This window comes from Eubalaena glacialis, chromosome 2, assembly GCF_028564815.1.
Source record: "Eubalaena glacialis isolate mEubGla1 chromosome 2, mEubGla1.1.hap2.+ XY, whole genome shotgun sequence".
NCBI lineage: Eukaryota > Metazoa > Chordata > Mammalia > Artiodactyla > Balaenidae > Eubalaena > Eubalaena glacialis.
This window is the reverse complement of record NC_083717.1, coordinates 7,465,912-7,581,215: the sequence shown is the minus strand read 5'-3', so window position 1 is coordinate 7,581,215 and position 115,304 is coordinate 7,465,912. Positions and strand designations below refer to the sequence as shown.

The 115,304-nt window shown below is 41.0% G+C and overlaps 3 protein-coding genes and 1 non-coding gene across 7 annotated transcripts; 3 read left to right on the top strand and 1 right to left on the bottom strand.

The window, feature by feature from the left end:
* Positions 1-7,784: 7,784 nt before the first annotated feature.
* Positions 7,785-28,713, top strand: SUV39H2 (SUV39H2 histone lysine methyltransferase). Its single transcript, XM_061181569.1, has 5 exons — positions 7,785-7,846; positions 23,082-23,753; positions 25,527-25,673; positions 27,392-27,521; positions 28,292-28,713. Exons 2-5 carry the CDS (start codon positions 23,085-23,087, stop codon positions 28,396-28,398), a joined length of 1,053 nt encoding a protein of 350 aa, XP_061037552.1. The 5' UTR covers positions 7,785-7,846; positions 23,082-23,084; the 3' UTR covers positions 28,399-28,713.
* Positions 28,714-32,851: 4,138 nt separating this feature from the next.
* DCLRE1C (DNA cross-link repair 1C) lies at positions 32,852-75,977 on the bottom strand. 3 transcript variants are annotated; one of them, XM_061178212.1, is made up of 14 exons: positions 75,695-75,977; positions 61,881-61,932; positions 59,384-59,468; positions 55,240-55,299; positions 53,158-53,213; positions 52,513-52,614; positions 52,017-52,089; positions 51,731-51,871; positions 47,122-47,223; positions 43,475-43,611; positions 42,890-42,944; positions 38,085-38,173; positions 37,108-37,202; positions 32,852-34,532 (listed from the first exon to the last, which is right to left on the bottom strand). In XM_061178212.1, exons 1-14 carry the CDS (start codon positions 75,801-75,803, stop codon positions 33,553-33,555), a joined length of 2,136 nt encoding a protein of 711 aa, XP_061034195.1. In that variant the 5' UTR covers positions 75,804-75,977; the 3' UTR covers positions 32,852-33,552. The 3 variants fall into 3 exon arrangements, with proteins under 3 accessions (XP_061034195.1, XP_061034189.1, XP_061034185.1); XM_061178206.1 differs by lacking the exon at positions 53,158-53,213 and adding an exon at positions 60,520-60,604 and having other exon boundaries at positions 75,695-75,727; XM_061178202.1 differs by lacking the exon at positions 53,158-53,213 and having other exon boundaries at positions 52,513-52,601; positions 75,695-75,892.
* TRNAE-UUC (transfer RNA glutamic acid (anticodon UUC)) lies at positions 47,582-47,653 on the top strand. Its single transcript has one exon. It is a non-coding gene; the product is annotated as a tRNA-Glu (tRNA).
* Positions 75,978-90,053: 14,076 nt separating the features above from the next.
* MEIG1 (meiosis/spermiogenesis associated 1) lies at positions 90,054-100,285 on the top strand. Of its 2 annotated transcripts, XR_009698898.1 has the most exons (5): positions 90,054-90,288; positions 94,149-94,315; positions 98,395-98,586; positions 98,979-99,204; positions 99,929-100,285. XR_009698898.1 is itself a non-coding variant. In XM_061178221.1 (3 exons), the coding sequence occupies exons 1-3, from the start codon at positions 90,171-90,173 to the stop codon at positions 98,521-98,523; spliced, it is 414 nt and encodes a 137-aa protein (XP_061034204.1). In that variant the 5' UTR covers positions 90,054-90,170; the 3' UTR covers positions 98,524-98,588. The 2 variants fall into 2 exon arrangements, 1 of the variants encoding a protein (XP_061034204.1); XM_061178221.1 differs by lacking the exons at positions 98,979-99,204; positions 99,929-100,285 and having other exon boundaries at positions 98,395-98,588.
* The last annotated feature ends 15,019 nt before the right edge of the window (positions 100,286-115,304 follow it).

Below are 115,304 nucleotides of genomic sequence, written 5' to 3'. Positions count from 1 at the left end.
TTTTAACAGTGGCTTCTTTTGTGGAGGGAAATAGGGGGGAGGCACTTTTTCCTTTTACAATTATGTTAAGTTTGATTTTTCCCTCTAACAGATATGTTTCTCATTTGCAATTGAAAGATTTTTTTATTTTGAAGAGAGGGCTAGCCACATTCTGTTCACCAGAAAACGTTGACTAGTGCATTGAGAATGCTCAGTGGGTTACTAAGGAAAAAGATTATTCTCTTAGTAAAACAAGACAAGTAATCTGCCTGTATTGAGGGGAGAGCTTGAAGGTGAGCCGTGCACATCAGACTCTAGATTTTATTACCAAGAGAGGATTTCCATTCATTTCTCTCCTTGGTTCCCAGCAGACTGAGAAGAAATATCTTTATTCAGTAAAATTTTAAAACTGTGCTGTTTTCCACCTGTTCAAGCTTTGGGATGTGCTTTATTATTATAGTTGCTTTTTATGGAGTTAGATGGCAGTAATCTTCTATTTCTAAAGATACAGAAACCAGACTTAAATTTTTTATTATTATTCTGCATCAAATTATTGACAGAAACACAAGGAAAATTCAGGTGTGAGTCTAAGTCCACAAAGAGGCAGCCTCAAAGGTATATCCTTTTGACTAAGGCTGAGTACTTAGTTATCTTTTATGATCTTTTCCCAAGTTACAAAAACTTTGAAATAAAATAATTATATATAAGCCATTAAGTGTTTTCAGAAAATAGGAAAATACCAGCTGAATTAGTTGAACTGCTACATCTAAATGCTTTCAGTTATGCTTTGGAAAAGTACTGTAGGATTTTATTTTGTAGTTATTGTTAGCTCTTTAGACCAGGGGTTAGCAGACTATTGGCAATGTGTCTGTCCTACCCCACACCTATCTTTGTAAATAAAATTTTACTAGAACATAGCCACACTCAATCGTGTATGTGTTGTTTGTGGTTGTTTGCCACTCTAATGGCAACGTTGAATGGTTGCAACAGACTGCGTAACCCACAGAGCTTTAAATATTTATTGTCTGGCCCTTTACAGAAAAGTTTGTCAACCCCTGAAATAGATTATCAAAACTTATAGAATAAAATATCATAAGGATTTATTCAAGAGTTCTCTTTCCTTCCATATCCATGTAATAATTTACTTATTTGACTGCTTATTTACTTATTTCTCCACTGGATTATTAAGCACTGTGAAAGCAAGAGACTCTTAAGTTTTAGGCATCATCATGTCCTAGCCCCTAGAATAATCCCTGAACGTCAGTGTGCAGTAAATGTCTATTGAATAAGTGAATTACATGGAAGAAAAAATAACAATGTCATCTTTGTATCCTACAGGACAATGGCCAGTAAGTACAACTTTTGCATATTTTATGGTTTGTTTAGAAATACAGTAGAAAAAGAAAGGAATACCACTGCTTCTTTATTGGTCATCTTTGCACATTTTCTTTCCCCCAAACATACCAAATTTGAAATTGTCATCAAAAGTGCTCTGTTGTTCAGTGAACTATAAAGTTGATCCTTGAACAACTTGGGGGTTGGGGTGCCGACCCTCCACGCGGCTGAAAGTCCACACATAGCTTTACAGTCAGCCCTCCATATCTGTGGTTCCACGTCCATAGATTTAACCAACCGCGGAGCTCTTGTAGTACCTATTTATTAAAAAATCCGCCTGTTAGTGGACCTGCACAGTTCCAACCTGTGTTGCTCAAGTCAGCTGTACTCCCAAATTTTCTTGTATCCACAAATAACAAGTTTTCTTTTTTTTCTTCTGAATTTATGGAAGATTTGCCAATTAAATTTTCTAGTTTTTTTTTTTTTAAGGTGAGAATACCTTTTAACATTTTTCTGATTATACACGTTCATTATAAAATTAAAGTTTAAAAAGAAGATAATATAAAACATCCTATATTCTACCACCCAGAGTAACAACTGTTAAGATATTTTTGGTGAGTATCTTGATAATCTTCTCAATCACTTGCTAATTATCTTTGCAGTGTCTCATATATGTTTAAAAACCTGAGTGCTTTTACCAGCAGAATGTTATGTCAAATTATAATTTTGCCTATTTACATATCTGACATTGTCTAAAGGACAGACCAAATATAAATACAGAAAGAAATGCCTGTATACAATATGATATATAATAATACATAATATATTCACAGTATATGTAATGCTATGAAAGTTTTGGGAAGCCACAAAATATTTCATTGCAAAGAGTTTTTAAAGATTGAGGGACTTCCCTGGTGGCGCAGTGGTTAAGAATCCGCCTGCCAATGCAGGGGACACGGGTTCGAGCCGTGGTCCAGGAAGATCCCACATGCTGCGGAGCAACTAAGCCCATGCGCCACAACTACTGAGGCTGCGCTCTAGAGCCCATGAGCCACAACTGCTGAGCCCACATGCCACAACTACTGAAGCCCGTGCGACTAGAGCCCGTGTTCTGCAACAAGAGAAGCCACCGCAATGAGAAGCCCGCGCACTGCAACAAAGAGTAGCACCCGCTCGCCACAACTAGAGAAAGCCCGCATGCAACAACGAAGACCCAATGCAGCCCAAAAAATTAAGTAATTAATTAATTTTTTTAAATTAAAAAAAGAAAGATTGAAAAAAAGTATCAGAGCACAAAACAAGTCCTATAGGAAAATGCCAGGATTTCTAAAATAACTGCGAGTGCCCATGTAACGTTTATAATAATACTGCTGTTAATTTGCTTTAATTCGTTTCTCCTTTTTAAATTGTGGTTTTACCACATGAGTAGTTGCAATAGAGAGAGTAATGTGGCATGTATGATTTCTGTGTTCTACTTTTTTTGTTTGTTTGTTTTTGGCTGCGCTGCGTGGCTTGCGGGATCTTAGTTCCTGAACAGGGACTGAACCCCCAGGCCCTTGGCAGTGAAAGCCCAGAGTACTAACCACTGGACCGCCGGGAGTTCCCTATTTCTGTGTTCTAGATATGGAAATAGATTCAGAGAAGTTAAATAACTTCCCAAGGTCTCACAGCAAATAAATAGTGGATTTTGAAGTAATAGTCAGGTGCTTTTTGGGTAAACTTAGTTTTTTCTGATTGCTTACTATCCTAAGCACATTATGTGCCCCTTTTTTTTTTTTTTCATTTAAATTCACATTTTCTGGTGTCCGTTCTACTATTCTTCTCTGCCTCTCGAAGAAGAAACTCTATTTAAATGGAAAAGGAGACATTCCATAGCCCTCCAGAAATATATTTTCAGTGGTCTTTATGAAAAAAAACTGGGATATGGAGGTATAATCCTGTATTTTTATTTTTTTCTTGAGGACACTGGTGTATGTTTCTTAGTGCCTTTTTATTTCCCTCTTCATTTATAGCCAGGATTTACCAGACTTTTTAGTCTCTTGACTCCTTTACACTCTTAGAAATTAATGAGAACCTAACTTTTGTTTATATTTGTTATATACATTGTTATTTACCATGTAGAAATTAAAACCAAGGTTTTTTTTTTTTTTAATAGAAGTTTTTAATTAATTATTTATTTATTTATGGCTGCGTTGGGTCTTCGTTTCTGTGCAAGGGCTTTCTCTAGTTGTGGCAAGCGGGGGCCACTCTTCATCGCGGTGCGCGGGCCTCTCACTATCGCGGCCTCTCTTGTTGCGGAGCACAGGCTCCAGACGCGCAGGCTCAGTAGTTGTGGCTCATGGGCCTAGTTGCTCCACGGTATGTGGGATATTCCCAGACCAGGGCTCGAACCCGTGTCCCCTGCATTGGCAGGCAGACTCTCAACCACTGCGCCACCAAGGAAGCCCCCCAAGGTATTTTTTAAATAATCATTTTTTAAATAAAAAAAGTTAATGTTAACATAAGTAACATTTTTATGAAAAATAACTTTTCAAAAAAATTTAGTGGCAAGAGTGGTATTGTTTTATATTTTTCAAATCTCTTTAATGCCTGGCTTAAGAAGATTGCTCTATTCTGCTACCTGCTTCTTCATTCAGTCTGTTTCAATATCAAAGTTGTGTAACCTCTGGAAAACTTCATATACTCGTGAGAGGAGAGTGAAGAAGGCAGATAATATCATTTTGGTATTATTGTGAAATAGTTTTGAACTTAAGAGCCCCCGGAAGGGTCTTAGGGTCCCTGTACCACACATTGAGAGTTGCTGCTCTAGACAGTAGACACAGTGATGCGTGTTGAAGACACAAGGCCTAATCTATCCTCTGGAATTAATGGGATCCAAAACCAGAAAAAGGAAACAATTGATTTACAAAAGAATCTAATACATTCATTCTATAAATTTGTAGTGAAACTGCTCAAGACCCAAAAAACAGACAAGATAACTGCAAGTTTTGATAAGTGCACTTAAGAGTGCAAAGGAGAGAGAATAGAAGACCAAAGATATCTCCTTTAGACAGGGTGACCAGGAGAGGCCTCTGAAGAAGTGACATTTAAGCTGAGACCCAGCCACGTGAAGAGAGAGAGTTCTCCGAACTAGGAAGTAATTTACAGCTGCCTTAAGTTGTTTATTTCCTTGTTTATTATCTGCTCCTCCCACAAGGATAAAAGCTCTCTGAGGAGAGGGTCTGTTTCTTCGTTGTCCGTTGTTATATTCCCAGCATCTCGTACAGTACCTGGCACATAGCTGCATGATGCAGATTTCTGAAGGAGTGAAACAAGTCCTGGAGAAGAGTGAGCAGAGGGAGAGGGGCACGAAGTAAGGCTCGGGGGGCGGTCCCACGAGGCTGTGTGGGCCATCAGAAGGCTGGGACTGTATGCTAGGCACATTGGGGATTTAGAACAGAAGGGGGGCGTGTTCCACTTAGGTGTAAGGCTACTTTTTCAGCTGTATGGAAGACGGGCTGGAGGGGAGCAATAGTGGAGTGACACCACGTAGGCTTTTGCAGGACTCCAGTTGAGAAATGACAGCCTGTACTAAGAGCAGTAGTGATAGAGAAAAGGGGCAGGATCAAGGTGTCTTTTGGACCTGGCACTGACACGACTTGCTAATGGAATTTGGAGAATGAGGATAGGAAGTGACGACTAGATTTACTTCTTGAACACCTGAGCAGGTGGTGCCAGTGTATGGACATGAGATGGTTCATGGGCCTAGAGTGGAGAAGACCAGGTCAGGAGGCAAAAATCAAGGGCACTCTTATGAGTACAGTTAGTCCCCTCTTACCCAAGGCTTCACTTTCCGAGGTTTCAGTCACCCACGGTCAACCTTGGTCTGTAAATGTGAAATGGAAAATTCCAGAAATGATCAATAAGTTTTAAATTGCACACTGTTCTGAGTAGCGTGATGACATCTTGGCCGACCTGGGACATGAATCATCCCTTTGTCCAACGTATCTCGCCCCTTAGTCACTTAGTAGCCGTCAGGGTTATCAGATTGACTGTCACAGTATCAGTGCTTGTGTTCAGGTCACCCTTATCTTACTTAACAATGACCCCAAAGCACACGAGGAGTGATGCTGGCAATTCATATATGCCAAAGAGAATCCATAAAGTACTTCCTTTAAGTGAAAGGGTGAAAGTTCTTGACTTAGTAAGGAAAGGGAAAAAGTCATATGCTGAGGTCGACACCATCTTCAGTAAAAACAAATAGGAAAAAGAAATTTGTGCTAGTTTTGCTGTTGCACCTCAAACTGAAAAAGTTACGAACACAGTGAGTTGTCATACAAGATATTTTGAGAGAGACCACATTCACATAACTTTCATTACAGTATAACTGTTCTACTATTAGTTATTGTTGTTAATCCCTTACGGTGCCTAATTGGTAAAATAAACTTTATCATAGGCATGTATGTATAGGAAAAACCATAGTATATATAGGGTTCAGTACTATCTGTGGTTTCAGGCATCCACTGGGGGTCTTGGAACATATCCCAGGTAAATAAGGGGTATGTTCAATTTGAGATGTTTGTTTAACACCTAAGTGGATGTGTCAGCTAGACACCGTGGATATGCAAGTCTGGAATTCGGAGTAGAGGTCAGGGCTGGAGACAAAAAGTTGGGAATCTTAACCATAAAGATATTTAAATTCATGGGAATTGAGGCAGTCACTTAGGGAAAAAGCATAAGAGAAATGTCTCAAGGCCAAGCCTTGAGGAATCCCAGCATTTAGGTTGGATAGAGGAAAGGGAGCCAAAAGGGGGAGTGAAGAGTGGCCGATGGGGGGGGGGGAACCAAGAGGGCAGTTGAGTGAGGATGGATGCTCTCCTCCTTCCTAGGTGTAAGAACACATACGAAGAGCAGAGAGTACACTCGGGGGTGGGGGGAGAAGCCCCAGAAAGAGGCTTGGCTGGAGGTGAGGCTCTGTCCAAGTCTTAAAGGGTCTGTAGGAGTAATCCTAGCACAGATAGGGGGAAAGTAGGCATTTTCTAGGCAGAGAGAACAGGTTTGACCAAAGTCCTGCAGACAAGGAGCAGGGGAATGAATATTAGAGGAAGTTACGAATTAGAACAGGAGGAGAGGATGAGCAATGAGGCTTGAGAAGTGGGCAGGAACCACCATATCACAAAGGGCCTTCCATGTAATAGGGCTGGAGGACCTCTTATTCCTTATTATCAAGGTAATAAGATGCTCATTATAGAAAATATGTAAAATCAAGAAGTCAAAAAGGAATCCACTTCCCAGAGATCTTGTTATCTATCTTCCTATACATTTCCTTACATAGTTGAAACTCTGTATGTTTTACAGCTTTTTGTTTTTATATGTTTTGCTTAAGAAGTTTTGTTAAACACTTGTCCATGACACCAAAGGCTTCATAAACATTTTTAATGACTAGACAGTATTTCATAACGTAATCAAAACAAATTAATTCCTTTAATGTTCTGTGTTTATTTCCAACATGTCAAACTTAACACAGGATGCTTTAAAATATTTTTGCATTTTACACAAATTTCTTTTAAAAATCCTTGGTAGACGTCAAACGGCTTTCTGCCGAACTTTCGCAATTTACTCTTGGCCGATTTCTGCTTCAGATTGTTTAGAACAATCACCATGGATGCGGTGTGACGACTGGATGGGGGCGGGCTGGGGGGTGGAGACCGGTGTGGTCGCGGTGAGAGGACCTGGGCGTCCCGCAGTCCGGCTACCGGAGTGGGACGTAGCCTGGGAGCTCGTCAGAAACGCAGAACCTCAGGTCCCAGTCCAGACCTACCTAATTCGAACCTGCATGTTAACCAGATGCCCAGACGATTCCTCTGCCCATTCAAGTGTGAGAAGCACTGATCTAGAGCAGTGGTTTCAAATTGCACACTTAGAATCCCCTGGGGAGCTTTAAAAAATTCCAACGTCCCGGTTGCACCCCATTCCTATCAAATCTCCGAGAGTGAGACAAAAAAACAAAGCCTGCAAATGATCCCAACGTGCAGCCAATTTTGAGAACCTGTGATCTAGGGGCGTAGGGTGGACGGAAACGTAACAATGGCTTATTGGGCTCAGGTGGCTGAGGAGCAGGTATGAGAGAGAAACGTACTCTGCACCGCATAGCTCCGCTCTGCGTTTGCAGTTTTGCACAACGTACACGTAGCGCCCGTGTAGAAGAACTAACAAGCGTGGGAAGGCCTGATGTCGGTACCCTGAATCAGGCGCTAAGCCAGCCAGGCCAGGGCAGGTGGCCCTTCACCTAGGCGAGGGCTCCCCGACCCCGCGCCCCGCCCCTCCGAGCGCCGGGAGGAGACTTGGGGCGCAGGCGCACTCGCCGCCGCGGCTGTGTCGGCCTCCGCTGACGTCAGGACGCCTCGCGGGTTAGTCCCCCGCCCCGGCCCCCGAGTTCCGCGCGGGCCGGGCTGGGGCGGGGCGTCGGGCCAGCTGAGCTATCCGGTCAGACCGCGCCAGTTTGAATGAAAGCTCCTCAAGATGGCGGCGGCCGGGGCCGAGGCGCGAGGAGGTGAGGGCTGGAGAGCGGCGCTCCGCACTGTCCCCCGTCCGCCGGGCAAACTCCCGAGGCCCGGGAAGCGGGGCCGGGACGCGCGGGCCGGCCGGAGCGCGACGCGGCGAGACGCCGCCTCCCGCGCCACTGACACCGCGGCCCCCAGACGCGCGCCGCGGGCTCCTCCCTGCCCCCGGCCCCTGACCCTCCTCGCGGCTCGGCCCGCCCGCTGCCCGCAGTCCCCTCCCGCGCCCGACCCCCGCGAGGCCCGGCCCGCGCGGCCCGGCCCCCGCCGCCTGCCGCGCCCGAGCCCCCTCCCCGCGGGAAAGCCGTGCGGGGGCGTCCGGGCGGCCCCGGCGGATCCCGGCGCGGCTCGAGGTCCGCGGGCACGCTGGGGGCGCGACTCCTTTGTGGTGGTTTGAGCGGGACGTTTGCGGTCGGGCTGGCTTCGGAACTGGGGAGCGGGAGGACCCCGGTGGGGTGAGTGTGACCTCAGTGTCAGGAGCGGAGAGAGGTCGGGGCAGAGGTGTGAAGGCTAAGCGAGGAAATGAGTGAGGATGCACCCCGATGCGGACGCACCGGGAGGGGCGGTTCCCCGTTGCAGAGAACCCCAGTAAGTGGGTACTGGCGGCGGCAGCCCCTGGCTTACGGGAATCGGTTTCCCCCCCGGGGACTTGCGAGGTATTTATGTGGACGCCGAAGAATTCGGTGCCGAACGTGTGTTTGTGCGCGCGCTGAAGGACGGGAACTTTCACTGCCTTCTAGAATTGAAAGGTATTTCCCAGCGCTGCGCCTCTCTGCGTGGATTATGGATTCATTACCCCCCAACTTTTCCTCCGCTAGGGGTTAGTGTGGAACTAGTGTCAAGTTTTCGTGGTGGTCATGAAATGTTTAATCTTACCAATGAATTCTTTTTCTGCCGCGGGGGCGGGGGGTTTGCAGTTTTTTATGTTCCAAGTTTTCTTATTCCCCAAAACAGCGTTTCCGTGGAGGGTCGCGTCTTGAATCCTCGTGTTACTCGGACTGGGTGAAAATGGTAGGAACGGCAGACAAATCCACGTTGGGTAGATAGTCCAGAGGAGCCTCCTCTGCATGTTATCAGCATAATGACGTTACCTTTTACACAAAACATCCTGAGGTTATTTCAATAGAAGGGACTTAAGGGGTCGTTTCTATTCTGCCACTCCCCTCCCCCCAAACCACCACTCCAAAACCAGCAGACTCTCCCCCCCGCCCCCAGATATTTTGGGGGAAAATCCTTTTCACTTTCTTGGTCTAGAATCATGCGTCCTCTTTTGGAAGGGGTTGGGGGCGCGTGTGGAAATCGTACTTCAGGGTTTCTGACCGTGAAATCCCTGTGTGAGGTGGGGAGGGCGAGGGCAGATTATAGGAAGAACAGCTGTTCTCTCCTCCCTGGAAATTACCTCCAACGCAAAAGGTTATCACCACTACCTTGGAGAGCTACCAAGTAAAGCCTGCGTTTACTGATAAATTTTGTTTGGTAATCCCAGTTTACTCCAACCCTGCCATTTTTTTCAGCGAAGCTGAAACCCAGAAAGGTGGAAAGCTCCCTAAAATCATGCAGCTCGGTGGCCTGGCGGAGGCTGGGGCAGAGGACCTCTTGATCCTCTCTGGTAGCTTCTCCTAGCGCTAGCCATAAAGCCAGGTTCATTACCTGTTTCTAAATATCAGTTTGTGTTAACATACTTTAAATGCAGTATGGTAGCATGCTGTTTCCAGGAATTTGAGGGTAAAATCTTCCGCAGCACAGTTAGTTACTGGCTTCTACAAGGTTGATCATGGGGACGGCTGATTTTCTTCAAGCTTGGTGTGTGGATTACGTGTATTGAATACTCTCTGTATTGTCATTCTTGGCTTTGAAAGCAATACAGGAAATGAGTAGTAACAAAACTCAATATACTCTCCGTTGTTTTATTTTAACTCCTGGGTTTATTGACCTTGGTAATAATACATTGCAGCATGGGCAAAATAGGAGTTAAAATTTTATGCAACCTTCCAAAATGGGAAAAGTAGGCCATGTGATGTATGAGTATGTAACTATAGAATTAGATTTCAATTAGATTTCAGTTCTTATTGTTCAACTAAGAATCTTACATTGTTACTTTTTAACAATGTAAGATTATTTTAAAATATATTTAAGATGTATTTCTAACAATAGTGAGTGTGTCCTTGAGATATACCTTTTATTAAATGAGCAATTCTGTGTAGAATACAATGAAAAAGTCAAAAATATTATCTCGACTTTTGCATCTATATGTAATCTTATGCAAGCTTATAGACATGAAACATTTTGTTCATGGGGCCTAGTAGAAATTGGCATCAGTTAAACATGTAGGGTAGAGACCCATGAGAAAATCCAGGAAGACCAATTTACCAAAAGAGTTCTTTAATGGTTAACTTTTTCTTAAAGACGTGTACATGGTTTCTTGTCATGTGAATTTTTAGTCTTATAAAATTGCCAGTTGAAGGGTGGGGATATAGAGGTCTTGAGTTTTCCCCTTTTTTTTCTTTTGGTTTTTTGTTTTGTTTTATTTTAATTGAATAGCTATTTCACTAGTAAAGAATTCTATTTTCTTATTGTAGCTTGGTGTGTGCCTTGCCTAGTTTCACTTGATACTCTTCAGGAATTATGTAGAAAAGAAAAGCTCACATGTAAATCGATTGGAATCACCAAAAGGAATCTAAACAATTATGAGGTGGAATACTTGTGTGACTACAAGGTAGTAAAGGTAAGGCAAATATCTAGACCCTTAAAAGAGACCTAATCAGACTTCAATTCAGTATTTCATATTTCTGTGACATAAAAAGAACCTTAAAAGTAAGCAGAACTCTTCTTAATGGTTAAAATTCTTGGCCATAATAAAGTTATATGTCCTATCATCTGTTTTGCCAAATAACATTGAGAGGATTTTGAAGCATAAAATGTTCTTACATTAGAATATTTCAAGGTGCTTATATCAATATCATTCTACATCCAACTCTTGATTATCTCCAGGTGGATTACCAGAGCAAATGTTTTATCTGAGATTGGCTTCTCCTGTCATTCATTTTGTTCCTGAATCATATTTCCCCACTATCACCGGAGATGAACCTAGAAATTCAAGCCAATTTTAGTGTTACTGTATCTCCTCAAGAAGCATCACCGTTTGTATTTCCTGCCATCCTGTCAAACTCCTGATAGTAGCGAGGTTCTGTTGTGCGATAGAATGGCCTGGAGTTCACAGTCATTTCTAGGCTTCGTCTAGTACCTCGTGACTTCAGCTAAAAGTCATTTAACTTCTCTGGGCCTCACTTTGTTTCTGTTCCTCTACAGGGTTGTTCTTCAAGAAGCTCTATCAATCTAAACCTTACAGTATATTTTTGAGTAATTCACCTTTCTGTAGCCTACTTCCTCTACAAGAACTCTGTTTTAATTAATTAATCTGTCAATTCTTGCAGATGAATGAATCAGGAATCCTGTTTAATTCTTTGTTTTCCTTCTTTTTATCCTCCATATGGATTCAATCATTAAATCCGATTCTTCCTTTGAAACATCCATCTTCTTTTGGTATCACTGACTTCCGCACTCATTGGGATTTTATGATGAAGCATTTCACCTACACTCTCAGCAGCCTTCAACCCCAAAACAACCCTGTCATCTGCCAGTTCAGTTTATAAACCCTGGCCTGACCAGTCTAGCCACAGGTGTCATATAATCACACTTCTTGGTTCCGTTACATATTATTTCTATTCTTGCACTGCTCAGTTCTACTTGACAAGCTTTTTATCTTTTGCTTGCTTCTTCCATTTTTGTCATCAGTTTCCCCAAATTTTATTACTTTTCTGGACTTCTGACTCTATCCCTCACCCTCTCATATTCAGCTGCAGACTTCTGCCTCATTGGATCCTTCAAGGATGAACTCTCAACTTACCTTCACACCAGTTATCTGTATCTTTGTTCATTCTTTCAGAGGTGTCACCATTTTTCTTTTTTCTTCCTACCCATCCCCTTTAGGACTTTGCTTAATCTCTGATGTCTTTTTTGTATCAAGCACTGTTTTTCCACTGCTTTATCTTAATCAATAAACCTATTCAGATCTTCCTTAACCTTCAGAAATCTTTCTTAGGTCTTGCCTCCCCACTCAAGCATTTCCTGTCTTTTCCTTCTACTTCATTTCCCATTAACTTTTTAAAAACGGCTTTATTGACATACAATTCACATACCCTACAATTCACCAATTTAAACTGTACAATTCAAAGCTTTTTGTACCCTCAGAATTATTCTAAAATTGGTTGTGGAGATGGTTGCACATTTTCATTACCCTAAAAAGAAACCCCATAAAGCTTAGCCATCACCCCCCAAACCTCCCCATCTCTTTTCCCTGCTAACCCTAGGCAACCACTAATCTACTTTCTGTCTCAATAGATTTACCTATTTGGACATTTCATATAAATGGAATCGTACAATATTTATGTGATCCTTTATGATTGGCTTCCTGCATTTAGCATAATGTTTTCAAGGTTCATTCATGCTGTAGCACGTATCAATACTTTATTCTTTTTTATTGCCAAATATTCCATTGTATGGATATATCACATTTAATTTATCCATTCATCGCTTGATGGACATTTGGGTTATCCCTGTTTGGGGACTATTATAAATCATGCTGTTATGAACGTTCATGTACAGGTCTTTGTGTGGGCATGTTTTCGTTTCTCTTGGATATATACCTAGGAGTTGAATTGCTGGGTTATATGGTACCTCTATGTTTAACCATCTGAGCAACTGTCAAACTGTTTTGCAAAGTGACAGCACCATTTTACATTCCCACCAGCAACGTATGAGGGTTTCAATTTCTACATCTTCACCAATACTTGTTATTATCTGACTTTCTGATTATAGTTGTTGTCCTTGTGGGTATGGAGTGTCTCATGGTTTTGATTTGCATTTCTCTGATGGCTAATGATGCTGAGCATCTTCTCAAGTGCTTATAGCTGTCGGTCCGCAGCCTGTTAGGAACCAGGCCGCACAGCAGGAGGTGAGCGGCCGGGGAGTGAGCGAGGCTTCACATGCCGCTCCCCGCCGCTCGGGTCACCGCCTGAACCGTCCTCCCCCTGCCCCCTCCCCACCTCCCCACCCCCCCACCCCAATCCATGGAAACATTGTCTTCCACGAAACCGGTCCCTGATGCCAAAAAGGTTGGGGACCGCTGCTTATAGCCATTTGTACATCTTCTCTGGAGAACTGTCTATTCAGATCCTTTACCTAGTTTTTTAAATTGGGCTGTTTGTCTTTTTATTATTGAGTTGTAATAGTTCTTTGTGTATTCTAGATAGTCCCTTATCAGATACACAGTTTGCAAAAAATTTCTGCTGTAGCTTGCCTTTCCACTTGTTACTGACTTTTTAACCCTCTCTGTTCTGATTGACGGCTGTCAGTGGCCTCCTCAAGGCCAAACTCGAGGACCTCAGATCTTACTGTGCCACTTTGCAACACCTAACACTGTTGGCTACTCTTTTCTTCTCTGAAACTCTTGTCTTGGAGAGACTGCCTAGGTTCTGGTTCACATTCTGGTCCTACCGTGTACCAGTTGCGTGACCTTCAGCACATTACGTAAGTTCTCTTTCCTTCGCTGCTTCCCGTATGGGATGAGGATCATTACGGTACCGTCTTGTAGGGTTACCATGAACAGAGACTGACCTGTGGTGGTCACGCCGTAGAGGTGTGTACTGTCATCATTGTTACTCACCTCTATCTCCACTTCTTTTCGCCACCAGTTTTTCTTACTGTTCTTTCTGAATCTCCTTTACAGTCTCTTACCTGTCCTTCTGAAGTGTTAATACATAATCTCCAAGGCTCTGTCCTTGGCCCCCTTCTCACCTTGAAGCTGCTCTGTAGATGACCTCTTTCCCAGTGGTTTCTACTTATATCTGTCTATTTGGCTCATGACCCTCAGATCTTTGTGAGGCATTGACTTCTTTCTGAGCTTCATTTCAAGCTGGACACCCTACAGGTACCACATTCAACATATTCAAAACTGTACCCGTTTTCCTCCCTCAAATCTGCATCCTGATCTAGTGTTCCCTACCTAGTTTGACAGAATCATAATACTCCCAGTTACCTAACCTTATAATTTCATACTTTTTAAATTCTTCCTTCCTCCCTACCCTCTAAATCTAATAGGTCATCAGATTATGTGGTCTCTACCTCTCTGTCTTTTCCTGTTCATTCCTGTTATACTTTGACAGACAGAGTAAGTTACCAAGGAGTCTGCGCTTACATTGAAGGAGCTGCCAAATTTCTTTCTTATACTACAGAATTCTGAGTATTATAGTTCAGTTTGGGTAACTTTTGCTACTAGTTTCTCCTTCGTCCTTCTCCTTTTGGTTTCTTGCTTTGGAATAAGCACCCTTTGCACACTTATGTCCTCCTACAACCCACTTATATTCCTCACTTCTTATCCTGCCTACCACAGATAACTGAATCTGTAAGCCAGTATTACTTGAACGTACCTCTACCTTTTCTGTCTGTCTGTCTGTCTGTCTCTCTTATGTTCAGGGCAGGTGAAAGATCTTAACACCCTATCCTTTTCTTATATGTTCCCCTCCGTTTAGCTCATGAAAGACACTGTCTCAGTACCATATTCTTCAAAGCCATTACAGTTGTTTCTGAAACACAGCTCTGATTGCATTAGGACCTTCCTTTAGCCCTTTAAATGGCTCCCTGGTGTCTGCCAGTCTAAGCTGAGACCCTTTGGACTAAGGCTGTTATCATCTGGCCACCAGCCCCCTTTCCAGCTTGTAACATACCCTACTTGTAACATATCCTACTTGTATGTTCTCTTGTAACATTTCCTACTTCCTTACCACATTGATATACTTGTAAATTCTTCCATGTAGCTAAGGTTTACTGAGTGTCTACTAAGAGCTGAGCACTCTTGTAAGCATTGAGAGTTTAGCTGAAAAACAAACATAGCTTATATTCCAGTTCCTGAACACATCATGCACCTTTGTGCCCTTTTGCTTTTCTCCTCCAGTTCCCTCTTTGAAATATTGTTTCCCTTCTCTCCTTGCAAAATCCTGCATGGCCTGCAAAGTTCAACTGAAAGGTTACCACCAACCATAGAGCCTTCTTCCCTTCCCCACCTCTAGCAAAATTAATTGCTTTATATTCAGGACTTGTAAAGCACTGTTCTTGTCATTATTCTAGAGCTGTTCACATTTTGTAGCTTTGTTTCATACCTGCTGAACTGTCAACAATTTGAGGGCCAGGACTATGTCTTACTATGGCCCCTGGTACGTAATGGGTATTTAGTTCATGGTTGATGAATTGAATTGGGTTTTGCGTCAGTGATTTCTCCAGTCCTCACCGTCACTATTAGACTAGACCTTCATAGCTTCACGCTTAAATTATAGCAGCAATTTATTGACTAATATCTCCTGTTTCATCTTTCTGTCGTCTCACTCAATAAACATTTGAGTTTCTTCTGTGTGTCAGGTACTACATTAGGCAGTGGGAAAATAAAGGTTCATGAGAAACTGTCCCTACCCTTAAGGAACTCACAGCCCAGTGAAAAAGATTGACAAGTAAATCACCCAATGCAATAGTATAATAAGCGCTAGGGCAGACATCATGATGTGATCTGTGGGAGGTATGCCTGGGCTGGTCAGAGAAGGCTTCCCAGAAAAGATAATATCCAGCTGGGGCCTGATAAGATGAGTAGAGTCTTTCCTTAAGGCCTTAACATAGAGAATGGGGTGGTAGGATCTGGAAGTGGGAGACAGTGAGAGACGAGTAGAGGAACTCCAGCCGTCCTGCAGCAGTGGGGAGTCATCTGAACGGTTCTGAGAAGAGTGACACTATCAGATGTGCAATTCAGAGAGTTTTCTCTGCAGTGAGGAACGTGGATTGGCAGGAAGGGGAATGACGTGTGTACAGCTTACACTTTCTGAAAGGCTGCTGCAGTAATCTGGGCAAGAAGAGATGGTGCTTGAACTAAAGTAGTAACAATAAAGATGAAGATAAGTCGGTGATTTTTTTGAATTACAGCGGATGTGAAATTTAAGTCTGTGGTTTAGTGGTCAGGGGGTTGGCTGGGGATCCAGCAGTGAGGGCTCCACATCTAGGAAAGCTTGCCATGGCGTGGATAGTAATACTGTTCACCAAGACCCAGGAATATAGGAAGATGAGACTCAAGGAGGATTAGCATAGGAGGACTAGATTGAAGTTGGAGAAGAAGGTTGAGAACATTTAAGTGTAAGACGACCAGTAGATAGTTGGAAATGTGGCTCCAAATCAAGAGTGAGAACTAAATGGAAGCATTGTTCTTGAAGCGATTGGCAAGAAGATGGGGATTGAAGCCCCAGGACTGGGTACAGTTACCCCTTCATTAACTCTGCAGATATTTCTCCAGTGTTCTGCCATCTACCTTGTCACACACTGGGCACTAGCAATCTGAGCAGAGAATGACACAGAGGTGTGGCCCCTGATATCATGGGGTTTATCTTTCAGTGAGAGTAGAAAAACCTTAAATATCATTGTACAAAGGACTTAATTATAGTTGAGGTAAGGCTAATGTAACAGAAGGCTCTAGCGCATCCTGGAGAGAGTAGGCAGGTGTCCATGAGGAACTGATGTTTAAACTTAGTACTAAAGGGTGAAAAGATAATGGGGGAGGGTATTGAGTCAGAAGAGAGCCTGACTCCTTTAAGGAATTTGCAGTGTGAGTGGAACATAGAGGGACTGAAACGAGGCTGGAAGGATGGGGCAGGCCCCAGAAAGTGCATCTCCTTGTAGGCCAAGAAGGGAATTTTGGACTTTATCTTAAGGGCAATAGGGAAATATTTTGTAGTTTTGAGCAGGGGAGTGACTTGGGGAGAGAGGTGTGTTGAAAATATTATTCTGGCTCTTGCACCATGAGTGGATTGAAAGGATAAGAGGACATTGCAGTGATCCAAGCAGAGAAAACGGGTGAAGAGCCAGGACTGAGGAACAGTAAGTGGTACTCACAGGAAGAACTGTCAAAGCAACTGAGAAAAACTGGCGAGAAAGGTAGGAAGAAAATCAGAAGAGTAAACGTGGCAGCCCGAGGAGGAGATAATGTCAGCAAAATAGAGTCGTACCCAGTGGGTCAAAGAAGTATAAAGCTCCCTCTGGATTGAGCAATGGACGGGTCATTGACACCCTTAGAGCGTTTCTGTGGTATGGATAGAAGAAGCCGAAATAGAATGAATTAAAGAATTAGTTGGAGGTGAGAAAGTAGGGTCAAGTGGTAGGGGCAACTCTTTCAAGAACTCTAGCTTTGAAGAAAGGCTATGTAGGGTCTAAGGGTGTTTATAATTTTTAATTTTTAAAAATATCTGAGTAGATAATATGATTTTAAAAATTGAATGTTATAAAGCATCTTATACAGAAAAGAAATCTTCCACCCCGTGACCTTAGTCTCCAATCTCTGAACTTTTAGTAATTTATCATATCTTTTCGAGATCCCTTACCTATTCAAGCATTTATATCTCAAAGGAGGTTTAGTTTTATTTTGCCTTTAAAAAATAAGGGAGATTCAGATGCTAGTGAGGATCAGGAGAGAGCAAGAAACTGAAGAGACAGGAGAGGGGAGTAATTGACGGAGGAAGGACATCTCTCCTGTTGTACCTGTGGCCCCCTTCTTGTCTAGTTGCACGTTCAGGGTCACGTGCTACTGAAGATAACGGGGGAGGCGGTGGGATAGGGACCCCCGAGGGAAGTGGAGGAGGTCTGACATAGCCAACTCGGGAAGTGGGAAGAACGCTAACTGGGGGGACACCCAGGTGGTTACCATGACGCGCTCACGTCGGGGTCCAGTGGAGGTCAAAGGATGTAAGTTGTGGCAGTCCCAGTGCTGTGTGATGTGTCTGTGCCATGTTCTTGCCATGTCACCCCTTCACACAGAGAAATTTCTGACAAAACTGTGGGTGCTCTTTACTAACATCCTCAGCTTATCAGTGGGGAGCCCCCATGCACATCGGTGGGCCTTCTCCCTTAGGGATCAAATAGTAAAGAAATACTACCCAATGCTTTGACTTCTTAAAGTATCCAGACCATTCTATGTCTCTAGGACTACCACTATACCGCATGGCACATACTAACAACATATCCACATTTAACAATAGAATCATACTCCTGAAAGACTGATTGCACTTAAGAGTGGTTTGTTAAGAACTGGAATAACAGAAATCATTAGACTAAAACCTGAATTTTAGAGACCAGGAAAGCAGAGCTCCAAGAGGGACTTCTCCAAGGTCATGTTGTTCATTTGTGTCCGTCTTGGGCCTCTAACCCAGGCCCCAAAATTCCTACCCTCTGTCGGTTACTGGTATGGAAATCTAGTGACTTTCCATTGACCGTAATAGTTCTCAAACTGTGTTCTCATGGAACACTGGGATTTTCATAATCAGATTCAGGCTATTCTACCACTAATATTGAATATTGTGATTACTTCAAAACTTGCAGGGGAAAAATAGCTAATGGGAAGGCAGATTTTTGTTGTTCTTTTTTGTGCCCCATATATATGTATTCTAAAGTGTTTGTGCTCGCTACCACGTGCCGGCTACAGACAGCAGATGACAGAACAAATATTGAAAAGCCATGAATTGCTATCTCCAGGTTAAGTTGAACAGCATGTATTTCTTTTAAGGATTCATATCGTTACTGTTGTGATTTTTATATCGCATACGTGTTGGTAGTCGTATTTTTCGTTATACATTCAGAAACATTTAGTCAAAGCCTAGGATATAGTAGGGAATTGTGCTTGGTTCTGGGGCTGCAAAGAATAAGATTCTTTCCTTCCCCACAAATGGCTTATAGTTTAGATTAGAAATGGGAACACGAGTTGGCAGTAATCAGAGGCAGGGAAGACTTCACGAGAGAGATGACATTTGAGCTGAGTTTTAAAGATGAAGTAGGTTTTTCTACACATAAAAGAAGTGTTCAGTAGACAAATGGAAGAAGACATTCTAATTAGAAATAACTGTGTGAACAAAGCAACAGAAAAGTATGAACAGGCCTGGCATGTTCAGTTACTAACAGCAGTTCAGTGTGGCTGGAGGGTGGTGTGTGAATGGGGCCATGTTGGAACATTGAGTCAGGGAGGCATCAGGGACCCAGTCAAGAATGATCTTTGTTACAATAGGAAGTTTGAGCTTAATTCTTTAGGCAGTGGGTGAGCCATTAAAATTTTTAAGCAAGAAAATAACAGAATGGCTGGCACTGTGGATTTTTTGTTTTTATAAGAAAACTACACCTTAGTAGAGAAGGACAGAGTATGGAGTGTTATCAGTCTGGTGGCAGGGAAACCGGTAGGAGATCAATGTCCTAATCCAGGCACGGCTGAAGGCTTGCAGGAACGGGCGTTCTAGCGAAAGAGGTGGGCCAGAAGAAGCATGTGGAGAAACTTGGTGATGGGTTGAGAGGAAGGAAGAGGTGAGACTGACCTGGTTTGCGACTTGTGTGACTAGGTAGATGGGGGTAAGGCTGCCATTGATGGGGAATACAGGGAGAAACCATTCAGGAACAACAGTGGCGAGCTCCATGTAGATAGATTGATTAAGAACCTGTGGGACAGACATCCAGTAGGCTATTGACTATATGGGGTTGCAGCTAAAATTTTGGGAGAATCAGCATACAGTTAAAACCATTGGAGTGAAGAGGTTGCCCAGAGAGAACATTTGGAGCAAGAATTCTTAGTCTGGAATCCACATATCCTGAATTTACCCACTGTATCATACATGTGACTTTTGATAGGGGAAGGTCTGTAGCTTTCTTCAGATTCTCAAAAGAGATGAACACTTGTTTAGTGTGAAAAGGGGCCAAAGACAGAGCCCTGAGTGTCTGCATTGTGTAAGTGCAGTTCCTAGTAGACAAGATGGAATTAAATGTATTTACATTGAATGAAGCTCCCCACAGAAACACCATGGTTTCTAAGAATTGTAAAAACCATTGGCCTACAATGAAGTCAGGTGTTCAAAGCTGTCCGAAATTTGCTCTTGCCTTGCCGTTACAGTTTTCTCTCTCGCTTCAGTGTTCTAAACTTTAAAGCTGGCTAAGTCCATCTCTTCACTGTTTTCTGGATACTTCATGCAAATCTTAGCTCCAAGCTTCTGCTTGTGTTTTTCATCCTGCCTGCCCTGTGCCCTACCCAACAAATGCTATCAATCTTTCACAGTGTAGTTTGTTCTACTTCCTCTGTGGCTTTTTCTCATTGACCTATATTGATTTCCCTCTGTGTATTTTAGTGGTATCTATTGTCTTATTTGTTTTGGCATTTAAAATTGTACCACCTTGCACTGCTACTTATTTTACATACTATTGCCTTCCTTTCCCAGCGAGATTTTGGTCCTGAAGGCTAGTATTACCTTGCATCTCATCACACCCTCTAGTGACCGAACTTTCATATGCTCGTTATAGATACTAAAATATTTGAATGAATTTAACCTAAGCTAAACATAGTGGGGAAAATGTCTTGAAGAAAAAAATTAATAAGATGCATTCCAAATTATACAGGAATGATTAACAGATCATTTTTATGACTCCACTCCATTTCTATAGGTAATCAAGAGTTGATTGCATATCTGAATAAGATACTGATATCCTATGAGACTTAAGAAATTTTTGACTTTTATTTGAAATTTTAGGGTATTGAAGTAATTGAATTTGTTAAGTCAAACTGATTTTTCTGTATAAAATTATCTTATTTTTCAAAATGGAAAGATCTTTTTTGGATTTTAAAAGTAAAACAAGGCTTATAAAATAAAAGGAGTCTACAAAATAGAAATAAAATGTTACTAATATTTCTGTAGCACTCATGTTTTCGAAGCATCTTTACCATCCGTAAATTAGGTAGGTACAATGTGATTAACATACAAAACTTGCAAGCGACTCATCATAAAACAATATATTATTTTGGAAGTTGACTGCAGTGGCATAGTGTTCTTAGTTTTGCTGAATGATAATTTAGCTTAATCATCTGACTTGAAGCCACCATTTCTGTTTCTTTCATTGTTTGCTGGTAACTTTGGTATAACCCAGGGCTATGGTAGGAAAAACTGTAGCAGGGAAAAAAAAAAAAAAAAAAAAAAAAGAGGACCAGGGTTGCATTGCTTTATTTTGGAATCAGAAACGTTTTTAACTTTCATAATTAAGGGGAATCGGTAATGTTAGATACTGCCAAGTGGATCTCATTATTACTGAGCATATATCTGCCAACAGCAATCCCGAATTGTAGTAGTCACCTCAGGAGGGAGAAATCCATGCTACGTTTTAGTGAGCCAGTATGACTAACACTTCAATATATGTCTAGGCTTTTTTTTTTTCCTGGAATCATAGAATATATTTTCATAGAAGTACAGTTTTTGTGCATATGCCCACACCATAATTGAGCCACTTTTTTTAACAAAACATATTTTGACCATTTTCACAAAGAAGCAAAGGTCTTTTAATTAACAAGCATTACTGCTTATTGGGTAGAATATAATAAAACATCGAGATGAAGATAAGCACTCTCACTAGTCAGGTGACCTCCTGCAAAGCTGCCTCAGTGCTCCTCACCGAATGGTGCCTCCGCAGTGCGGCTTATACCACATTTCCTAGACCTGCCAGGCCACTTGGCATTAATAAACTATGACTAGTAAAACATCCTTACTTTATAATAAAACCTTTATTAAAAATTTCAGGGAAAAGCAAATGTATCCCAGTTAAGTTTTTATCAACATCTATGAATTAAAATAACTAAAAACTGTAGAATGCAGTTTAATCACTTTAATATTTCAGAAGGCATTTTACCCTAGCGCTCGTGGATATATGTTCACTATTCCAGAGAACAAAGACAAAATTGAGAGACTTTACTTGAAAAATTTTTTTCTTACATACACTAGACTACCTTTTTAAAGAGAAACTTAACATAGCATTGCCTGGCTTTAAGGGAAGAAAACGTAGCCAGTCACTGGGGTGGGAAGGCAAGATTTCAGGTACCATGGTGGCCAGCAGCAGTCTGAGGGATAAGTCAAAATATTTGATCTTTGGTGCCTTGAGGGCCTGCCACCTAATCCAGCCGTGGGCAAGTCTAAGGTAAGAACTCTCTGGAATTGTGCTGTTCAGTAGAAATATAGTACAAGCTACATATGTATACAGTTGGCCCTATGTATCCCCGGGTTCTGCACCCCAGGATTCAACTAACCCCGGATAGAAAATACTTGAAAAAAATTCCAGAAAGTTCCAAAGCAGAACTTGAATTTGCCATGTGTTGGCAACGATTTATATAGCATTCACATTATATTAGATATTGTAAGTAATCTAGAGATGATTTAAAGTATATGAGTAGGTTATATGCAAATACTGTGCCATTTTACATATGGGACTTGAGCATCCGTGGATTTTGGGTTCCGAGAGGGGTCCTGGAACCAATCCTCTGGTGAATACTGAAGGACGACTATAATTTTAAATTTTCTTGTAACCATGTTAAACAAAATGGAAAGAAACAGGTGAAATTGCTTTCAGTAATACATTTAATTTAACCCCAAATATTATTTCAACGTGTAATCAGTATTTACACACTGATTAAGAAATATTTTTTAAAAGTTAACAAATATTTTGCGTTATTTTTTTGTGCTGAGTTGTTGAAGTGCAGTGTGTATTACACTTAGAGCACATCTCAGTTCAGACTAGCCACATTTCCTGTGCTCCGTAGCCACATGCAGCCAGGAATGACTGTATGGGACAGTTCACTCTAGAAAATCTAGGGGATGTGTGCCCAGGACATTGAGAAAAAGAACTTCCCTCATAGCCAGTGTGAAATATGAAATTACGGACCTTAGAGGATGCCTACATCTGTGCTGGCCAAGCAAGCCACTGACCTGGGTCATAAATTATTTATTTTGGGACAACTTATTTCCATGATCAAGATCAATATTTTTTGTGTCACTTGATCACTGTTTGGTAACATATTCATGACTTTCAGTACTTTTATGTTTCTCCAGGTGCGACTCTTTTGTCTGTGGTCAAACATCATGCCACATGTAAATTCTATGCATAGTTTATGTAATATAAAGAAAAATAGTTTTATTTTTATGATTTGTATTTCATCTGCTAGTAACTTGTGACTGTGTATTCTGAACTTTATTAAGAAAAATGATAATGAATACCTTACTCTTTAAGATATTAAATTATTTTCAGTAATTGGGTCTGTCATAATCTGATTTGCATTTTCTTTTATATTTTAAGGATATGGAATATTATCTTGTAAAATGGAAAGGATGGCCAGATTCTACAAATACTTGGGAACCTTTGCAAAATCTCAAGTGCCCATTACTGCTTCAGCAGTTCTCTAATGACAAGCATAATTATTTATCTCAGGTAAAGAAAGGCAAAGCAATAACTCTAAAAGAAAATCACAGAGCTTTGAAACCTGCCATTGCTGAATACATTGTAAAGAAGGCTAAACAAAGGATAGCTCTGCAGAGATGGCAGGACGAACTCAACAGAAGGAAGAATCACAAAGGAATGATTTTTGTTGAAAATACTGTGGACTTAGAGGGCCCCCCTTCAGACTTCTACTACATTAATGAATACAAACCAGCTCCTGGAATCAGCTTAGTAAATGAAGCCACCTTTGGTTGTTCATGCACAGATTGCTTCTTTGAGAAATGTTGTCCTGCTGAAGCTGGAGTTCTTTTGGCTTATAATAAAAATCAACAAATTAAAATCCCACCTGGCACCCCCATTTACGAATGCAACTCAAGGTGTCAGTGTGGACCCGATTGTCCCAACAGGATTGTCCAAAAAGGCACGCAGTATTCACTTTGCATCTTTCGGACCAGCAATGGCTGCGGCTGGGGCGTAAAGACCCTTGTGAAGATTAGGAGAAGGAGCTTTGTCATGGAGTATGTCGGAGAGGTACGCTCGCTTCTCTCATAGCAGACAGTGTGCGGGAGGCTCATGTTCTTGAGGCGCTGCCTTTTACCTCAGTAACAAACACGCTGGGTACGTTTTGCTGTTAGTTTTGCTGTTACCGTTTGCAGATATGTACAGACTTCAGGTTTGAGGGAAGGGTTCACTGGCATCATGAGAAATACAGATTTGAATGTGAACAAAAAGAATTAGATACAGTGACAAATGAAGTAGAGTCGTCTTTCAACAAACACCCACTCATAGTCACTGAAACTGGCATTTGTAACTTTGAAAATATGACCACTATTTTTACACAAAAGTCCTAAGAAGAATATCAGATCTAAATACATCCTGACTTGGAAACTTTTAAATTGTAATTTACTTCATCCATTTGACCAAATATGATTAAGTGTAGTTGGCAAAACTCAATTTTGCATCAGCATGAATGATACTGTAGAGTACATGAATGCTTTATGAGCAAGTATTGTAAAATACACATAAAAACATTTATTGCATCCACCGATAAGAAAAATCCAAACTCTTTGCATCTGTAACTCAGCTACAAAGACTATTCTCTAAAATACCAACTACTGAGCACATTTATTTTTATACATATAATGTATATATACAAAAAATAGTATTTACCACATACTATTTTATGCATACTATTCTGAGCACCTTACGTTTCAACTCTTACTAAATTCTCTCAGCAACTCTGTGAGGTGGTAGTATTTCCTCCATTATTACACAGCAGGAAACTGAGGCACAGAGAAATCAAGCAGCTCGCCCAAGGTCACTTAGGAGTAAAGAAGAGCCGAGGTTCGAAACCAAGGCCCCAGAATCGCTGCACTTCACCCTCCACCACACTTCCTCAAACCGAGTGGTGGGCTCAGCTGTGGCTAGAAAAACATGAGTGTGACTGCATGTCTGGGGTTGCCAAACCAGATATTTTAAAAGTTGTTTGGAATTGGATCACCTTTAGTTATGTGTATTCATCCAGAATTCTGAGGTTAATCTGCATCCCTATTTTGATCCTGAAATTTTTAGATAATGGCATATTATTATAAATCACTATTCAGAATACTAGACCTTGTATAATCAAATTGTTCTCTTTTTTTGGTTTAATGAATGCGGCAGCTAAATTTGGTTGACACGATGAATCACTTGAGCCATTTTTGGTTTCTTGAGCTGAGTGTGTGTGGTCAGGCTGTGTTCTTCAGAGCAGAACTGTATAGATGATGGTTGTGAGCTACAGAATTTCATGAAAACCACCTGTTCTACAAAACTAAACTTTCCAAACAGTTGACTGCAAATTTAACATAACTTCTCTCCTGTATTTGTAACAAATTTCCATTTGTAACTGTACACAGATTCGTTATAGGAAAAATATGCCTTCAGAGCATATTTAGAGCATACCTACTTCTAAATTTAGTCCTTTACACTCTGTTATGTCTTACAGAGAGCTGTAGTTGTGTAGCTTTTTTGAACATATCAATAAGTTAGAATCGAAGTTGGGTACTGTTTCAGCTTGCTAATTGTTGGGTTGTCCTCACTCTCATTTGAACAGTCATACTTCGTCTGCACCATCCGTTCTCCTCTCTTTGATTTCCCTCCTCTGTTCATCTAGCTCTTCTAGAGTAGTTTATGTGAATGTTTATTTTGATGGCACTTTTATTTCTTTTTATGCACTTGAAGGCATTAATATGTTTATTAATAGATTTATGGTTGGGTGTTTCTTCAGCAATAGCTATATAATATACTATAGTTTTTTCTTTTTAGGTAATCACAAGTGAAGAAGCTGAAAGACGGGGGCAGTTATATGACAACAAAGGAATCACATATCTCTTTGATCTGGATTATGAATCTGATGAATTCACAGTGGATGCAGCTCGATATGGAAATGTGTCTCATTTTGTGAATCACAGTGTAAGAGAGAAAGTATAGACAGGACTAATTAGTACTGTTTTAAAAGATTTTCCATACTTGAGGAATAATTGTCTTTAAATTATATACTCTTTCATTATCTCCAAAGTATTTTAATACAAGGGCCTCTTCTGTTAATTCCTGGTATTATTGCTGTTTTAGGAAAATTCATCGAGGTGCCTACCAAATAACATTCATTTTGCAGGAGTCTTTACGTATGTTACTTCATTTACACTTTCCAACAACTTTATGAGATAGGTATTGTCCTCATATAGAGGAGGAAATTAATGAGCAGAGGTAAAAAGTTTAAGAATTAACACATAACTATATGGGTTACAGAAGTTAACACAGCTAAATTTAGGATATACAACTAAAGAAGGGTAGATTGCTGTGTTCTCTTAAAATGTAAACATGTTAACGTTTTTATAAAATTTAAGAATTTCTAGAGTATTGAAGTATTTAGGGCTACTTTTCTAAATTATGAATTAGTATTCTTAATTCTTGTTTGAAAAGAACTTAGAATACACTTGGAACCTTAACTCCAGAATCTTATACTCTATAAAAACTATTGCCAAAAGTAAGGGAGTTTAGGAGTTACTGGACACCTCCTAAGTGCTAGATGGATAACATAGTATTAGGCTTGTGAGATTGACATTATCTCTATTTTATAGATTAGATGACATTATCTCCACTTTATAGATTACAAGGAAAATGTGTCTCGGAGCATAAGTTCTATAGCTGACCATATTAGGAGGTAGACCGTGTTAATCTTTTGATGGATTTTATACCAAAAAACTAGTTTATGATTAGTAATGAAATGTCAGGGACCTTCTGACTCCTTTGTTTTCTGGTTTACTTAAATGTTTAATTTTTTCTTAATGATAAAATTGAGATACTCTCCAAATAGATGTATTCTATTCAAGGACAATTAAACGGTTATTTTGATTTCTTAGTATGAGTCACTGGATCTTTCTTGCGTATGCTAGAATTTAGTACTGAGTTCTCAAAATGCTGAATAATTCCAAACAGAAGTTTAAGAAATGAAACCCCATGCAATATGAAATTTGAGCTCTACAGTGCTGATCTGATTTTTTAAAAGCAGTTACTCAAGTTCTTTAAATATGCCTTACTAGAGCATGTTTTACTTTTAATTTCAATAATTCTATTTCTATTTCTAGATGTTCTACTTGGGCATTTTTTGAATCTTTCTAGGCTCTTCAATAAACTTTTGATACAGTAGTCCCTCCTTATCTGCAGTTGCACCTTCTGTGGTTTTAGTTACCGGCTGTCAAACATGCTCCAAACATATTAAAAATTTCAGAAACAAGCAAAAAAAAAAAAAAAAGGAAACCTTACTAAAATATTTACAGGTGAAATGATAATGTTACCTAACATTTGCATTAAAATTCTCCAAAAACAATTAAGAAGTTGGGACTAGATGAAACCAGATTGACAAAAATGTTAATAAGCTTTGAAGTTGCATAGTGGATATGTGTGGACTTACTATATTATTTTCTCTAGTTTTATGTATGTCTGAAATTTTCTGTAAGGGAACACAGTATTTTTAAATGTGCATGCCTCAAAGACCTCTAAACAATAAGCAACTTAATTTCTAGTAGAACTTAAAACTAATACTTTGGGAAATTAAAGATTTGATATAGCATGTAGAAGAGCTTGTTCATGTCAATTTTACTTCAGTGGGTTCTCATGTTCCTTTTTAGTGTGACCCGAATCTTCAGGTGTTCAACGTTTTCATTGATAACCTCGACACCCGTCTTCCCCGAATAGCATTATTTTCCACGAGAACTATAAATGCTGGAGAAGAGCTCACTTTTGATTATCAAATGAAAGGTATGATTTTCAAATACAGTTTCTTTGGTGGAGTTTCAGTGTGAAGAATCTAATCAGAATAGGAGAAGACCTTAGAGCATCTGAACCAAACTAATGTTAAGGTTTTAAAAAATGAGGCTATAAGAGTTTGTCTTTTTGCTCAGGGCACAAAGCTAATCTGACAGAGCTGATACTAGACTCCCGGTCTGCCTGATCTTGGGCTGAGTAATGCTCTTTCTTCTACAGCATGTTGCTGCCTGCTTTTTTCAGAACTGCCATACAGAAGCTTATTTATTATAACATCTTTTCTCAATAGTACTTGTATTTAAAAAATCTTAAGCCTACATTTCTGAATATTTACTAAAAGATGTATATTCGTAAGATTGACAGTATGATTTAAATCACATATGAGCTTATTCCATTCCTAACTGAATCTGGCTTTTAAAGAGAACATTTAATTCTGTTTGCTTTACTGTGACAACATGTGTTTTCTTTTCTTTGTTTTTCTAAGTATGATGCCCTTTACATATTGTTACTACTTGACCTTGCTTTATGGCTCTTAAGCAATTTATGAATGCTTGTATATTGGATTTTACTAGTAAGTTTCATCATTTCACAAATCCATTCTCATAAATATGGACTAATAACATACACTTTACCTCTTACTAGCCCACAGCATCCTTTCAAGACAGTTTGTAATGATTCTATCAATTTACAACTGATAGAAAATTTGAAACTCATTATGAATTGTCTTAACTCTTTCTCCTGTATTTCTTTTTCTACGTATTCAGGTTCTGGAGATATATCTTCAGATTCTATTGACCACAGCCCAGCCAAAAAGAGGGCCAGAACTGTGTGCAGATGTGGAGCTGTGACTTGCAGAGGTTACCTCAACTGAATTTTCAGGAAATAGAACTGATGATGATTATAGTTTTTTTCCTAATGTTACCATTTTTTAAAAATAAGTATTTGGGACTCTTTTCGTATTATCAAGATTATACACTATGTTAATTTACAATTCGTGTTTCCAACTATCGGCCAAATGCATTACTGATGCTTCTGAAGAGAGTGACACAGGGTCACATAGACTAATTTGAAATATACATATTCAGACTATTTACAGATCTGTGTAGAAGTCTGTGTGAATAGAGAAATGCCTCCTTCGGTGTTTAAGTGTTAAACTAATGATGTAACAGTCACTAAGATCAAACATTCGACTTGCCATACACCTTGAATTTAGAGAAATAGAGTTAATTCTTATTGGACAAATATACAAGTTCTATTTTTGTTATTGTCATTCCTGTTTACCTACTTACTACTCATTGTACTTGTATTTGAGACAAATAGGTGATACTGAATTATACTCTATTTTCTACTTTCATTAAAACATTGAGATCTTAATGATATAGAAATTTAAGGTCTAAAATTAAATGTAAAAAAATTTAATTACAGCTTGATTTAATATTTTGAAGCAATCTAGACCACTAGGAGCGGTGGATGTCTGAACCAGTAATTCTAAAAGATTTTTTAATCCTGTAGAAGAAAAATATCCAGAATGTTCTCCCTAAAATTCTAGAATGGCTAGCTGTTGTGCTTCTTTGAAAGGATGGGGCGGTTGGGACCAGGAGGGCTTTTTGGAGTGCCAGGCAGCGGAGATGCAGCACTTTAAGGGCCCTCTTGATAACATGAATGAGGCGATCCATGCTGAGCAGCTCTGGTCTCCACAGTAAAACAGGATACCCCCTGAGAGCAGCTGTATGTAACGATAATGTTCCACACAATAACTAACATTACATCTTCTGAATTTCAGGTAATTTTAACATTTCCTTTCCACCAAATTTAATTATTTTTATAATAAATAAAGGGCCTGCAGGCCCTTCTTAAGAAGTGATCTATATTTTGAACTGATACTTATTTTATACATGAACTTTTTTAATGTGATAAAGCTAAACTTGGCTTGGCCAAAGTGTGTGTCTGAATTATGACCATTTATTACTTGAACTATGAAGACTGAAATGGAATATATTCATCGTTTGGGGTTTTTTTGTTGTTGTTGTTTTTTCCTACGTAGTGAAACCTCAGTCCGGAAAAACGATATTTTCATCTCTTTCTGATCCTGGGACTTCTAATCATGGTGTCCAGCATGAAGGCGAATGCAGCAGATAAGTCTAAATCTTGGTATTCTTAATTAAGTTCTGCCAGAGCTCCCTGCCCGAGGCTTTAATGACCTACAGTAAGCTTGGGTAAAACTGAACTGACTTCAAGAAAGCAGCACTTCACATCTTAATCCTTAACCTCTTTTTTGGGAGAAGCTACACTTTGTTATATTGCTATCACAGGATTTTGCTCTTTCATAATATAGGGTAAATTGTTTACATGTTTGGAGCCTCAGAGTATATCTATCTGCTCACCAAAATTTGCCGAAGGTGTCAAGGAAAAATACACATTTTTAGTGCCATTTTTTTTCTTTATGAAAAAATAGTCACATGGTGTCAGTGGTAAAAAAGCATCACAGGTTTACAGGCCAAACTTGCTTTGAATTATAATTCTCACAGGTTCAAAGATGTAATTTTACCATTCTTTTTAAAAAGTCAGTGTTTTACTGTCTAGTGTTTTGATCTTGTTTACTCTCTGTTAAAGAAATGTAAAGCTGGAGGACAAAGGGAGAAGGACTATTTTCGGTAAACCCGTTTTGTCTTGTCCTTATTAATAGAAACGTAATGAGCCTTTGAAATTTTTAAATACCTGCCTTACCCTTAAGTTGTTAAAAAGCTGAACTTAAGCAGTAAAATGATAGAAACTATTTAAACGAAGCTGTTAGGAGCTTTAACTATTTTAAGTCAACATTTAGCTTCTTTAGTTTCCTAAGTTGTCAGAATTTGTTCTCTCAGTATAAAGCAAATATTCAAGGGTAATATTTAGATCAAGTTCAAACTGTAAATTAATCCACTGTTCAAGTTGTATTGGTACCATTGTTTTCGGTATCTCCAGAAGAGGATTGTGACACACAATTGGTAATCTCAGGGTTTTTTCCCCACATATGCAGAAAATCTAGACTGCACTTATTTTTCTTATAGTTCAACAGTTTCTCTTTAGCAAAATAAATTTAGTTTGGCATTTGATTTTCTATTTATCATGGCTTAGCTTTATTTCTGAATATTTTACTGTCATTTCGAGTAAGGCTACAAAAAGGGCAGAAAAATATTGATGTATTCCTGACTACCTGTTATTGAGATTAACCAAAGGTTTATATACCATTCCTTTAAATGTTACTTTTGAGAAAGTCTATTATTGTCATGATTCATGCATTTGAATATCAAAGTAGAATTTTACACTTAGCGTAAGGTAGACAGATACTTTTTTAAATTTTTGAGCATTATTATTAGTCACCAGGCACTTAAACATATTGTGCTAAGTACTGCCTGGAAGTACAGAGGAATTTTAGAATTAGAGCTAATAATCTTTGAGCAAGTCTTAAGCCCTTTACCCGTACTCCTGTGCTTCTCATGAGTCTGTGAGGTTGGTGCCGTCTTCCTTATAGCAGCATCCTGAAGAAATAGGCTTAGACTGGCTAGGGAACCTTAACATCCCCAGGATCATAAACTAAACTTGACTACTTTTAAAATATTTGACCGACTTCAGGCAGACTGTTTTAAAAAATCCATTTCGACTGTTTGTTAGTTTAAACAAACTTCCAAGTCCTGGATTCCTCTCTAAGGCAAATGTAGCTAGCCACTGGGTTTCCTTTGTGACGTATCTTGGTAGTTTGAAACTTTTTTTTCACTTCTTCATACGTCACAGTTCTTGAAGTAAAAATCAAGTAGCCACTGTAATTAACCCTGCCCGCTTCTATGTTCTTTTTGAGAGGCATTAGTGCATAGTGGTTAAGAGCATGGACTTGGGGGCCTGAAGTGCCTTGTCTGAGTCCTGGCTTCACCCCTTACTAACTACATGAGCTCACCTCCCTGTGCCTTCGCCTCATCTGTGAATGGGGATAGTAAGTGTACCTACCTCAGAGGGTGGCTGTGAGGAGGAAGGAGTGTGTAAAAGAATTCAGCATTGTCACAGAGTAAGTACCGTACATAAGTATTAGCTGTAATTATTCTGTACTATAAACCTGTACTTTAAAATATTTGGTGGTCACTACAAGTTTTTTGATCGAAGTCTGTTCTAGTGCTCTTAGCCCTTAAATTCGTTCAGCCAGCGTTTATTATGCCAGACTTGCCTATGAAACAACAATGAAAATGTGGCAGTATGGAATATTAAATTCATGGTGAGATTATAAAATGCTAAGAATATATTCAGAAGAATGTTTACAGGCATGTTTTAAACACCCACCTTGGATCATAAGCTATACTATTTAAAATGAAGTCTTAAATGTCAGTGAATATATACAAATATATGTAGTAGTAACATTTCATTATGTGATGTGTAATTATGAAGTGTAACTAGTTTTTAGAGCCTAAAATTAAAAATGAAGTCTCTGGGTTCCTGTAATAGGCCTGTTGTAGTTATGAGTATTGAACGTTTTGCAGTCCCCACTGGTTCTCTCCAGTGGCTTTATATTCACCTTGAATTTAGGTAATGGTACTCATAGGGGAGCTGGGCAAAATGGAATAATATATAATCCTGCCCCAATCATACTGAGTCTGTAGGGTATATTTCATCAAAAGCTCAGGGTAGCATCTGAGCTAGCAAAAAAGGGGTCAGTGTTCCCTTTAAACTTCACATTCTTGCTTATACACCTCTGCCCTCAGCTACCTTACTATGCTCAGACCAGTCTCTGTTGGTGTACATATTAATAAAACGTACTGTTGAGTAATTTAGGGCAGAGACACTTGCTATAAATTGTGATTCAACATATTCCTCAAAGAACAGTCAGAAAGGCGTTGCACCCTTACTCTCAGCCCTGACCCTTGATAATCATGTCGGTTCCTTCCCCTCATCCCTCTCTGGTGCCAGTTTCTCAGCCGAAATTTGAAGCGTAGTCGTCACTGTCCGGTTTTTCTCCCGTGTAAATGGACAAGGGCTAATTTATCCTTCTGCCAACATTTGGGAATGGAAAATTCCCTTCAGGACAAGTGAGAGGGCTGGCTTCCTGGGTCAGCTTGACATTGGTTCCCCTGAACACCCAGTTTATCTTCCCTTCCCGCTGACTCTAAGTCTTGTAACCTTAATTAGTTTTGTGGCTCCAGTATTGATTTTTGGTTTAATTACAATGCAGCATGGTGATATTGCATTTCATTGTTAGTTTAATTGATCCGCAAATTGTTTTTTAGAGACTCTGCTTTTGCTTTCTTAATCTATGAAATATCAGCAAACCAAAGGGTTTATGAATATTTGCTAATAACTTTATTAAATCCACATACATAACTATGCAAAAACATAACCTATCGATGGACTTTAAGGAAGCTGAATGCCTTTTAAGTAAGTAGTTTCTTTTAGGTTTTGATTTTACCACTGTATTCACACCAACACTCTTAAGTGATGGAACACCTGAGATAGGTAAGGGGCTGACTTTCTTCTATCACCATCAGTTTATAGTAATAGATCCAAGTTGTTTATTCTTTAAATTTGAAGTGTTTTTACAACCCAGGATATGGTCTGTCTTGGTGAACGTTGTCCTGTGTAAACTTGAAAAGCGTGTATTCTGCTGTTGGATGTGTCAGTTAAATCCAGTTGGGTGACGGTGCTGTTCAGTTCTTCTGTATCCTTGCTGATACTCTGTAGACTAATTCTGCTAATTCTACTGGATGTTTTATCATTAGTAACATAGCCACTCCATCTTTCTTTTAAGTAATGTTTACATGGTAAAGGTTTCCATCCTTTCACTGGTAAACCTACCCAAGTCTTTTGAAGTCAGCTTCCTATAGACAGTATATAGTTAGTTGGTTTATGGTTTTTCCTCTGTTTTGATGTAATTATTGGTATGTTTGGATTTAGTTCTCCCATGTCTTGTTTTCTGTGTTTTCCCTCTATTTTTTGGTCCTCCGTTTCCCCTTTACTGCCACCTTTTAGGTTATAGGAACATTTTTAAGTTTTCCATTTTAGTTTATCTATTAGGATTTTGACTATTATCTCTTGGTATAGGTTTTTTAGTGGTTGCTCTAGAATGAAGTGAGCTTTTTCTTTTTTCAACTACTATCCTCTCCCCTGTTGCCAACTTCTCATAGAAATATTGTAAATGCTCTCGTGTCGGTAGCTCGGCTTCTGGAGTGGAGGGAATTTCAAAATCAGAGGAGCTTTGTGAATCTGCGCTGCTGCTAGGATTTAGTGGCCTTTTCTCCTGAGGCGTGTGCTTGCCGCTGCTTAGAGTCGCCGTCTCTCCAGCACTAGAACCTGTGCTTACGTCTTGGTCTCTGGTTTTCACATCAGAGTGTGTGTCCTTTGGGCAAAGTACATTTTGTTCCGTCTGAGGGGCAAGAGTATTGTCTTTGATTCCTGGCCTGTAGGTGCGTCTGCTCGAGGAGGCCATACCCCCATTTCTCTCTTGGGAAGATAGCAGCACAGTGTCGGACTGGCTGTCCCAGCCTTGACTTCCTTGTTCTGATATGTGTGTTGACTGAGAAGATGTCTGGGAAGAGATGTGAGTTGATTCCCCATCAGAGGAGTCACTGAAAAGCTTCGGAGACTGAGAGCCCCCTGCCTCTGTGGAGGACGGGAGGTTCTCCAAACAGTCATCAGTGAGGTCAGCACTTCTTTTAAAGAACACTTCCCACTGTGGTACTTCCCCATCAGCCCTCTTCTGGAGCTGGGGGACAGGACCCGTGTCTCCTTGAGCTGAAGCTGGGATTTCGGATTCTTCACTTTCACTGTTGGATTCCTCACAATCTATAAAGTCTGCCCAAAGGAAAGTTGTTGGCATACTCTCTGCTCTGAAGCACCCTGTGCTTTCTCTCCGTTTTTCAGGCTGGTCTTGTGAAATCGCAGTCGTGGGCAATACCTCAGGGCGAAGAGTTTGCTGGTTTGGAATCTTGTGCCTTAAAGGTACTGGCAGAGGATCATCAAAGAGATCACTGTCATCGTCGTCCTCTGTGGGGTAAACAGAACAGGTGTGTAGGTAACACAGCATGCAAAAGGAACCAATTTGTACTTCTAATTAAAAATCCAATTTGTAGCTCTTAGCTACATTTTTTAATTCATGGAATTGCAATTAATGGGAGTTCACTCTTCTTCCAAGAGAAGTTAAAAGACCCCGTATTCTTGGGCTATTCTGAACAATTTATCTACCAGCCTTCAACTTGCCATAAAGCCAGGCTGTGCATTGAGACAAAAGATCTGTGCTCCCCAAATAAGGCCACAGAGCCTTAATCATCAGTGGTTCTCCTCTGGAGAGCGTTTTAAATAAAACAGCTTTCTACATTTCATTTCAGACCTACTGAGTCCCTGAAAGTAGGACCAAATAATTTATTTTTTAAGTTCTACAGCTGATTCTGTACATCAGCTAGGTTTTCGAACCACCCAGACTGGGAGACATGTTTGCAAACTCTGTGCTCTGCAGATAGATAGATAGTAGATGCTCAAGGAGTTGGCTGATTTAACAGAGACAGTTTTTTCCTAACGTTTTCCTTCTATGAACATCTTCTGATACCTACTTTATGCATGTTATAGGCTGAATGTCTGTGTCCTCCCGAAATTCATAATTTGAATTTCTGACTAACTCCAATGTGATGGTATGTGAAGGTGGGGGTCTTTAGAGGATAATAAGCTCATGAGGGGGGGGAACCCATGTGATGGGATTAGTGTCCCTGTGAGAAGAGGAAGCAGATTTCTCACTTTCTCCATGCCCATGCACAGAGGAAAGGCCATGTGAGTGCACATTGAGAAGGTGGCCGAGAGGCAGGAAGTGGGCCCCTACCAGGAACCACATCTGCCAGCATCTTGGTCTTGGACATCCCAGCAGCCTCCAGAACTGTGAGAAGTAGCCACCCAGTCTCTGGTCATTGTTATGCAGCCCTATGCCAAGAGCACAGGCCATGAGAGACACTGGGGGACACACAGATCGAGTCAGCTTTAACCAAGACACTGAATAAGCCGCATCTAGTGTCATTTTACTGTCTTAAGCATGCTGCACTAGCCTGGAGTGAGCCCCGTCCACTTACATTCTGAAAATGAGGAACTCTTACGTGGAGGATGAAATTTCCATAAATTAAAATGACATGGCACGGAACTGGGGGGAAGACAAATATTTTCCTGCGCTCTAATGGCACCTAACCTCAAAGAAGGAAATAAAATGCTCGTGAGGCTACTTATTGTATAGGGCAGCTTATGTTCTAGTGCTGAACCTCGTGTTAAGAAGCAGGTAATTATAAGTTAACTATTTTCCCACTGATAAAGGATGTAGCTTAAAACTGCATTTTTAAAAGCTGCTTTTAAAGGGAGGAGGCGGGGGAATAGAAACCGTCATCCAGCTCCCGTTTTACCAGTGAGGAGATAGATAGGCCCGGAAAAGATGTGTGACAATGCACAGGTCAAGAAACCAAATTCCAGTGTTCTATATTACAACTATAGTTGTTTAAACAAACAGCTATTTATCTTCTTTTCTAAAGTAAAGTACTTAAGGTGACTAAGATGTCTAGCTACTATACTTGGAGTCACCCTAGTCTCCAAATTATGGCTTCATTTTGAGCCACGGATTAATACATTTGTTATAGCTCCTCCACCAATGTGCCAGTTACCTTTCTGTGGAACTTTTTTGTATCACCTCTAAGTTGGACAGTTTCATGTTCTTCTGGATCAGTGACTATACCAGTATCGTGGTATGTTTCAACTGTAAAAATAATCTGTCAAAACATTTTCACATTAACTCACCTGTATGTATCTGAAAAAAAAGTAAAGTGTCTATACTGTTAGAAGTTTATTCTGACATTATGTATTCTTTCTGTTATGACATAAAAATTTGAAATTTCTCTCTATGAAAATGGGAAGGCATATAACAGAGAAAACATCACAATAAAGTGCTGAAATCCTTAACATTTACACAAACTGATAACACACCTAAACCTAATCAAAAAGGACAAATGTCATAATTCAGAGGTACTTTCCACCATCGTGTACTGTTGATGTCTGTATAAACTGGTATAATCACACTGGAAAACAATTTGGCAATATGTATGTATCAAGCACCATAATTTCTACAATTTAACCCAATAATAATGAGAGCTGTGAAACAGACTTACATATAATGTGGCTCATCACAATGTTTATAAAAGTGAAAAGTTCGAAATAACCTAACATGTACAACGACAGATTAAATATACCATTATATAGTCACGGCATTCAAAAAATTACCAGACAGACGTGTAGAAAGGTGGGGAAATACCCTATATAATAAGGAAAAAAGTCAAAACTACCCAGAAATGATAAAATATGAGAGTAAATCTTCATTACCTTGGATTAAGCAATAGTTTCTTAGATATGACACCAAAAGCAAAAGCACAAGCTATGAAAGAAATTAGATAAATTGGACTTCATCAAAATTAAAAATTTTACACTTCGAAAGACATCATGAAGAAAGTAAAAAAGACAGCTTTCACAGACCAGAGCATCCTGAAAAGCGGTCTTGCAGGGAAACCCACACCTGTGACTGCAAGATCATTCTCCTTACCTGAGTCTAGGTGGATTGTTCTTGCTCTCTTCAATTTTCCAAGTGGTTTATACTTTGGCTCGGTACTTTGGGAAGATCGGCATAAAGGCTTTAAGCTGAAATGAATACAAATATTTTATTTTTCCTGTTGGGAAGTTGCTGGAATGTAAGCATCACTTTTAGAGATTATAAAAACCTAACTATGGGGGAAACCATACCACTACTTTTCAAAACTGAAAAGCAGTGTTTAATAATTAAAAATTACTTCGGGGACTTCCCTGGTGGCGCAGTGGTTGGGAATCCGCCTGCCAATGCAGGGGATACGGTATGCGCCCTGGTCCGGGAAGATCCCACATGCCGCGGAGCAACTAAGCCTGTGCGCCACAACTACTGAGCCTGCGCTCTAGAGCCCGCGAGCCACAACTACTGAGCCTGTGAGCCACAACTGAAGCTCGCGTGCCTAGAGCCTGTGCTCCACAAGAGAAGCCACCACAATGAGAAACCCGCACGCGGCGACAGAGTAGCCCCCACTCGCTGCAACTAGAGAAAGCCTGTGCACGTGCGCAGCAACAAAAACCCAACGCAGCCAAAAATAAATTTATTTTTTAAAAAAATTCAGTATAATAAAGTGGTAAATACAAGCACTTAAAACAACCTGGTAGATATTCATCTAATTGTAGGATTGGGGGGAAAGCAAAACTTTTATCTTTGTTCTTACGCTGCAGAAAAGCAGGTCCTATTCTAACAACCTATTAATAGAGGAACACCTTCTGGCATTCAGGGAATTCAGTATCGCAACGGCTTCCTTATGCCAGATTCCCAGAAGCGTTTAGGATTATATGTAACACACTCACTTGAAGAAAGCCCATATGCTCCCAACCAGTACCATATTTACAGCCACGCCCATTTTACATCCTTGCCCCTGGTTTCCGGCCCAAAACTATTCTCTGGATCCATCCCGTCCAAAAACACAAGTCCCACAAGTAGTAACTACTCACATTTCTTGAACTTTACCCATAGTTGTGCCTATCGGAATGACATTTGGATATACATTCACAGGATAGATGTAGCTCAAGAAATCTTTAATCTGGAAGAAGGAAAATAAAATGCATCAGTTATCTCTACGGTGAAGAGCCCCGGGGTTAGAGCAGCAGATAAAGGGATGCGGGGAAAGAGAAGCAGAAGTCTCTCAAGACTGTGGTCCCAATGCCAGCTGCACGTGGGGAGCGCCTGGAGACCTCCTAGGAGAAGAGAGACCCAACCCCAAAGGTCCCCTAACTGAGCTATGATGGGGCCTGGAGGTCAGTAGGTTTGGACGTTCTTCAGGTGATTCTGTACTCCAGTAAAGAGTGAGGATCACTGATGAATGGGATGCAGAGGCTCCATTTCTTCATATGACATTAGTTTCCTTATCTAGGGTCACTCACCCGTAGTTAACCAATCCCCTGCAAGGAAGTGAGAATTCAGCTGAGTATTTAATACGCACAAGGAAACAAGGTCTTAGAATTGCATTTCTTTCCTCCGACATACAATCGTTAGCAATACCAAGGGGAAATACATCTTTGAGATTGCTTGATTTGTTCTCAGGGTTTATTCTAATCTAAACAGGGACAGCTACATGCCGAAATGTCATGAATACCTTGGTTTTCTGCAAAGCTCAGAATGCTAAACAGGAGGAATTCTGTCACTATTCCTCAAAATATCTCTTAACAACCCAGAAGAGCTTCTGCTTTGCCACTTATTAGATCTTGGTGAGCTTGTGATCTCGGTTAAGTTACCTAACGTCTCTAAGCCTTAGATTCTTCATCTAAAAGTATAAATGAGATAATGTGGGTAAAGTGCTTAGCCCTGGTACCTGGCACATAGTTAAACATTCAATAAAATTATCTATTACAAAGTTGGTAATGACAACGCAAAGATTTTTATTCCCTTCTGCAAATGGGGAGACGGAGACACAAAGTAATTATTAGTACCCAACTTTTTCAAATAAAGCACCAAGTCAAAAGAGGTAGGGAACCCAGGAATTATTAATAACTCCGTATTAAAATGGGAACCTTAAGACAAAGGGGAAAGACAGGAAGATCCATTCTTTGGATACTTTTCATAAACAATTTCCTTTGTACTTTCAGAGCAGGCATGGAAAGAGAAGCCATTATTTACCTTGCCCACAACCTATATGATTTGCAGAATCAATGCAGAGTCAAGGCTGGTAGAAATCTGAGGCTTTTGAAGGGAATAAGAATGAAGAGAGTCAGGTCAGACCCACACCAGAAATGGTTCCTATCTACTCAGAGATGAAGTGGCCACAAGGAGACAAGAGATACCCAGTAGAGGGCACCTTCTCCCACTGGTCCACGCCGATGCCCTCTCTTCAGATGCCTGCCTTAAAACGACCCATTAACACAGTCCGTTCTCCGTCTGTGCGGTAGTTCTGCTCCATAAAGTCACTGCAAACAGCAGACCACTGTTCCTGGGGGAAATACATACAGTGTTTCCGCGAACCTCCAGTCACAGCGCTTTGTCAACCGATCAAGCACACAACCTTGTTTTATGTGTGCTTCTCTTTAAAGATATCGTACGTAGAGTATACTTGAGTACCGAGCTCATAGCCAGTGGCGCTGCAGCTCACGCCTGAACAGAACTTATCCGACACAGGCACCGCCTCGGCAGGGCACCTCTCGGCCTTCCTGAGCTTAGGAACACTTGCGAGCACTTCAGCACTACGCTTGGAGGCTGTTTCAAACAGCAAAATCACCCCAAAAAGCACACAAATATGGAAAACTCATCAGTAAAGAGACGGCAAAGAGGACACTCGTTTACAGCCCAGGAGCTGAAACAAGAAGGCAGGAGGCCACCATGTGCGACCTGAGTCGGGAATGTGCATGTCGGGCGACTCAAATCTTCTGCGGCCCTGCTGTGCATGTCTGCAAACGACCACAGAGCGCCACTCGCGCTGATGTGGGGATTCAAACAAATGTCAGTGAGCAGGCAGATTTGTATATGAGGAATCCGCAAATAATGAGGATCAACCGTACTTGGGGGGAAAAAAAAAGGAAATGATCTTTAAATCTATTCACATTCGTTTTCCTTTTTTTTGGTCTCGCCACACGGCATGCGGGTCTTCCTTCCCTGACCAGGGATGGAACCCGTGCCCCCTGCAGTGGAAGCGCGGAGTTCTAACCACTGGACCGCTGGGGAATCCCCCCTACTATTTACATTTTTAAATATAGTTCAGCATGTTCTATACACAGGATATAGGCGTATTAATTAAAGCAGTTTTCCGGAAAGCCCCTCTCTTCTCACCGGACACAGTGAGAGAAGATGAGTAACCAGAGCTCAGGGTAGCCCCGCCACGGGCAGGATAACTGCCCTCATCCAAGGAGAGAGGGAAGAGAGGAAGCAGGTCAGCCGCTCCACCCCTCTACCCAAGCAGCAGGGAGATGCCTCCCCACCGGGAGCTAACTTTCTAGAATCCCAGGAAGGCTATGCTTCCCAACTGGGCTGCTAACGAAAGAAGAGAAAGAAGAGCAGTTATGATTGAAAAGTTTTCCCCAATTAGAAGCCCTCCCTGTGGCTGAGACAGAAAAGGATGCTGAGGGGTAAGAGGAAGGTTGAGCCACAGTGATGCTGGGCCAGACGCCAAACCCAGGACAAATCACCAGGAAGGGGCTTTGACAACAACCTAAAAGCCAGGATAAACTGATAAAACATTAACTAAATTATACCATCCAGATGAATTACTTCCAGGCTACTCTCAAATAATCCATTTGTACCTGGAAGCTAAGCCCAGTTATTGAACAGAGATGTCATTATGATACTTTGATAATAAATAATCATTTACAGTTTTCTGGCTGACTTGATAAGAATGCTGCTACCTGACCCCAATGTTCACAGCAGCACCATTTACAACAGCCAAGACATGGAAGCAACCTAAGTGTCCATCGACAGAGGAATAGATAAAGAAGATGTGGCACATATAGACAAGGCAATATTACTCAGCCATAAAAAAGAATGAAATCATGCCATTTGCAGCAACATGGGTGGACCTAGAGATTATCATACTAAGTGAAGTAAGTCAGAGAAAGGCAAGTATTATATCACTTATATGTGAAATCTAAAAAGTGATACAAATGAACTTATTTACAGACATAGAAAACAAACTTATGTTTACCAAAGGGGAAAGGGGGCAGGGGAGGGATAAGTTAGGAGTTTGGGATTAACAGATACACACTACTATATATAAAATAGATAAACAACAAGGACCTACTGTATGGCACAGGGAACTATATTCAATATTTTGTAATAACCTATAAGGGAAAAGAATCTGAAAAAGAATGTAGATAAATATATATATTTATATATATAAATAACTGAGTCACTTTACTGTACACTAGAAACTAACACAACATTGTAAACCAACCATACTTCAATAAAAAATTAAAAAAAAAAAAAAAAGAACGCTGCTACCTGGAGCTCTGCAAGAATCCACCTGTTCAAATCATCACCATGCCCATGCTCACGACTGCAGAGCTATATCCATGTACCCCCAATACAAAAATAATCATTATCAGGGAAATGCGTTAAGTGCAGAAAGGGCAAAACTAAAATTATGTATGACTTAAAGTGTCATAAAAAGCCAGCTTTTATATTGCTTTTTCTCCAATACATGAAATTACTGAATCCCTGCACTTGTAAGATGCTAACATTTACTTTGGAAATGCATGAGGATTCTGCAAATAAATTATGTATGTCAGGTTCCCATTCTAGTATGTCAATTTCCTATATAAAAAGTACCATAACGGGGACTTCCCTGGCGGTCCAGTGGTTAGGACTCCGAGCTTCCACTGCAGGGGGCACAGGTTCGATCCCTGGTCGGGGAACTAAGATCCCTCATTTCATGTGGTACAGCCAAAAAAAAAAGTACCATAACAAAACCATTTTAAGCCCACTTCAACTGAGTAATTCTACTATACTAGATCCTAAGGACAGGGTCTACACCTCAGTCACCTTTGTTCTTCCTCACTGCTGAATATTCAGGACTATTTTTTAAACGGCTTTTCAGTACAATCAAATTTTGGAAGAGGCCAAGAATCTGGACAGTACCCTCAGGCTACCAGTAATGAGACTTTATCTGCAGTACTCCTTCAAATAAGATTTACGATTCTTTTTTTTTTTCAATCTTCTTTTTTTCTTACTGAAGTATAGTTGATGTACAATATTATATGTAAGTTACAGGCATACAATGCAGTGATTTACAACTTTGAAAGGTCATACTCCACATATAGTTATTATAGAATACTGGCTATATTCCCTGTGTTGTATAATGTTGGAGTATCTTCTTTTATCTTCTTAACTATTACTTCCTTGGGGAAGCTTTTTATGTTTTGCTTGTTTTGCTTTTTAATTTTATGTATTAAACTATAGTTGATTTACAATATTGTGTTAGTTTCAGGTGTACAGCTTCAGATTCTTTTCCATTATAGGTCATCACAAGACACTGAATACAGTTCCAAGTGCTATACAGTCAGATTTACGATTTTTTAGGACACATGAACAGAACTGAAGTGGGGAATTTAAAATACATTTAGAAAGCAAGTTGGAAAGAAAACCTTAATCATATGTTTTCTTCAATGTTTAGGCTGAAAACAAGTGATGATAGCAATTTCCTTTAGACTTAGTAACACAGCTCGTCCACTGAGATGTCTTCCCTGCATTTCTTTAGGAAAAGCCACAACCAATCTTAAGCGGTAGAAAAAGAGATGCCCGCAGAAGCCACAAAGGGGAGTATATGGGGTCCTCTTACCTCACTGTAGGAGGAGTGAAAAGAAAAGCAGGCTCTGTACGAACTCTCTCCAGTCCTAAAGTGAGATGAAAACACAAAATTAAAGGTCACTTGTCAAAACTAAGCTAAGTTCTAAATTTCAAGTCTTCTTATTCAGGCTCCTGCAGTATGAAATCACCTTACCATCAAGAATTTCTTCCTGGGACAAGGGGAAACTCTTTCCAGAAATGTAAATTTTTGTAGACATTCTGAATGGTCAGCATTAAGGAAATTTGCTAAAACATGATGATGAGCATGGGACTCCTCTACTCCACCAAAAGCTTCTACTTCCTACAACGTCAATTCCTAACTCCCTGCCAAGCAAGACGCCCTGTCTCTAACCCTCTCATCTGTCTAACTCAAGTAGACCCCAGGAAATACTGGCTAATGGTATTAGCCAATAGACAGCTTTGAAAGCCGCATCTCTTTAGTTTAAATAGAGTTTAAATTTCAGAAGTTATTTTCCACAATGATAATATATCCTCTTCTTAGGCTTAGGCTAGATTGCATTTCAACTATCGATTTACCTCAAAGCAAGGTTTCTCTCGAAAGACACTGCTTGCTTACCTCACAATGACGTTGGTTTTTCTGGCTCTTTCTCCAAACCACATAGTGGATGGCTTAATGCTGATTGTGTGGAGTGGAATTCTATTTTTGGAGGTAATGCCACAGGGTAACTTATTCCACTGAAAATATTCCTCTGCCTAAAAAAGATTGTAAAAATACAGTAAAACAGTTTAATATTTTCAACAAATCTGTTTGTAGGCAGGGTCTCAAAAACAAATGTAGATGAGTTTTCAGACATGAAAAAAATATATATATATAGACATGAGGAAACAGGTAAGTCCAAATTGAGGAATGTTCCACAAAACAACTGACCTGAGCTCTTCAAATATGTCAGTGTGATGAAAGAAAAGCAAAAGGTTTGAGACTTGATCTACATCAAAAGAAACTGAAGAGGCCTGAGCAAATGCAAAAGATGATTCTTAATAAAATCCTGGATAATTTTATTAAGAGCAGGAGGCCCTGCTCTTCCCTCCACAAGCCATAAGGACACGATTGGGACAACTAGGGAAATCTGAATATGGACTCCATCACAGCCAGTAGTGTCGTATCAATGCTAAACTTCCTGAGTGTGGGAACTGTACTGTGGTCGTGCAGGAGAACGTCCTTGTTTACGGCGAAGTGTCATGGCATCTGCCACTGACTCTCAAGTGGATTGGGGGGTGGGGTGCTAGTTACACAGAGACAGACAGACAGACACAGAGTGCGTCAGGGAGCAGATGTGACGGTGTTAACACACTGGGGAAGCCAGAGGAAGAAGACGCGGTGTTCGTATGACCCAGCGATTCCACGCCCGGGTATATATCCAGAAAAAAAAACAAAAACACTAATTTGAAAAGATACATGCACCCCAATTTTCATAGCAGCATTATTTACAACTGCCAAGGTATGGAATCAACTTAAGTGTCCATCAACAAATGAATGAATAAAGAAGATGTGGTGTATAAAAATATATACAATGAACTACTACTCAGCCATAAAAAAGAATAAAATTTTGCCACCTGCAACAACATGGATGGACTTGTAGGGTATTATGCTAAGTGAAATAAGTCAGACAGAGAAAGACAAATACTGTATGATATGATATGTAGAATCTAAAAAATACAACAAACTAGTGAATATAACAAAACTCACAGATATAGAGAATAAACTAGTGGTTACCAGTGGGGAGAGGGAAGCGGGAGGGGCAAATAAGGGTAGGGGACTAAGAGGTACAAACTCTTAGGTTTAAAATGAGCTACAAGGATATACTGTACAACACAGGGAATAGAGCCAGGATTTTATAGTAACTATAAATGGAATACAACCTTTAAAAACTGTGAATCGCTACATTGTACACCTGTAACATATAACATTGTACATCAACTACACTTCAATTTAAAATAAAAGAGTACACGGTGTTCCTTGTACTAGTTTAACAAATTTACTGCTTTAAAATCTATCAAAATAAAGTTGGAGAGGAAAGTAACATGTGTTTTTAAAAGGTTGAAAACCAATGGGACTATTTTCCCAAAGACATTACATTTAGATAGGAATCCTTCAAAATCATGAACACTCCATCCAAATCAAATGTCATCGGAGCACTTGCGGTGCTGTTTCTCACGAGGCCGTGGATGAGAGCGCTCCAGGGCTGTGCAGGCTGTTCTGCTGAATCTTTTTAAGGCCATGTGACCTGAGACACAAACCTTAAGCTGCTAGAAGTAGTGTTTCAAGGCGAGTAGCCATGTGGGAAATGACAGGGGTAGAGTTAAGCTACTTTGTGGTTTGTGAGAAAATTCAGACCAAAAAGAAATCTGCCAATTAAAATATTTACGGGGCATGGTAGGGGCAAAGACTACAAGTCCAACAGAAAAAGGACAAAACAGTTTCTACTTTGTATCTACACTGTTTTCATCCATCCATTAATTCATTGCATGTGTGTGTGTGTGTGTGTGTGTGTGTGTGTACATACACAAACAGAATGATGAAATAAATTCATGATGCAAGTTATAGTATGCAGCTGACCAATTATCAAAAGTAACTTCTTACCTAGTAGCTCTCCTGCAGTGGTCTGAAATAGAATCTTCCATGCTATGGATAAGAATCGGTTTTTGTTGTTGTTGTTGTTGTTGTTGTTAAATTTTGCTTTACTTTAGTGCTGAGCAACTTTACTTTAGGATTTTGGCTGATGGAGCTAATATTACTGGGTTTTTTTTAAATTTATTTATTTTATTTATTTTTATTTTTGGCAGTGTTGGGTCTTTGTTGCTGTGCGCAGGCTTCTCATTGCAGTGGCTTCTCTTGTTGCAGAGCACGGGCTCTAGGCGCACAAGCCTCAATAGTTGGGGCGCATGGGCTCAGTAGTTGTGGCTCGCGGGCTCTAGAGTGCAGGCTCAGTAGTTGTGGCACACGGGCCTAGTTGCTCCGTGGCATGTGGGATCTTCCCGGACCAGGGCTTGAACCCGTTTCCCCTGCATTGGCAGGCGGATTCCCAACCACTGCGCCACCAGGGAAGCCCTAATATTACTGTTACAATGATTATCTAAATGTATAAATGCACTGTTTACTAAAATAAAAATTACTCAGCATATGAATGCTAAGATTAAAGACTTAGAGAACAATTAGGATCACAAATACCCCTACATTTGAAGATCACTAATTAGTAGCAGTGACACTGAATGACAATATAAATTAAAATGGAAATGTTAAAGGCCAATTTAAAATTTAACACCTGGCAGTTAATAAGAGAAGGGAGTTCTATGGTGGCATCAGAAAACCAATTACCAGTGAGTTTCAAAGACACTAAAAACATTCATTTGAAATTGGACCAGCAATACATGTAACGATTTCAAAATTCAAAGCAAAGTTATATCTAGATATTTATCTCAAATGAGCAGAAGAAAAATAAAGTTTTATAAATGCGCACGTGTCATGAGTCTCAGAAGTAAATCAAGGGCTTTCCTGGTGGCACAGTGGTTAAGAATCCGCCTGCAAATGCAAGGGACACAGCTTCAAGCCCTGGTCCGGGAAGATCCCACATGCCGCGGAGCAACTAAGCCCGTACGCCACAACTACTGAGCCTGCGCTCTAGAGCCCATGAACCACAACTACTGAGCCCATGCACCACAACTACTGAAGCCCGCGCGCCTAGAGCCTGTGCTCCGCAACAAGAGAAGCCGCTGCAATGAGAAGCCCGCGCCCCGCAAGGAAGAGTAGCCCCCTCTCGCCGCAACTAGAGAAAGCCCACGCAGCAACGAAGACCCAACGCAGCCAAAAATAAATAAATAAATTTATTTTAAAAAAAAGTAAATTACAACGGTTGTGATTGTTTTCTTAAATTATAAGCTCTAACATATTACTAATTTCCTTACAAATAAACTGTTCATTACATAAGTCATTACAAATAAACACGTATCGATTGTATAAATATATTTCATTAAAAATTTAAAGTATTGAATATCTGTGTCTGCTTCCTAATTAGGAAGTTTACGGTAATGGAATACAGTGATGTATAGTTGCATGACCTTGATCTACTAACAAGATCTCAGCCTCGGTTTTTACATTTGCAAATTGAAGAGCCAACAAAATGGAATTTCTGAGGTTCCTTCTGGACCTAAAATTCTGTTTTTCATGGATCACACAAACAATTAGAGAAACACTTCACCACATACCTTTGGATGCCGACACGCATGGATCTGAGTGTCACGGTCTGTTGTGAGATGATGAAGGATGTCAGGCATGTTTCGAAACATGTCTAGTTTATCCACGTGAACCTGAGGAAAACAACACAAATAAAGCACATTATTGGAATTGTATTTCCTGTAAATAAAGTGTTCAAGGGTAATTAGGCAAAGGCAAATCATCCATTTAAAACTAAGTCTTTCTTCTTCCTCGAAGCCTAGTTTTCAGCTCTTTCAACGCAGGACGCTGAGATCCCATTCCCAGCAGTCGGCGTTACCACCCGTTGTGGGTGGTACTGAAAAGTCTGGCGACTCGGCTGTTGGATTTCATTGGATCAATCCATCAAGAGTCATTCAATTCATATTTATTGTGCACCTGCTCTATGTCAAGCTTTATTCTAAATATGGGGTGTACTGCAGTGAACAATCAAGAATCACTTGCTCATGGAACTCCCTGGTGGTCCAGTGGTTAGGACTTGGCACTTTCACTGCCGGGGCCCGGGTTCGATCCCTGGTCAGGGAACTAAGATCCTGCAAGCCATGAGGCACAGCCAAAAAATAAATAAAATAAAATAAAATACTAAAAAAAAGGAATCACTTGCTCATGAAGACACACACAATATGCAGCTGGGGGAGAGGGAGGCCAGTGGGACGAGGAAGTGGAGACCCAGATCCTCCCTTTTTCTTTTTTTTTTTTTAAATCTGAGAATCGGGTCCCAGACTTAATTAGTATGTTGCAGAGCAGTTTAAATTTATTTATTTACTTATTTTTGGCTGTGTTGGGTCTTTGTTTCTGTGCGAGGGCTTTCTCTAGTTGTGGCAAGCGGGGGCCACTCTTCATCGCGGTGCGCGGGCCTCTCACTATCGCGGCCTCGCTTGTTGCGGAGCACAGGCTCCAGACGGGCAGGCTCAGTAATCATGGCTCACAGGCCTAGTTGCTCCGCGGCATGTGGGATCTTCCCAGACCAGGGCTCGAACCCGTGTCCCCTGCATTGGCAGGCAGATTCTCAACCACTGTGCCACCAGGGAAGCCCCAGATCCTCCCTTTCCACACACCTCTTTATTGGATGAAAAGGAGGAGGGCAGATGCAAAAAAGCAAAACAAAACAAACCTCGGCCACCTTTAGAATTTTAAAGCAAATACGTTTTAAACTGTTAAGACAAACATGTCGGTTTTACTTAAATCTTCTTTTCTGGGTAGTTTTGAGTAAACAGCAAGTACCTAAATCAATACAAGGATAATGAAATAGCACTCCCCAAAAAAGTATTCTCATTTTGAAGTCTGAATAACAAAACAGTTTAGAATAAAGTTAAAGCGCTGTGGTAATTAATACCAAGACAGGTATAGAAAGAACCCGAGCATGGGACTTTCCTGGTGGCGCAGTGGTTAAGAATCCGCCTGCCAATGCAGGGGACACAGGGTCGAGCCCTGTGGAAGATCCCACATGCCGCGAAGCAACTAAGCCCGTGCACCACAACTACTGAGCCTGCATGCTGCAACTACTGAAGCCCACGCGCCTAGAGCCTGTGCTCTGCAACAAGAGAAACCGCCACAATGAGAAGCCTGTGCACCGCAACAAAGAGTAGCCCCTGCTCGCCGCAACTAGAGAGAGCCCGCGCGCAGCAACGAAGACCCAACACAGCCAAAAATAAATAAATAAAATAAATAAAAAAATAAAAAAAAAAAGAACCCGAGCATGACTTCTTACTTAACCTGGGATATCCTGTGACTTATCCTTATTCCTCTCACTACCTGTTTACTAATGACTAACAAGAAGTAAAAAGGAATTGACTTTTCTGGCCTAAGAAGGAGATCAAAGAGGTAAATTCTGAGATGTACAGAGAAACAGGGAGAAACTTTCATCCTCACAAAAATGAAGATGTTTGAAAAGGTTGCCATAAATCTCTCAGGTCCCTCTATCAAAAAACCTCACCAGGGGCTTCCCTGGCGGTCCAGTGGTTAAGACTCCACGCTTCCACTGCAAGGGGCGCAGGTTCGATCCCTGATCGGGGAACGAAGATCCCGCAGGCCGCCCGGCATGGCCATAAATAAATAAATAAATAAATAAATAAATTTTTTTGAATTAAAAAACCTCACTGTTCTCCCTTTTAAGATTCCTTCTCTAGAATTGTTTCTGACCCATACAGAGGGATTAAGAGACTTGAAAGAGGGCTCACTCCGGGGTGACTTCTGGGGTCACCTTCCTAAGGCCTGCTTTCTCTTCCCCCCCCCCCATCCCCGGACCCCTCCTCGGCCCAGGGTTTCTCCCTACGAGGCCTCAGAGCTGGAGGAGCTTCCAGTCTTTTCGATTTCACACGCCACTAAAATTCACAAAACAAATTTGGGACTGGTAAGTGGTTGCTACCTTTATATTTTGCCAAGAGAGGACGTGAGAGAAAAAAAAATAGCAAATAGTAAAATGTGTGCAAGTGTGTGTGCACACATACAACCTATTATCACTGTGATTTTAATTTAAAGGACCATTTGAACACCAAAAAACATAAGAACGACAATCTCAAAATGAAAGCAAGTCCTTCCCCAAATGGAGAATTGGCAGCCTTACACCAAAAACATTTGGACACAAAAACTTAAGGAAGGAAGAAATTAAGGAAAGAAGGGCTTAGGAAGTAAGGGCTTAGGGAGGGAGGGAGGGAGGGAGGAATTTTTAAAATTGCAAACGCAGAAGCACTAAATCTTTTCAGTTTTACTAAATTACGTTGTATATAAGTGTTAAGTTCTTAGCACAAGTCTGTTAGCTGGGGGATCGATAGTAAAAGTTGACGAATGAAGTAGAATTTAAATGTCCAACTCGTTCCAGCGTTTCGTTTTGTTCAGAGTCGCCACCAAAACTCCATCTCCTCTCACGGGACGTGGGCGCTGCAGGAAGCACTTGGACTGCTCACCTGGCCGCCTGGGGTCCCGAGAGCCCAGCACCGAGCCACCTGCAAGGGACGGGTGAACACTGGCTCCCAGCCTGACCTGATGTGAATCCTCCACGGGGAGGGGGCTCAGTGCCCCAGGACAGTGTTCTTCACACACTTCTGACCATGACTCCCAGTAAGAAATGTTTCCACGGCAACCGAGGATGCATACGCAGCATGTATGTACAGACGGTCCCAACTTGGGATGCTCGACCCAGGACTATTCAACTTTGCGATGGTGAGAAACCAATATGCATCCAGTAGAAAACGGACTTCGGATTTTGAGGTACGATCTTCTCCTGAGCTGGCGGTACGATCCTCTCTCGTGATGCTGGTCAGCACCGCAGCAAGCTGCCGCCCCAGTGAGCCACGCGATCGCGCGGGTGAGCGGCCACCGTCCACACACTGACCACCGTTCTGGACCCAGATAACCATTCTGGTTTTCACTTTCCCTACAGTACTCAATAAATTACACGCGACACTCCACACTTTATTGTAAGATAGGCTTTGCGTTACATGATTTTGCCCAACTGTAGGCTAATCTAAGTGTTGTGAGCACTTTTTTTTTTTACATCTTTATTGGCGTATAATTGCTTTACAATGTCGTGTTAGTTTCTGCTGTACAACAAAGTGAATCAGCTCTATGTATACATACATCCCCATATGCCCTCCCTCTTGCATCTCCCTCCCACCCTCCCTATCCCACCCCTCTAGGTGGTCACAAAGCACTGAGCTGATCTCCCTGTGCTATGCGGCTGCTTCCCACTAGCTATCTGTTTTACATTTGGTAGTGTATATATGTCCATGACACTCTCTCACTTCGTCCCAGCTTACCCTTCCCCCTCCCTGTGTCCGCAAGTCTGAGCAGGTTTAAGGTAGCTGAGGCTAAGCTATGATGTTCAGTGGGTCAGGGGTATTTAAATACATTTTTTTAAATTAATTAATTTATTTATTTATTTATTTATTTTTGGCTGTGTTGGGTCTTCGTTTCTGTGCGAGGGCTTTCTCTAGTTGCGGCGAGCGGGGGCCACTCTTCATCGTGGTGCGCGGGCCTCTCACTATCGCGGCCTCTCTTGTTGCGGAGCACAGGCTCCAGACGCGCAGGCTCAGTAGCTGTGGCTCACGGGCCCAGTTGCTCCGCGGCATGTGGGATCTTCCCAGACCAGGGCTCGAACCCGCGTCCCCTGCATTGGCAGGCAGACTCTCAACCACTGCACCACCAGGGAAGCCCCTTAAGTACATTTTTGACTCAATGAGATTTTCAACTTACGATGGATTTATTGGGCCGTAGCCCTGTGGTTAAGTCGAGGAAGATCTAGATATGTACGTGTCTGATTCCCCACATAAATTTTCACAAGACAATGTTTATTCTGACTGTAAGCAATACACTCAGATATTTCCTAGTTCAAGTTTATTCTCATTGCTTGTCAGAAACACTGAATTTATTTCATGACCCACAGTTTTGAAAAAATACTTCCTTTAGGGGACTTTTCACCAAAGGGCTCTTCCCACTGTCAATTCCTCCCAAGAGGAAGCGAATAAACAAAGATGACAAAGGCTGCGTCCGTCTGTCACGGTTTCCAGTCTGGGGGGACTTTGGGGGGAAATGGAGAAGGAGGGGAAAGGCAGAGTTGGGAGGATGGAAAGGACCAAGAGGAAAGAGAGAGCCGTCAGGCACCTGGACTCCGAACTCCTCGCTGAGGTTGGTGAAGAGATACTCGTACCCGTAGGCGGCCTTGCAGCTCAGCCACACCACGTGGTACGGACTCCGCGTGATCCAGCTGCGAACCAGCTCCAGGATCCCATGCAGACACTCCTCCTGGGCAGGAAGGTTCAAAGGCAGTTAACGTTGTTCCGTTCTCAGGATTCCCAGATATTCACGCAAATGGGGACAATTACCATGCGATCTGTTATCCCCCAAACTTCCCTCTAAGAAATGCGTGCCACGCTCCAGGGAGACGTACCCGACTAGGAATTTGGTAATATTTCGGATGGCAGAAAGTCGTGTCTAAGTACACACTCTGGATGTCTTTCACTCTGAAAACAAAAATGAAACAAGGGGTGTGACTCACCTCATGGGAAATAAAATATGGATAAAATCTAAACTCTTCGTTAGAGAGAGAAAGTCTAGACATCCAAATGGACGATCCATTTGGAATTTTTTTTTTATTATCAACTTTGTCAGGAAATGATTTCCATATAACAAAATAACACAGATTTTGCATATGTGGTTCAGTGAATTTTGACCAATTCACGTAACTACTACCCCAGTCAACACACGGAATGTTACCATTACCTCATTTCAAGAGGAAAAGTTTGCTTTCCTGTTACAAATATTATTATAATCGAGTTAGACTTCTAATAGAAACAAAGGCTCATATTTGGGGGGGTGGGGGGAGAACAATAAAACCTTTAAAACAGTGCAGCCTTAACATTCAAGAATTACGTAAAGCCCAGTACCTGCCCCCAGAGTGCAGAAGCTCCATTCTGGCAGCTTCTCCTTTTGCCAATCTGAAGTCTCCTGTGTACAAGACAGTCCCATTGTTGCCCTGAAATAAAAACCTGAAAAGGGTACAGACCGCAGTGACTTCTAAGTCTCATGCAAACTCCTAATAAAGCAAATATATACTAAATCCACAGCCCATGTTGCCTGCCAAGCACAGCCACTATGATAAGGTGATAATGGAATTTCCACAGCACTAAACCACACCAGGCACTCAGCTGCACCTCTTCCCAAAGGAGGAAAATAATAACATGATGGAGATATCGCTGAGTTTGCAAGAGATGTCCTCTGAAATACATCAGCACCTTCCACTATATACTGAGATCATCCCTGCTAATGGAGAGAAAAATCCATGTGATGGGAAAATGCAAAGCCAGTGGAAATACTGCTACTGAAGACTTCCACTGTAAGAAAGCCACGTTTCGAACGTGACCTGCACCTCAGTCCCCCAAGTTCAATTTGGAAGCAAAGATTACAGGAATTGCCATCATAAGACTCCAACCTCCCTGTACAGGTTATTTTCTAGACCTTACAAGTTTATTTCTACAAATATAATACATATCTACACAAAATAAATGGGCAAAATAGATGAGCCCCCTTACATAACTGATCCTGGGCAATGACCAGCTGGTAAGAGAGTCACAACAATCTCTTCCTTCTAAAAAGAAAATAAAAGAAGAAAATAATAATCATAGAAGTTATCATTAGGACCCAGCTAAACAAAGCCCTCCTGAATACAACACACGCAACTACTTCCCAAGAACGTGGTGTGCCTTTCTCCTCATTTCCCCACTCTCCAAACCCTGGAAACAAGTGGAATCCTCACCCACAAACAAATGGTTAAACGTAGAGTTACAATGTGACACAGCAATTCCACTCTTGGGTATACACGCGAGAGATGCGAAAACTTAGGTCCACACAAAACATGAATGTTCACCGCAGCATTATTCATACTAGCCAGAGTAGAAGCAGCCAAAATGTCTATTGGCTGATGATTGAACCAGCAAAATGTGGTCTATCCATACAATGGAATATTCTTTGGCCAAAAAAAGAAATGAAGAACTGATACATCCTACACCATGGATAAACATTGAAAGCATTATGCAAAGTGAAAGAAGTCACGAAAGACCGCATACTGTATGAGTCCATTTAAATACAATGTCCAGAATGGGCAAATCCATAGAGACTTACGCTAGACTAGTAGTGGCCAGGAGCTGGGGGGAGGGAGAAACAGGGTCCCGTATTTCTTTCTGGGGGATGAAAATATTCTGAAATTGATTGTGGCGATGGATACACAACTCTGTGAATACACTAAAAGCCATTGAATAGTGTACTTTAACTGGGGTGAATGGTACGGTATGTGAATTATGTCTCAATAAAGCTGTTATTTAAAAAAAAAAAAAAAGGAATTCCCTGGCAGTCAAGTGGTTAGAACTCCACGCTTCCACTGCAGGGAGCACGGGTTCGATCCCTGGTCAGGGAACTAGGTTCCTGCAAGCCGCACGGACAGTTAAAAAAAAAAAGTCTGATGCAGCCTGGTCCCAAGTCACCATGCAGCACGCTGTACTGTCCCGTTAGCGGAGCCTGATGGGCACTACGGCCTCTCGGGGCTCAGTACGTGGTGGGGCAGAGCTCTGGATGCGTCAGCTCTCCACTCGACCATGGTAACTCCCCCTGGATGTCTGCCATCGTTCATTCCAAAGGCCCTTTAGAAGGGGCTTTCTCGCTGGTTGGAGCTGGAGACACACACGTCCCAGTGGGAGAGGAGAAATGGAAAGGACCAGAGCGGGGCGGCTGGGCTCAGCTCACCAAGAGCCACTTGCTGCCCGCTGCCCAATTCTGAGAAAGCCTTTCACCACCACACACTACAGGCCACCGGGCACTGACAGCACATCCCCAGAAGTGTCAGCTAACCGAGCTCAGGATGGCATTGAGGAAGGTTCAGGCCATCCCCTTCCCCTCCCTCAGGACAGTAAGTCTAGAAGTACTCCAATGCCTGATCTCCTCCAGGGAGGACATGTGAAAGGTCGGCCCCTGTCCCATCACAGTCACACCACCAAGGACACCCTTCAGAGTTAAACGTGTCCACAGAGCAGGTTCTAATTGGGCTACGGGACAAATATGAATGAGATTTGCCATAAGATAGGAAAACACCGCCTAGCCCTAGGTATAATTTGAGATAAAAATAAATAAACACAGAAAAGGTGGGTTGGTACTCCTACTGACTATTAAAAAAGATAAATGCAAAACACAAAAGTACCTGCCTCTAAATTTAAGGACAAAAAAATAAATTGGACAATGTCTTGTTCTTGAATATGAAAATGATTCAGAAGAAAAATCACAATATACATAAATTTGCTGCAAAAACATTAAGCACAGTTTTATATCCTGAACATTATAATAAACTTAATAAATGTGACAATCACACTGTATGGTAATATCACTACTATGGAGCTCCTATAGTTAGCATGTGATACTAAATAGAAGCAGTTCCGACATGGTCCAGTCCTTCGGATGTAGAAAATAAATACATCACAAACGTTTTTTTCCCTACAAACTCACTCATTTACTATAAATTTTATTTCTGGTTACATGAGCAATCAAATCAAGGAGAAAGATAAACAATCATTTAATGCTGAGTATAATAATAATTTTTAAAAACACAGTATTTAATATTTAGTTACCTCGCCTGATGCTTCATCGACTAAAGATATCTGGGTAGGAGTTTCAATTTCAATGGATATCTATTAAAATAAAATAAGAGGTCATGTATACATTGTATTATACATTTTCATGTTTTTTCATGGCTTTATATGCCTTTGCCATCTCAAACACAGAAAGGGAAGAGACGTTACAGACTCTCTGTGGAACAATTTCTGATTTCACTATAATAATGGTTTAACAGCCCCAAAACATGATAAAGCTAATACAATACCTTTCCTGAGGTTGATGTGGCAATATGGATTGGATACCTTATAAACTTACACATCCTCAGACACAGCGATTCTACATCTATGAATTCAATTTTCCTCCCTTCACCTCCCCATGTATCCTATGTGTTTAGGTTTTGTGCTGCAGAACACAGTCTGCCATCAGTCCATGGCGTGTTGGCCTAATTCACAGATTTGAGCTGCTATGAAAAGGTCGGAGTGTACGTGCACATTTTACTAGAAGGGCAAGGAGCACAGAGAGGCATTCAGTAAGTAGGTGATGAATAAACATAATTTCCCACCTTTTTAGCCCACTGATGTCATAAAATTTACAGTGACTGAGATTCAGGTGTGAAAATATCCTTGCATTTCTGGAATAAACACACTGTATTCATGATACACTATTTTTTAATACTGTGAGATTCAGTCAGCTATGACCTTAATTAGGATATTCACACGTGAAATGGCCTTTTTTTCCCCATTTACTATCATTATCCATTTTGCCAGTGAGGTTGAGCAGCTTATCTTTTTAGTCTCTCCTACAATAGGGATTATTTGTTCTTTGAACATTTGGCAAAATGCACCTATAAAACCATCTGGGTGTGGGGCTTTTTTGAAGAAGAGATCTTTGAAAACTGTTTTTTTTTTTTTTTTTTTTTTTTTTTTATAAATTTATTTATTTATTTATTTATTTTTGGCTGTGTTGGGTCTTCGTTTCTGTGCGAGGGCTTTCTCCAGTTGCGGCGAGCGGGGGCCACTCTTCATCGCGGTGTGCGGGCCTCTCACTATCGCGGCCTCTCTTGTTGCGGAGCACAGGCTCCAGACGCGCAGGCTCAGTAGTTGTGGCTCACGGGCGTAGCTGCTCCGTGGCATGTGGGATCTTCCCGGACCGGGGCACGAACCCGTGTCCCCTGCATTGGCAGGCGGATTCCTAACCACTGCGCCACCAGGGAAGCCCTGAAAACTGTTTTAATGTCTTTGATGCCTACTTCTTTATTCAAGTGGTCTACTTTTCTTGCCTCAATTTGGTATTTTCCTACTTTTCCAGTATTTATCCACTGTGTCTAAATTATTGAATATACTATCATATTAATTTTCAAAACAAGGCATTGCTATTATTAATAGCTATTTTCCTTTTTATCATTCTGTATTTTTACATGCATCTTTGTTTTTTTAATCAATCTTGGCAAAATTTATCTCTATTTCATTTTGTTTTCTTTTGTTTTGTTTCTTTGCTTTGGCCACACTGTGCAGCACGTGGGATCTTAGTTCCCCAACCAGAAATCAAACCCGCATCCCCTGCATTGGAAGCATGGAGTCTTAACCACTGGACCACCATGAAGTCCCTAAATTTATCTCTATTTCTCTAGAAACCAGCTTTTACTTTTGTTAATCTTCCCTTTGATTTTCTGTGGTAGTTAGTCTCTAGATCACTAACCTGTCCTTTTCTCTCTATTATTTTCTTCTTTCACATATCCTTAGGTTTGCTTTGTTGCTCCTTTCCGTTCTTCTTGAGTCAAAGACTTATTCCATTTAGTTCCAGTCTGTTTTCTAAGAAATGCATTTAATGCTCTCAATTTCCCTTCAGGTACTAACTTAGCTGTGCTCCACACACTTTGACATGTCACACTTTCATTGTCCATCAGTCCTAAGTATTGTATGTTTTTCTTTACAATTTCCTCTTTAACCTAGAGTTGCTTGTGGTATGCATTTAGCTCCCATATGTATGGGATGATTTTAACTCTCCTTGTATTTCTGATTTCCAACATCACTGTATTATGGTAAAAGAACAGATCACTAGGATTTCTTGAAACTTCTTTAGTGACGTAGTACATGCTCAGTTTTGGTACACGTTCCAAGTTTACCCAAAGACCTTTTCTCTGTTTGGTTTAAAGCTCTGTATTTCAATTGGTTCGTGTGTATTAATTATGCCATTTAAATCTTCTGTATATTCACTTACTTCCTGTCTCCTTCATCTTTCAGCTTCTGAGAGTGGTCTGCTAAGCTCTCCAGCTACCACTGTTGAGTTGCCCCTGTCTCCCTTAGATTATGAGGTGGCCTTGAACTACATCTACTCAGCTGAGCTGGAATTATCCTACAAGCCCCTTCCACGTACACTTCCAGGTTAGCAGTGGCCACAAGAAACACCTGTGTGAGATTTGGAAAGCAGAAGTGAACCAGCAGCCATTTGTCAATGCTCTGAAAGGCACCAGAAGTTGTAACAGCTCGGGCACGTTGCTGATCTGTTGGCTTACCTCACTGACACGGGCAGAACGGCGGCAGCTCCCTCTTCTGCTGGGTATCCTCCTGAGCTTCTCGGAGCCCTGGGCCACGTGTGTGGAACTCAGTGACCAAGGGGATGGCAGTTTACCAAGGTTGGGAGGAGTGGGAGGCAGACATGGGTCCCCATTTGTCCCTGTGGACTCCAGCCTGTCTCTGCTCTTCTCTCCTTCTTTTTCAGCTTTCCTTCCTGACTGCTGGCCAGAATGACCCACAGTAACTTCAGGCCTTATACCAAGGCCAAGGTCACAGCCTTGCTGTTGTGTCCCTCTGCAGAGGGGGGACGGATCCCACCCCAACTGACAGATCAGAGGCTAAGACTGAAGATGCCACACGTGAACCAAGAGAGTGTGAAAACACTGCGGTATGTTCACTGTGGGACTTTCTGGGGAGAGGAGGGTAGAAACCAGGCTGGGAGGAAGTGGTCTGTGTGACCTGAGAAAATGGGAGCAGGTGGCCGTGGTTTTTATTGTGGTTACGGGGTAGGCCTGGGCTTGCATGTTTGAATTCCATGTAGGTGCCAAGGAAGGGGCAGGCTTTTTTTTTTTATCAGTTTGCCCAGATGTGGGGCAAATGGAGGTGGGAGCTGAAAGCTGCCAGCAATCAGACATCAAACACTCTTGGTGATGCTTGTTCAGACTTCTCTGCCGGCACCCCCAATTACTGATGGTTTAATGCATATCACAAACCCTAATTCTATCTACTCCTCGTGCTTCTTTTCTGATCAAGCACTGGGTGGTCAGGTGCTACTGTTTCCAGTTTGAGGCTACTTTGTCAATTGCATTTATGTTCATACCTTCTTGATACTATTAAAAGGTTGTTCCTTTTAATAGTAAATAATACCTTCTTTGAAACTTACGATATTTTTTTTGCCTTCAATCTCTGTATGATATAAAAGTTGCCACTCTGGCATGTTTAGCTTCTAATTGTTCATTATATTTTTTCCCCTTCAACCTGCATTTTTCCTTTAGAGTGATTTATGTCTCTTGTAGACCAAGACTGGTGGATCATTTTTTTTTTTTTAGCCTAAACCAAGAATTTGTCTTTTGATCCAGGGTTGAAGTAAATCCATTCGTATTTATAGCAATTACTGTTATAATAGAACTTTTGCCACCATCTTCGCATTTTCAATGTGCCATGCTTTTTTCTCCCCTTTACCTTCTGTTGGATAGAGCCATTTTATTCTGCCAGATTCAAAATTATCCATTCTATTTTTATTCTGATTGTTATCCCTTTCTTACTATAACCCATAAATTTTGTTTATTTTTCCTAATCTATCCCATGATCTAAATAAAAGGATTTATCAATTATGTTAATGAATGTTTTATACTTTAAAGTAATAAAATGTAACTCAGCAAGACAGTCTGTGAGATTAGACAAAACTAAGAATCTAGGTCAACATGTTGAGGGACAAGAAAGAAAAATCAGCAATGATAAAATGTCAACCTCTTCCAAACTAATGAACTACAAAGGCTAAACAGCAACACTGTAATTACTGTGGGTAAATATAGCGTGGGGGAAGCAGGCTTTGAATAATGCTGATGCTTTGTTCAATACACCCAAAAAATATTTCCCACTTGAAAAGAAGAATTAGTGTCATTCAAAAAATAAAACTTACAATTCGTTTCTCCCAAAATCTGTACCTCGGGCTTGTTAACAACAGCTCTTTAGTAACAGGTGAACAGTATAAGTAAACCTTCAAGCTGAAAACAAGAGACAAAAAAAAAAAAAGAAGCTGTTTTAGTACAATCGAGAATGAGACATCTGGGTGACTAGGAAATATGTTTCAGTATATGTCAGTTGCCTCGAATAATTCAGAAACTGAGCTGGCAGGCCAACAGTCCAGTGACCACCTCAGTCCCACCGAGACTATAAAGGGACGGGGAAGAAGCAAAGGAGAGAAAATACTGTGTCCTCTGACCTCCTCAAAGGCTGGTCCTCACCATTCTCATCTTAAAGACACGTGTTTTAGACAATCAGGTATGTCTGGAGAGATACCACCAAATGGTAAACTACCTCTGCAGAAAGGGAAGTGAGACAGGAGACGTCTGCCTTTTACTTCATATAAATCTATTCTGTTTATGTTCTTAGTGGGCAGAAATCAACTTCATGACAAATTTTTAAAATTCAACACTCCAGTTTAGAGGTTAGGAATACAGTCTACAGCGGATCATACTTTCCAGAGATGCCCACACTGACGTATACACCCTAACCACACACCGTCTTCTTACAAAGTAGTCATGGAAATTCTCCCACTGACAGGAGGCATCTGTGTTCACCTCCCCTTGAACCCGGACAGAGCTTTGTAACTGCCTTAGCCAACAGACTGTGATGGACATAATACAGCAGGCCTTTCGAGGCTAGATCTCCAGGCAGTATGGCTGCCGCTGGCCCTCTCTTGGGACATACACTTTTTTTTTTTTAGTTTCCATTTAAGAAGTACTGCTATTCTGAAACCACTATGCTGAAGAGCTATTTTTTAGAGACAGAGATGCCCAAAGTGTCCCAACTGTTTGAGTCTCCCCAGCCCAGATGTCAGACATTGAATGAATGAGCCTTCAGGTAATGTCAGCCCCCATACGACACCCAGTCAGGCAGAAACCAGCCATCCCCACTGTACCCTGTCAGAACTCCTGACCCATAGAAACAGACAGAGAGAATACATGATTAGTGTTGTTTTAAGTCACTGAGTTTGGGGGTAGTTTGTTACGCAGCAACAGATAACTAATACATAGGCTCTAAAATCAGACAGACCTGGTGGGAATCCTGGTCCTGCCACTTACTGGCTGCGTGACCTTGGGCAACTAATTTAACCCCTCTGGTTCCTCAGTTTCCTCATCTGTAAAATAGAAATAATAATAGTATCTATTCAAAAGATTATCAAGAGGCTCTAAGGAGAATGTCAGCTCCAAGAAGAGAGGGATTTTTGCCTATTTTGCTCACTACTGTATCTTCAACATCTAGTATGAATATATATTTTTAATAAATATTAGCTACCATTATCACAAACACAGACTATTGATATCACTTAGCAAAGAAGCCTGCTAAGTCAAAGATCAAATAGTCAAAAAGTCAATAGGGTCCTTCCTATATACAGCTGACCCTTGAACAACATGGATTTCAACTGTGAGGGTCCACTCACGCACGGGTTTTTTTTTTCACTAAATAAGTACCATAGTACTACACAATCTGCAGTTGGTTGAACCCACAGATGCGGAACCAGGATAGGGAGTGCCAACTATAAAGTTATATGTGGATTTTTGAGCTCATAGAAGGTCGGTGCCCCTAACCACTGCGTTGTTCGAGGGTCAACTGCATATATCTTGAGAATTTGGAATTTGACTTAGGCAATGACTGCAGGAAAAGAATGCAATGACTCAGCTTTAAGAAAAGATCCAACAATATTATATGACTCTTTATAATGGAACAATCATTTACGCACACACATAGACACACTCTTACAGAAATAAAAATGAACAGACTATTACTGCACCCAATAGCATGGATGAATCATTCCTTTAAATATAATGTTAAGTAAAAGAAAACAAGTAGAAGAATCTATTCAGTATGATTCTATTTAAATAAAGTTCAAAAACAACCAAAGCTAAACGATGATGACAAAAGTCAGAAGAGAGGTTACCTGTGGGTGGGGAAGACTGACTGGGGGAGGGACAGGGTTCTGTCCCAGGATATTGATGCTGTTCTATTTCTTGGACTGGGCAGATGCTACACATGTGTTCACTTGTAAAAGTTCATCAGAGTATTCCCATATGATGTAAGTACTTTTCTATGTAGATGTTACAGCTCAATTAAAATTTTTACTTAAAAAAATAGAACACACAAATAAATAGCAAAGGAAATTACCTGGGGACTTCCCTGGTGGTCCACTGGCTAAGGCTCCGTGCTCCCAATGCAGGGGACCCGGGTTCAATCCCTGGTCAGGGAACTAGATCCCACATGCCACAACTAAGAGTTTGTATGCTGCAACTAAAGTTCCCACATGCTGCAACTAAAGATCCGCATGCCACAACGAAGATCCTGTGTGCCACAACTAAGCCCCAGCTCAGCCAAATAAATAAATAAATAAATTAAAAAAAGAAAAAAAAAGAAATTACCTGCACTCCAACCTTCTTTTCAAGGTAGGGGCTCTTAATCCTTTCATGTGATCTGAAAACAAAAGAATCAGAAATCATAAATACATTATTTTTTTCAGAGGATTCCTTGGCCCAAGGAAACTGAGTTGTCTGTTCTTTTTAGGCTTCCTTTTAAGAGAAAATAAATGACAGGTTCATTTTATAGGAGCATTGATTTGTATGAGCTACTGGCTCTTGCTTCTGCAGATGAAGAATCCACCGAAAATAGGACAAGAACCACTAAAAGTTGACCACCTCTGAGCCAACAGAAGCCATTTAAAAGGAGAATGATCCTCTGCACCTTAGGGCAAAGTCTAAATCACTCAGAGTAGCCACAGAAGAGTGCATGACCTCATTCAGAACTGCTTCCATCACTTTCCTTTACTCTCTTCTTTCATTTCAATCCAACCACCCTTCAGACCATGCTCTCTGTGACCCCTTCAATTCCAGTCACTAAAGTTAGTCCATCTGGAAATTCAAGTTTGCTTCCATGGAATCCTCGAGGAAACCATTCAGGCTTAGGCCAGAATAACAAGAGTTTCATTATCTTCTCAGCCTACTGTGACTGTTGGGTTGAAAGGTGGGTTATTGCTACCCACAGAGGCTTGCTCCACAGCTTGCCAAATTAACAAACACAGAAAGGTGACTTTTAAAGAAAGGTAACATTTAAACCAAATGGTACTTTAAATATATAGTGCATTATAATATTACATTTTGAATCTTCAGCATGCAAAAGCCCAGATAACAAGAACCAAACATTTTGAAATTGCTTAGTTAAATCAAACCAATTCTAATTATCCTAATTCCAAATAGAAACCAAAAGAAAGCTGGAATAACTATACTCAGACAAAACAGACTTTAAAACAAAGACTCTAATAAGAGACATTATCATATTACATATGATAGTGTAATATTTACAAATGTTATATCCTCTTGTTGGGTCCATCCAACAAGAGGATATAACATTTGTAAACATTTATGCACCCAACAGAGGAACATCTAAATACATAAAGCAAATATTAACAGACTTAAAAGGAGAAATAGACAGCAATACAGTAAGAGCAGGGGACTTTAATACCCCACTTACGTCAATGCATGGATCATTCAGTCAGAAAATCAGTAAGGAAACTTTGGACCTAAACAACACATAAGATCAGGTGAACTTCACAAATATATAAAGAACACTCCAGGCAAAAGCAACAGAACACACATTCTTCTCAAGTGCACATGGAACATTTTCCAGGATAGACCATATATTAGGCCACAAAATGAGTCTCAATAAATTTAAGATGATTAAAATCATATCAAGCATCTTTTCCAACTACAATGGTATGAAACTAGAAATTAATTACAAGAAGAAAACTGGAAAATTCACAAATAAGTGGAGATTAAACAACATGCTACTGAACAACCAATGGGTCAAAGAATAAATCAAAAGAGAAATTTTAAAATACCTTGAGACGATTGAGAATGGAAATAAAACATACCAAAATTTGTGGGTTGCAGCAAAAGCAGTTCTAAGGGGGAAGGTCAAGTGATAAATGCCTACCTCAAGAAACAAGAAAAATCTCAAATAACCAACCTAACTTTACAATTCAAGAAACTAGAAAAAGAAGAACAAAGCCCAAAATTAGTAGAAGGAAGGAAATAACCAAGAGTAGAACAAAAATAAATTAAAAACAGACTAAAAAGACAACAGAGAAGATCAGTGAAACTAAGAGCTGGTTCTTTGAAAAGGTAAACAAAATTGACAAGCCTTTGCTAGACTCACCAACAAAGGAGAAGGGGGGAGAGAGAGAGAGAGAGAGGGAGGGAGAGATAGGACTCAAATAAATAAAATCAGAAATGAAAGAGGAGCTATTACAACTCTTAAAACAGAAAAGAAAGGGTAAGAGACTACTATGAACAATTATACACCAAAAAAGTGGACAACCTAGAAGAAGTGGATAAATTCTTAGAAACATACAACCTACCAAGACTGAATCATGATGAAACAGAAAATCTGAATAGACTGATAACTAGTGAGGATACTAAATATCTCTACTAATATCAGTAACTTTAAAAATCCAACAAACAAAAGTCCTGGACCAGATGGCTTTGCTAGTGAATTCTGCAAACATTCAAAGAACTCATTTTATGAGGCTAGCATTACCCCGATACCAAAACCAGACAAGGACACCACACAAATTACAGGCCAATATCCCTGATGAACATAGATGAAAAAAATCCTCAACAAAATATTAGCAAACAGAATTCAACAATACATTAAAAGGATCATACACCATGATTAAGTGGGATTTATTCCAGGGATGCAAACTTGGTTCAACATCCACAAATCAGTCAATGTTATAATCACATTAACAAAATGAAGGATAAAAAACCATATAATCATCTCAATAGATGCACAAAAAGCACTGGACAAAACTTGACATCTATTTATGATAAAAACTCAATAAATCAGGTATAGAGGGAACAAACCTCAATATAATAAAGACCATATGTGACAAGCTCTCAGCAAACATCATAATCAGTGGTGAAAAGCTGAAAGCTATTTCTCTAAGATCAGAAATAAGACAAGAACGCCCACTCTTGCCCTTTTATTCAACATAATATTATAAATCCTAGCCAGAGGAATTAGGCAAGAAAAAGAAATAAAAGGCATCCAAAGTTGAAAGGAAGTAAAACTGACACTATTTACAGACAACATGATACATATATAGAAAACCCTAAAGACTCCATCAAAAAACTGTTAGAGGAATACTGGTCAAGATGGCAGTGTGGGAAGATGCGGAGTTAGCGTCTCCCCACAGCTAGGGCGCCTGAAGGCCGTGGGTGGGGGACTCTGATGCCCAAGGAGACGGGAGGAACCCCAAAGTGAACCGGTAGGATGTAGGGGGACTGAGAGGGGAGGAGAAGTGGAGGCCAGGCAGGATCGGCGCCCCTAAGGCCAGGGAGACCAGGAGAGGCAGGAGGGAGGGGCCCTCTGGGAAGAGGGGGAGAGGAGCAGAGGGCAATCGCCTGGCCCACTTGGGCCAGGGAGCCTGCTGAGCTCCCAAACCGGTACTGCCCCCCCACCCCGCAAAGCCTGATCCAGGCCATGTGGGTCCTGGAGGCACAGGAGGCAGGCTGGGGAGATCAGGAGAGGCAGGTGGGAGGGGTCATCCAGGAGGAGCAGAAGAGGAGAGGAGGGCATTTGCCCCGCCCACTAGAGCCCAGGAAGCCTGCTGGGCTCCCAGGTGATGTCCCCTGCCCTCTGAGACCAGTGGTGGGGGGCACGACTGAGCCCATTCTGTTCCTTGAGCCTAAGCCCCACCCCCCACGGCCCACAGGGCCTTTTCCAGCCCTGTGGGTCCTGAGCATAGGCCCCGCCCACCACCCAAACCTTGCCCTTGCTTAGGCCCCGCCCTCCACAGCCAAGGCCTTTTCCCTCCCTTTTCTTTTCTTTTCCTTCCTCTTTTTTACTATTGTGGTACTGATGTACCTTCCAGTTGTTGATTCATCTATATTTTTATTTTTATATTCTTTCTAATATATCTGTTAGTTTCCTAGTCTAATTTTATGTTTTACTTTGTTATTGTTCTCTTTTTTTTTTTTGCTGCCCCATGCAGCTTGCGGGAACTTGGATCACAAGCCCGGGGTCGGGCCGAAGCTTCTGCAGTGGGAGCTTCAAGTCTGAACCACTGGACTAACAGAGAACCTCAGACCCCAGGGAATATTCATCGGAGTGAGGGCTCATGGGGTTCCTCATCTCAGCAGCAAGACCCAGCTCTACCCAATAGCCTACAAACTCCAGTGTTGGAAGCCTCAGGCCAAACAACCAGTAAGACAGGAACACAATCCCACTCATAAAAAAAAAAAAAAAAATGAGACAGCACACCAATATGTCACAGATGAAGGAGCAAGGTAAAAACCTACAAGACCAAATAAATGAAGAGGAAATAGGCAACCTACCTGAACAAGAATTCAGAGTAATGACAGTAAACATGATCCAGAATCTCGGAAATAGAATGAAGGCATGGATCAAGAAAATACAAGAAATGTTTAACAAAGATCTAGAAGAACTCAAGAACAAACAAACAGAGATGAACAACACAATAACTGAAATGATAAATACACTAGAAGGAATCAATAACAGAATAACGGAGGCAGAAGAACGAATAGGTGAGCTGGAAGACAAAGTGGTGGAAATAACTGCCAAGGAGCAGAATAAAGAAAAAAGAATGAAAAGAATTGAAGACAATCTCAGAGACCTCTGGGACAACACTAAACGCACCAACATTCAAATTATAGGGGTCCCAGAAGAAGAAGAGAAAAAGAAAGGGTCTGAGAAAATATTTGAAGAGATTATAGTTGAAAACTTCCCTAACATGGAAAGGAAATAGTCACCCAAGTCCAGGAAGCACAGGGAGTCCCATACAGGATAAACCCTAGGAGAAACACACCAAGACACATATTAATCAAACTAACAAAAATTAAATTCAAAGAAAAAATATTAAAAGCAGCAATGGAAAAACAAAAAATAACATACAAAGGAATCCCCATGAGGTCAGCTGATTTTTCAGCAGAAACTCTGCAAGCCAGAAGGCAGTGGCAGGATATACTTAAAGTGATGAAAGAGAAAAACCTACAGCCAAGATTACTCTATCCAGCAAGGATCTCATTCAGATTCGATGGAGAGGTGAAAAGGTTTTCAGACAGGCAAAAGCTAAGAGAATTCAGCACCACCAAACAAGCTTTACAATAAATGCTAAAGAAACTTCTCTAAGCAGGAAACACAAAAGAAGAAAAAGACCCACAAAAACAAATCCAAAACAATTAAGAAAATGGTAATTGGAACATACCTATCAATAATAACCTTGACTGTACATGGATTAAATGCCCCAACCAAAAGACACAGACTGGCTGAATGGATACAAAAACAAGACCCATATATATGCTGTCTACAAGAGACCCACTTCAGACCTAGGGACACATACGGACTGAAAGTGAAGGGATGGAAAAAGATATTCCATGCAAATGGAAATCAAAAGAAAGCTAGAGTAGCAATGCTCGTATCAGATAAAATAGACTTTAAAATAAAGACTGTTACAAGAGATAAGGAGGGACACTACATAATGATCAAAGGATCAATCCAAGAAGAAGACATAACAATTATAATGTATATGCACCCAACACAGGAGCACCTCAATACATAAGGCAAATGCTAACAACCATGAAAGGAGAAATAGACAGTAACACATTAACAGTAGGGGACTTTAACACCCCACTTACACCAATGGACAGATCATCCAAACAGAAAATAAATCAGAAAACACAAGCTTTAAATGACACAATATATCAGATAGATCTAATTGATATTTATAGAACATTCCACCCAAAAGTGGCAGAATACACTTTCTTCTCAAGTGCACACGGAACATTCTCCAGGATGGATCACATCTTGGGTGACAAATCAAGCCTCGGAAAATTTAAGAAAATTGAAATAGTTCAAGCATCTTTTCTGACCACAACACTATGAGATTGGAAATCAATTACAGCAAAAAAACTGTAAAAAACACAAATACATGGAGGCTAAACAGTGCACTACTAAATAACCAAGACATCACTGAAGAAATCAAAGAAGAAATTAAAAAATACATAGAAACAAATGACAACGAAAACACAACGACCCAAAACCTATGGGACGCAGCAAAAGCAGTTCTAAGAGGGAAGTTTATAGCAATTCAATCTCACCTCAAGAAACAAGAAAAATCTCAAATAAATAATCTAACCCTACACTTAAAACAACTAGAGAAAGAAGAACAAGGAAAACCCAAAGTCAGTAGAAGGAAAGAAATCATAAAGATCAGAGCAGAAATAAATGAAATAGAAACGAAGAAAACAATCACAAAGATCAATAAAACTAAAAGCTGGTTCTTTGAGAAGATAAAAAAAATTGATAAACCCTTAGCCAGACTCATCAAGGAAAAAAAGGGAGAGGACGCAAATCAATAAAATTAGAAACGAAAAAGGAGAAATCACAACTGACACTGCCGAAATACAAAGGATTATAAGAGACTACTACAAACAACTATATGCCAATAAAATGGACAACCACAAAGAAATGGACAAATTCTTGGAAAGGTACAATTTTCCAAGGCTGAAAAAGGAAGAATTAGAAAATATATACAGACCTATCACAAGTAATGAAATTGAAACTGTAATTAAAAATCTTCCAACAAACAAAAGTCCAGGACCAGATGGCTTCACAGGCGAATTCTATCAAACATTTAGAGAAGAGCTAACACCCATCCTTCTCAAACTCTTCCAAAAAATTACAGAGGGAGGGACACTCCCACATTCATTCTACAAAGCCACCATCACCTTGATACCAAAACCAGAAGAAGATATCACAAAAAAAGAAAATTATAGACCAATATCCCTGATGAACATAGATGCAAAAATCCTGAACAAAATACTAGCAAACAGAATCCAACAGCACATTAAGAGGATCATACACCATGATCAAGTGGGATTTATCCCAGGGATGCAAGGATTCTTCAATGTACGCAAATCAATCAATGTGATACACCACATTAACAAATTAAGGAATAAAAACCATATGATCATCTCAGTAAATGCAGAAAAAGCTTTTGACAAAATTCAACACCCATTTATGATAAAAACTCTCCAGAAAATGGGCATAGAGGGAACCTACCTCAACATAATAAAGGCCACATATGACAAACCCACAGCAAGCATCATACTCGATGGTGAAAAACTGAAAGCATTTCCACTAAGATCAGGAACAAGACAAGGATGTCCACTCTCACCACTCTTATTCAACATAGTTTTGGAAGTCCTAGCCACAGCAATCAGAGAAGAAAAAGAAATAAAAGGAATACAAATTGGAAAAGAAGTAAAACTGTCACTGTTTGCCGATGACATGATACTATACATAGAAAATCCTCAAGATGCCACAAGAAAACTACTAGAACTAATCAATGAATTTGGTAAGGTTGCAGGATACAAAATTAATGCACAGAAATCTCTTGCATTCCTATATACCAACAATGAAAAATCAGAAAGAGAAATTAAGGAAACACTCCCATTTACCACTGCAACAAAAAAATAAAATACTTAGGAATAAACCTGCCTAAGGAGGCGAAAGACTTGTACTCAGAAAACTATAAAACACTGATGAAAGAAATCAAAGATGACATAAACAGATGGAGAAAGATACCATGTTCTTGGATTGGAAGAATCAATATTGTGAAAATGACTATACTACCCAAAGCAATCTACAGATTCAATGCAATCCCTATCAAACTACCAATGGCATTCTTCACAGAATTATAAAAAAATTTACGGTTCGTATGGAAACACAAAAGACCCCGAATAGCCAAAGCAATCTTGAGAAAGAAAAATGGAGTTGGAGGAATCAGGCTCCCTGACTTCAAACTATACTACAAAGCTACAGTAATCAAGACAGTTTGGTACTGGCACAAAAACAGAAATATAGATCAATGGTACAGGATAGAATGCCCAGAGATAAACCCACACACATATGGTCACCTAATTTACAACAAAGGAGGCAAGAACATACAATGGAGAAAAGACAGCCTCTTCAATAAGTGGTGCTGGGAAAACTGGACAGCTACATGTAAAAGAATGAAATTAGAACACTACCTAACACCATAGACAAAAATAAATTCCAAATGGATTAAAGATGTAAAGGTAAGACCAGACACTATAAAACTCTTAGAGGAGGCTATAGGAAGAACACACTTTGACATAAACCACAGCAAGATCTTTTTTGACCCACCTCCTAGAGTAATGGAAATAAAAACAAAAATAAACAAATAGGACTTAATTAAACTTAAAAGCTTTTGCACAGCAAAGGAAACCATAAACAAGACATAAAGACAACCCTCAGAATGGGAGAAAATATTTGCAAATGAAAACAACAGACAAAGGATTAATCTCCAAAATATACATACAGCTCATGGAGCTCAATATCAAAAAAACAAACAATCCAGTTAAAAAATGGGCAGAAGACCTAAATAGACATTTCAGCAAAGAAGACATACAGATGGCCAAGAGGCACATGAAAAGATGCTCAACATCACTAATTATCAGAGAAACGCAAATCAAAACTACAGTGAGGTATCCCCTCATGCCAGTCAGAATGGCCATTATCAAAAAATCTAGAAACAATAAATGCTGGAAAGGGTGTGGTGAAAAGGGAACCCTCCTGCACTGTTTGTGGGTATGTAAATTGATACAACCACTATGGAGAACAGTATGGAGGTTCCTTAAAAAACTAAAAATAGAACTACCATACGACCCAGCAATCCCACTATTAGGCATATACCCTGAGAAAACCATAATTCAAAAACAGTCATGTACCACAATGTTCACTGCAGCTCTATTTACAATAGCCAGGACATGGAACCAACCTAAATGCCCATTGACAGATGAATGGATAAAGAAGATGTGGCACATATGTACGATGGAATATTGCTCAGCCATAAAAAGGGACAACATTGAGTTATTTGTGGTGAGGTGGATGGACCTAAGTCTGTCATACAGAGTGAAGTAAGTCAGAAAGAGAAAAACAAATAACACATGCTAACACATATATATGTAATCTAAAAAACCGGTACTGATGAACCTAGTGGCAGGGCAGGAATAAAGATGGAGACATAGAGAATGAACTTGAGGACATGGGGTGGGAGGGGGAAGCTGGGGCAAAGTGAGAGTAGCATCAACATATATATACTACCGAATTGGGAGATTGGGATTGACATATATACACTAATATGTATAAAATGGATAACTAATAAGAACCTGCTGTATAAAAAAATAAATAAAATTCGAAAGTTCAAAAAAAAAACCAACAAACAAACATATATACACTACCGAATGTAAAATAGTTAGCTAGTGGAAAGCAGCAGCATAGCACAGGGAGATCAGCTTGGTGCTTTGTGATGACCTAGAGGGGTGGGATAGGGAGGATGGGAAGGAGTCTCAAAAGGGAAGGGATATGGGGACATGTGTATGCATATGGCTGATTCGCTTTGTTGTGCAACAGAAACTAACACAATATTGTGAAGCAATTATACTCCAATAAAGATCTATTAAAAACAAAAAACTGTTAGAATAAAGGGATTCAGTAAAGTTGCAGGATATCAACACACAGAAATCTGTTGCATTTCTACACACAAATAACCATCAGAAAGAGAAATTAAGAAAACAATCCCATTCACAACTACATCAAAAAGAATAAAATATGTAGGAATAAATTTAACCAAGGAAGTAAAGACCTGTATATTGAAAACTACAAGCACTAATAAAAGAAATTGATGACACAAATAAATGGAAGGCTATTCCACGCTCAAAGATTGAAAGAATCAATATTGTTAAATTGTCCATACTACCCAAAGCAATCAACAGGTTCAGTGCAACCCATATCAAAATTCCAATGGCATTTTTCATAGAAATAGAACAAAAAATCATAAAATTTGTATAGAACCACAAAAGAACCCCAAATAGCCCAAGCAATCTTGGAAAAAAACAAAACTGGAGACATGCTCCCTGGTTACAAAATGTATTGTTTCAAATGTATAGTAATTAAAACAGTATGGTACTGGCATAAAAACACATGGATCAACAGAACAGAATAGCAAGCCCAGAAATAAAGCCACACATATAGTGTCAATTATTGAGAATTTATGATAAAGAAACCAAGAATATATGATGCGGAAAGGACAGTCTCTTCAATAAATGGTGTTAGGAAAACTGGACAGCCACATGCAAAAGAATGAAACCTAACCATTATCTTATACCATACACAAAAATTAACTCAAAATATATTAAAGACTTGAATGCAAGATCTGAAACCATAAAATTTCTAGAAGAAAACATAGGCAGTAAGCTCCTTGACATAGGTCTTGGTGGTGATCTTTTGAATATGACACCAAAAGCAAAACTAAGCAAACTACATCAAATTAAAAAGGTTTTGCACAGCAAAGGAAAGCATCAATGAAATGAAAAAACCTACTGAATAGGAGAAAACATTTGCAAATCATGTATCTGATAAGGGACTAATATCCAAAATATATAAAAACTCATACAACTCAACAGCAAAAAAAAATCTGATGTTTTTAATGGGCAGATCTGAATAGACATTTTTCCCAAGACATACAGATGGCCAACGGGCACATGAAAAGATGTTCCACGTCATTAATCATCAGGGAAATGCAAATCAAAACCACAAAGAGATACCACCTCACACCCATTAGACTGGCTATTATCAAAAAGAAAAATAACAAATGTTGAAAAGGATGTGGAGAAATGGGAACCCTTGTGCACTGTTGGTGGGAATGTAAACTGGTGCAGCCACTATGGAAAACAGTATGGAGGTTCCTCAAAAAATTAAAAACAGAACTATCATATGATCCAGCAATTCCACGTCTGGGTATTTAACTGAAGAAAACAAAAACACTAACTCAAAAAGATATCTGCACCCCCAGGTTCATTGCAGCATTATTTACAATAGCCAAGACATGGAAACAACCTAAGTGTCCATCAATGAATGAATGCATAAAGAAGATGTGGTATATATGCACAATGAAATATTATTCAGCCATGAAAACTGCTGTCTAACCACGAATTAACAATCTTCATTATAAGTTTTCTAAAAACTGATAATAAGTTTAAAAGTTTAAAGCTAATTATACAAAATTATTTTCTCTATATAACTTTTCTCCAGCTGTTTTAAGATTAATACATAAATGCTGCTGGAAAGTTAATTTTACTTTAAAAAAAAAAAAGCTATAACCAAATAGATTATTTTGAAAGTCTTTTCCTCCTCAAATCATTTACCAAAAATGACTTTCATTTGCATTTTGATTAATTTATGTAAACACTGCCTGTTACCACCCTTGATGAAGGCAAACGGCAAAGGCAGTCCAGCTGGGTTGATGGGGAGACAATGTTAAACAGCCTAACAATAACCCACAAGAAAAAAATCTAATTATCCTAATTACCACCAACACATGTGCCCTCAAATTTATATGTGACAATCCTTAACTCTTGAAAACAAGGCCATCACCGCACCTCAAGTGGGTGACGTTGGCCGAACACGTGCTGCCACAGGACGGTCCACCTGCCCCCTCACAGTGTGCATCTCCTCAGGTCACTCCTGGTCCAGGCTTTAGGGCCAATGAGTGCATCCCAGGGCAGGACTCTCCCTTATCGGGGTTTCCAGAGAGTCTGAGTCACGGCAAACACAAGGCTGACTCAGGACTCTGCTCCAGGCTTCCAAACTACCTCAGTGCGCAGCACCCTGTCCCATCAAGACACCCCATCCCACCACCCCAGTCAAGGGAATCTGGGGAGTTTACTTTGTGATGCTAGGACTGCACCCAGCATCTCCCTTCCCGGGCCTTTTTCCTTTTCCTTGACCAGAATAAATCATCTTAAGTTGTCTCCAGAAGGGGTCCTCCCCCACGCTGGGCCACTATCTCGGGCCATGGGTCCCCTCGTGTCCTCCAGGCCTCACTGGTGCTTAGTCAAGTCTGCCCTGAGCACAGCGCTGGGTTCCAGATGGGCCATAAAGAGGCATCAAGCGGGTCCACGGCCCACCTCAACTTTTATCAAAATGTGATGTTAACGTGTTCATGTGCATTTTTTTTAACAAGAGTCCATAGACCTTGTCAGATATTCTATATTAGTCAGCTCAGGCTGCAATAACAAAATATCACAGACTGGGTGGCTTAAACAGAATGTATTTCTAACAGTTCTGGAAGCTAAAGTCCAAGATCAAGGTGCCAAGGTTGGTTTCTGGTGAGGCCTCTCCTCCTGCCTTATAAATAGCCACCTTCTTGCTGTGTGCTCACATGGCCTTTCCTCACTGTGTATGTGGAGGGAGAGAGATCTCTCTTCCTTTTCTTCGAAGGCCACCAATCCTATCAAATTAGGACCCCACCCTTATGACCTCATTTAACCTTAATCACCTCCTAAAAGCCCTTTCTCCAAATACAGTCACACTGGGGGTTAGGGATTCAATATATGAATTGGGGGGGACACAATTCAGTCCATGGCACATCCAAAGAAGTCTTGTTTCCCAAAAAGGTTAAAAACCACCAATAGGTAATGTGGCAAACCTCAGAAAGCAGAAGTTGAGTTCTTGCCCTTGATCAGTTTACATCCTCATTGGGAAAACAGACCCACGTGGGATTAGAACACAGGAAAAGTTATTATACACTGCTGGACAGGAGAGAGTCTTGCTTAATGTACAAATTAATGATGCTGACTTCACAACTACACTTCAATTTAAAAAATAAAATCAATAAATAATATAAATACACAAATACAAAAACAAACAAATTCCTCTAGATGAACTCATTCTCCAAACTCACTACTCCAAAACATGAAGGCCAAGCCCCAAATCCATTCTTTAATTGTGGCCACCACATGTGAGTTCAGAAATGCTGGTAGACTCAACACAAAAGGTAAAAATATCCTCATCCAGCAGTGGCTTCTCAATGAAAAACAAGACAAAAACAAAAATATTGTCCTCAAAAAGAAGCAGAAAGACCCTCACAGAGGCTCATGTGCTTTTTTAGCAAATCGATAGAGGAGGTCCAGATTTTCATCATTAAAGAGAGAATTAGGGACTTAGAACCGGAAAGCAGAGGCATTTCCCAAAAGCAGAAATTTCAATGATTTACACCAGGTTAAAGTGAGTGATTCCACACACAAGACAACAGCTGATCTTTACACCAACTGTGTGATGAAGGGCATGTTTTGATATCTGTAATTTACTTTAAAATCACACCGTGTGATATATACGTGAATATGTATCTGAGTCACTCCTCAAAAGAGGGGTTGGGGGCATCCTACTTAAGCTACTCTGGGAGTCCACACTCCAAGAGGCAGCTTCTAGAACGCTTCAGTTAAGCTTCATCTCTGGTAAATGCCCAAGGCTGTGCTAATTAGCACAATGAATATTAAACCTGTTTTCATAGGTGAAGTTAGTGACGTGTCAGTCAGCATACCAGATGTTAAAAATGGACAGTGGTTGTGAAATTAGTGGTACTCCAGCTCTGGAGACTGGCTAAAATGTTTTAGAGACGCTCCAGTCTTGCCTGGAGCATCTAGCCTCGGGACCATATCATTAGGGGGTGATGCTCCAAGCTTAAGTCCTAACCGCCCCCAGCTGTGAAATCTTGGTATTCTGGTTGCCTGACCTGGCCGTCTGTAAAGTAAACTGCATCCTGCCTCTAGACCAAAATGAACCCTTCATAGGGGCAAAGAACATCTATCAGGAGGCGGAGCTTGCACTTCGCCGAGCTTACAGACAGAATGTTTAATTTGAGTGCGTGCATGCTTGCTAATCAATGTCTGTGGGTATGGCACAATTTCATCTAAACTTATCTTTATAACATGATCGCGAGGATATGGGGGAAGAACTAAGTAATCCTTGCCAACCTCTGACTATTGGGCCTTGGGAGAGCTTCCCCAAACTCGAATAGTTGTGCCTGATCAAAGTGGACTGGGTCAGTGACAACTGGGGGTCGCTGTTCTGTCCCGCGGTACCGATGAGGAGTTAAAGCGTCAGACGGGCTGAAGAGCCCGCCGGGACAAGGTGAGTCGCTAGTCTCTCCCCTGGCCCCCCAAAGCCTGAACTCTCTCCTGCAGGACCCCGACCCCCGCCTTCCCTCCCTCCAGCCCCTGGGCGACCTCCCCGCGGGGCCCGAACCCGCGCAGCCCGGCTCCCCGGGACGGGGCGGCGCGCTACGCTCGCTCACCTTTGTGGCAGTGGGACAGGAAGTAGGCGCGGGCCCTCAGGTTCTCCCGGTCGAAGCGGTCTATGGAGATGGTTGGATACTCGGCCATCTGCCCCTCGAAGCAGCTCATTGCGTCCGCCAACCCGGGCGGACTGGCCGCCTGCCTAGAAAGCAACGGAAGCCCCCGCCGCCGCCGCCGGCCGCGCCGCCACTTCCGGGAAGCTGCCGCCGCCTCACCATTGGCCGGCCGGGCGCAGCCACGTCCAATCAGATCAGCCCCGCGGCCCGGGGGGCGGGAGGGGGGCAGGCCAAGGAGCTTGCAGTCAGTTCCCGCAGCCCGCGACCTGCGGGTTGAAACCAACTAACGGGGCTGCCCTGCGCTCAGAGCTGGGAGGCCGGGTGGAGGAATCTAGGGTGCAGCGCGAGGAGTGAGTCTCCTCCCGGATACCTTGACACAACACGGTGTCGCTCTGGTGAAGAGTTGCCCGTGTCTGTGCAGGAACGAGAACGCCAAGGGAGACGACACCCAGAACAGGCGGCTCCACCCAGGGATGCGAAGCGGGATGCGGAGCTTGGCTTTGAAATCGGATGCATTCCACTTCCTGCTTGTCCGCTGCGATTTTGCAAGCCTTCTTTTGCTTCTCTTCTTCTTTCTTGTCCCTTCCCAATGTCTACCATATAGGATAACTGTCAGGATTGTGTGAGAAAACGGTATCAGGCTTGTGGTAGATTCGAAAACTTAGTCCCTGCTTTCATTTATACGTAATCTACAAACGGAGTAAATCCACGATCCCTGATGATCACAGCTCAGATGAATGATCTTAGGGTAGATAAGTAAAGATCCCAAGGAGAGCTGAGCTGCTAGTCTCCCCTACCTCCACCCCTTTTGACTTTTTTCTTTTTTTAACTTTTTTTTTTCTTTTGGAAGTTAGAAAGATGTATAAAAGGAAAAAAAAAAAGGTAGGGTAATGGGAGAAAGGTCTGGAATTTTTTCACCACCAAAGCAACTTTATGAAAAGGTTTGCTAAAGTATTAACATTCACCGAATAGTCACAATGGCATTACCCGCACCCCTTAGCAGCAAGTCTCCTTAGACACCACAGTATTATTAATCACAACTCCAATACTTGAGGTCCTACTTTGTGCACAGCACCGAACAAGCCCTGCCGTGATGACGGAGACGACTACGATGCGCCTACGAGTCATTTTCAATCTATTTGGAAACAAGAACTTTGCAGAACGTGGTAAGTAAATGTTTCCACAGAGACACAAGGTAATGAAGGAATAAATCCAGTAACAATGCATTCTAGCTAGGGAAAACAAGAATCAGAATGCCACCCTCAGAGAATATCGGCGTGTTCCCTGCAGCCATGGCAGCCAGTTCTATTCAAATACAGATTCTGGTGAAATGTTAAGGAGGAGCGGGAGGAAAGGAAGAGGAGGCAGAGGGAGGGGAGAAGAGGGGGGGAGGTGTGGACACCATCGTCACTAATCTGAGTAAAATACCCTGCTAGTATACATTGCCAACGCCTTTGATTTGGTATAAGATGGTTTGTCATAGGATAAAAGAAGGCTGTCGCTGTGACTAGGCTGTCTATACCTAAAACCAAATCTTGCACTGAGCCTGGTATTTGCAGAATCCAGTGTGTCTACCTCTGACAATGAAGCTCCTGGCCACACAGGTCAAGATAAGGCTCATATTCTTATTTATTTGTCCCCGTGTTTATTCCCTCCTCTAAACAATGGATACAGTACAAGAGAATAAAGGCAAACAGAGAGTCAGGATTAAGAGATAGGGTATAAAATAGTAAAGATGGGTAAGCATAGCCCAGACACATGTAATATTGGCTCTTGTAGAGGAAGATTCAGTCACTTACTAGACTTTGGCATCCTCACAATACACATGAAATGGACTTTCGGAAGAAGCCCAATTACCTGGATACTAAGTCTCAGGAGAAATGCCTCTTGTGGTTGCTCGTAAAGAAAAGAGTGAAACATGATTAGTCATTGCTATGTCCTCCTTCCCCAGCTGGGAATTTCTATCCTTCTGCAATCTCAAAGCTCTTTGGACTTCCAAGTCCTCAATTTATTCTGTCCCAGAAGGACAGAAAACTGCTATTAAGTTTAAGTTAAATACCTAAAAACTACTTATTGAGGTAGATACAAGTTTTTGTTAGGAAATCAGTACAGAATATCTTTTTCTTAATTTTATGTACTTATAAATCGTTGTCCATAGTGTGGATAAAGAATGTCACTTGCCATATCAGTCAGCAGACGATGTTTCAGCCATCAAGAAATCAGCCACTGCAGCTACCACCACCCCCCAACAATGCACCCTGAGGGGATTCAGGATGGAGGAAAATAGGATACCAGCCCTAGATAGTTACGGTGCAGATCAAAGGAATAATTTCAGTAAGCCCAGACTCTTGCATCTTCCCGTACATAGAAAAGCACTCAAGTCATTAACTTGAGATGTCTGGTTCTTCTTTAATTAGCAGTAATTTTTTGATGTTTGACTACCTGATTTGTTGTTGTTGTTGTTTTGTTTTTTGCAGAAACTCCTATATATCCTAGCTCCTCCCTTACCTCTTTGAAACAGACCCTGAGAGCCATCTGAGAGGCTGTCTCCCAGGCTTAAGCCCTCAGTCTGCCAAATAAAACAGAAGTCTCAACTTCTAGGTTGTGCTTTTCTTTTTTTCAGTTGACAATATAAATAACTTGCATCATAAATTTGCTGTATCCTATGCTATTCTTTTAGAAAAAATACAGGCCCTGGTTAGCGCTGCACCTGAGCCACTACTATTTATGTGATCTTGGTTAAGGTAACCTCTCCATAACTCAGCTTTCTCATCTTAAAATGGTGGTAACAATGAAGTCCACACAACGTCCTGGAAAATTGTAAGAGCTCAATAAATATTAGCTATTATTATTTATTTGGGGTATTTACTACTATATGATCTCACTGATATGTGGACTCTAAAGAAATTGCACTCATAGAAACAAAGAACAGATTGGTGGTTGCCAGAGGTGGGGGAGGGGTGGGAGAGATGACTGAAGGTGGTCAGGAGGTACAGACTTCCAGTTATAAGATGAAAAAATCACGGGAATGTAATGTACAGCAGAGCGACTATAGTTGACAATACTGTACTGTATACTTGAGAGTTGCTGAGGAAGTGGGTATTAAAAGTTCTCATCACAAGAAAACAAAAACTGTATGTGAAGTGATGGATGTTAGCTACACTTGTGGTGATCATGTTGGTGTCACGTATACATGATTCAAGACATTATGTTATACACCTTAAACTTACACACTGTTATATGTCAATTATATCACAATAAAATTGGGAGGAAAAGAGAATGAGCTGTTAATACAACAAAACAACATGAACGAGTCTCAAAATAATTATGCTGAGCAAAAGAAACCAGACAAAAGAAGAGTACATACTGTATGATGCCATTTAAATAAAATTATAGACAAGATCTAAATTAGACAAGATCTTGTCTAATTATAGACAAGATCTAATTATAAACTGATCTAAAGTGACAGAAAGCAAATCAGCAGTCGCCTGGGTACCCAAGGAAATCATTAACTTGATTGTGGTTTTATAGGTGTATACATATGCCAAAATGTATCAAATTATATGCTGCTAAATATTGCTATTTACTGCATTTCAATTATAGCTCAATAGATTTGAAAAAAAAATTAGAGCGTGTATAGGTGAATGTGAACAAAGTAAACAAGATTGGCAAGGATATTCCTTCTCTATAGGAGCTGACTGATTAAGAAGACACTACCCAACTTCCCTGGTGGTCCAGTGGTTAAGACTCCGTGCTTCCAATGTGGGGGGCACAGGTTCGATCCCTGGTCGGGGAACTGGCGTCCCACATGTCGTGTGGCACGGCCGAAAAAAAAAAAAAAGACACTATCCAGCTAATTCACATAATAGAAGGTGTTTTTTGGGGGGGGGGTTAAGTCACAATATATGTTATTTTGCATTAGTTACATGTTTTTCTCCAGCACTTTTACCTCTCCTTCTCACTTCCTACCCCCAATCCTCTGGTTGATTAAAAAGTGTTATTATTCAACTAGGAAAAAAAAGGTTTGTAAAGGCTACCCAAGGCCCCAGAAAATAGTAAGTGCTCAATAAATGGTAGGTATTACTATTTACTGGGTGTTTACTAAGTGCCAGTCACTGTGCTCGAACCTGGATGTACATAAAGGAATCAGCCATGCTCTACCAAGAGCTTACAGGCTGGCAGAAGTAGAAACTCGTGGAAACAAATAAACACAAGAGGTTTTACACAAGTGTGTTAATGGATGTGTGTCAGGGTGTAGTGTGGAGGCCAAGGAGAGAGCTTGTTTCTGCAAGGAGTAAAAGGCCATCAGAAAAATTTAGCAGAGAAGAAAAATTTGAGCTCAGCTTCTGGGGCCAAGAACAGCTGAAGTCCCTGGAATGAGCTTTCACTCCATCTGGGCTCTGCAAATATCAATAGTTCCTCTTAACCAAAGTAGCAGACTCAAAAGGGATGAAATAATAGGGGCTTAACGGGGGAAGTCAAGGCTAAACCAGCTAAGAAAGGACCAAACTGAGGAGACTGGCCAAGACGGCAGAGTAGAAAGACCCTGAGCTCACCCTCTCTCACAGACACACCAAAATCACAACTATTTGCAGAACAAGTTCAATGAAAAAGACTGAAAGCTACCAGAAAAGAACTTTTACAACTATAGACATAAAGAGGGAACCACAACAAGACAAGTAGGAGGGGCAGGTCGTGATATAGTCAAGTCCCATACCCCTCGGTGGGAGACCCATAAACGAGAAAATAATTACAATTGCAGGGATTCTCCCAAAGGGGAGAGAGACCCCAGCCCCATGTCAGGCTCCCAGAGCATTTGCCTTTGAGGGCCAGCTGGGCTTACTTTCGGGAGTGCCAGAGGACTGGGGGAAATACAGACTTCAATCTTCAAAGGCACACACAAAATCTCATGCACACCGGGACCCAGGGCAGAAGCTGTAATGTTTTTCTTTTATTGGCCGCGTTGCACGGCTTGTGGGATTTTAGTTCCCCAACCAGGGATCGAACCTGGGCCCTTGGCAGTGAGAGCACAGAGTCCTAACCACTAGACCACCAGGGAATTCCCAGAAGCTGTAATTTAATAGGAGTCTGGGTCAAACCTACCTGCTGATCTTGGACAGTCTCCCAGAGAGGCAGGAGGCAACTGCAGCTCATCCTGGGGACACAGACACTTGGAGCCATTTTTAGGAGCTTGCTCTACCTTGTGGACACTGGCGCTGGCAAGCACCGGTACGGAACCCTTTCTCTAGCTTATGAGTCCCAGGACCCAGCCCTGCCCTGGCCCCACAGCCTACAGGGGTAAGTGCGGGGATGTCTTAAGCCAAGCAACTAACTGCATGGGTCCACGGTCCCACCTGCCAGCAGACAGGCTGCCTTACTACCTCCTGAGCCCCCAGCCTCTACTGGACACAGCCCTGCCTACCAGAGGGCCCAGGACACAGCTCCACCCACCAGTGGGCGGGCACTGGCCCCATAATCCCCTGAGCCTGGCTCCACTCTCCAGCGAGCCTGCTCTAGCCTCTAGACCAGCCTCACCCACCGGGGAGCAGACACCAGTCATGAGAAAACCACAGCTCCACAGCCCGTGGACCCAGCCTGCCTACCAAGAGATCGGACCCTGCATTGGGACCAGCTGAGCCCTGGCCCTGCCCACTAGCAGGCCAATAAAAGCTTCAAGATGCCCCAGACCCTGCATCCAGCTGTGTCAGGAACCAGCCCCACCCACCAGCAGTCTGACACCAGCTCTGAGACCCGCCCCCCACCCCCCACCCCCCGGCCCCAGGCCATGCAACCAGACTGCAGGAGCCAACTCTGCCTGCCAGTAGACTGGCACTAGCTCCAGGACCTGGCTTCACCCACCAGTGGGTACCAACAGCCCCAAAGTCTTCCGGACCCAGACTCCTCCTACCAGTGAGTCAGCACTAGCCCCAGGACCACCCCTACACACAGGGTTCTGCAGTCAGCCACCTCATGATCTGGTCCTACCAACCAGTGGCTGGCAGCCTCCATACAAGGCAGGGCCTGGCAACAAACCAGACCAGGGGTCAACCAAGCCTACCAGCCTGCCTACATAGTCAGCCTGCCACAACAGAAGGACCCAACAGCCCTCATAAGAGGGAACCTATAGCTCGTGTGACAAGAGGGGAGTGTGCTGATGGGATGCACAGGATATCTCCTACAAAAGGCCAATTGTCTAAGGTCAGGAAACAACCAATCTACCAGACACATAAAAATAAAAACAGTAACCTAGGCAAAATGAGGTGACAGAGGAACATGTTCCAAATGAAGGAACAAGATAAAATCCCAGAAGAAGAACTAAGTGAAGTGGAGATAGGCAATCTACCCAAGAAAGAGTTCCGGGTAGTGATAGGTAAGATGGTCAAAAAACACGGGAGAAGAATGGATGCACAGAGTGAGAAGTTAGAAGTTTTTAAGAAAGAGTTAGAAACTATAAAGAACAACCAGAAATTAAGAATATAATAACTGAAATGAAAAATGCACTAGAAGGCATCAACAATACAAAGGAACAAATCAGCAACCTGGAAGACAGAGTAGTGAAAATCACTGATGCTGAACAGAAAAAAATAAAGAAAAGAAATGAGGACAGTTTAAGAGACCTCTGGGAAAACATAAAGCACACTAATATTCACATTACAGGGGTCCCAGAAGAAGAAAGAGATAAAGGGGCTGAGAACATACTTGAAGATGTAGCAGCTGAAAACTTCCCTAACCTGGGAAAGGAAACAGACATCCAAGTCCAGGAAGCACAGAGAGACCCATACAGGATTTACCCAAAGAGGAACACACCAAGACACATTGTAATTAAAATGGCAAAAATTAAACATAAAGAGAGAATATTAAAAGCAGCAAGGGAAAATAACAAGTAATGTACAAGAGAACTCTGATAAGGCTACCAGATGACATTTCAGCAGATATTCTGCAGGCCAGAAGGAGTGGCACAATATATTTAAAGTGATGAAAGGGGAAAATCTACAACCAAGAATACTCTACAGCAAGGCTCTCATTCAGATTTGATGGAGAGGTCAAAATCTTTACAGACAAGCAAAAGCTAAGAGTTCACCACCACCAAGCCAGCTTTACAAGAAATGTTAAAGGAACTTCTCTAAGAGAAAAAGAATAGGCCACATCTGGAAATCTGAAAATTATAAAAGCAAAAAGCTCATCAGTAAAGGCAAACATACAGTAAAGGTAGTGAATCATCCACACACAAAGACAGTAGGAAAGTTAAAAGATAACATAAGTAAAATCATCTATATCCACAATATGCAGTTAAGAGATACACAAAACAGTTAGAAATTAAATATGATATCAAAAATAGTAAGTGTGAGGGGAAGAGAGTACAAATGCAGAGTTGTTTAAGATGCATTTGAAATTAAGAGATCAGCAACTTAAAACAATCACACACACACATTTATTTATTTATTTTAAAACCTCATGGTAACCACAAACCAAATATCTATAATAGATACACATAAAAAAGGAAAAAGGAATCCAAATATAACACTAAAGATAATCATCAAATCACAAGAGAACAAAAGAAGAAGGAAAAAAAAGACCTACAAAAACAACTCCCAAACAATTAACAAAATGGCAATAAGAACATATATATCAATAATTACCTTAAATGTAAATGGACTAAATGCTCCAATCAAAAGACATAGAGTAGCTGATTGGATATCAAAACAAGACTCTTATATATGCTGCCTGTAAAGAGTCACTTCAGACCTAAAGACACACACAGATTGAAAGTGAGGGGATAGAAAAAGGTATTCCATCCAAATGGAAATCAAAAGAAAGCCGGAGTAGCAATACTTATATCAGACAAAATAAATTTAAAATAAAGGCTGTTACAAGAGACAAGGAAGGATAATACATAATGATCAAGGGGTCTATCCAAGAAGAAATTATAACAATTGTAAGTACATAGACACACAATGTTGGAGCATCTAAATACATAAAGCAAATATTAACAGATATAAAGGGAGAAAAGACAGTAACACAATGATAATAGGGGACTTTAACACCCCAGTTAAATCAATAGACAGATCATCCAGACAGAAAATCAATAAGGAAACACTGGCCTTAAATGATGCACTAGACCAGATGGACTTAATTAATTGATTTTTATAGAGCATTCCATCCAAACGTAGCAGAATACACATTTTTTTCAAGTGCATATGAACATTTTCCAGGATAGATCACAAGCTAGGCCATAAAACAAGCAACAGTACATTTAAGAAAACTGAAATCATATCAAGCATCTTTTCTTACCACTATGCTATGAGACTAGAAATCAACTACAAGAAAAAAAACCACAAGCACTTGGAAGCTAAACAATATGCTACTAAGCAACCAAAGGATCACTGAAGAAATCAAAGAGGAAATCAAAAAATACCTGGAGACAAATGAAAACGAAAACACAATGATCCAAAATCTATGGAATGAAGCAAAAGCAGCTCTAAGAGGGAAGTTTATAGCAATACAAGCTTATTTCAGGAAATAAGAAAAATCTCAAATAAACAACCTATCCTTATACCTAAAAGAACTAGAAAAAGAAGAACAAACAAAACCCAAAGTTAGTAGAAGGAAAGAAATTATAAAGATCAGAGGAGAAATAAATGAAATAGAGACTAAAAAAAAAAAATTGAAAAGATCAATGATCTGACTCTTTGAAAAGATAAACAAGATTGATAAGTCTTTAGCCAGACTCATCAAGAAAAAAAAGCATGAGGGCCCAAATCAATAAAATCAGAAATGAAAGATGAGAAGTTACAACCGATACCACAAAAATACCAAGGGTTATAAGAGAGTACTACGAACAACTATATGCCAATAGTATGGACAACCTAGAAGAAATGGACAAATTCCTAGAAATGCACAATCTCTCAAGACTGAACCCGGAAGAAATAGAAAATATGAACAGACCAATTGCCAGTAATGAAACTGAATCAGTAATAATAAAAAGGAAACTCCCCAAAAGTCCAGGGCCAGATGGCTTCACAGGTGAATTCTACCAAACATTTACAAAAGAGTTAACACCTAACCTTCTCAACCTATTCCAAAAAATTGCAGAGGGAGGAATGCTTCCAAACTTATTCTACAAGGCCAGCATCGCCCTGATGCCAAAACCAAAGATATCACAAAAAAGAAAATTACAGACCAGTATCACTGAGGAGCATAGATGCAAAAATCCTCAACAAAATATTAACAAACTGAATCCAACGTTACATTAAAAGGATCAGATAGCATGATCAAGTGGGATTTATCCCACGGATGCAAATATTTTTCAATATCCACAAATCAATGTGATATACCACATTAACAAATTGAAGAATAAAAATCATATAATTGTCTCAATGAAAAGCTTTTGATAAAATTCAACATCCATTTATGATAAGAACCCTCCAGAAAGTGGGCATAGAGGGAACATGCCTCAACATAATAAAGGCCATATATAACGAGCCCACAGCTAACATCAAACGCAAAGGTGAAAAGCTGAAAGCATTTCCTCTAAGATCAGGGAGAAGACAAGGTTGCCCGCTCTTGCCACTTTTATTCAACATAGTATTGGGAGTCCTAGCCACAACAATCAGACAAGAAAAAGAAATAAAAGGAATCCAAATTGGAAAGAAGAAGTAAAACTGTTGCTGTTTACAAATGACATGATACTATACATAGAAAATCCTAAAGATGCCACTAGAAAACTACTAGAGCTCATCAATGAATTTGGTAAAGTTCCAGGACATAAAATTAATAAACAGAAATCAGTTGCATTTCTGTACACTAACAATGAGCTATTGGACAGAGAAATTAAGGAAACAATCCCATTTACAATCACATCAAAAAGAATAAAATACCTAGGAATAAACCTACTGAAGGAGGTAAAAAACCTGTTCTTGGAAAACTATAAGACAGTGATGAAAGAAATTGAAGACGACACAAACAGATGGAAAGATATACTGTGTTCATGGACTGGAAGAATTAATATTGTTAAAATGACCATGCTACCCAAGGCAATCTACAGATTCAAAGCAATCCCTATCAAAATATCAAGGGCATTTTTCACAGAACTATAACAAATAGTTTTAAAATTTGTATGGAAACACAAAAGACCCTGATAGCCAAAACAAACTTGAGAAAGAACAGAGCTGGAGGAATCACACTCCCTGACTTCAGACTGGACAACAAAACTACAGTAATCAAAACAGTATGATACTGGCACAAGAACAGACACATAGATCAGTGGAACAGGACAGAGAGCCCAGAAATAAATCACACACTTATGGTTAATTAATCTACAACAAAGGAGGCAAGGATATACAATGGAGAAAAAACAGTCTCTTCAATGGTGGTGTTGGGAAAACTGGACAGCTACATGTAAAAAATGAAATTAGAACACTTCTAACATCATATACAAAAATAACTCAAAGTAGATTAAAGACCTAAATGTAAGACCAGAAACCATAAGACTCCTAGAAGAAAACATAGGCGTAACACTCTGACATAAATTGTCACAATGTGGGACCTCCCTGGTGGCACAGTGGTTAAGAATCCGCCTGCCAATGCAGGGGACACGGGTTTGAGCCCTGGTCCGGGAAGATCCCACATGCCGTGGAGCAGCTAAGCCCGTGCACCACAACTACTGAGCCTGTGCTCTAGAGCCCGCGAGCCACAACTACTCAGCCCACACGCCACAACTACTGAAGCCCGTGCGCCTAGAGCCCGTGCTCCACAACAAGAGAAGCCACTGCAATGAGAAGCCCGTGTACCACAACAAAGAGCAGCCCCCGCTCGCCACAACTAGAGAAAGCCCGCGTGCAGCAACTTAGACCCAATGCAGCCAAATAAATAAATAAATGATAAATTAAAAAAAAAGATTGTCACAATGTTTTTGGAGGTCTGTCTCCTAAAGCAAAGGAAATAAAAGCAAAATAAACAGATGGGACCTAATTAAGCTTAAAAACTTTTGCACAGCTAGGAAACCATCAACAAGCCCAAAAGATAACCTACTAAATGGGAGAAAATATTTGCAAGTAATACGACCTATAAGGGGTTAATATACAAAATATTTAAATGGCTCATACAACTCAACAGCAAAAAAACCAAACAATCCAATTTAAAAACGGGCAGAAGACCTGAACAGACATTTTTCCAAAGAAGACATACAGATGGCCAACAGGGACATGAAAAGATGCTCAACATCATTAATCAACAGAGAAATGCAAATTAGTACCACAATGAGATATCACCTTACACCAGAACGACTATCGTCAAAAAGAACACAAATAAATATTGGTGAAGATGTGGAGAAAAGAGATCCCTTGTACACTGTTGGTGGGAATGTAAATTGGTGCAGCCACTGTGGAAAATAGTATGGAAGTTTCTCAAAAAACTAAAAATAGAACTCTCATATGACCCAGCAATTCCACTCCTGGGTATATATCCAAAAAAAAAAAAAAAAAACCCACTAATTCGAAAAGATAATGCACTCCAAGGTTCATAGCAGCATTATTTACAATTGCCAAGATATGGAAGCAACCTAAGTGTCCATCAACAGATGAATGGGTAAAGAAGATGTGAGATAGATAGATAGATAGATATATAATGAACTCAGCCATAAAAAGAGAATGAAATTTTGTCATTTGCAACAACATGGATGGACTTGGAGGGCATTATGCTAAGTGAAATAAGGTAGATAGAGAAAGACAAATACTGTATGATATCGCTTATTTGTAGAATCTAAAAAATTTTTTTAAACTAGTGAATATAACAAAAAAGCAACAGACTCACAGATATAGAGAACAAACTAGTGGTTACCAGTAGGGAGAGGGAAGTAGGCAGGGGCAAGATAGGGGTAGGGGATTAAGAGGTACAAACTACTATGTATAAAATAAACAAGCTACAAGGATATATTGTATAACACAGAGACTATAGCCAAGATTTTATAATAACCATAAGTGGAGTATAACATTTAAATATTGTGAATCACTATGTTGTACACCTGAAACTTATATAATCTTGTACATCAACTGCACCTCAATAAGAAAATTATTTTAAGGAAAGGACCAGATCAAGAAGGTCTTGTACACCAAGCCAAGGAGTTGAAACTCTAACTTGAGTGACAGTGGCAAGCCAGGGTGGTTTGAAAAAAGGCAGTGACAGGTGAGATTAGAGCAGTATTTCTCAAAATATGACACCTGGAAGAACATCACCAATAGTATTTGGAAATGGGTTAGAAATGAAAATTCTCTACCCCAGCCCAGACCTACTGAATCAGAAACTCTGGGGATGCGCCCAACAGTCTTTTGGGGGTTTTTTTTGTTTGTTTTGTTTGTTTGTTTGTTTGGCCGTGCCACTTGGCATGTGGGGTCTTAGTTCCCCGACCATGGATGGAACCCGCACCCCCTTGCACTGGAAGCGCGGAGTCTTAACCACTGGACCACCAGGGAAGTCCCATGGCAGTCTGTTTTAACACACCTTCCCTCTAGGGGATTCTGATACATGCTAAAGTTTGAGAACCACTGGATTCAAGTTTAGAAAGACCACTCAGTCTGGGGCTGGGCGTCTGGGTAGGAAGGTACTGCAACACTCCAGGAAATGTGATAGTGAGAATTCATTTTTTCATTTAACAAATACTTGTTGACCATCTACTATGTGCTAGACACTGTTCTAGACACTAAAGATTCAGCAGTGAGCCAAACCAAGCCCATGCGGTAATGGAACGCACGTTCTAGTGGAAATAATAATATCTATTGACATCATTTATGCAGTTCCAGATGCTGTCCTAAATACATTTAGGTGTATATTTATTTCTTCATCCTCACAACAACCCCATCAGATAGGTACAGTTTTTGTCTTCATTTTACAGTTAAGGAAACTTAGTTTAAGTAGTTAAACCCAGATTCAAATCCAAGGTCATGCCCTAGATGCCAATGTCCTAGGCACCATGCTGTACTGCTTCCACAGCATCATAGTGGCAGTGGTAGTGAAATATATTTATTCAGAATATATTGTTTTAGTACCTACTGAGTGCTAAGCACTGTTCTAGGAATTTAGTTAACAAGATCTCTCGCTTGATGGAAACTACATTCTAGTGAAAGATAAATAATAAAATTAAGAAACAAGCAATATAAAAAAGCATTATGCTAAGAAAAGGAAAAAGAAGAAACAAGCAATATAAATAGTATATTAGAAGGTGATAAGTCTTGTGGAAAAAAGAAACACTAGAACATAGTAAGACAGATAGAGAACATGATGGGAAGAGAGAGCTACAGGGATTGGGATGGGCAAGTTGAGATATCAACAAAGACTTGAAAACAAGGCAGTTAGCTAAGGGGATAAATGCAGGAAGACCATTCCAGGCAGAGGAAGCAGCTACATCTAAATCCTTAATGTGGGAGCAGGGTGAGGAACAGCCAAGCCAGTGTGGCTGGAGCAAAGTGATCCCGGGCTCCAGAGCAAGGGAGGAGGGATTGCGTGCAAATCTTGTAGGGCTTTGTTGGTTTTTACTCTGTAAAACGGGAAGCCATTGCAGGATTGGGAGAAGAGAAATGACATAATCTTGTTTAGGTTTTAACAAGATCGAACCTATTGTTTTGTTGAGAATAGACTGCAGGGGACAAGAGAAGCCTGTTGGGAACTATTGCAATAACCAGAGGGGGAAAAGTGATGGTGGCTTGCGCTGGATGGGATCAGTAGAGCCAACAGGTTTTGCAGATGGATGGATATTTTGCTGATGGAGGGCCAGAGAAAGTGGACTCTAGGGACCACCTACCGAAAGGGGGAGACTGTGGAAGGGGCAGGTTTGAGGGTGGGTGTTTGGAGGGTGGTTGTTTTGGACAACCAGATAGACGTTGAATACACGTTGGTTATACGAGTTTAGAATTTAGACAGAGATCTGGGCTAAGGAAATAAATTTGGGAGTTATAAGTAAATAGGCAGTCTTTTAAATGATTAATAATGTAGGTAATGTTGGGAAAAGATAAAGCTATAGGTGTCATTTATCATAGGTTTACTAATTGTCAGGCACTGTGCTCGACCCTATGGATTGGCTCATTTAATTCCAACAAAATAAGAAGAGGTGGGACAGATAGGAGGTATCTACCATCAGGGACCAGACGCACCAATGGTCTCTGTTCTCTGATCGGCTTTTTTAGGGAATTCCGTCTGTGATTCATGCAGCGGCAAGCAGGCTTCTCTCCACCTCGAAGTGGGCTTGGGAAGTTGCAAGGCTCCACCCACGCGCTTGCGCACAAAGGCCCGTTCGGAGGGGGCGGGGCCTGAGTGAGCACAAAGGGGCCTGAAGGAGTTAAGCGCTCGAGCTGCGCTGGGCGTTGCCAGGCGAAGCGAGTGTCGCCGAGGCCGCTACAGTTGGCCTCTCGCTGGCCCAGCCCAGCCCATGGATCCCGAGTGGAGAACACGAGCACCGCCGGGCTCGCTGGCGAGCTCCCAGGCGGGGCGCCCCGGCCTCTCAAGGATGGCCGAGCGAAGGTTACCCGGGCGAGCAGGACCCACGGGTGAGTGGGCGCGTCGCTGCGGGGTCGGACCCTGCCCGCCCCGCCCCTGTGCCTGCCAGGCCCCGCCCCGAAGCCCAGGCTCCGCCCCTTCTGCCCCGCAGCTCCTTCAGGGTACCTGAGATCTGTCCGCCTCGCTCCTCTTTTTTCTCGTTTCCTCTTTTTCAGGAAGGGTCTTTAATTTCGAGTCTCCGTAGTTTCCGCGCCCCCTTTGTCTTTAGGGGTCTCGATTCTGGGGGCTCCTTTCTGAGTTCCCTGCAGGTCAGTCATTTGATCCCCAGGTTTTAGGATACTTTCTCCATCTCAGCCTTCTCTAGGCAGATTTTACCTTACAGACGTGATTGTTGATTTCTGGAAGGAAAAAAAAAAAAAGTTTGAGGGACCAGAGAAGCCCCATCGGTCAGCTCGCGGGGTCCCCGAAAGGAGGGGCTTTCTGCTGTGCAGATGCACACTAGCACACCTGGACCATGGACCACCAAGGCCTGTTATGGAAACCAATTCTGTTGTTCAGCTGAACCCCCAAAAACTTTGGGAAGGGAAGTGTAAGAATTGTAGAGATAATCTAGTGAGACCTCTACTCAGTTCAGGAAGCAGAGGCCCGCGAGAGTGAACTGACTTGGCCCAGGTTACATGCTAGTTAAAGGGCCCCTCCGCCGTATTCTGCTGTGTCTAGGAATAGAAAAAATAAAATGGGGAAAGAAATGGAAGATTAGCCTTTCTGATAGCTCTTGGGGTTTTAATACGACTATAAAAGTAAAAGCACTTTTCAGAGCTAGAAGAAGGTGATGGCTTTTTGCATAGAAGGGAGTTTGAGATTACATCAAAGGCTTCTGTTAGATTAAAACCTCAGATTGTCACGGACTTAATATTGGTGGGATTTTTAAATACCCACATAAACCCTAATACTGTTTAATAAAATTTGATTTTTGCAAACTAGAGAGTCAGGCATTGCCATTTCCTGTTTTTCCAGACACAGCTTAGTATTACAGAGGTCAAATGTATTTTATATAAATTATTTTTTGCCACAGCTGTCGTTAAAGAAACCACTAACTTTCACAGTGCTGAAGTCTACCAGCAGAATTAGTGCTGCCAGTGAATTTCTGGGAATCACGGAAATCTTTAAGGAATTTTAAGTTGATCTTTCCTATTTTTAGTTGCATTCTGTTTTTAATAAGTAGTAAGTGGTAAGAGAGACCAAAAGAATTTACACCATCACCATATAGTATAGCCACTAGGGTTCCTCTTATGGTGAAAATACACTCACGTTCCCTTTAGATATTTTGGGAAAGCAGAGTATTGAAATGCCTGATATGTTTGTTTATTTATTTATTTGGCCGTGTGGCATGTGGGATCTTAGTTCCCCTGCGCAGGGATTGAACCCGTGCCCCCTGAAGTGGAAGCACAGAGCCCTAACCACTGGACTGCCAGGGATATGTTTAGGGGGATGCATATTTCTACTGAGAAAAATGGCGATTTCCCCAGCAGTTAAGCTGAATGCAGCATATTTTTCTGCTCTATTAAATGTTTGAAAATGATGAAAGGTTACATAGATAACATTTAGGAAAATACTTTTTGAATGACTATGAGTAAATAAAAGTATTTTATTATATATCAAAAAGCCAAGCCTCAAGCAGAAATGGCTTGGGTGAAACAAAAATTAAGATAGTATCACTGCTCTGAGAAAACTGTAAAACCAATATTAAATATTACAGCCACTAAATTCATATAAAAACATGACTCATTTTGAAAGTATTTTTAATACCCTGAATTTGCACCTTTTTTCTTCCATGTTAGTGTCATTTTCCTGTGGAATATATATATATGTATATATATATAAAATATATAATTATATATGTTAATGGATCATCAGGCTGTACCACATATGTCCAACTCACTTATTGGTCATAATTAGTGTATGTGCAGCAATGAAGCAGTCAACCTCCCATTAAAATGAATGCAGTTGAAGGACAAAGTTTGACTGAAATATGGCTTATGTCTTGTTGTGTCAGGTTTTCCAAATTTTACATAAATTTATACAATAACATAACAATGTACTGCCTTAAATTACAACATGAGCCTGAACCTAAATTAATAAATAAGCATCAAAATGTTTTAAAAATCAAATAGTAACAATACCTTAATTTTCTTCATTCTCATCAATATATGTGTTAGCATGCACATGGGAAAAAATGCAAACAACAATTCTAATGATATATCCACTTAGGTGGTTGCTACCATCATCAGAGTGAGAACAGGGTGACTCAAATGACTTCATTTAAACACGGAGCTAAGTCTGAACAACTGTGGGAATTATGGTTTCAGAATAGAATGTCAATGTCATAACCTTTAGAATGTTACTTATGTAACACAATTCGAGAGGAGGTGGGAGGAAGCATAAGACCAATTTCCTTATTTTTCCTAGAAATGAATCACTCAGTACTTGTGCGTGATTTATACATGGACTTCAAACAAATGACTTAGTCTCCTAACAGTCTTTTTTATTAACCATTTAGAGAACTTTTATACTACATCTTTAATATTGAAGAAACATTTAATATTTAATACTGAAGAAACATTTATCTGAAGTTCAGCAATTCCTGTCAATTTTATTTCCATTTCCTATTTTCCCTCCTGGTAAATCCAGGTAAAGCTAAATTTATTACACTTGTTAAAGCATTTGTTATAAGATTCCTTTTCATAAAACTTTTTAAGTCTGTCCTTCTAACTCATCATTTGGCTGGGATGATATTCACCTGATGGATATTTCTAACTGTTGTGATGATTATCTTGCCTTCTCTTTTTGTACTTTAATGTTTTGCTTGACTTCTTTAACATAATAAGCATTTGCCATTATAACTGAAAAAATTCAAAAAATATGAATTCATTTACAGGATGAAACCTACTTTATTAGGTCTGATTTTAATGTATTTCAGCCAATAGAAACATATTTAAATAGAAGAATGAATTCAAGGAATCATGGTGAAAATTCTGGGCACTTGATTTTAATAAATGACTGTAACATATATTAATACATAATAATTATATAATATTAAAATATACATATATTGTATATAATAGGTATTATATAATATTATATATAATAATAAATGGTAAATGAATGATTTATTTTGGTAATAAAATAAGTCGCCAAAAAAACAAGTGCAAGATTATGTCTTTGGAAAACTGGCTATACAAGTTTGGTGACTAGACAGTTATGTGAACACGAGCTGAAAATTTAATTTTAAAGGCTACATTGTTTTAAAGTCAGGGATCTCAGTGTCAGGACAGCCACACAGCTGTCATTGACTGTGTCGACCGTCTGTCTTCTCACGTCGGGACACAGTGGCCTGAGTCAACGGACTGCAGTGACTGCATGTTTCCAAACAGTCAAGAAAAGGAAAAGGAAGAAACCATTGCTTCCCAGTAAGAAGAAGAGGAAGAGAGTGAGAAGACTGATCTTACATTCCCTTAACGGACAAAAAGGGAGACAAAGTTTTGAATATGATTAAATGAAATGGTGGTGGGATATTCTGACAATCTCCTGAACAGTTAAAACCAAGAGTGTGATTTCAGAAATGTATAAACTATTGTCTGAAATACCAGAACTAGTCTGCAGCATTTAGGACAGCACTCTGTAACTCTGAATGCAATTTTATGTATCTTTCAGGGTTGATTTTATTTTATTTCCAAAATAGAACATGAATCCTTCTCACTCTTGGAATTGAATGTTTAAAAATCTAATATATTTAATGGGATTCTTAACGCTCTAATTTTTTTTAAATGCTAGTTTTGTCCGTTCTTAAAGGGATTTCCCAAACTGTCACTATTATGTTATCTATTAATGTTGTTTTCACATCTTTCAGAAATAACTGGTAATAAGACCTCTGTAGCCATGGCTAGTTCTGACGTGAAACCAAAATCAGTAAGTCATGCCAAAAAGTGGTCAGAAGAGATAGAAAATCTGTACAGATTTCAACACGCAGGATATCGAGATGAAATTGAATATAAACAAGTGAAGCAAGTTTCTATGGTAAGATTTATGCCTCTACAAATCTGAACTCAAAATGAGTTTGTTAGGTGGTGAAAATGAAAAGCACTTAAAAAAAAAAAAAAAAAAAAACCAACGAAACAAAAAACCCACCACCAACAAAGAACCAGAGAATACTAAAAGGGAATTCTACTCCAGCCCTCTCGTTTTACTGATGGGGAACTGAGGCCCAGAAGAATGATTTTCAGACAGACTGGGGCAAGAGGTGGTTCCTCAGCACAGAAACATTAAGAATTTTCTAGCTTTTACTGACAACTGTGCTGTGAACCTTTTATGGTAGACCATCAAAGCAGAGTCAGTTTCTCTCCCTAAGGTAATTCTATTATCAGATATTCAGTTTGCTGCGGAACTATTATTTCTTTCCTGTTTCTTTTTTATTTTAACCACAAATTATAAAGGGGTTAAATTCTTCTTTAGGTGACAAAATCTCCCGACTTTGGTTGTGTATTCCGGACTTTCTTGAGAGATTAGAGACATGGTTTTGCTTTTCAAAGACTATACCAAAATCTAGATATGGCCCCAGTTTATAATGTGATTTTTTAAATTCATTTATTCTACTGAATACTAGGAGGCTGAGTTTGGAAGGATATTATAGAATATGACATAGTATTCATAAATGTATTTTAACTTTTAGAGCTGAGGTTGCAACAAAGTGTTTATTATTAACTTGTTTTTTATTTTTGTTTTATGTTTTTATTATTAACTCACCATTGTTCAGAGACTAATTCTTAGATGGGTTTTTCAGATCCCCATATTCTTTTTCTTCCTTCATTCTACTCTTTGATCTCTGCTTAACACGTCCTAAAAAAGTAGATAGGAAAAAAGATGGAGGCAATACAGAGCTAAAATGTAATAGACTCTTTCATTTAATGGATGTTAATTCCATAGAGATTATTAGGGGTGGTAAGGAATGAAATTAAACATACTGATCAAATGAGGATTTGATGGATGACTATGACTTTCACATATCCATTTCTTCATATCTACTAGCATTTTACTCTTTGGTCCCCATTACCAAAAGGGAGTTTTCATTACTCTATCATCTGTGGCTTCTAAATAGTTGTAAAACACAAGCATCAGCATTTTAATGCAGTTCAAAAATAAGCTTCATACACTTGCCTTAAGATTGGGATAGGCAATGCCCCTGAAAGGTGTGTAAGACCCAGGATCATATAGGCAAGGTGATCATACAGGCGCTGATGCACCTACACCACCACCTCAGAAACTGTTGTGATGAGATCAGATAAGAGATAAGAGACTGAGATAAGATCAGATTTAAGGGAACACAAAGAACACCCTTAAAGGGAAAGTCCCAAAAAGCACCTGAGGGTTGCGTGTGTGTGTGTGTGTGTGTGTGTAACAACCCGATCCACTGTATGACTTGACAGTTGTAGAGAGGTTTTGCATTTCACTTCAGTGTATATTTATTGGGTACCTGCCATGTGCAAATTCTGTGCCAGGTGCTTTAAAAAGTTAAATATAAAAGCAAGTGCCTGACCTCAAGAAATTTAGAGTACAGGATTTGGAATCAGTCTGCCCAGGCGTTGCATCCTGGCTCTCTTCCTTGGCTAGGGAACCCTGAACAAGGTTCATAACCCTTACTGAGCTCAAGTGTAAAATGGTGATGCCAGTGCCTGCTTTAGAAAATTGTCTCAGGAATTAAATGAAATCATGTGTTGCAAGTACCTCGCACCGTAGTGATCAGTAGTAGTTTGCTGAGTGAATGAATGGTGTTCAGTGAATGATAGCTTTCATTATTCCTATATCTTGGAGTGGAAGATTAAGAGTGACGAACAATAAAAACTTACGCAAGTGAACATATATGCCCTCCCAAAATTAAAGGAAGATAAAATTTTCTTCCTTCAGGGACAATCTTCCAAAAGGGCTTCATGCCCCGAGAGGCATTTGCAGTGGGCCTTAAAGGACGGACAGGAGGGTAACTGAAGGCTTGCCTTGATTGGCAGCGGTCTGAAGGGTTTGGGCGATGTTCTTATCCTTACCGGAAGCACACGTCCTTATGGGCACTATTAGTGCTTACTGATCTCCTGCCCAAGGAGAGCTGACTTGAGGACCATATCACCCCCCTCCACCATTCTCTAAGGAATGAAGGTTTCCTAGGTTGAATGGGAGTGATGGGTAGAAAGCCAAGAAGAAAAAATTATGAAACAGCAAAGGGTTGTAGAAAGAAAAAATCCTAGAGGTTGATGAGACAGAACCAGTACATCTGTTTGGAAGCCCCCCCTGATTTCCTAGGGTGAGGCAGCTGGAAGCAGGACCTCAGTCCTTGTCTTCTTTGAAGAAAGAATTCAGCAAAGTGACAGAGATTGTGAAGCAGATAAAGTGTTTATTGGGAGCAAAGTACGTGAAGAACACACAGGCAGACTCAGAGTTGCGCGCAATAGGGGTGGCTGAGATCGCTTACATGGGGGCAGTCTTCTGGGTTACCTCTGGCCCATCGTCCTGTTCGTGCCCACATTTGGCCGGACTCAGGGTCCTTCCTGGTGGGTGCGCACGCATCTCTCAGCCAAGATGGATTCCAGTGCGAAGGTTTCTGGGAGGTTGGCAGGACATATTATGGGCTGGTGGCTCCTCTCTCCTTTGGCCCCTCCCGAGACTGAGGACCTTCTCTGCGCACGTGTCCAGCCAGAAAATCCCCTTTGCCACAAGAATGAGAAAAATGTGGTCACGTTGTCTTCCGCCCAATCAGGGCTCTGCTCTTGCTGGTCTCTTATCTCGAGGTGTCAGCAGGAGACTGGTTGCAGCTGCCCAGCCTGGGCCCGTCTTTCTCCTTCCTCAATCCCGCATGAAGTGCTGCGGGTATTCTGAAGAAGCAGCAGCGTACTGTGTCTTCACTGAATGAGGTGGGTGGGGGAGCCTACTAAATGAGAGAGCCTGCTCTTGGCCCCAGGAGGAAGACAGCGGTAACGGTATCTTGAGAACTTCTTCCTTTCTCTGCTGAGGGTAATGGAAGCAACAAAAAGCAGGCTTGACCTAAGCGATGGAGAGCATTGCTTTTCTCTATGATGTACGTGTCAGAGAGCCTGCCAAGGTTTACCAGTAGGCTGCTACCCGTTTTTGCTAACTCCTAAATAAACGAGACCACAGAGGAAAGCGAAAATATGTTGTTAGAAAATAAAGGATGTGTGTTCTTTTGTATTCGTGGCATTTTCGTGTTCCAGTTTGGAAGCTGTGATTTATAAGTGGGGGATTGGAGAATGAGTAGCTGCCTGTAGAGATGATGTTGAAGAACAGGACTTGGTTTTTATGCCAGGAACACAAAATCAGAATACTAGGGTTTTGACAGTGGTGGAGTACATGTCACACAATCCAGAAGCAACATACCTAACACAGCAAAAATGCATTGACCTGAGCAAGAAGGTATAACGCGAATTCAGAGAGGAAGGGGAGAAAAATGTCCAAACTAGATCAAGCCAAACGATCAAGTAAGCAAACCAATATGGCGAACGAGAAAGACTAGTGGGGAGAAGGTAAGAAGAGATTGCTAAGGACTATGTTCATGACCTCAAATTTCTATGAAAAATTGAGTTTTAAGGTGTGAACTTGAAACATGGACATGAGGAAATACACGTGTATTTCTCTAGATATAGAGATTTTCTAGATGTAGAGATTTAGATATCTCTAGTCTAACTGCTTCCTTTAGTCACCCCTGTGGCCTGGGCTTAGCCCTAATTTCCTCCTTGGGTATTATTTTTAGAAGTTAGTAAGTAATAATGCTTAAAATAGTTTGTAAACATAAGAAGGATAAAGTTTAGATTATTTTGAATGTTTCATCTTGGCTGCAGAGTAGAAATTTAAATCTAGAAATTGGGATCTAGGGACAAGCACTGAATTAGTTGTCCTGCAGTATAAGGTTGCAACTTAAGTGTGTTGTGTGTTGTGTGTGTGTGTGTAAGATATCACTAAGAGCTCAAGTATTTCTAAATTTAATTTTGTACTTTAATTGTTTGATGTGACTTGTGTTTTTAACTGTTTGATAGTGAAATATTATATAAAAAGAACATCAGCATTACAATATTTGTATTCTGGTTTTCAATATACAGGTAGATCGTTGGCCAGAGACAGGATATGTGAAGAAACTTCAGAGACGGGACAATACTTTCTATTACTACAACAGACAGAGGGAATGTGATGACAAGGAAGTCCACAAAGTGAAAATTTATGCTTACTAGCCTTACCTCTTGGTATTACCTGTCATTATCTTTTTAAAAATCCACTGTTTGATTCTACATCATGTAAGTGTCATTTTACAAAAGACTCCAAAATGCAGACTTGAATGGAATGTTTTGAGACACCAAAGCCATGAAACTTGGTCTCTAGTAATCATCCCGTTCTGTTCTAAAATATAACTGCAGTAGCATTCCATTGGTGCCCGCCTTGCTCTGGTTCTTCCTGTTCTAACCGTGGTAGTATAACTACAGTAAGTCCTCTACATACAGACGAGTTCTGTTCTGAGAGCGCGTTTGTAAGTCCAGTTTGTTCGTAAGTCCAACAGAGCTAGCCTAGGTACCCGACTAACACAATCGGCTATATAGTACTGTACTGTAATAGGTTTAGAATACTGTTCACACAAATAATACATAAAAAACAAACACAAAAAATAAAGAAAACATTTTTACTCTTACAGTACAGTCCCTTGAAAAGGACAGTAGTACAGCACAACAGCTGGCATCCAGGGGCTGGCATCGAGTGAGCCGGCAAGAAGAGTTACTGACTGGAGGAGGGAGAGGAGGTGGGCGACGGTAGAGCTGAAGGATCGTCAGCAATAGGAGACGGAGGGCAAGCGGCAATTCCACTCACGCCTGACACTGATGGAACGCACGTTCGCATCTTGGAAAGTTCACAACTTGAAGGTTCGTATGTAGGAGACTTACTGTATTATGCAGGGGAAGAAAGAGCCCCACTTGAAACCATTGCAGCGGTTGTGTAGAGTTTCTGTAGAGGTTAGTCCCCCCATGCCCATCACTTTGAACTGCCAGATCTGCATTCTGTGGCCCGAGGGGCTTTCTCTTGCCTCTGGAGTCCTTTGCCTCTCACTGAGTTGAGTGGAAATGCCAAGAAATGACGGTGCCTGGGGCAGAGAGGTATCAAAGGCCCAGCCACCTGCTTCCGCAGGGAGGAATCAACCTGAGGTTAACCTTCGCTCACGTGCAGCAGTAACTCATTGGATGACGTAGGCAGCTGGTTCTCTCCCGTCCTTGCCCCCTTCCCCCAGTCCCCTGCCAGCGGCTCTTTCCCTCCTGAATCACCTCCTGGGACTTGGAGCCTTGTCCTGGGGTCAGCTTCTGGGTCCCCTCCCCGCCACCACCACCATAGAAAACGTGTTCCAGTGCTGCCTGGCATCACTGCAGAAACAGCCCAAGTGCTAACGTGCAAAGAAGGCAATTAAACCCGGGAGACTTAAGAAGTCCCCCCAGATCAGTGAGTCTTGAGGCTTTGAAATTAACTAGCTGAAAGATATAATTTTCATTATAACGTTTTTGTCACTGATAGGACTTTTTGTTCCCATTGATAAGTTCTGACCTTTAAATAGATTTTGGGTTACGAGCTCACATCTATCAATTCATTCAACTTCAGGTCCTGTTTTCCAGAACTACCTGCCCCACGAAGCTCCGTTAGTTTTTCCCAGTTCAAAACTGTGCCTTTGGGACTTCCCTGGTGGCGCAGTGGTTAAGAATCCGCCTGCCAAGGCAGGGGACACGGGTTCGAGCCATGGTCCAGGAAGATCCCACATGCGGCAGAGCAGCTAAGCCTGTGCACCACAACTACTGAGCCTGCGCTCTAGAGCCCGTGAGCCACAACTACTGAGCCCGTGTGCCACAACTACTGAGCCCGCGCGCCTAGAGCCCGTGCTCCACAAGAGAAGCCACCGCAATGAGAAGCCCGCGCACCGCAACGAAGACCCAACGCAGCCAAAAATAAATAAATAAAATAAATAAATTTTTTTAAAAAAGAAAGAAAAGCAAGGCACTGACTGGGAGACTAAGTCTGCAAAACATGCACAAAATAAAGGACTTATGTCCACAGTATGTAATGAATTCTCAATATTAAGACAAGACAATTAAAATTAGGCAAAAGGTGTGAACATTTAAAAAACAAAACAAAAGTGTGCCTTTTCAGAACAAACACATCGTGGAAAGGATAAATAGATTGGTAAGCCTCTTTTATGCCTTTCCCATGCTGCCTGGGGTCATCTTATTTAGCACTTGTTTCAAGTCATTTATCTGTACCTCTATGGTCAGGATTTCTGTCACTGTCTTCCAGGTTTGGCACACCGCTAGGTGCTGAGCATAGGAGGTCTTCTGAACCCAATAATGCTTTTTTTTTTTTTTAAAAATTTACCGTGGTAGAATAATTGCCTGCAAAGGCAGCCACATCCTTATCCCTGGAACCTGTGGATGTGGTACCTTATATGGCTAAAGAAACACTGCAGATGTGATTAAGAACTTGATATGCGGACATTATCCTGGAAAACCTAGGTGGACCCCATGTAATCACCCGGGTCCTTAAAGAGGGGAGAAGGCAAGTCAGAGTCAGAGAAGATGTGATGAAGGAAGCAGAGGCCTGAGACATGCAAGGAAGGAGCCAAAAGCCAAAGAATACATAAAGCCCCAAGAGTCTCCAAAAGGAACACAACCCTGCCAATCCCTTGGTTTTACCAGTTAAGACCCATTTCAGACTTCTGGCTTCCAGAACTGTAACAGAATAAACTCATGTTGTTTTACACTCCTCCGTTTGTGGTGATCTGTTACAGCAGCGGTAGGAAATGGACACCGACATGGAATAGATGAAGCCAGTAACCATCCATAGTTTCGAAGTCAGCATGAGTGTCAGCCATGGCCTGCCACTTTTGACATTTTGCTACAGGTTCAGATTCAATCCAAGGACGTTGGTCAGGCAGTTTTTATCTGGAAAGCTCTCAGAAATTAGCTCGAATGTTCTAAATGTGATGGTACCTCTCTGCAGCAAGACTCATGTCAGAAACATGGCCCTTGGGACCACGAGATGCAGTTTTGGTTCGCTGAGTCCGTGTGACCAGTGCTTTCCCAATGTGCCTTATGGTGAGCATAGCAGGTGCCAATCTTTCTTTAAAAATGGGTAAGCCACTTTCTTCTCAACTCCTTTTTGGCCACTTTTCATAAGTGCTTGTGCCAGCTAACCAGTATGGTGCTGTGGAGAGCGGCATTAGCAATCACTTATAGTAGGGTGTCTGTTCTGTGTTGGGACTTGGCCCACAGGCTTTGGTCCATGATGGCAAGAGAACCCCAATCCTGTTCCATACTAGATACTGGAAAAGAGCTGTTGTAACACACAGTTGCCAGTTTCAGACTGAAGCAGCAAGAGGGCCAGACTCTGCAACTTCGTAGGGCATCCCCAGTATGAATGAGCACTTGGGGAGGACCCCTCTCTCCAGGGGATCAGAAACCTGTTTAGTTTCTACCATTAAGTTGCACTTGGTGATGCTTGTCAAGAAGCAGCTGATTACTCACTAACCATGTATTCTTCCACATTCATTGGTTCTCAAGCCTGGCTGTGCACTGGAATAGCACAAGGAATTATTTAAACAATACTGATGCCTGGACCCCACCCCATTCCAGTTAAACCATAATCTCTGGGGTCAGATCATAGAAAAAAACTATACACACACACACACACACACATACACACACACACACACACATATCTGTCCTCAGTTGCTAGCACAGAGTTCCTGAAACCCTTGTAACTGAAAAAGGAGGGAAGGGGGCAGGGCACAACCTTTAAAAGAATGACATAGCCCGAGGACACGACATAAACTGATTAGAACCAAATAGGTCCAAGATGGCGGATGAGTCAACTTCCACTAGACCTTGAGTCTCAGTAAACGCTCATTGTAACACATCAGCAAGCTAAATGACACACCCACAGGCAATATGACAGTTCCGAGGCCGACCATAAAGGTCAAAAAGTGGGCCGTGGCTCAATTCCTGGAAAGCCCTACCCCTTCCCCAAAATAGCTGGAATACTCCTCCCACTCATTAGCCCGTGAAATTACCCACCCCTATAAAGACAGAGAACCCCATACCCTGGTGCCGCTCTTGCCTTCTGAGAAGATGGCCCACACTCTGTCTGTGGAGCATGTTTCTCTCTAAATAAATCCATTTCTTACCTATCACTTTGTCTCTCACTGAATTCTTTCTGCGATGAGACATCAAGAACCTGAGCTTCATTAAGTCCTGAAACCAGGTGTGCAATCTAAGTTAGAAGAATGTGGGTTCAAGTCCCAGTCTGGGTTTTGGCTGAGTTCGAGTCCTAGCACATGGGTTCAAGTCCCAATCTGGGTGACACGGTTTCATAACTTCCTAAGTGTGAGACCCCCCCAGAAGCATCTCTTGTTCTCATATTCATCTCTGACCCCCATCTCTGACTTAGGGCTCGTAAAATCCTTGTAAATTCCTAAGTGACAAGAGGACTGGAGCATCTTTTGTTCTACTGAGGCGACTCTGGGTGAGCTCCTGGATGGGGGCTGGTCACCAAAAAGATCAAGCTTGGAATTTTCAGCCCTAACCCCACATCCTCCAGAGAAGGGAGAGGGGCTAGAAATGGAGCTAATGATACATCATGCCTAGTGACGAAGCGTCCGCAAAATCCCAATAGCAGAGGGTTCAGACAGCTTCCCAGGGTGTGGGACAAACATCCGTATGGAGAGGGTGCCATGCCCCAACTCCACAGGGACAGAAGCTCCCCACCTTGGAACCTTCCCAGGCCTCACCCAACTTCCACGCTGGTTTCCCAGCCTCTGCTCTCGTCCCTTCTGACCCATTATCTTCACTGCAGCCAGAGTGAGCTTTCTAAACTGCAAATCTGAAAGCTGCCTCGCTGGTAAAACTCTTGGACGTTCCCTATCATTCTGAAAATGAAGCGTCGATGCCAGCCAGTGTTCCGCATGGCCCTTCATGACCTTGTCATTGTTTATTCCTTGGGCGTCTTCTCTGAAAGCTTCCAACCTCCACACCTAACTGACCTGTTTTCAGACTGTTAAGGCTTCTCATTGGCTGCATGTAGCTCTCCCCACAAGCCAGCCTGATGCTTTTTTCCTGGTTGGCTTCCACTCTTCCTTCTTGCTCAACTGGGCCACATTTCAGAGGAAGACTTTCCTCACGGTCTCCACTGCCTCCAATCTGGGTGAGGGGTCCTTCCCCTGATAGGGCCCTTTTATTTTAGCACTTGTCACACTCTGTTTTCTCACGCCCCTTGTCTCCTTACAAGACTATGAAGTCAAGGAGGCAGAACTGCCCGTGTTTATCTTTGTGTCACTTAGCACTGAAGGTCTAGCATGGATGGGTGGGTAGATGAATGAACGAATAATACTAATACTAAACAAACTAGTAAGAATAGTACTAATGACTAATAACTAACAAAATAGAATTCTATTGTTACAACTGAGGTAGAACTCTATGATATAAAGGTAGGAATAATTTATTACCAGAATAAGTTGGGTCCATTGGAAAATGGAATCCAAGTGGATTCCGAAATGGAAACTCTGAATAAATTTCTTTTTCTTTTTCTTTTTTTTTTCATTTGAAAGTGGTACACGTTCATTAAACAACATTTAGGAAATTATCCTGAGTAGGAAAAATTAAGTCACCTATGGTTTCATGCTCAAATACAAAATATATTACAATGTTGGTGTATTTCTTTCTAACCAAAAGGACTACAGCTACCATTTGAGACTCCCGAATTCTCACTGTAACCCCATATGGTACAGAGAGATTCAGTAACTGGCCCCAGGTCACAGAGCTGGTTAGATGGTATAGTTGGGAGATGAACTCGGCATGTTGGCTTCAAAGCCCTCACTGTACCTTTCTATTCATTCTAAACTACAGCTACCTAGACGTTTTGCATTGAGGAAAAGCTATTTTACTTTTGCTTAATTTATCTTGTTATTTTATGTCTTTCACAGAATGATTTTTTAGTGGTGTACAGAGTTCCTTTTGTTACCACACATAATCTATAAAACAAAGATGAAAACTTTAATGAAAACTGCCCTAGGGCCATATGGATACTGTCCAGCATCTTTACTGTATTGCCTTATTGCCCAGAAGGTAATAGGCAGTTTGTGGAAATCTTAGCATGATGCTTCTCAACAAGAACACAGATAAATCCTGTAAGTGAAAACTATCCCAACAGAGAATTTTGTGACTTGCTGGTCAAAGTGCCACATACATTAGGCTTCTCACTACTGCCATTTCTGGCATGAGAAGGGATTTCTGAAGGGGTTCTCAGCAGGCATGAGGTCAAAATGTTCTTAAATTCAGAGAAGTGGAAATTAAATTCCTCTCTACCTTTCTATCTCATGAGGAAAACAGCTTTCTTCATTCTGATACCTATCAAGGAAGGAAAGTATTGATCTCATTCAGCGATTTTACTGACTTTGGATTTTGTATTTAGCAAGAATAATTGCTAGAAATCAGTGGTTCCTAACTTTTTAAGGGTCATAAGTTCAGATTTCTGGATGTACTTAATCAAGATACTGGGTGACAGAAAAGGTCAAATCCTTTCCTGAGTTAAAAATCTAGGCATATAAGCATGACCGATTCCTTCTTTTTCTTTACCATTAACATATGCATAGAAAGAAAGCAGTAGAAGATGAGGAAGGAAAGAAGAGAGGGAGGAAGAGAGGGCAGGGGGAGGGGAGAGGTGTGGAGATAGTAAAGGAGACAGACAGACAGACAGGGACAGGTAATGTGGAAATTTAGGGAAAGCTGCTGGCGGTGGGAGCCTGCTGGCTGTTCAACAAAGCCCCTCCTCTTAGTTAAGTGAGCTGGGGACAGATAGCCACCCATGGCCCTAAGGAGCGTATGGACCTTTTCTAACTCAAGGAGGGCTGCCCCTCCCAGTAATCCTTCGCACGTGGAACTGCTAGTAGAGAAAGAGGTGAAGAAATTTTTACAGGGGCCACGGAAGGCTTCTTTGATGGGCAAGGAACTCCAAAAGAAAAGGCAGTGACGGGAGAAGGCCAAGGCCATCCTGGGGTCTAATGGTGGTGAAGGAAAGCTAGCCCGTGGCACAGTGTGCTGAGGCTGGAAGCAGCCTGCGGCCTGCCATCCTGGTCTGGTAGGTACTCTCCACGATGGACAAATGACTTGTCATCTTGGGAGTCTACCCTGGGTACCACTGTAGCCGTTGCTGACACTGCAGAGTGTCTGAGGCTGTAGAGTCAGTTTTCCACTGGGAAGCCCTGAGAGTTGAAAAGCTGGGGTCCTTCGTTCAACTTGCTGGAAGTAGGAGTTGAGGAGGAGCCGGGAGAGAATGCAGCAAGGGAAGGCGCCGCACCTTCTAGGAACGTGGAGAAAAGCAACAGGAGAGAAAAGGAGGCCACAGACCAGAGAAAGCTTGGCCTGTTGGAGCAGTGACATTCCAAATCCTGGGAATGGCACCAACTACACCATCTTCCGTGCCCTGTTTTTCTTCCGAGTCTAAAGCATCTCATCCTTTCTTTTTGTGGGGCTGGGTTAAGACCCCAGGAGGAGGTACGGAGGTACAACTGACCCGGTGGGGCGTAAGGAACCACAGGCACATCGCATACCATTTTCCAACTTGGCAAGTCATGAAATCGAAGAATGTCAGAACTAAAAGGAGCCTTGGAGACCGCATGGCCCAGCACCCCTCCTTTCCTCGTTCATACTGTCCTCGGATCTCACACCCATCCCCTGAGGCAGGGGAGGAAATCCAGGCCCACAGAGGCGTGTGGCTTGCCACTGCCTCAGGGTGGCTGAGATGCGAGAAGGAGCCCAGACTCCTCCAGCTCCCCACGGTGGTGTCGGCTCGGGTGGGAGAGGCTGCTAAGGAAACACTGCAGATGCACCTTTCAAGAGCCCCTCGTCTGGGGAATTCCCCGGTGGCCCAGTGGTTAGGACTCCAAGATTTCACTGCCGAGGGCGTGGGTACGATCCCTGGTTGGGGAATTAAGATCCCACAAGCCACGAGGTGCGGCCCCCAAAAAACAAAATGTACAGTTAATCAGCCTGTTCCGGAGGCTGATTACCACGGATTACCACTCCATCCCAGCAGACTGAAAAATCAACAGTTCTTCTGAGATCCCTAAGGGAGGGAGGCAAGGACACAGGACAAACTGCTGCCCCCAAGATTGGAGAGACAGCTTCTGGGAGCAGAGACTCACGCGTGGTAACCTCCATGGGAGCCAGCGCTCAGGCAGGAACCCCTGGACCGCAATTCACAAAGCCCTGGAGGCTACATGTGGACAAGACGGAGCGTTACGAGCCCAGTCACAGGGGTCTCCCACGCTTGTGTGAGTTTTACCCCCAGGAGCGCAGTCAGGTTCCCACAGTAGAGAGCGGAGAAAAATCCCCTCGTGCTTCTGGTGGAGGGAGGGGAAGAGGAATCATTTTTGAAATCGGCCAGACGTTCTGTGCTTCTTAACAAGGCCTGTCCTCAGCAGAAACTAGTCAACCAGAGCCCAAGCAGCTGGGCTACGGTCAGAGCTTAACTAATCTGGGGGAAAGAAATACCTGACTCCAGCCCCCGTTAGCCATCTGTTCACATTTGTGACCTCACGGTCCAGAGGCGCAGGCTCACTAAAAGCCTGAGGCCGGATCACAGGACCCTGCAATGCCTCCCGCCCCACACGCCTCACCACCGCATGACCAAAGGCCTATTTACAGCAGCTCCTTTTACCCAGGACATCACGTCTGGCTATCAAGAAAAAACTACAAGGCATTCCAAAAGGCCAAAAACGTGGTTGGAAAAGATACAGCAAGCATCAGAGCCAGACGTGGCAGGGATGGTGGAATGATCAGGCCTGGGATTTGAAACAACTATGATTAATATGCTAAGGGCTCAAATGGACAAAGTAGACAGCATGTGAGAACAGATGAGCAATGTAAGCAGAGATGGAAATCCTAAGAAAGAACCGAGAAGAATCAAAAACGCTGCGACAGAAATGAAGAATGTCTTTGATGGGCTTATTGGTAGACTGGACGTGGCTGAGGAAAGAATCTCTGAACTTGAGGATATAGCAGTGGAAACCTCAGAGGCCCCCTAAACCTGAAAAGCAAAGAGAACAAAGATGGAAAAAAACAGAACAGAACATCCGAGGACTGTGGGGAAACTACAGAGAGTATAACATATGTGTAATGGGAGCACCAGAAGGAGAAGAGAGAGAATCAGGAGAAATACTTGAAACAATAATGACTGAGGATTTCCCCAAGTCAACAGCAGGGGCTAACCCGCAGGTCCAAGAAGCTCAGAGAACACCAAACAGGATAAATGCCCCCAAAACGGCACCTTGGCAAATCATTTTCAAACTACAGAAAATCAAAGATGAAAAGAGCCAGAGAGGAAAAATTACCTTACCTGTAGAAGAACAAAGGACCAAATAATAAATAAGAACATCGATTTCCCTACATCTTTGCCAGCCCTGAAATATAACCATACTTTTTCATCCCCAACAATCTGAAAGGTAGAAAAAAATCTCACTGTAGATTTAATGTTCCTTTATTTAACCAGGAGTGGGGCTACATATCTTTTCATATGTTTATAGGCCATTTATATTTTTCCACAAATAGCTCATTCATATCCTTTTTCCATTATCCATCTTTTAGAAAAATGATTTGTAGGTGCCCTTTATAAAAGCATGGATAGAACCTGTCATTTATCAAGAATTTTTACTTTGGGCACTTTAATCTCATTTAATCCTCACAACAGCCCTATGAGAGATACTACCCTCTGCTTATATTCCATTGCCTAGTTTGTTGCCTATTGTTACCCAGTTTAGTTTTTAGCATTCAGCTTAATTTATGGTATTTTCCCCTTTATAGACACTTAAAATTTTTATGGGGTCTAATATTTAAAATTTTCCCTTATGGCTTTACGGCTATCTTGCTTAGAAAGTCTTCCCAATTCCAAAATTACATAAGTATCCTCCTATAACATTTTCTCTTTTAGCTTTATAACTTTTGGGAAAAATATTTAGCTTTCTAATTCATTTAGAATAAAATGCGTACAGGGTGTCTACATGGGCAGACTTCATTCCCTGGTGGTCTCTTCAGCAAATATGCAATCCATTTCTCCTGAACTGTCCACAGACAGTGGAGCATCTGAGTGGGGCAAAGGAACGGTCCAGGAATCCTGCATTCCCACAGCTCCTGGGCCTGAAGTCTCTACATTTGGGAGGCATTGAACTTAAGCGGCCTCTTCATTGTAAGTGCTGGTCTTTATTCTGTTTGACAACAATTCTGCCGGAGAACAAGACTTCTCCAAGCTGTACGGCCAAGGCAGAGAGCCAAAGGCCAAGCCCGTGGTCTGGATGGATCAGGAGAGGCACACCCCAGCCCTCAGGGCAAACAGCAGGTGTAGGAGTCTCTGGCAACTTGACTCATATTGGAGAGATTCCAGGAGAAAACACTGGATGTACTAAAAGTCACTGAGAGGGGATGCAGTGGTAGCTTTGAAGGGCAGGTTCTCAGAGAATTCGCCAATCTCATGTGTCTGTAGCACGACCACCCTGCACTCTGGCAAAAATGGTCAGCTCATTAAAAAAAAAAAAAAAAAAAAAAAAGCTGGAGTCTTAAATACCTCCCTATAAAGTTGCACTTGTAGGTGGTTTTTTGAGACCCTCAGCCAACACGGTCCTGCTGAGATTGTGTCTACACCACTGTCCAGAGTGTAGGGCCCAGGCTGCGGCAAAGGGCCCTCTTCCTGAGGGGGCTTCTTGCTCACTTTTCCTCCTAATTTTCTGGCTGCCCCATCCAAGCTTCCCTTGGATTCGATACTAGTGAATCCCGGAGCTCTGTCCTCACCCATTTTCTTGTCGCTCTTAACCTGAAACCCACTGACCCTTACAGAATCTATGGGTGGGTTTGAGAGAGGGCGTCCACAACCCTCACCTCCACTCCCACAATGGCACCAGGCACCAATACAATAAATAGGCATGGGCATTTCTTCTAGAAAGAGGGTCTGCAGTATATGTCTGATATGGCGTGGAGTCTCTTACGCCTCCCAGCCTCCACTCCCAGTGGAGACCACTGTTCTCCGTTCTCTCCAGGCCTTCTCATGCCCTCCCCTTGGTGCAGACAATCCCCAAATCTACTCCCAGACACGCTCCTGGGATCCGGATCCCTACAGCCAAATACTCCCTGGAAATCCCCCCACAGATGCCTCACAGATACCCTAACCTTAACAATCCAAAACTAAACACACCACCTTTCCCCCAAATCCACTTCTCCTGTTTTCTGTCTCTAGAAATGACATCACCACACACCCCGTCTGTTGCCTAAGGCAGAAAGCTGGGAGTCATCCTGTTTGTAGCTCTCCCACACTCCTCATATCTAATAAATCACCAAATCCCATGGACTCCAGGGGTGGAAGCAGCTGTGGCACACAATGCACAATACAGAGTGTGGTGGCGTGTACTGGGGTTTAAGAGCACAGCTTCTGGAGCCAGACTGTCTGGGTCTACTCCTTACCAACATGTGCCTTTTAGTCACTTAACATCTCTGTGCCTTAGTTTCTTCATTTTCAAAATGTAGATAATAATAATACCTTGGGAATTCCCCGGCAGTCTAGTGGTTAGGACTCCGTGCTTCCACTGTGGGGGGCATGGGTTCGATCCCTGGTCAGGGAACCAAGATCCCACAAGCCTCACAGTGCAGCCAAAAAAATAAATAAAATAAAATAATAATATAATTTTATAATATTTTACAATAATAAAATAACAATAATAATACCTTCATCATGTGGGGGGGAAGAATGTCCACATAATTGTGAAAATTAAGACTTAATACAGGGACTTCCCTGGTGATGCAGTGGTTAAGAATCCGCCTGCCAATGCAGGGGACACGGGTTCAAGCCCTGGGCCGGGAAGATCCCACATGCCACAGAGCAACTAAGCCCGTACGCCACAACTCCTGAGCCTGCGCTCTGGAGCCCACGAGCCACAACTACTGAGCTCACGTGCCACAACTACTGAGAAGCCACCACAATGAGAAGCCCACACACCGCAATGAAGAGTAGCCCCCGCTCGCCACAACCAGAGAAAGCCCGCGCACAGCAACGAAGACCCAACACAGCCAAAAATAAATAAATAAAATAAAATAAATTGATTTAAAAAAAAAAGACTTAATAAATATTAAAAGCATGAGTGATGCCTGGCCCTTAGTAACTGTTCTTTAAGTGTTTCCTAATGTTAGGATTACCCCAAGTATCATCCTTTCTCTCCTAGATCATTACAAGAGCCTCCTAACTTTCTCTTTGCCATTACCTTGTAGTCAGAGCCATCATCCTGAAAGGTGATTCTGGTCAGAGTACCTTTCTATGGATTCTCATCATTCTTAAGATCAAGTTCCAAATCTTTCAAATTGCTTGGTCACAAGGTCATTCACAATCTGTCTCCTACTTATATCCTTGCTTGTTCTTTTACCACCTTCCCATCCATGCTCTGACCTCCATCCATATACAAATCCAAATCCTTTCAGTTTCTGAATTGACAATGCACCATCTCACTTCTGGGGCTAAGGCACCTGTTGTTCTTTCTGCCTTGTTCTGTGGCACTCCATTCTCCATGCCTTCTTTTCCACTGCCTAGCTGGTAGCTAGTCATCTTTCAGAACTTGTTTCTTTTGTGCCAGAGTCTGGCAGGGAATATTTTACATTTGAAATTATTTTAAAATCATAAGAGTAATATCTTCTTAGATATGTCTCATACACACAGCATTTAACCCAAACTGACAATTTTGCATCATACCTAGAGAATTTAGTCCATTAATATGTAATATAAAACACAGTCACTGATATTTGGGGTTTAAATCTGCTATCTTGTATTTTCTGCTTGTTTTACCTGTTCTATGTTTTTCCTTACTTTTCTCCTTTCTTTCTAATTCACTAAACATTCCTCTCTTCCAGTTTGGGTGGCTTATCATGTGTTTCTGTTCTTTTAAAGACTTGCCTTAGAAATTAAAACATGCATATTTATTAAACTCTAAATTAAAAAAAAACTCAAAGATACTATAAGGAAATTCCTTTACTTGCTCCTGACATATACATTATTTTTTGTTCAATATTTAATTCATATATATTTTAAGGCCGACTAGAAATTACAATTATTATTTTATGCAATTAATGTTCATTTACATTTGCTCACAATTTACCACTGTTTTTTTTATTCCTTCTTGCATCTCAAATCTCCCATCTGCAGTCATTTACTTTCTGCCCAAAGTAAGTATTTCCTTTAAACTTTCATTTAGTGAATGTCTTCCAGGTGGCAAACTTAGTTTAAAAGACATTTGAAAATGTCTTTATTTTGCCCTGCTTCTTTTGCTTATTGAAGTATAGTTGATTTACAATATTATATTAGTTTCAGGTGTACAGCATAATGATTCAGTATTTTTGCAGATTATACTCCATTTTAAGTTATTACAAGATAATGGCTATAATTCCCTGTGCTATACAATATACCCTTGTTGCTTTCTACTTTATACACAGTAGTTTGTATCTCTTAATCCTATACCCCTGATTTGTTCCTCCCCCTTCCCTATCCCCTTTGGTAACCCCAAAGTTTGTTTTCTATATCTGTGGGTCTGTTTCTGTTTTGAATATACATTCATTTGTATTATTTTTTAGATTCCACATATAAGTGATATCATACAGTGTTTGTCTTTCTCTGCCTGACTTATTTCACTAAGCATAATATTCTCTATGTCCATTCATGTTGCTGCAAATGGCAACATGAATTTCATTCTTTTTTATGTCTGAGTGATATTCCATTGTGATATATATTATACACATACACACATACACACACACACACACACACACACACACATATCATATCTTCTTTAACCATTCACCTGTTTATGGGCACTTGGGTTGCTTCCATGTCTTCTCAATTGTAAATAGTACTGCTATGAACATTGGGATGGATGAAGCTTTTCAAATTAGTGTTTTCATTTTTTCCAGATATATATGCTGGATCATATGGTAGCTCTATGGACGAACCTCTGTACTGTTTTCCATAGTGGCTGCACCAATTTACATTTCCACCAACAGTGTACAAGGGATCCCTTTTCTCCACATCCTCACCAACATTTGTTATTTGTAGACTTTTTGATGACAGCCATTCTGACAGATGGGATGTGATATTGCATTGTTGTTTTGATTTGCATTTCTCTAATAATTTGTGATGTTGAACATCTTTTCATGTGCCTTTTAGCCATCTGTATGTCTTCTTCAGAAAAATGTCTACTCAGTTCTTCTGCCCATTTGTTGATTCGGTGGTTTTTTTGTTTCTGTTTTTGTTTTTGATACTGAGTTGTACAAGCTATTTATATATTTTGGATATTAACCCCTTGTCAGTCACATCATTTGCAAATATTTTCTCCCATTCCATAGACTGTGTTTTCATTTTGTCAATGGTTTCCTTTGCTGTGCAAAAGCTTTTAAGTTTAATTAGTTCCCATTTGTTTGTTTTTGCTTTTATTTCTTTTGCCTTAGGAGACAGATTCAATAGTTATTGCTACAATTTATGTCAAGGAGTGTTCCACCTATGTTATCTTCTAGGAGTTTCATGGTTTCAGGTCTTACATTTAGATCAATAAACCATTTTGAGTTTATTTTGTGTGAAGGACTGTTCTGATCTCATTGTTTTACATGTAGCTATCCAGTTTTCCCAGCCCCACTTGTTGGAGAGACTGTCTTTTCTCCATTGTATTTTCTTGCCTCCTTTGCTGTAGATTGTTTGACCATAGGTGTGTGGGTTTATTTCTGGGCTCTCTATTCTGTTCCATTCATCTACGTGTCTGTTTTTGGGCCAATACCATGCTGTTTTGAATACTGAAGCTTTGTAGTATAGTCTGAAGTCTGGGAGGGTGATGCCTCCAGCTTTGTTCTTTTTTGTCAAGATTGCTTTGGCAATTCAGGGTCTTTTGTGGTTGCATATGAATTTTAGGATTATTTGTTCTAGTTATGTGAGAAATGTCATGGGTATTTTGATAGGGATTGCACTAAATCTGCAGATTGCCTTGGGTAGTGTGAGCATTTTAACAATATTAATCCTTTCAATCCAAGAGTATGGGATAGCTTTCCATTTCTTTGTATCATATTCAATTTCCTTCATCAATGTTTTATAGTTTTCAGAGTATAGGTATTTCACCTCTTTGGTTAAGTTTATCCCTAGGTATTTTGTTTTTTAGGATGTGATTTTAAGTGGGATTTTTTTTTTACTTTCTCTTTCTGATATTTCATTATTAGTGTATAGAAATGCAACAGATTTTTGTACATTAATCTTATATCCTGCAACCTTGCTGAATTCATTTTTTAGTTCTAAGTTTTTGGGTGGAGACTTTAGGGTTTACTATATAAAGTATCATGTTATCTGCAATAGTGACAGTTTTACCTCTTCTCTTCCAATTTGGATATATTTTACTTCTTTTTCTTATCTGATTGCTGTGGCTCAGACTCCCTAATAATACTATGTTAAATAGAAGTGGCAAGAGTGGGCATCCTTGTCTTGTTCCTGAATTTAGTGGGGAACACTTAGCTTTTTACCATCAAGTATGATATTGGCTGTGGGTTTGTTGTAAATGGTCTTTATTATGTTGAGATACGTTCCCTCTATACCCATTTCAATGAGAGTTGTATCATAAATGGATGTTGAATTTTGTCAGTTGCTTTTTCTGCATCTATTGAGAGGATTATGTGATTTTTATCCTTCCTTTTGTTAATGTGATGTATCACATTGATTGATTTGGGAATGTTGAACCATCCTTGTTACCCTGGAATAAATCCAACTTGATCATGGTGTATGATCTTTTTAATATGTTGTTGGATTTGGTTTGCTAACACTTTGTTGAGGATTTTTGCATCTATATTTATCAAAAATATCAGCCTATAATTTTCTTTTTGGTAGTGTCTTTGTCTGGTTTTGGTATCAGGGTAATGATGGCCTCCTCAAATAAATTTGGGGGTGTTCCCTCTTCTTCAATTTTTGGATAGTTTGAGAAGGATTGGTATTGGTTCTTCTTTATAGGTTTGGTCGAATTCCCTTGTGAAGCTCTCTGGTCCTGGACTTTTGTTTGCTGGCAGTTTTTTAAATTACAAATTTATTTTCACCTCTAATGATTGGTCTGTTCAAATCATCTGTTTCTTCTTGACTCAGTCTTAGCATATTGTATGTTTCTAGAAATGTGTCCATTTCTTCTAGGTTATCCAATGTGTTGGCATATAACTGTTCATAGAATTCTCTTAGAATTTTTTGTATTTCTGTTGTATTGGTTGTTATTTATCTTCATTCATTTCTTATTTTGTTTATTTGGGTCCTCTCTCTTTTCTTCTTGGTGAGCCTGGCTAAAGGTTTATCAATTTTGTTTATCTTTTCAAAAAACAGCTCTTGGTTTCATTGATCTTTTCTATTTTTCGATCTCCATTTTATTTATTTCCTCTCTGATCTTTATTATTTCCTTCCTTCTGCTGACTTTGGGCTTTGTTCTTGTTTCTAATTCTTTTAGGTGGTAGGTTAAGTTGTTTATTTGAAATTTTTCTTGTTTCTTGGGAAGGCCTGTATCACTATAAACTTCCCTCTCAGAACTGCTTTTCCTGCATGCCATAGATTTCGGAAAGTTGTGTTTCCATTTTCATTTGTCTTGAGGTATTTTCTGATTTCCTCTTTGATTTCATTACTGACTTATTGGGTTTTTAGTAGCATGTTGATTAGTTTCCACGTGTTTGTTCTTTTCCCATTTTTCTTTGGTAGTTGATTTCTAGTTTCATACCATGTGGTTGGAAAAAATGATTGATATAATTTCTATCCTCTTAAATTTGTTGAGGCTTGTTTTGTGACCTAGTATGTGATCTATCCTGGAGACCGTTCCATGTGCACTTAAAAAGAATATGTTTTCTGCTGATTTTGGCTGCAATGTCCTATAGATATCCATTAAGTCCAACTGGCCTATTGTGTCATT

Excerpts from the sequence above, each read along its gene's own strand:
- SUV39H2 (XM_061181569.1), top strand. The coding sequence starts at position 23,085 with ATGGAATATTATCTTGTAAAATGGAAAGGATGGCCAGATTCTACAAAT. Across the intron at positions 25,674-27,391 it reads CTCATTTTGTGAATCACAGT|TGTGACCCGAATCTTCAGGT; the intron begins GTAAGAGAGAAA and ends GTTCCTTTTTAG. Across the intron at positions 27,522-28,291 it reads TTTTGATTATCAAATGAAAG|GTTCTGGAGATATATCTTCA; the intron begins GTATGATTTTCA and ends CTACGTATTCAG.
- DCLRE1C (XM_061178212.1), bottom strand. The coding sequence starts at position 75,803 with ATGAGCTGCTTCGAGGGGCAGATGGCCGAGTATCCAACCATCTCCATA. Across the intron at positions 59,469-61,880 it reads AAAAGAAGGTTGGAGTGCAG|CTTGAAGGTTTACTTATACT; the intron begins GTAATTTCTTTT and ends TCTTGTTTTCAG. Across the intron at positions 42,945-43,474 it reads AAAACCAACGTCATTGTGAG|GACTGGAGAGAGTTCGTACA; the intron begins GTAAGCAAGCAG and ends ATCTCACTTTAG.
- MEIG1 (XM_061178221.1), top strand. The coding sequence starts at position 90,171 with ATGGATCCCGAGTGGAGAACACGAGCACCGCCGGGCTCGCTGGCGAGC. Across the intron at positions 90,289-94,148 it reads CGGGCGAGCAGGACCCACGG|AAATAACTGGTAATAAGACC; the intron begins GTGAGTGGGCGC and ends CACATCTTTCAG. Across the intron at positions 94,316-98,394 it reads AAGTGAAGCAAGTTTCTATG|GTAGATCGTTGGCCAGAGAC; the intron begins GTAAGATTTATG and ends TTCAATATACAG.